Here is a 130,702-nt window from a genome sequence, read left to right as displayed (position 1 = left end):
TAAAAAGCAAAAAGAACAAGTGAGGAATAGGGAAAGAAGAATTCATAACCTGGCCAAGGTCAATTTAGTAGCAGAATATTGGCCTCTCCTTAGGAAATCACATGTAATTAAAGTTTAAAAAGTCAATACTGTCCTCTCTTCCTGCTTTTGAGATGGCTCTCTTTTAAACCTAGCAGAATGACAAAATTGACCAATCTCAAGTTAGAATCCGCTACACCTTGTTTACGTGCTGCTACCCACTGACTTGATGGGAGTTACAAAGACTGTCAAGAAATTTCAGTTCAACATAATTGCCACCAACGATGCTATCAAGTATCCCACACATGGCCTGGTGATATTTAAGCTTTCATTGACCGTGGCTGGCTATGCCAGGATTCTCAGTGGTTTGACACCTAAGACTGTATTTCCCTGTAGTGTGACCTAGCACAATGTCACCACGTGATAACAAGTTTCTGCTTTGCACAGTCACAGTTTCTAAGATTGGTTGTTAGTTGGTTCCAACACAGCAACCCTATTGACAACAGAATTAAACACTGCCCGGTCCTGTCTCTATCTCACATTTGTTCTTTTTTTTTTTAAATCATTTTATTTGGGGCTCTTACAGCTCTTATAACAACCCATACATCAATTGTATGAAGCACATGTGTACATTGTTGCCATCATTTTCTAAACATTTTCTGTTTGAGCCCTTGGTATTAGTTCCTCTTTTTATCCTCCTTCCCTGACCCTACCACCCTCACGAACCCTTAGTAAATTATTATTTTCATATCTTACACCAATCATTCTTTCCCTTCACCCACGTTTCTATTGTTCTTCGCCTTTGTGGGGCTTGGTTGTACATTGATCATTGCAGTTGGTTCCCCTTTGCTCCCTCTTCATTCATTTCTGCAACTGCAAGTCTGATCTCCTGACCTTGGATTCATTTGCCACCATCCTACCTGAGGTTCATTAGCCCCTGCAGCTACAAGAATCAGGAGAAGGTTCCATTCTAGCACCTGACCCACAGACCTGGAATCTGCATGGATTTAGACTTGGACTTGGTTCTATAATTGGGTGACCCATTTTCATCTATCTGCCTATCTCTATATCATCTATATCTATATGCATTGCTTTCTAGAGAAGCAAATCAGTTGTTGTTGTTGTTAGGTGCCATCAAGTTGATTCTGACTCATAGTGATGTTAGGCACAACACAACAAAACACTACAGTCTTGTGTTATCTTCACAATGGTTCCTATGCTTCAGCCCATTGTCGCAGCCACTGTGTCTACCCATCTCCTTAAGGGCCTTCCTCTTTTTCCCTGCCCCTCTACTTTACCAGAGATGACGTCCTTCTCCAGGGATTGGTTTCTCCTGACAAAATGTCCAAAGTATGCAAGGCTAAGTCTTGCCATCCTTGCCTCTAAGAAGCACTCTGGCCATACTTCTAACACTGATCAGTTTGTCCTTTTAGCAGCCCATGATATTTCGAGTAGTCTTCTCTAGCATCACAATTCAAATACATCTACTCTTCAGTCTTCCTCAGTGTCCAACTCTCACATGCATCTGAGGCGATGGAAAATACTGTGTCTTGGGTCAGGTGTGCCTTAGTCCTCAAAGGCACATCCTTGCTTCTCAAGTCTCCAAAAAGGTCTTAAGCCGCAGATTTACCCAATGCAACTCATTGCATTTTGATCTCTTGACTGCTGCTTCCATGAGCACTGGTTGTGGATCCAAGCAAGACAAAAATTCTTAATAACTTCAATCCTTTTTCCATTTATAATGATGTTACCTATTGGTACAAATGTGAGGATTTGGGTTTTCTTAAATTGAGTTGCAATCCACAGTGCAGGCTGCAGTCCTTGATCTTCATCTGCAAGTGCTCCTCACTTCCAGCAAGTGAAGTTGTGTCATTTGCATATCTCAGGTTATTAATCAGCCTTCCTCCTGTATTCTTCTCTGTGTATTCCAGCTTCTTTGGTGATTTGCTCAGCATACAGACTGAATAAGTATGGTGGTAGGATACAATCCTGATGCACACCTTTCCTGATTTTTAACCATGCGGTATCCCCTGGTTCTGTTTATACAGCTGCCTCTTGAACGATGTACAGGTTCCGCATGAGCACAATGAAGTGTTCTGAGTTTATGTATATACATACACATATACATATAAACATACATATATATCTGAGAGAGAGAGGGGGGAAGAGAAAGAGAGAGATACATATCTCAGCTTCACTCGTTTTGCTTCTCTAGAGAACCCAGTCTAAGACAGCTACTTTATCAATAACAAAACAAAGTATTGCTGGGCCTTGCATGATCTTTGCAAGCATTGGTCTGTTTGAAGTCAGTGTGGTGGTTCTTGTGTCATTCCAAATTGTTGAGGGTTTATCTTGCTTTCCCTTAATCTCTATTTTACCAAGCATATGTACTTTCCCAGTGATTAGTCTTTTCTAATGTGTACAAAGTAAATGAGCTGAAGTGTCCCTGCCCTTGCTTCTAAGGAGCATTTTACTTCTGTTTCTTCTGGCATGCCACTGTAAATTAAGTATTCTTTGCCAGGGTCACCGTTTGAGTACATCATTTCTGTCTTCCCTTTTCATCGTCCAGCTTTTGCAGTGCATATGAAACCATTGAAGAGAGCATGAGTTGGGTCAGGCAGCCCTTAGAAATTAAAATAACATATTTGCTTTTTAAAACTTTAAAAAGATCATTTGCAGCAGGTTTGTCCAAAGCACCAAGGCTTTTGATGATCTGTACATTTGATCTCTTGATTGCTTCTTCTATGGCTATTGATATTTTTGTTGTTGGGAGCTAGCTGGAGGTTTATAGAACAGATCAGGTTTATGTTCAACAATTCATACATCCATTGCAATACCCTCAGTGTATCCTCTTACTTATCCCAGTTTCTCTGTTTCCTATTTCCTACTTTCCGAACCATCTGTAATTTGTCCTTAGGTAAGGTCTGCCTCCCTCTCTTTAATCTTCAATAGTTGACTATCCTAACAGAGTGATTTCTGTTCCTCACCTTGGGATGACAAAGGGCAAAATACTTGCTATCTCTACTCAACCTCATCATTTCTAGGCTTTGGGGTTTTGATCTATACTTTTCTCTCATTCTATCCAAGACCTGTTCATTTTATCTTTCGTAGGAAAGTTTATAATAGCACTCTCTAATTCTTCTGGTCTCGTGGTTGTTGAGACTTATGTTTATGTGGTCCATTAGTCCATTGGACTGATTATTTCTGTTTGTTTTGATTTTAATCACATTTTTTCCCTGCAGATGGGCAGAAGCCTGTTTTGCATCTTAGATGGCTTCTGACAAGCTGTGAAGGCCCCAGTCACTACTCATCAAAACTGGATGTAGAATATTGGTCTTTGTGAACTATGTTATGCCAGTTGACCTTGATGTCCCTTAAGATTATGATATTGAGCTTCAAGGTCTAGCAATTCATTCCCTCAAGGTATTTATGTCTAAGAAGTTTTCCTTTACCTTGCTACCAATACGCTTTACCACATTAATGGATATATTTGTAGCGAAGTAAATGAACATATATAAGTATTCTCTATCAAATCTCTCTATATTTGTGGGTATACTTCTATTCTCCTTCCCACATCAATTCAGCCTGCATGTCTATCCAAGTATTCACTCATAGAACTCCACTACCACAGGACTGTTTACAGAACAGTATTTGCCTGTTGCTTTTAATTCTTGCAAACCTCCCAGTGTCCTTTCTTGCCTTCATTTTTTGCTAACCCTCCTCTAACGGCACTTTGCCTCTCTCCTTCCCCCAAGCTAACACTGTGTACCCCTTAGCTCATGACTCCCTTTCCTCCTTGACCCTCTTATCTCTAGTTACCATCAAAGGAGGTTTTATTTTAGTGTGAAAACCTTTTCATGAGTTTTTATAATAGTGGTCTCCTGTAATATTTGTTCAACCTGCATAATGTCCTCCAAGTTCATCAATGTTATTAGGTGTTTTTCAAACTCATCATTATTTTTAAATGTTGCATAATATTTCATTGTGTACATCACCAAAATTTGTTTATCCATTTTTTTTCTCTAATGGGTCTTTATGTTGTTTCCATCTTTGTCCTATTATGTTTAACATGAATATATATATATCTCCCAGCTTTTATTTCTCTAGGCTATATACCAAGGAGAGGGATTGCTGAGTCATATCCTAGTTCTATTCTGAACTTCTTGAAGAAGTGTCGCACTGCTTCTCAGAGTGCTTACACCATTTTAGTATCACCAGCAGTCTTTAAGAGCACCAGCATTGGTTATCTGTTTGGGGTTTGTTTATTTGCTTTCTATTTTATTTTTTCTCACAAGTAAGATCTTTTATTTGTCACCATTAAAAGTTTAAACAGATTCTTGAAAGGGTGGCTCATAGTCCTCAGCTTATTCTGCTGTAGCACTTGTCTCGTCGTTTTCCAGAATTACCATCTTCACCACGAAGTTTGAGTATGCCCAATTCAAACTTGGGCTTCTGCAGAATTTTCACTTTCTAATGAAGACATCGCAGAAAGGATAAATAGATTGGCAAGTCTTTCTATGTCTTTCCCAGTGCTGTCTGGGATCAATTTATTGACCACTTCTTTCAAGTCCTTTGTCCGCACCTCTCGGGTCATGATGTCCATCATTTTCTTTCAGATTTGGAAGTGGAAGAGGTTTTCCGAATCTAGTTGTTGCATTTTTTTTTAAAGTAAAACCAACACAGAACAGATGAAGGAGACAGCCATCAGTAGTCTTGACAGCAACATGAGCTTCAGGCATCATCTGCCATTTTTTCCTCCGGGAGTATATTTTGTCACAGGTATAAGATCCATGTCATGGAAGTTGGTCAGGCAGGTTTTACCCTGAACGTCCTCAGTAATTAGCTTGAATATTCTAATTACAACTTCATCATTCTGCAGATCAGCAAGGCTCACTTAAAAAACACTGCCCTTGAGCCCATCAGATGTAATTTTGGTTCCTTAATTTCTGGTGACTAGTGTTTTTTCAATATTTCTTATATTGAACATAGCTGGTACTGTCATATCATACTGATCTTTCTTAGAAAATGGCTCAACTACTTTCTTCTTGATTTCTCTTTTACTACCTTATAAGGCCTTATAAGGCTCCTCCTCTTGCTGACTGCTATGGTGGTGCTGACAAAGCCAAAAGGGCTATTGATTTGTTTTTTAATGTTGTTATTAATGCTGAGTTGGGGTGATATCCCACTGTTGGTTTGCAGCTCTTAAATGGCTAATGATTGTGAGCATTTCCTCAGGTGCTTATTGAATGCCTCAATGTCTTCCTTGGTGAAGGTGAAATAAATGTCCTATACCCATTTATTTTTCAATTGGATTACTTGTCTTTTTCTTGTAGAGGCGTTCAAGTTTTCTGAAAATTTTAGAGATTAGTCCATTGTCTAATATGTTATTACCAAAAGTTCCTCTCCTAACTGTGGGTTCTTTTTTGATTATTCTTTTGTACATACATGTCTAATTTTTAGGGGGTTTCGGTTGTCTCTTTTGTCTTTTGTTTGTTTGTTCAGTAAGTTTGATAGTGTATTTATACCATGTATTGGGGCCCTGTGATAGTTAGGCTTTGTGTGTAAATGTGGTTAGGCCAGGATTCTCAGTGGCTTGGCAGTTTAGGTCTCCCCTGTAATATGATGAAACATAATATAATCAACACACTTATGGAATCTTGTATGAACTAAGCAGTTATGCAGGTCATAGCATCATGGTATTTACTACAGGATGTCACCTACTTGATATTTAAGTAGAGAGCTGTGGAGAGATTCACTCTTCTGTTGGTCTGGATCCTGCATCTGTTGCATCAATCTTGAGTTCTTAATGGCCTCCCATATTGCCTGCCAACCCTGGGAGCCATCAGAGCCTGCCAGCCTTAGATTTGTTCAACTCTGCAGTGATCTGCTGGCAGCCACCAACTTGTCATTTGCCTTCTTCATCTTCCTGATTTGGGGTATCTTGGTCCCAGCAGCTGTCAGTTCAGGAAAAGCTGCCAGCTCTGACCCAGGGGCTTGCTCCTACAACAGTGTAAGCCATTTTTCTTGATATAAACCCCGGTATTTAGATACCTACATAGAGGTCATGGGTTTTGCTTCTCTGGGGAACCCAACCTAACACAGGTCTGTAAGTTTGTCTCTATTTTTTTCATGGACAATCTTTATAGTTCTAGGTTTTCTGTGTGTCTTCCATCCAGCTTGAGCTTGGTTTGCATATGAGGAAGTACTAAAACAATACCAGAATTTTTTTTTTTAACAAAACAACCTTATCACGTTCAAAGTGCTCTCCATTTACACTTAATGCATTTGTCAAATCTGCGATTCCATTCTTGGAAACATTCTTCAAACTCATCTGTTTGGGTGGAGGACAGCACCTCCCTTGTTTTTTTCTTTACCTCTTCTACGTCCTCTAAGCGCTGTCCTTTCATGTCACTCTGCATTTGCAGAAACATAAAGAAGTCCCACAGAGGGAGGTCAGGAGAATAGGTGCACGGGGCAGAAGAGGTGTGCTGTTTTCTGCCCCAAACTGGCACATTCAGATGGCTGCGTGAGCAGGTACATTGTCACAGTGGCAAAATGAATCCCTTGTCTGCCACAAATCAGTCTTTTAAAAAAAATAATTTTATTCAGGGCTCGTACAACTCTTATCAAAATCCATACATACATCCATTTCATCAGGCACATTTGTACATTTGTTGCCATCATCATTGTCAAAACATTTGCTTACTGCTTGAGCCCTTGGTATCAGGTCCTCATCTTTTGCCATCCCTCCAAGCTCCCCCCTCCCTCATGAACCCTTAATAACTTACAAATTATTATTGTTTTGTCATATCTTACACTGTCTGACATCTCCATTCACCCACTTTTTTGTTGTCCAGCCCCTAGGGAGGAGGTTATATAGAGATCTTTGTAATTGGTTCCCCCTTTACACCCTATCCTACTTCTACCCGCCTGGTATTGCCACTCTCACCACTGGTCCTAAAGGGATCATCTGTCCTGGATTCCCTGTGTTTACACTTCCTATCTGTACCAGTGTACATCCTCTGGTACAGCCAGATTTGTAAGGTAGAAGTGGGATAATTAGACTGGAGGGAAGCATTTAGGAAGTAGAGGAAAGTTGTATGTTTCATCATTGCTACACTGCATCCTGACTGGCTCATCTCCTCCTGCAACACATCTGTAAGGGGATGTCCAGTTTCCTAGAGATGAGTCTTGAGTCCCCAATCTGTACTCCCCCTCATTCACAATGATTTGATTTTTCATTCTTTGATGCCTGATACCTGGTCCTTTGACACCTCATGACCACAGTCTGGTGTGCTTCTTCCATGTGGGCTTTGTTGCTTCTGAACTAGATGGCCACTTGTTTATCTTCAAGCCTTTAAGACCCCAGACGCTATATCTTTTGATAGCCAGGCTCCATCAGCTTTCTTCACCACATTTGCTTATACACCCATTTGTCTTCAGCGATCGTATTGGGAAGGTGAACACACAATGATATGATTTTTTGTTCTTTCATGCCTGATAACTGATCCCTTTGGCACCTTGTGATTGTACAGGCTGGTGTGCTGCTTCCATGTGGGCTTTGTTGCTTCTGAGCTAGATGGATGCTTTCTGCGGCATTTTTACCCAAGCGGGAAACAAAGTTTCACAGCCTCATTCTGTTCTCTAAAATTGGCCATTGCATAAAATGAGGCTTGAGTAACACTGGTTTTAGGAAAAAATTCACTGTGACCAGAGAGAACCTTCCCAGGTGATGTCACTGGGTGCACTAACTCAGAGCAAGTTGCATTGTTGCCTAGTGGGAAAAATGTATACTACAAAAGCTCCACTCCTCCCAGCACAATTCTGGGTTTGTTTGCTTGTTTTGGGTACCCCTCATATATTATGAGAATAGGTTGCTTCCTTATTCTTCAAATGGTTATCCAGTTTGACCAGCATCATTTGTTGAAGAGATTAGCTCTTTTCCACTTCATGGTTTTCAACCTTTTATCAAAGATCAGCTATCAATTGGTAAATGGATTTACTTCTGAATTCTCAGTTCTGTTTCAGTGGTCCATATATTTATTTTTTACCAGCACCAGACTGTTCTGACTACCATGGTTATATATTAGAGTTTAAGATTGGGAAGTAAGAGATCTACTTTTTCTTTTGTATTAATGCTTTATTTGGAGTCCCTTTCCCGTCTATAAAGTTGGTGATTAGTTTTTCCATCTCTTTTAAGAATGATGTTGAAATCTGGATTGAGATTGCATAACATCTGTAGATCATTTTGGATAGTATTACCATTTTCACAATGTTCAGTCTTCTCAGATATGACATGATATAATTTTGTTATAATTGAGTTAATTCTGTGTCATAGCGACCCTTTAGAACAGGGTAAATTTGCCCTTGTGAATTTCTGGGACTATAATTTTTTATATCATTTTATAAGGGGCTCATACAACTCTTAACACAATCTATACATAAATCAATTGTGTAAAGCACATTTGTACATTCATTGCCCTCATCATTCTCAAAACATTTGCTCTCCACCTAAGCCCCTAGTATCAGCTTCTCATTTTTCCCCTCCCTCCCCAACTCACCCCTCCCTCATGAACACTTGATAATTTAGAAATTATTATTTTGTCATATCTTGTCCTGCCCGACATCTCCCTTTGTCAGGGGAAGCCAGTCCCTAACACATCATTACGGGTCCAGTAATGACCCGCAATGTACAGCGCAATTGTACAGCGGTAATAAGTAAAGATCATAGTAAAGTTACAGAGAGCATGAGAGATAGAAGAGAAGTGTTGAAATAATGGAGTCAGACACAATTCATGGTAGCATGCTCACCTCAGCCCCGCTTGATGGTCCATGTGGAGGGAGAGAGAGAGATATTTAATGCTAGCCCAGGCTTTTCTATTATCTGGGGACATGCAAGCCCCCTAATTACAGGTGAAGATATACATCACAGGAAGGGATTGTGCTATAGGTAATACAGTATGGGAGGGGGTGATGTAGGGGTATCCATGTAATAGGAAGAGGAGGGATTGGGGGTATACATGTGGCAAGATGGGCGGATCCTAGATTTAGGATGGCAACTTAACTTTGGATGTCACAGAGCCAGTTTGGCCTGTTCCCTGGCTCAACCGATAGAGATCATTATTGGTAGGGATTCAACACTTGGTCTCTTGGTCGCAGGCCTCAGGGAGAAATAGTTTATTGTCCCCAGCAGCAGGGAGGGCCTGTACCCACTGTGCGACCAGGACACGAGCAGGATACTGTTTTCCATTTATGTAGAAATACATCTCTGAGTTCATTACAGTAATGTTTCACAATTTTCTCTGTATATGACTGCATTTCTCTAAATGCCTTGTTAAGTATTTCATCTTTGGATAGCTATGGTAAATTGTATTTTCTAAATTTCCTTTTTGGAGCTCCCTTTGTTAGTATAACAACTATAACAACTTATTGTATGTTTATCTTGTACACTGACATGTTGCTGATATTTTCAAATCTCATAACAGACTCATAACAATGTTATAAGACAGAGTCAAACTACCCCTGTGAGTTTCCAATACTGTAGTCTTTATGGGAGTAGAAAGCCCCATCCTTATCTGAAGGAGCTGATGGTGGTTTTGATCTGCTGACCTTGTGGATTACAGCCCAATTTTTAACCACTATGCCACCAGAGCACTTGATATTTTTAATTAGTTCCAACAACTTTAAATTTTTTTCCCAACAATTTTCTAGCTAAGTCTTTGGGAGTTTCTCTATATAGGGTCATATCACCAACAAATAGAATGTTACTCTTCTTTGCCATGTTGGGTCCTTTAATTTCCCTTTGTTGCCTGACTCTAGCTCTAGCTATGACTTCCAGCACAATATTAAATAGGTGTGGTGCACCAGCCTGTGTGATCACGAGGTGTTGAAGGGATCAGTATAAGGCATCATCAGAACAAAAAAATCTTACCATAGTGAATGAGTGGGGAAGTGCAGAGTGGAGACCCAAAGCCCATTTGTCGGCCACTGGAGATCCCGTTCCAGACGGATATAAGGGAGGAGATGTGTCAGTCAGGGTGCAATGTAGCACCAATGAAGAATACAGCTTTCCTCCAGTTCCTAAATGCTTCCTTCCCCCCAACTACCATGATCCGAATTCTACCTTGCAAGCCTGGATAGAGCAGAGGATGTACACTGGTGCAGATAGGAGCTAGAGGCAGAGGGAATCCAGGGTGGATGATACCTTCAGGACCAGGGGTGTGAGGAGCGATGCTGGGAGAGTAGAGGGTGAGTGGGTTGGAAAGAGGGAACCGATTATAGGGATCCACATGTGACCTCCTCCCTGGGGGACCAACAACAGAAAAGGGGGTGAAGGGAGATGTCAGACAGGGCAAGACATGACAAAATAATAATTTATAAATTATCAAGGGATCATGAGAGAGGGGGGAATGGGAAGGGAGGGGAAAAAACGAGTACCTGATGTAAAGGGCTTAAGTGGAGAGCAAATGCTTTGAAAATGATGAGGGCAATTAATGTACAGATGTGCTTTTTTTTTTTTTAGATGTGTTTTTCACAATTGATGTATGTATGGATTGTGATAAGAGTTGTATCAGCCCCTAATAAAACATTAATAAATAAATAAATAAATAAATAAATAGGTGTGGTGATACAGAGCATCCTTTTCAAATTCTCGTTTGTAAGGGAAATGCTTTCTATTTCTTTCCATTGACTGTAACATTAGCCTTTATTTTATATATTTGGCTCTTTATTATGAAGAATTTTCCTTTTATTTCTATTTAGTCTATTTAGTCTATTTTTTTCAGGAATAAATGTTAGATTTTGTTAATGATTTTTGTGCATCAATTGATATTATCATGTGGTTATTTTCCTTTGTTTTAATTATATGATCGGTTATTTGATTTTTTTTAATAGTAGGTTGAACCATCCTTACATACTTGGTAAAAATCTCATTTGGTCAATATATATATATATGTGTGTGTGTGTGTGTGTGTGTGTGTGTGTATTGTTGGATACTATTGGCTCAGATTTTGTTTAGAATGTTTTCATCTATGATCATGAGAACTATAGGTCTATAATTTCCTTTTCTAGTAATATAACTGCCTGGTATAAGATTGTATACTTGTAAAAAAAAAGATTGTATACTTATATCATAAAATGAATTTGGGAGTTTTCCAGTCTTTTTTTGAAAGAGTTTTAGTAAATTGGTGTCAGCTCTTCTCTGGACATTTGGTAGAATTCACTGGTGAAGCCATACTGGCCCATACTTTTTTGTTGTTGTTGTTGATGGTTTTTAAATAATGTGATCAATTTTTTCCTCGGCTGTGGGTCTGTTAAAGTTCTCTACTGCAGTCCCTGTTACTTTAGGTAGGTAGTGTGCCCCCTTATAGTCTCCTCTTTGCTTTAGAGCAGTGGTTCTCAACCTGTGGGTTGCGACCCCTTTGGGAATCAAATGACCCTTTCACAGGGGTTGCCAGATTCTTAACAGTAGCACAATTAAAGTTATGAAGTAGCAATGAAAATAATTTTATGGTTGGGGGGGGTCAACACAACATGAAGACCTGTATTTAGGGGTTGCGGCACTAGGAAGGTTGAGAACCACTGCTTTAGTGTTAACTGTTGACTGTTCGGCCTTGCATGGATGCATTTTTAAAAAGAAGCCTGTCAAGGAGATGGATTGATACACTCGTTGCAACAATAGGGTCAAATATAATGACTGATGAATTCCCAGGACCGGGCAGTGTTTCATTCTGTTGTACAGAGTTGCCATGAGTCATAACTATTCTGTGGCATGTAATAACAAGAACAATCCTGCCTCAATATATAGAGGTCAAATTTACAACACATTTAAAAATGGAAAATATTGGCTTCTGGTAAAAGATGGCACCTGAGACAGATGCACTACGCAATCCTCTACAACAAAGACATAGAGGAAATAGATAGAGAGGGAAAATGAGGCGACCCGAATCTCTGAGGAATGAAAAATAAGTGCGCTGAACACAGAGAGAAAAGATGAAGGTGGAACTTGCACAGTGATAAGAAGAGGAGTCACATACTCTCAGCTCACCAAGCATGAGCTGGGCAGCCCTTCCCACGTGTGGACTAGTTCCCAACATAGCCTTTGCCTAATGTTGTCTCCTGAGCCATTAGCTGTATGAGAGCAACGGTCACCAGTTAACAATAAAGAGGAGACAACAAGGTGGGGAAGGGCAGTTAGAGAAATGGAAGCCGGACAAAAGAGCTGCGAAATAATGAAACTGCTCACACATTATACAGGCCGTAACCAATGGGACAGTTTGTATAAAAATTATAAATGGGAACTTAATTTTTGTGTACAGTTTTACCTGAGGAGAGTAGCTCTGTTTTGATCACTGACCTGAACCTGGAATGATCTCGCCAAACGTAGTGTTTTGATATGCTTTGCTAGTTCCAACAACTTCTGAAAGATGAGATGCAGTGTGGCCCCAAAGAACCACACTGAACTCTGAAAGAACAACATGATTTTCCGAATATTTATAGACAGAAATCTGGGAAGTGTCTGGATTGATAGTAAGGGTGATAATTGAGGTATGGGATCATGGAGGAAGGAATATAAAGTAGAATTCAAAGGAATGTATTGGCATGGGCCCCTTAAGAAGAGTCCCTGGTGGCACAGTGCATTAAGTATTGGGCTGCTAACCGCAAGCTTGATGGTTTAAACCCACTTCTCAGGGGAAATAGGAGGCTGTGAGCTCTTGTAAAGATTTACAATTTTGGGGGGAGGGGGAGCGGGGAGGGAGGGGAAAAAAAGAGGACCTGATGCAAAGGGCTTAAGTGGAGAGCAAATGTTTTGAAAATGATTAGGGCAAAGAATGTACGGATGTGCTTTATACAATTGATGTGTGTATATTATGGATTGTGATAAGAGTTGTATGAGCCCCTAATAAAATGTTTAAAAAAAAGAAAAGAAAATGATGTTGGTTCCATATGTGCAAATGTGCTTAACACACTGGATAAATGTATGGATTGTGACAAGAGATGTAAAAGCCCAAATAAAAATATTATATTTATGAAAAAAAAGATTTACAATTTTGGAAACTTGTGTTAGACTGGGTTCACTGGAGAAACAAATACGACATTCATATAGGTATAAGAAACAGCTTTATATAAAAACAACAATTATATATCAGAAAGCATCCAGCCCAGTCCAACTCAAGTCCATATGTCTGATACTTATCCAAAAGTCCCTCTTCAGACTCATGCTGCCACAAGCAATGGTGCAGAACGCAGGAAGGTCACAGGCTGGTGGGTGCAGTCATGTGGTCCCAAGGTCAGTGGAAGCATGGCAGGGCTCCAGCAGCTCTCAGGGTCAGTGGCAGAGAAAGGGGGGGAGTCCAGGTTCCTCCTTATGAGAAGGCCATACCCCCCAAGAACACAGCATCAGGCTGTAACCTGATTGACAGGTTTGACTCCACCCTTACCCAGGAGTGTCTAGTTGACATTAAATCATGTAACCATCACAAAACCCTATAAAGAAGTTCTACTCTGCTCTAAAGGGTCTCTGTAACTCAAAATCAACTTGTTGGCAGTGGGTCAGAAATAGATTTGTGCAGGGAGCCTTCAAGCCCTTGAAGAGCTCTGTGGTCACGCATACACTAGTCAGTTATAACAGTGAGAGCTAGTCCAACTGAATTAATAAACACAAATGTAATGGAGATCATTTGATTGTGGGATGGTAGGGGCCAAGTAGCAGCACTTCATCCCCAAAGAAAAGGTCTCCCATAATGGACAAAGAGTCAAAGAAATTACCAGAATAGACTTAGGGACATGATGTTCCTTTTTTTTTTTTTTTAATGTTCCTTGTTAAAAGAAAATTCTGACAAAGTTAAAATTAAGTCTAGAGCTCATTTGCCCTCAGAAAGATCACTGAATCAGGGAGCACAGTGCCAGTAAAATAAAAGCACTCTTCTGAACAAAGAAAAGTTGGGAGTCTATGTAGAATATAGAGAAAAAGACACACACACACACACACACACACACAAAAAGCAGCATTTCCCCCCCACACACATACTTTGAACATTAGCTTTACCATAACATCAGGTCATACAGAGAACATGCGAAAATCCAAATTCATCTAAGATAGACGTCTAAGCAAGGAGGTAGATTAAAATATGTGCAAAGTGTTTGCATATATTAATGAGGCAAAGGAGAGAGGAATTTCAAATGGGGGTGGGGGGTTTGAAGTTATTCATGGTCCTTTTGTACACACACACACACACACACACACACACACGTGCATGCTGATTCCAGAAAATCTGGAAGGACAAGGTACAGATTTTAACACTCCAGAAACGCAAACAATAGGTCTTCTGCTAAATTCATAGTTGCTCTTTATGAGCACAAAATTCTAGGTCAAGTTAATAAAAATGACTTGAATCTGAGCTAGCACTGAACTGACACTGATTCTGAGAGCTTCAGAGCATCGCTGTAGCCCACCAATCCAAGCAAGGGTTTATGGAGCTTAGGTGGCTCATTGGAGTTTCAACTCAAGCCCTTCTCACTGTGCTTAATAGGTACCCAAACCGATCCTGTGGTGATCCCCCCATTTTATGAATGCATAATTGAAACAGATCCAGCAACTGGAAGAGTGGCCACATTGGTCCCTAATCTGTGGAGAGATGGCTATTAGGGTAGAAATGGCTAAAGATGAGCTTGATCTGCCTGTACTTAGAAAAATAGTAAGCCCAAGGTAGTGCCACATTCTTAGAGGGATTGTAGAGACTGGTGCCACCATCAAGAACTCGATAGATGGAGGAGTGATAATTTCCCCTAGAGCTATATTCAGCTCACCTACTTTTCCTGTATAGGGAACAGATAGATCTTCGAGAAGGACAGTGATTGTTAAAATTAATTAGGTGCTGAGTCGAATTTCAGTGCTTCTCTCAGATGTGATTTCATTGCTTGAGCAAATTAACACATCCACTAGTATATAGTATGCAAATATTTCTGTGCGTGTTTATGTAATCTGAAATTTCTGTTTTCTTCTTTCATCCCTTTATCATGTAACATAAGAGGTATAGTTGAGGGGAGAAGATGAGCCAGTCAGCATGCATTGTAGCAATGATGAAACATACAATTTTCCTCTACTTCCTAAATGCTTTCCCCCTACCCCCACCCCACTATCATAATCCCCATTCTACCTTGCAAGTCTGGCTAGACCAGAGGATGTAACACTGGTACAGATGGGAACTGGAAACACAGGGAATCCAGTATGGATGATCCCTTCAGGACCAGTAGTAAGAGTGGCGATACCGGGAGGGTAGGGGGAGAATAGGTTGGAGAGGGGGAACCGATTACAAGGATCTACATATAACCTCCTCCCTACAGTATGGACAACAGAAAAGTAGGTGAAGGGAAACATCAAACAGTGTAAGATACGACAAAATAATAATTTATAAATTATCAAGGGTTCATGAGGGAAGGGAGAGCAGAAAGTGGGGAGGGAAATGAGATGCTGATGCCAGGAGCTTAAGTGGAGAGCAAATGTTTTGAGAATGATGAGGGCAATTAATGTACAAATGCGCTTTACACAATTGATGTGTGTATGGATTGTGTTAAGAGTTGTATAAGCCCCAAATCAAATGATTAAATAAATAAATAGGTATTAACCTTAGAATATTTAAGTAGTTTTAACTTTATATCACACTATTTAAGTTGCAAGATATCAAGAGAAAGAATAAGCATCACCCAAGAACTTTATAACCTTTACTGGGGAAAGGGTTAATGCATTTTGATTGGATGCAAATGAATCGTATCTGGTTAGCTGGAAGGATAACTTTGCTATTGTCTATTTGGAGAGTAAGTATGGTTTAAGGAGATGTGAATAGGCGCCAAGGAGAAAGGGTTTACTTGATATGACAACTTGACTGGGCTGTAGTACCCAGTTGTTCAGTCAAATACTAGTCTAGAGGTTACTGTGAAGGTTATTTTTTTATGTGATTCCCATTTACAATCAACTATTAAATAGAAGGGATTACCTTTAATATGAGAATGGATCTGATCTAATCCATTGAGGGATTTTAAAGCAAAACAGAAGTTCCTGAAAGGAGAAGAATTTTCCTTTAAGATTATAGCATAGATGTGTTGCTATAATTTCCAGCCCACGCAGCCCACAGATTATATAATTTGCTAAAAAAATGTGTGAGCCAATTCCTTAAAACCTCACTCTGTGTTTCTTTTTCTTCTATTAGTTATGTTTTTTTTTGTATAACACTGACTTATCAAATATTTTAAAAGGTGGAAAAGGGTGGAATTTAAAAATCAAGAAGGAAAGCAAAAAGAGAAATGATTCACTGTTATTGGATGTCTCATCTGAATTTCTGGAAGCTGGAAAAGTATGAAGTAATATTTACAAGTCGGTAAGGAAAACGGAAATGGCAGGCTGGTGCCACACTAGTTCCACGTTGGGCTGCTAACTCCAAGGTCAGCAGTTTGAAACCACTAGCTGCTCTGCAGGAGAAAGACGGGGCTTTCTACTCCCAAAAGAGTTATAGTCTTAAAAATGAATAGGGTCAATTCCACCCTGTCCTACAAGAGTTTCTTGTAGGGTTGAAGGAAAGAAAGACCAGCTCAGTAAAAATCTCATTTAACTTTAAGGGTGAAAAAGATGGTGAAGATGTACAGATTCACAAATGTCGATCATTTATAGCACCGGAGGGATTGCTTGATAGTAAACTCTATGAAACAACAAATTAATACTAAGAGAGACTTTGTATCTAGAAAGTAAGATGAAGAGAATATGAATTTGTGGTGGGTAATGAACCAAGAAGCAGTCATTTGAAATAAATAAAGGAGTCCTGCAGGTGTAAAATCCAGAAAGGTGTGCTGTGAACATAAAAAAGGTGCCCGCCTCCCCAAAACCCACCTGCCCTCAACAGCCCTACTGTCCACAGCAACACTGCCCTGTCACCTAAGGAACATTTGCCACCTGAAAAACCTAGAAATAAATAACTGGATTCTTCATCAACCTTTTTGAAGTGTGTGTGTGTGTGTGTGTGTGTGTGACCTTTTGCTAGTTCCTTTTCCTTGCCTCAGTTTCCTCATTCATAAAATAGGGAAACAATGTACACATGTGAATTGGCCATCTCAATGTTACCAATGAAATGGATGGTTCTTTGAAGTGAAATGTCACCAGGGTAATGGAAAGGGGATCTTAAGGCTGACATATTCACTTACCAACAGACACTAACTTAAAGAGTGAATGTCTTCCCTTCTTTTAGGGAAGATAACCTCTGGTAATTTTGTAACACCAGGGAGTACCCCCAAAATCCAGAATTTGTTTTCAAAGATACGTATTTAATTTTTTTTTTAACAAAACAACCTTATCACCTTCAAAGTACACTCCATTACACTTAATACATTTATCAAATTTGGGATTTCATTCTTGGAAACATTTTTAAAACTCATCTGTTTGGATGGCTGACAGCACCTCCCGTGTTTTTTTTCTTCACCACACTTTTTTCCTTCATCTCTTCTACATCGACAAATCGCTGTCCTTTCATGTCCCACTTCATTCTAGGAGACAAAAAAAAGTTACATGGAGTGAGGTCAGGTGAGTAAGGTGTGTGGGGCAAAAGAGGCATGCTGTTTTTGCCAAAAACTGTTGCACTGAGATGGCTGCAGGAGCAGGTACATTGCCATGGTGGCAAAAACAGTTCCCCATCTGCCACATATCAGGCCTTTTAAAAAAATTAAATACTTTTGTTGGGGGTCCTTACATCTCTTATCACAATCCATACATTCATTGACTGTGTCAAGCACATTTGCACATATGCTGCCATCATTTTCTCTCTCTTTTTTAATTGTTTCATTAGGGGCTCATACAACTCATCAAAATCCATACATCCATCCATTGTGTAAAGCGCATTTGTACATTCATTGCCCTCATTATTCTCATCAAAACATTTGCTCTCCACCTAAGCCCCTGGCATCAGGTCCTCATTTTTACTCTCCATCCCCACTTCCCCCTGCCTCATGAACCCTTGATAATTTATAAATTATTACTTTGTCATATCTTGCCATGTCCAATGTCTCCCTTCACCCACTTTTCTGTTGTCTGTCCTGTAGGGAGGAGGTTATATGTAGATTCTTGTAATTGGTTCCCCCTTTCCAGTCCACCCTCCCGGTACCGCCACTCTCACCACTGGTCCTGAAGGCATCATCCCCCCTGGATTCCTTGTGTTTCCAGTTTCTATCTTTACCAGTGTACATCCTCTGGTCTAGCCAGATTTTAAAGTAGAATTGGGATCATGGTATTGGGTGGAGAGGAAGCCTTTAGGAACTAGAGGAAAGTTGTATGTTTCATCATTGCTACACTGCACCCTGACTGACTCTTCTACTCCCAGAGACCCTTCTGTTAGGGGATGTCCAGTAGCCTACAAATGGGCTTTGGGTCTCCACTCTGCATTCCCCCCTCATTCACAATGATAGGATTTTTTTGTTCTGATGATGCCTGATACCTGAACCCTTCGACACCTCGTGATTGCACAGGCTGGTGTGCTTCTTCCATGTGGGCTTTGTTGCTTCTGAGCTAGATAGCCACTTGTTTGCCTTCAAGCCTTTAAGACCCCAGACTCTATACCTTTTGATAGCTGGGCACCAGCAGATTTCTTCACCACATTTGCTTATGCACCCATTTGTCTTCAGTGATTGTGTTGGGAAGGTGAGCATCATGGAAGGCCAGTTTAATGGAACGAAATATTCTTGCATTGAGGGAGTACTTGAGTGGGTACCTCCTTGTTTTTCAACATAAGGCATCACAATCCAAGAAACTGATGGACACCTGCCGGGTTGGTGGTAGTGGGCTCCTCTATTTCTGTTCACTTCGCCCTCCTTTAATCTCTCATAAGATAAAAAGTGTTTTAGGTCACATAATCCAGGGACATTCCCATTGCATTGGAACAGAACTGTGATCTTTTAACAATGAAGTCATTTATCACCACATGGGGAATCATAACATAACATTGATATTACATTATTTTATAACTGCCAACCACCACTTGTCTGTCAGCTTGTCATACGGTATTTGCTTGTGTGTGCCATGATACTGGAAGCAATATCAACAGTATTTCAAATGCCAGCAGAGTCGCCCAAGGTGAATAGGTTTTGGCAGCGCTTTCTGACTGAGAATAGACAAAGCAGGAATCGACTATCCACTTTTGTGGAACTTGCCCCAGAAAACCTTATGGACAGAATCGAAACTGTTACACTCTGAAAACCTCATGAAAAGAAGCAGATCATTTTCAAAGATAGTACTCAGGTTGGAAAACACCCAAAATACAACTGAGGAGGAGCTGCCTTCTCAAAGTAGTCTACCATAATGACATGGATGGATTAATGTCTGTGTGAGTAAAGCCTTTTTTCACTGATATGGCACAACTCAACATGAGAAGAAATATCTGCAAACACCAATTAATCATTGGAACTTGGAATTTACCAAGTATGAATCTAGGACAATTGGGAGTTGTAGAAAACAGAAATGGAACACATAAGTCTGAACACTCTAGGCATTAATGATCTGAAATGGACTGGTGTGGTCACTGTAAAGCATATCAATTACTATGGGGACTTGGACAATCAAGAGAAATGCTTTTGCGCTCCTCGCCAAGAAGAACATGTCAAGATCTATTTTGGAGTCCAATGCTATGTGTGACAGGAGCAAGTGTATCTACCTCCAAGGACACCCCATCAAAACAACTATTATTCAAACGGATGCATCAACCACCAAAGCTGGTAATGAAGACGTTGAGGAATTCTTCCAAAGTCTTCAGTCAGAAATTTATCAAACATGCAATCAAGATAATTAGTGGCGACTTGGATTACAAAAGGTGGAAATAAAGAACAATAGTGGGAAAATGTGGCCTTGGGGATAGAAATGAAGCTGGAGATCCTATGATCACTACCACCACCATATCACCCCCCCCCCCCGCCCCACCACCCCGGAAATCCTTATTCTACTTGCTGTGCCTATAGGTTCATCAATCTTAGGTTTCATATACCCAAAACCCTAAAAAGATAACACAACTTAAAGAGGGTGCCCCCCCCCCAATGACATAATACATCTGAGGTAAAGATGTGAGGTAAGAACCGATTTTAAAAAATACAGAAAATATTGAATACCAGATCAGGTCCAGCATGCATCAGAGAAGGGATCAACTGACAAGGTTTTAATTGTTCAAGTCAGGTTTATTCCTTTGATTTTCTATAGTCATCTCTCCAATGCACTCTGTTTAGTAACACTTTCTTCCCATCCCTCCATTATGAACAGAGGGAGATCACCGGAGGCTTATTTCCTGTGTAGATCCCACAAATATCTCTTGTGCTCCCACTGTCATGCAGAGCCTTCTGCAAACCAGATTCTCACAATGTTGCCTCTAATACTAATCCCTCCTTTGACCAGATTTTATGATTTACAGTCCTTCAGTGACCCAAGGCACTATTTTATCAGATAGCCAGGCCCCAATCTAATTTCTTCATCATGTTTGGCTATAGCACCACAATACTCTGTGTTCCTTTCCTGAGGGCTATGATGTAGGAAGTAATTGTTATTAAGTTGGAGCTAGGATTTAGTGTGCGCCCCAAACCCATTCCTGGATCTATGTTTTTGTTTGTTCGTTTTTAAATCTGCCTTTGGCTCCCTTTCAAAGCCTCTTTATTAATTTGTGGTAGAGAGTCTTATTGATCATTAACACCTGGTACTAATTTCTTAAAGCCCTGTTGAGAGAGCAATATTGGGCCAATGTAAGTTAACTCCATATCACAGTACCTGATGATTCATTTGTATAGAATCAATCCTTTTGTGATTGGACGTTATTTACACAATGGGGGTTAACTGTCAGGAAAAATTTATAATAAAAATCACTGAGAAAGGGGGCTTGAAGGTAAACTAGTGACCGTCTAGCTCAGAAGCAACAAAGCCCACAGGGGAGAAGCACACCAGCCTGTGCGATCATGAGGTGTCGAAGGGATCAGGTATCATCAGAACAAAAAATCGTATCATAGTGAATGAGGGGGGGAATGCGGAGTAGAGACCCAAAGCCCATTTGTAGGCTACTGGACATCCCCTTACAGAGGGTCTCGGGGAGGAGAGGAGCCAGTCAGGGTGCGATTTAACAACAATGAAACATACAACTTTCCTCTAGTTCCTAAAGGCTCCTCCTCCCCCACTATCATGATCCCAATTCTACCTTACAAATCTGGCTAGACCAGAGGATGTACATTGGTACAGATAGAAACTGGAAACACAGGGAATCCAGGGGGGATGATCCCTTCAGGACCAGTGGTGTGAGTGGCAATACTGGGAGAGTTGAAGGAGGGTGAGTTGGAAAGGGAGAACCGATTACAAGGATCTACATGTGACCTCCTCCCTGGGGGACGGACAACAGAAAAATGTGTGAAGGGAGATGTCGGACAGGGCAAGATATGATACGACAAAATAATAATTTATAAATTATCAATGGTTCATGAGGGAGGGGCAGCGGGAGGGAAGGGAAAAATGAGCTGATGCCAGGGGCTTAGATGGAGAGCAATTGTTTTGAGAATGATGAGGGCAATGAATGTACAAATATGCTTTGCACAATTGATATATGTATGGATTGTGATAAAAGTTGTATGAGCCCCTAATAAAATGATTTAAGAAAAAGGAAAAAAATCACTGAGAAAGTCAGTCACAGGCTTGCTGGAATACTACATACTACATATCTTAATATAGCATATAGGTCTTTGATGTAGCAAGACCATGTTTGTTCACCTAGTAACAGTTCAGCAATCTCAGACACCATGTATTTTCCAACTTAGGTCCTCAGGTTACAAGTGTGTTGGAGGTAGAGTTCAGTTCACTCAGTGGACTTTCTATCCACATCAGATCTCACTGATGCAGCCTCTGGAGCATGCCATGCACCTTAAAGTTCCAGGCTTCAATGCCCCAGCATTCCACGCAACCGGCCAGAGGCCCCAGGATGTCCCCAGAAGCTCTGGTCTATGGGACTCGTTCAGTACATACCACCAGGGACACCCCTCCCTAGGATCCTTTAAAGCATTTTCAATCATTCTTTCCCCCCAATTGGAGGTCAGTTCTCCCTTTTTTTCTACCAACAGATGTGCATCTGTGCTCCCCCATATATGTTTGCTTCCTCTCCCCTCTCCTGACTTGTTCTTCCCGTCACTGTCCCTCCCTCTGATAGGGTTGTCTACCTGTCTGGGGACCTCATCATAGCTTTACATGACAGTCACTCAGTAGACAACATCCCCTATCCCCCCCTTGACTGTTTGATCCCAGGTGACATGAGGTGCCCTCTGGCAAAGTGACCTTCAAAACACTTACCTAGAGCTTACAGTGTATGGTTCATTGGCACCAGTCAGCTCTTTTCGAGGCTGTCTGGCCACCCTAGCTAGCAGACTGGATGTCCCTCAAGCCTGAGCTTGAGCCTGTTTTGCTGCTTGTTCCTAAAGCAGTGGACAATAGTCACCAGCAACCAGTGTGTCTCCACCCTTACTGTTTCTAGTATTAATTACCTAAGCTCTGTGTTTTGAAACCAGCTTCACAGGCAAGTATTTTACTAAACAAGTTTAAAGGCCACCCCTATTAGGAAACCAGAATAGTGAAATTACATTTTAAAGTTGGGAAATTCCTTATAGCCTTTGGCATATGTGTTATTGCTAAACTAGACCAGGTTCTTGAGCTTGTCTCAAATTTTGCCTTTACCTCCTCTTTTTTGCTTTGCCAACAGATTTGTTGATCTGATTTTTGCCTTACTTGTCTGAATGTCTTCTTGTTGTCATGACCTGTTGGCACTGGAAAGCCTACAGAGCAGCTGCTATTATGGCAGCTTTGCTAAGATTAAAACAAAAATAATTTTCTCAGGTTTTGGTACATAACTTTTCCATATGAAGAACGTTTCCTACTGTTACTAACTTCAACTCCTACTAAAAAGAAGTAACATAAATGTTATACCAATATCATAAATATACTATTTTCTGTATCTTTGGGATAATTGTATTATTATTTTTTTCATTAATATTTATTATAAAGGACTACATGGACAGATTTTTCTGATGTAAAACCCTTAGTATATCTGAAATAAAGCCTACCTGATCATGATGTATTATGAATCACACAGTTGAAATCAGTTAGCTATTATTTTAAGACTTTTATCTCAAATTTATAGAGGTCTAAATAAAGGCATGTATATATGTAAACATATTTATAAATATGGGGAAATAGATCTATGTACATAGTATATTTGTAGGTTTAGTTTTAAGGTAGCAGGTGGACATTGGGCCTCCACTCAAGTACTTCCTCAATGCAAGAATACTTTGTTCTATTAAACTGGCATTCCATCATGCTCATCTTCCCGACATGATCACTGAAGATAAAGCAGGTGCATAAGCAAATGTGAAGAAAGCTGATGGTGTCAGGCTATCAAAACATATAGTGTCTGGGGTCTTAAAGACTTGAAGGTAAACAAGTGGCCATCTAGCTGAGAAGCAACAAAGCCCACATGGAAGAAGCACACCAGCCTGTGTGGTCATGAGGTATCAAAGGGATGAGGTATGAGGCATCAAAGAACAAAAAAAAAATCATACCATTGTGAATGAGTGGGAGTAGTTTGGGGACCCAAAAGCCCATGTGTAGGCAACTGGACATCTTACAGAAGGGTTGCAGGAAGGAGATGAGCCAGTCAGGGTACAAGGTAGCAGCGATTACACAACTTTCCTCTAGTTCTTAAATAATTCCCTCCTCCCACCCCACTCTCATGATCCCAATTCTACCTTACAAAACTCGCTAGACCAGAGGATGTACACTGGTACAGATAGGAACTGGAAACACAGGGAATCCAGGACAGATGATCCCTTCAGGACCAGTGGTGAGAGTGGCAATACTGGGAGGGTGGAGGGTGGGTGGGGTAGAAGAGGGGAACCAATTACAAGGTTACCAATTACATGTGACCTCCTCCCTGGGGGATGGACAAAAGAAAAGTGGGTGAAGGGAGATGTCGGACAGTTTAAGATACGACAAAATATGGAGAAGAGATGGGTTAATTACGGTGCGAGGTAGTACCGATGAAGAACACAGCTTTCCCCCAGATCCTGGATGCTTCCTCCCCCCAACTACCATGATCCGAATTCTACCTTGCAGGGCTGGATAGGGCAGAGGTTGTACACTGGTACATATGAGGGCTGGAGGCACAGGGAATCCAGAGTGGATGATACGTTCAGGACCAAGGGTGTGAGGGGCGATGCTGGGAGAGTGGAGGGTGAGTGGGTTGGAAAGGGGGAACTGATTACAAGGGTCCACATGTGACCTCCTCCCTGGGAGAGGGACGGCAGAGAAGGGGGGGGAAGGGAGACTCCGGATAGGGCAAGATATGACAAAATAACAATGTATAAATCACCAAGGGCACATGAGGGAGGGGGGAGCGGGGAGGGAGGGGAAAAAAAAGAGGACCTGATGCAAAGGGCTTAAGTGGAAAGCAAATGCTTTGAGAATGATTGGGGCACGGAATGTATGGATGTGCTTTATACAATTGATGTATGTATATGTATGGATTGTGATAAGAGTTGTATGAGTCCCTAATAAAATGCAAAAAAAGAGGAGAAAAAAAATGATTAGGGCAAAAAATGTACAGATGTGCTTTATACAATTGATGTATGTATATGTATGGACTGTGATAAGAGTTGTATGAGCCCCTAATAAATTGTTTAAAAAATACGACAAAATAACAATAACTTATAAATTAGCAAGTGTTCATGAGGGAAGTGGGGAGCGGGGAGGGAGGGGAAAAATGAGGAACTGATACCAAGGGCTCAAGTAGAAAGCAAATGTTTTGAGAATCATGAGGAGAATGAATGTACAAAATGTGCTTTACACAATTGATAGATGTATGGGTTGTGATGAGTTGTATGAGCTCCCAATAAGATGATTAAAAAAATGACCTTTGCCTCTGTGATCTAAGCAAGAAGGATCTATAAATTTCTTGGAAAGTTCTTAGCTGACTTTGCAATCATGATTCACTAATCTCACAAGATAGGTGAGCAACTTAGCTCCTTTCCTATTATCTAGAATAATTCAGGTATCTATTCTTGGATTATTTTGATAATAATTTCAGTTTGTATAACCCTTATTGATCAATTTACTTCTTTAAAATCATTTTATTGGGGGCTCGTACAACTCTTATCACAATCCATCCATCCATCCATCCATCCATCCATCCATCCATCCATCCATCCATCCATCCATCCATCCATCCATCCATCCATCGTGTCAAGCACATTTGTACATCTGTTGCCATCATCATTCTCAAACCATTTGCTTTCTACTAGAGCCCTTGGTATCAGCTCCTCATTTTCCCCCCGCTCTCTACTCCCGTCTCCCTCATAAACCCTTGATAATTTGTTATTGTTATTTTGTCATGTCTTACACTGTCCGACATCTCCCTTTACACACTTCTCAGTTGTTCATCCCCCAGGGAGGAGGTATAGATCCTTGTGATCGTTTTTCCCTTTTCACCCCACCCTCCCTCCACTAAGTCTCTATTTTATAAAGCTTTGTGACACTTTCTTCTACCTGAAACTTCATTTGATTCAGTCTGATATCCAATTTGTTGGACCCAAAGAGCAAAGCCTTCCTGGTCTTCATGGAGATTTCAGTGAACCTAAGAAAAAGCTGTGCTCATTTTCCCTCCTAAGACTTTGAAATCATCCCCTGAGGCTTCCTGAAGGATGTCTAAAAAATTCTGTTTGGAATTATGAGATATTTCCTAACACCTTCAAAGAGAGCCCAATTCAAAAAATCAGGAAGTAACAAGTGTTGGAGGGGCTGTGGTGAGACAGGAACTCTAGGTCCACTGTTGGTGGACCTGCAGGTATGTACAGCCATTATGGAAATCGATTGGGTCCTATCTAAAACAGATGGAAATCGCGCTACCTTAAGACCCAGCCCCCCCCCCCAAGTTCAGCTATATAAATAAAGGGTACAGAGTGGCAGGGGTACAGTTGTTGCTGGTTTTTACTAAGGTATTAGGCTGTGATGACCTGGAAATTAAAAACTCGTTCTTTACCAATAGCAATTTAAGACGCTGTGTCCTTGAGAATCACGCACAGAACATTGCAAGACCGAATTTAGCAAACACTTGCTAAAGTGCACACGGCTCCAAGCTCCCTTGGAGTTCACCAGCCAATCCGAAGTCAGAGAAGACGCACCTGAGTCTGCGGACGACGACGGGGCGGGCCCTAACGTGAGGCGTGGCGTTTTCGGGGCCCTCCACTCTGGGGGCGGAGCCGGAGCGGGCTCCGCCCCACTTCATTTCCGGCGCTCTGGCCCACACACGCGGTTCTCGGTGGCATCTCGGGTTCCCTCTGGCTGCACTCTGGAGGACCGCACTCGTTTCCTTTTTGGCGGCGGGAGGCCCCGCAGCCGCGGCTGAGCTGGAAGAAAGATGGCGGCGGCGGTGCGGCAGGATTTGGCCCAGCTCATGAATTCGAGCGGCTCTCATAAAGATCTGGCGGGCAAGTGAGTGCTTCCTGGGGGCACGGGAGCCGAGAGGTGGGGCGGGCGACTCAGGATCTGCCCTGCTGGGCTGACGGCGGCTCTCGGGCGGGAGGCTGGGAGCGGGCCTGAAGGCGAAGGGGGCGGGCCTGAGGTCGCTCGGGAGGCAAATGCTGGGTGCCGCGCAGAGCTGCCGGAACCTTGTGCCGGAGCCCTCGTGGCCGCGGCCCTGAGAGGACCTAACTTGTTCAGCCCTTGGATGCATCCGTACATCGAGGTCCCAGAAACCCCGTTTGCTGAAGCACTGCTTCTAAGGCCTCTCAGCGTCACCTCTTCGCCGGCCGGCCCCGCACTCCGAATTCTGGCTTCTCTTTGAGGACTTCCCCCGACCTCCTTTTATCTTTTTACTGAAGGGAAATTAGTATTGTGGGACTCTGCGGAGGAGTTTCCAGGATGGAGAAGACTTCTCTGGGTTGACTGGGATTGAGGAGGTATGGCCGCTGTCATGTCCAGAACCACCCGGAACATCTGTGGATTCTTGGGTTTGGGGTACTCTCCCCGCCACCAGTTCTGAAGAAGAGCGGGTATATTTTTGTCACACAGGCGGGGTGGCCTCATAACGTGGGACATATTGTCCAATGTAGTGTGATCTTGCAGGAATCGGGGTGCTTAGGAATTTGGTTGGCATTCCTGCGGAAGACTGGTCCACTCTAAGTTAAAATTGAAAACTGGTGACTTGTGTGTGCCCCTCACTCACTGCCCTGCAGTCAGCTGGGCATATGGTCATATGATGTAGAGAACATTTTTTTCTTGTAGATTTTACAACACTGTTCTTCTCTGTTACACCCACATTCTGTACAAAGTACGACTCTCACGTGGACTCTAGTGTTTACATCTAACAGCTGGGAACACTTAGATCTATATTCATGGTATGCTGCTGCCCTTTAAATCGGTTGTACTTCTGTTCTCTGGTGGTAAACATCTACTTTTCAAAAAATACAAAAACCAAAACACCTCACTACTATCTATTCTGACTCATAGTGACTCTACAGGCCCGAACAGAACTGTCCCTGTGGCTTTCCGAATCTGTAACTTTTTAAAAAAATCTGTAACTCTTTGAGGGAGTCGAAAGCCTCCTCTTAAACGCCTGTGAAGCATGTCGTAGTTTCAAACCCCTGACCTTGTGGTCCACCGGGTAGCTCACTATGCCACCAGGGTTCCTACATCTATGTTTGTCTTGGGAAATTTAGGTGGGTATCTTGGATTTAACTACTTTGTGCCCTAGTTTCCCTATCAGGTTGATGGAGATAATTATAGGACTTTCTCATAGGGTGGGAGAAAGATGAAGTTTTCGACTACTGTAAAGATTTCAAGTCTGGGAAACCCACAGGGCAGTTTTGCACTGTCGTATAAGGTCATTATGAGTCAGAATTGACTTGCTTGCTGAGTTTGGTTGTCAGAGAATAAAAATGAGTGTGGGTGTGTACAGGTACCACTTGTAACAGTATTTGAGAGAAAGTTCTCCTCTGGACTCACTTAGACAGATGAAGTCAGCTGGCAGCTCAGGTGGGGTGAGAATGCCTAAAATGGCCTCATATATCTGGGTAGGCTGGGTGCATGTCTGTTGGTCTGGCTCCTTGTTCTTTCATTCAGTGGTTTACACAAGACTTTCTTACGTGGCCAAGGGAGCATACCAAGAGGGTGAGTAGAATCTGAAAGATCTTTTAACAATATCCTTGGGACTAATATAACAGCAGTTCTCCAATAGTGGTCACAATAAGTCACAAGATCAGCCTAGATTGAAGAGGGGGGAAATGGAGTCTTCCTCTTATGGGAAGGGCATTGAGGGAGTGTTCGCTAGCAACTCCTATAGAGTTGCTTTCTGAGAAGGCTGGGTACATTTTCTTCAGGTACATCATCTTCTGTTTACTTTCCAGTAGGAATGAAATGCCTTTCTATCTGGGTGGGAATATATCAGGATATTTATCATCATAATAGAACAGTTTTGCAAGCTACATGCTGTATGAGAAAAACACCTGGAAATTAAGCAGTTGTTTTAGGGGTTCTGCAAATAATTAGAGAGCAAAGGAGGTCATATTTGTGAATGATGTATTTTCTATATTGATTTTGTAAAAACATTGATACTCTGTGCATCCCAAAATTAATAGGATCTCTATAAAAGAATAGTTATTCAATAAATATTGAATGAAGCAATGAATTAACTAGAAAGAGGGAACACATATTTGAGCCTAGTTATGTTAACTATCAGGCTAAATTCTAATACAGCAGACTATATTCTATTTAGAAATACATTTATATAATTGGGAATTAATACAACTTGCTAAAGTTATGCAAAAGTCGATTTATACAAATTGCGTAAACTTTTTATAAAGACAAGTGTATCATATTTAGTTCAAGGAAAACTTATTTTTAATAATATTTTATTGGGGGCTTGTATAGCTCTTATCACAATCCATATATACATCCAATGTGTCAAGCACATTTATACATTTTTTGCCATCATTCTTCTCAAAACTTTTTTTCTACTTGAGCCCTTGGTATCATCTCCTTATTTTTTTACTCTCCCTCCCCCACCCTCTATCCCTCATGAACCCTTGATAATTCATAAATTATGTCTCCTTTCACCCACTTTTCTGTAGATCATTGTGATCAGTTCCCATTTTCTCCTCCCACCTTCTTCCCCTCCTGATATCACTACTCTCATTATTGGTCCAGAGTTTATCTGACCTGGATTCCCTGTGTATCCAGCTCTTCTCTGTACCCATGTACATGCTCTGGTTTAGCCAGATTTGTAAGGTTGAATTGGGGAAGGGGGCGGAGGGGGGGGAGGAGGAGGAAGTATTAAAGAACTAGAGGAAAGTTGTATGTTTCATCGGTGCTATGGTGCACCCTGACTGGCTTGTCTCTTTCTTATGACCCTTCTGTAAGGGATATCCTGTTGTTTACAGATGGGCTTTGGGTCTCTATTCTGCACTCACCCTCATTCACATTGATATGATTTTTTTTTCTGGATCTTTGATGCCTGATATCTGATCCCATCGACACTTCATGATCGCACAGGCTGGTGTACTTCTTCCATGTAGACTTCGTTGCTTCTCAGCTAGATGGCTGCTTGTTGATCTTCAAGTCTTTAAGACCCCAGATACTATATCTTTTGATAGCTGGACACCATCAGCTTTCTTCACCACATTTAGCTTATGCACCCATTTGTCTTCAGTGATTGTGTAGGGAAGGTGAGTATCATGGAATGACAAGTTAATAGAACAAAATGTTCTTGCATTGAGAAAGTATTTGAGTAGAGGCCCAGTGTCTGTCTGCTACCTTAATACTTAGCATATAAATATATGTACATAGATCTATTTCCCTATCATTATATAAAAATGTATTTACATACATACATGCCTGTATTTAGACCTCTGTAAATGCCAATTTGCCTCCTAGTTCTTAACTCTATTTCTCAAGGAAAAGTTATAACAGATTTATAAAACATGCTGTTTCTCCCCTCCCCCCATGTGTAGGTTTATCATCTTTTCTGAAGGCTTAATTCATGACTTAATGGGTTTTAGCACTTTTGACTTCACATACACACCACCATTTTTTCTCTCTAACTTTGTGCTTTAAAACTTTGAAAACATACAACACAGTGGAGGGAATTTTAAAGTAAATACTTGAATATTAACACCTAGACTTTTTCTTTTACTTTTTATTGTGGTTTGGATGAAAGTTTCAGAACAATTCTCCGTTCAACATGGCTTACACACGTTTTGTTTCGTGCCACTGGTTACAGTTGTCTCAGTGAACAGCGCTCTTCTCATTTCCTCCTTGGGTTCTCTTTTCCAGTCAGACTTATTTCTTGCCTCTTCCTGTGTTCTGTGCTATTTTTTGGTGTCCTATGGTTAATTGTACTATATTATTATTCACTTTGTAGGCCTACTTATTGTCCAGCTGAAAGTTGACCTCTGGGGATAAGTTCAGTTTCAGGCTTAAAAAAGGGTTTAGGAAGGCCATAGTCTCAGGGACCAGTCTCTAGTCTTTTATATTTCAAATGTTGTTGCATTCTCTTTTTCTCCATTCGGTTTCTGGCTTTCTTCTACAATCTTGGTCTGTAGTGGTAGCGTGGGTCCATCAAGCTCCTCTGCTCTCAGGTTGGTAGAGGTGGTTTGTGTGGCCCATTAGGCTTTCAGACTAATTATTTCCTCAAATCTTTGATTTTCTTCATTCTCGTTTGCTCCGACAGAAATCATGATTTCAGTTTCCTGACGCACACAACAATACCCGCGTCCAGGGCTCCCTATCTTCCCTGGCCGCTAGCCATCTTATCTTTGTATTTTTTATTGCTAACTGCATTAGTGATCTGTCATGGAAGCTGTAGATGGTGTGTCAGACTGTGTCCAACTAAAGGTATTGTTTCCTAGGAGGTGGAGGTGAGACATACCTCTACTCTCCAACCATTGTACCACTTTTGACACCAGTTGTCCATCCCACTGCTGTCCCACCTCCTACTTCTCTTCTGGGTTTAATAAATTTTAATAGCCATGCTGAATTCAGAGACCATATTCATAATTATGGGATTTATTAAGAAAGTAACCAGTTACAGTTCAGGATTGGGAATCAATTTGGTGGTATCAGGAACCACTCAGAATACAGTTCTTTGCCTGGGATAGCTTTCTCAGTATATTAATACTTCCATCAGAACAATGGATTCTTGTTCATATGCTTGCTACCTCTTGAAATGGTGGACTGTCAGCTGGTTCTTTTTGGTACAACGACTGTATTCTTTCCATCTTCTCTTGATGCTTCCTGTGTTATTCAATATTTTGCCTATAGCGACTATAGAATTGCAATTGAGGCTTGAGTTTTTCTTGAGTTCTTTCAGTTTCAGATGCACCGAGTGTGTTCTTGCCTTTGGGTTTTCTAATTCCAGGTCCTTACACATTCCATCATGATACTCGGTTTTGTCTTCTCGAGTTGCCTTTTGAAATTTTCTATCAGCTCCTTGACTTCATCTTTTCTTCTGTTTCTATAGATCCTTTATGATTTAGAGTGAGTTTCAGAATCTCTTCTGACATCCACTTTTGATCTTTTCTTTCTTTCCAGACCTTTTAAATGGCTTTTTGCTTTCTTCATGAATGTTGCTCTTGCTGCGCTCCCACAGCTCATCAGGTCTTCTGTCATTAGTGTCCCATGTGTCAAATCTGTTCTCAAAATTCAGGTGGGATATACTCAAGGTTGTATTTTGGCTCCTGTGGACTTGTTTTAATTTTCTTCAGCTTTATCCTGAAATTACATATGAGCAATTGATGGTCTGTTCCACAATCAGTCCCTAGTCTGGTTTTAGCTGCTGATATTGAGCTCTATCGTGTCTTCTCACAGATTAATCACTGTGAATTTTGTGTATTCTCTCTGGGGAAGTCCATGTGTATAGTCACCATTTGTGTTGTTGAAGAAACATGTTTGCTATGAAGAAGTGGTTGGTTTTATACAATTCTATCATGCGATCTCCAGCTTCATTTTTATCACTAAGTTCATATTTTCCAACTACTATTCTTTCCTCTTTGTTTCCAGCTTTTGCATTCCTATCACCAATAACCATCAATGAATCTTGCTGGCCAGTTTGATCAATTTCTGACTAAAGTCACTGGTAGAATTTTTCAGTTTCTTCATCACAAGCTTTTGTGGTTGGTGCATAAAGTTGAATGATAGTTTTGTTGATTGGATTTTCTGGAAGGTGGATAAGCGTGATCCGATCACAAGCCGCATTGCATTTCATGTAGCAGGATCCTTTTTGACAACGAATGCCATGCCATTCCTTTTGATTGTGTTATTACCAGCATAGTAAATCATGTGATTTTCTGATTCAAAATGGCCAATACCAGGCCATTTCAACTCACTAATGAGTTCCATTTCATTTTTGACCACTTCCAATTTTCCTAAAAGCATACTAAGTATATTCTAAGTTCTAGTCATTAGAAGATTTTTACAGCTGTTTCCCTTTATCTTGAGTCATGCTCCATCAGCAAATGAAGATCCTGAAGGCTCCATTCCCACAGGCTTTACCAGACTCATGTCACCATGGTCAACTTCCTTCAAGAAATCTCTTCTTCATTCGCATTTCGTGTGCCCTCAGGTTGACGGGCCAATCTGTTAGCAGTATCTCAGCAATGTTCTATTTCCTTTGTCTAGGTTTTCAGTATTTGAAAATACTTTGAAGCCGTGCATAAAGTTTTCAGCAGCTTCTTCCTCCTAAGTGGGGAGCTGAGTGCTTCTTTGTTTCCTGTTCTTAGTCTGGAAGCTCTGCTGAAACCTGTTCACCTTGGTGACCCTGCTGGCATTTTGAAATACCAGTGACGTAACTTCTATCATCACAGCAACACACAAAACACAACAGGACAACAAACTGACAGGCAAGTGGTAGAATACCCACTGAAATGTTTCGGAAAGCTGAAGAAGGACTGGAAGCAATTGCTCGTGTATGCCAGGAATTAGGAAGACAAGAACCTGGTCAACAGACTGAAAGAGATCCATATTTGTGCCCGTTCCAAAGAAAGGTGACTCAACAGAATGTTCAAACTATGGAACATTATCATTAATGCACGGAAATAAAATTTTGCTTAGGATCATTCAACAATGGCTGCAGCAGTATACTGACAGGGAACTGCCAGAAGTTTAGGCTGGGTTTAGGAGAGAATGTGGAATAGGGATATCATTGTTGATGTCAGATGGAGCTTGGTTCATAGCAGAGAATACCAGAAAGATGTTTACTTGTGTTTCATTGACTGCAAACGTGCTTAATAAACTGTGGCTGATCTTGAGAAGAATGAGAATTTTGGAACACTTCATTGTGCTCATGAGGAATGTATACATGAATCAAGAGCCAGTTGTGCAAACAGAACAAGGCAATACTGCATGGTTTAAAATCAGGGCTTTATCCTCTCACAATACTTGTTCAGTCTGTATGCTGAGCCAGTCATCAGAGAAGCTGGATTATATGAAGAAGAGCATGGCATCAGGATTGGAGAAAGGGTGATTAACAACCCGAGATGTGCACATAACACAACCTTGCTTGCTGACAGTGAGGAGGAATGGAAGCATTTGCTGCTGCAGATCAGGGATTGTAGCCTTCAGTATGGATCACAACTCAATGTAACAAAGACCCAAATCCTCACCACTGGACCAATCGGCAACAATGGTAAATGGAGAAAAGGTACAAGTTGTCAAGGATTTTGTCTTATTGGAGCCACAATTAGTGCTTTTGGAACAACAGTCGAGATCAAAAGACAAATTGCATTTGGCCATTCTGCTGCACAAGAGCAAGGATGTTGCTTTGAGGACTGAGGTGCACCTGACCCACAGCATCAAATAAATGTGAAAGTTGAACATTGAATAAATAAGTCCAAAGAAGAATAGATACATTTGAATTTTGGTCCTGGAGAAGAATATTGGCAGTCCCATGGACAAACTGATCTGGTTGGAAGAAGTAAGGCCGGAGTGCTCCTTCAAGGCAAGGATGGCAAGACTTCATCTTACATACTTTGGACATATTGTCAGGAGAGACCAGTTCCTGGACATTATGTTTAGTAAAGTGAAGGGGAGGTGAAAAAGAAGAAGGATTGGCATAGTGGCTGTATCGGGTTCAGGTATGGGAACAATTGTGAGGATGGTGCAGGAGGTAGCTATGGGTTGGAGCTGCCTCTATGGCACCTAACAACACAACACAACAATAGCTTTTAGCAAATAATTTCTGATCCTACTTATTTTGAAATGTGTAAACAGATTTTCTGCGGAGCATAGGCTGATCATCAAGTGAACCCTGTAAAACCCATCTCTGTAATCAGTTTATTTTTCCTACCACTTCACTCTGCCAGTTTGCTAAAGACAAGTTAAAAAAACAAAACAAAACAAAAAACTGACTGCCGTCGAGCCAATTCTGGTTCACAGCTACCAACTCTATAGGACAGAGTAGAACTGCCCCCTGTTGGTTTCTAAGACCTAAGTCTTAGAAAAACTGCTAATTTTTCAGTTAGCAACTGTGATAGGTAGGTCTATTGTGCCAACCTGGCCAATAGGAACATGTAGGATTAATAACGTCACAGTTTGATTGGAGGGCAAAGAGATAAATGACTCGGCAAGCCCTGCCTATATTGCTCTTGCTGTCCTCTGCCTCAACTTGTGAGCTACAACACCTGTGGGACTGCTAACTTGTGGATCATGTTGCTAGAACTTGAGGTTCCTTTGAGACCTGCTTCGCCATGTTGCTGGTGTATATATCGCTTGAGCTTGGGACTGTCTGATCCTGTTGCCTTGCTGACTGTTGGCGACCCACCCTGCTGTTGGCTGCCTGTGACTGGACATCCTACTAAAGACTCAGCTATCTGTTTCCTTGACCTTGGCCCCAGCGGCCCTCCTGAGTTGAAGGACTTCCAGTACATTACTATTCCAAAGAAGTGAGTTAAACTGAGCCCTCTGTATTGCTGTGTGGACTAATTCGCTGTTACATTTCTTGGTACTGTGTGTGTGTGTATATATATATATTCATAAGTGTCCTGGTTTTGTTTCTCTAGAGACCTCTGTCTAACACAGCAGCCCAGTGTATAAACCACTATGTTACCAAGGTTCCTGGAAGGACAATTAGTCAAGATTAATTTTCAGCCTTTTCTGCAAACTTTTCACCTGAAGAGGGATTAAAATCAAACTAAAGCAAACCCACTGCTATAAAGTCGAATCTGACTCCCAGCAAGTACGGTTTCTGAGACTAAATCTCTTTTTTTACCCCCAAAGCCAAAGAAAACCCAAATGTTATTTACTTAATATACTCACCAAAAGGGTGCTAATGGATACTTAATTTAACAAACAAAAACCAAAAATGACAGATTAAGATGCAGCGTTCTACACAGAAACCAAGGGGAGGAAGGGCAGGCATCTACAGAAGAGAAGACAGCACAGGACAGGTTGGGTCAGGGCTCTTGGCTGGAGACCTGCTCTGAGTACATTTCCAGCAGGTGTTTTAAAGGTGTGGGGTTTTCCAGAGTTCGACAGCATGTGTGTTCTATGGGCTGACTGTGTTGTTGGGCTCTCCCAGCAGGCTCTGGATGGAGAGGAGAATAGCCCTGACATCATTCTCCGGGCCACTTGTCCTGAGGATGTCCAGGCCGATGTTACCCCAAGTGTCCACGATGGGGTGATAGCAGCGGGTGAGGAACTTGACTGTGGACGCATTGTAAGGGTTGCCACTGGGGAACTCCAGGGAGAGCTTATACCCTGGGTCTTCGTAGACGGTGCCAGCTGCTCCATGGATGGGCCCCACCTACTTGAAAAGGTTGTCAGATGGTGGGAAGGCAGAGATTCTTTGTCGCCAGGCATCACGAGGATCTTTAGCTCCTGTCGTTGCCTCTTGCTCACGGAACCCCTGGGCGGCATCCCTGCTGGGCTCGCTTTCTTTTTTGGGTAGCTGTGATGCTGCCTGCAGCTGGATTGTGGTTCTGGGAGGCCCATTTGCTGGGTGGCAGCTACAGTGCATGAGTTCACCCACCTGTGTTTGAATGGTAACTCTGAGACCGACTCTTTACTGGAGCAGAGGGCCTCATCTTCCTCTTGCAGAGTAGCTAGAGGGTCTGTATTATAAACTTTAGAATTAGCAGCAGTGTGTTCGTCTGGGTTGACTAGAGAAACAAACTCATAGCCATTCATATAGATAAGAGAGCTTTATATTAAAGAGTAATTGTATATTAAGAAAACATCCAGCCCAATGCAGATCATGTGCATAAGTCTGATAGCCCATATGCCCGATACCAGTCTATAAATTCCTCTTCAGAGGAACACACGCACAACACATGCAATGGCATATCACAGGCCAGTGGGTTGAAAATCTTGTAGATCCAGTGGCAGTGGAAGTATCTCAGTGCTGGCGTGGGTCCCCAGGTGGCTCCCCCAGCTCCAGGGCTCGGGCTCCATCAGCTTGACTCCGTGTGGCTTGTCAATGGGAATGTGTAACAGAGAGTATATGTGGCCTCCGTGAGCTATTTATTTCCTTTTATGCCTCCCAGAGGAGGTCATCAAACCGTGACCTGATTGACTCAATCCCTTTACAAGTTGGCAGGAGATTATGTAACTGCCAGAAGCAGAACAAAAGCCAAAATCCTTTATGTAGCAATCTTCATAAAGGACATGTTAGCCACTTTGGAAGGAGGCATGGGTTTTCTTTGTAAAAAAAAGTTTCAATAAATTGCAGCCAGTGAGGAGTGAGAGTGGTTGCGGTGCTAGTATTTAGAAACAAGTGTATTTCCAATGGAAAGAAGGTGGTTGTTAGGTGCCATCAAGTCAGTCAGTTCAGACTCACAACACCGTATGTACAACAGCAGGAAACACTGGGGGTGCCTGGAAATTGGCCTCTGGATATAGCTTTGTTTTTTTCTTCACTCTGCCATAAACTTCTGGAAGTAACTGCATATTGTTGTTAGGTGCCGTTTAGTTGGTTCTAACGCAAAAGGGTCCAGTGTACAACAGGATGAAACACTGCCAGATCCTGTGCCATTTTCACAGCCATTTGTTTAAGCCCAGTGTTGCATAAGCAAATGAAGGTCTTGAAAGCTTTACTCCATCCCTGAGATTAAAATTGCCTCTCTGTTTGGGAGGCAGCTCTTCCCTGGTTGAATTCTGAGTGCTTTTCAACCCAAGGGGCTCATCTTCTGGCACTCTGGCATCTTTTGATAGACAATGCTCCACTGCTAGTCATCCAAATTTCTGGGGCCTATATTTAGAGAAGTGGATATCCAGGATTTGCTTCCTAGACTGTCATAGTCTGGATGTTCTGCTGAAACTTGTACACCATGAGTGACACTGCTGGTATTTGAAACACAAGTGGCAGAGCTTCCATGTCACATGTCACCACAAGCTACCAGACAACTGGTGGCTCTCTACATAGTGAAGCTATGTAGTCTCTATTCTCCAACCACTTTCCTTTGCCACTGGAATGTACATACCTAAGGAGAACCGCTGCGTGAAAAAAAGATACATAATATTTGGTGTATATTGCTATATTGCATGCTTGTCTCATCCCAATTTAATATCATTATTTAAAAATAGAAGCATTGCCTTTCTGAAGGCAATACATAAATCTTATTCTTAAATGATCCTTTTTAAAACCTAGTTATTCCTTTTCTGTTCTGTGCTAGAACACATGTAGAGTTCCCTGAGATAAAAGAACTTCATTAAAACAATAAACATTAAAGTATTAAAATTGAAAAAAGTTTTCTCTAGTTACTAATAGGGAGGCACATACATTGTGCTATTTGCAAACCGGTAAGGGATTTAGCTAGCTTTCAGAAGTACACATTACAAAGTAGATATTTGCTTTGATGAAGCATAAGGACATGAAATACTAAAATGGTAGATTATTTGAATAAGGAGCCAACCGAGAACTGACGGATTTGAATTATGGCGCTGGCAAAGACTATTGAAAGTAGCATGGACTCCCCAAAGAACAGAAAGGTCCTTAGAGGCAATGGTAGTGAGACTGCCTCACATATTTTGAACATGTTGTCAGGAGAGACCATTCCGTGGAGGAGGGTATAATCCTTGGTAAAGTGGAGGGGCAGCAAAAAAAGAGGAAGGCTTTCAAGGAGCTGGATTGACACAGTGACTACTGCAAGAATGTGTTGAAACATGAGAACAATTGAGAGGATGGCACAGGAGCAGGCGTATCTTGTTCTGTTGTACATAGGGTCATTATGAATTGGAACTGACTTGATGGCTTTTAACAACAAGAATTAGTATCAAATCTATGGGGTGGATAAGCTTGGGTCATGATGGAAAGGTGTGGATATAGGAAATTAAGTCTTTGTGGTAGTTTAAAAAAGTACGCTATCAGTGTTTTCTTGACAGAGCTTCATGTAGTTCTTAAGTCAATGAATTGGACTCATCAGAACCGAGAAGTTTTTGACGATCTTCAAATGTTGCCTTTCATTCAATTTATCCTCTAGAACTCCAGTGTTAGACCATCTCATTGTATTCTTGTTGCTATCTCTTTCCAGTTCAGTGCTTTATTCTGTGTACATTATTTTGAATCTGTCTTCTAGATTACAAATTATTTTTGGTGGAAATATACAGAACGGTGATACTCAATTTTTTTCATGTATAGTTCATTGACATTGGTTATATACGTCACATTGTTTCATCATTCTTATACCTGCCAGTATTATTTCAATATCCTTAACTTAAAATTCTCTGCTCCTTAAGTTGTCATCTGTATTTTAGAGGAGCCCTAATAGTGCAGTGGTTAAGACATTTGTCTGTTAACGCAAAGCATAAGTTCAAATCCACAGAAGAATGTGGTAGTCTGTTTCCATACAGAATTATGGCCTTGGAAATCCTATGGGCCATTCTACTCTGTCCAGCAGGGTTGCTCTGACTCGTAATTGACTTGACAACAGTAGGTTTCAATTTACCCACTTAAGCTTCTACAGGTATTTATTTAAAAGTGCACAATGCTCAAGGTGAACGTAATTAAATGAGCCAAATTTTTTAGTTTAAAGATGGCTTCATGTGCTAATTTAAGTTCAAGGCTTAAAATTTATTTCAAGTTAATAGATCCAGCATTTCCTCCAGTCTGTGTATCTAGTAAGTCTGGTATCCATAAAAATTTGAAGTCCTATCCCACATATTTTCCCTTTTTTTGATCAAGATCCAATTTGAATCCTTAATCAAAATGTTCAGTAATGGTAGCCTGGCAATATCCCTTTCTTCTGGTCTCATGAAAAAGGAGTTAGTAGTTTATTAGACCTGTAGTCCTTTTCCTTCAGAAATTCCAGGGTCTCCTACGCCCCTTGTTGCTCTGGGTTAATAAGAGCAACTGCCATATGTTGGGTGGCTGCTCACAGACTGTGAATCCCCTTTCCCCTGGCTAAATAGTTCAATCTGCTGTATCTAATCTGCTGTTTAAAAAACACTGATTTTTAAGAATGTAGTAATTTTTTTTTTCTCAATCAGAATGAAGATTTAGTTCATGTCTGAATCATTCAGCAGTTGAACAGTTAAATTCATCACATGAACTATATGTACCAGTATGCTGAAAGATGACACTTGAAGCCAGTTTAAACTTACCTAGGAAATGTGCAGATTACACCAATACCTAGAATCAAAACCAAGTATTAGACTAGACTGTTCCTACTATCTACACGTTTGTCTTGCGGTTCTTCCTCACAGATCCAACCAATAGCAGTTCTGCGAGTAAAGCAAACCACACAGTTACTCTGTGAGGCGTTTCCAACGATCTGGGTCTACAGACGAGGCCCCATCGGGATAGACCTCAACAGAATGTAGTAATTTTATCATTTTTTGGTTGGTGTTACAAATGGCTTTTTAGTTTCTTGCCAAGACCTTAAAGTTTGTCTTTAGCTGCACATGAACATATGAACATGATGAGCATAATGGTTGCAATCTGTTTCTGATAACGCCAATATCTGGAATCCCAGTGTGTTTTTATTGTCTGTCACTTTTGTTGATTTTAGCACTTAGTATCACATGCTTTGTAATCTTAGTATCACATGCTTTGTAATAATATTTGTTAAGAAAATTATTTGATTGCTGAAGACAAAGCAGGTGCATAAGCAAATGTGGTGAAGAAAGCTGATGGTGCCTGGCTATCAAAAGATATAGTGTCTGGGGTCTTAAGGCTTGAAGATAAATAAGCAGCCATCTAGCTGAGAAGCAACAAAGGCCACATGGAAGAATCACACCAGCCTGGGATCAGTGCCAAAGGGATCAGTTATCAGGCAGCAAAAACCAAAAAATCATATTGTGAATGAGGGGGAGTGCACAGTGGGAACCCAAAGCCCATCTATAGGTAACTGGACATCCCCTTATGGAAGGGTCATGGGGAGGAGATGAGCCAGTCAGGATGCAGTGTAGCAATGATGAAACATACAACTTGCCTTAAGTTCCTATCATGATCTCAGTTCTACCTTACAAATATGGCTAGACCAGAGGATGTACACTGGTACAGATAGGAACTGGAAACAGGGAATCCAGGACAGGTGATCCTTTTAGGACCAGTGGTGAGATTGACGATACCGGGAGAGTGGAGTAGAGGGGGGAACCAATTATAAGGATCTACATATAACCTCCTCCCTCGGGGATGGACAACAGAAAAGTGGGTGAAGGGAGACGTGGGACTGAGTAAGATATGACAAAATAATCATGTATAAATTACCAAGGGTTCATGAGGGAAGAGGGAGCAGGTGGGGGGGGGTGAGCTAATGCCAGGGGCTTACGTGGATAGCAAATGTTTTGAGAATGATGAGGGTAAGAAATGTACAAATGTGCTTTATACAATTGATTTATGTATGGATTGTGATGAGTTGTATGAGCCCCCAATAAAATGATTAAAAAATAAAATTTCTAGCTGTATTATACAGCAAGACGAGTTTGTAAAAAAAAGAAAAAATTATTTGACGATGTGTATTTAGGAACTGCTGGTTGTCCCAAGCATTATCTTTCAGAAATTAAAAAAAAAAATCATCATTTTATTGGGTGTTCGTACAACTCTTATCACAATCCATCCATTGTGTCAAGCACATTTGCACATTTGCTGCCATTATCATTCTCAAAACATTTGCTTTCTGCTTGAGCCTTTGGTATCAGCTCCTCATTTTTAACCTACCTCCCCGCTTCCCCCTCCCTCATGAACCGTTGATAATTTATACATTATTATTATTTTGTCATATCTTACTTAGAGAAGATTTTTATTTCTTTTGATCAGGCACTCGAGGGTATTGGCAGTCATATTGTAACCCTACTTCCAGAGTGCCAGTGTTTTCTCTGGCAAGCCAAACTCAGCTTCTCATCCTTCCAGCTCTATGATCTGTCAGAGATAGATTTGTCAATTTCCAGCAACTAGGCGAATATCCGTGGGCAGAGTACTTGCTACTCCCTTTCCTCCATCCGAATGCCTCTCCCTCGGCTTTCTTTCAGTCACCAAATGCCCTCACCCAGAGCCGTAGTTTAAAATGTGGTTGTGCTTTTATTGTGTGCTGTTTTTCTTGTTAGGATATAACGGTACTCAGTTGCACACACACAGACACACACTTTATTTTGTTTAATTTTCATTTGCTTCAGCTCTCTATGTTGTCTTTAGAGATTCAGTCATCTAGTTCACCATTACTGTAAGTCGACTAATACCACCATTTTGATCCTGAAAAGTGACTATGATACATTTTCTAGACTCCTTTCAAGTGCCGAGAAGTCAGGGATCAACATACTAAACTTTGGATCATATACAGCTGATTGTCATTGTCCAAGTAGTTGTATTCTGTAGTCACTGTGGCTACTGCACCACTGTCCCCAGGGGAAATACCAGCGTTAGGTTCCTATAAGCCTTTGATCATAACATTTTTATCTACTGATCAATATGTAGCCCTGTTTTATGTGTGCTCTTTTTCAAAACACCTTTTAGAATTCATATTGAAAATTTACTAAGGTTGAACTCATGGCACTATCCCTCATGTTTGAACAAAGCTTAGGAACATTAGATAGTGCTTTATTGTTGTACTTCAAAGCCATTTAAAATGCCAAAATCGTCGACAAAAATGGGACACTTACGTAGATTGAGAAAAGCACACTTATTGGTAGTGTGAGAGCGCAAACCAGGATCTACTACATTCCCTTCCTGGATCTTCTTTTCTTCGTGGGAGTGAAGGTCCCCCTTTTCACCTCTTTTCACATTTCAAGCCCAGCAAGGTGGCACAACTGACCAGTCTCCTCCTCAGAATTCTTCCACCTTATTTGCTTTATTATCAAGCTGTCTTATTTTCTGGTGGTCCTCAAGCCCCTTTTGCATAGTCCCAACCCCAATTGTTATGTGGGAACATGCGTAGCAAAAAGGGCCGCATTAACTAATTCCCTGCAGTGCATATACCCTAGAAAGAAAACCACAAGCTAGAAGAGGCTGTTAGATTTAGTAACTTAAAGTTAGAAATTTAATATTTCTTGTGATGGACTGTAAATGTAGGAAAGTAATCTGGTGTAAAGAAAATCATAAACTGGAGCAAAGTGAAAAATACCAGAGTAAATAAAACTCATTACCATCAAGTTGATTCTGACACATGGCAACCCTATAGGACAGGGAAAAATTGCGCCTGTGGGCTTTCTTAGACAGTATGTAACTTTTTTTTTTGATTGTAGGAATCTATTTTATTCTCAATACTGCTAGCCTAGCATTTATCTCTTAATAGATGGTTATGCACATACGTATGTACACTCATTTATACATATGCACAAGTACAGATTCATGTATACAGATACTGGACACTGGTGTTTGTAAGAGAGAAAGTTTCTAGAGAATTTCACTGCTACTTTTTAAAAAATCTTTTTATTAGGGGCTCATACAATTCTTATCACAATCCATACATGCATCAATTGTGTAAAAGCACATTTGTACATTCATTGCCCTCATCATTCTCAAAACATTTGCTCTCCACTTAGTATGTAACTCTTTAAGAAAGTAGAAAGCCTGTCTTTCTCCCATGGAGTGACTGGTGGTTTTGAACTGCAGACAGCACAGTGCATAACCGCTATACCACCAGGACACGTCCCAGGGTAACTATAAATTAATAAGTATACATGAAAGTCAACATTGGATGATTAATTGGTCCTTTGAATATGTTTTTTTTGGTATTATTTCAGATATCGTCAGATCCTGGAAAAAGCTATTCAGTTATCTGGTACAGAACAACTTGAAGCTTTAAAAGCCTTTGTGGAAGCAAGTAAGTGGAACGTAAAGTCCATGCTTATTTTGTGTTACTTAGCTTTTAAAATATTACATTATCATTATTAAGTAATCATGGAAATTTATTTTTGAAACATCAGTTTTAAATTAGTTTCTCTTGATAGATTTTTGAGGTCTCTAACATTCTCTCTTAAAGTTTTGTATAGTTGTTGATACAGTATCTGATGGCAGGCAGTGTAACAAAGGTAGAGAGAATAGATTTGAATCCTGGTTTGCTGTTTTATCAGCTCTATGATCTTAATTTTTCTGCGCCTCCTTTTCTACATATGTAAAATGGTCCCCTTCATAGAATTAAGTGTGTTAATATCCGTAAGGAAGTACTTAGACTAGTATCTGACATGTAATAAGTATGAGAATAGCCAGAATCCATCTCATGTACAGTGGATATGCTATCTGTAGGGACCAGTCTCCAATAAAGAACATCATGCTTGGGAAAGTAGGGGGTCAGCAAAAAAGAGGACTAGTGTCAACGAGGTGGACAGACACAATGGGCTTAAACATGAATAATTACGAGGCTACACAGGACAGCACTGTTTTTGTTCCATTGTTCATAAGGTCACTGTGATCTAAAACTGTCTTGATGGCACCTAACAGCATGCAAGTGTTACTTACTGTTAATCTTAGGAACTTTTTTTTTTAATTGTCAACTGGAAACTGGTAAAGGAACCTTGGTGGGACAACAATGGTTAAATACTTGATTGCTAACGCAAATGTTAGCAGTTTGAACCCATCATTGTTCCATAGGATAAAAGCCTTGTCAATCTATTCCTGTAAAAATTGCAGTCTAGGAAACCCTAGGGAGCAGTTCTACTCTGTCATATGAACTCAAAAACTTAACAGCCATCAAGTTTATCCCACCTTGTAGCGACCCTATAGGACAGAGTAGAACTCCCCCTGTGGGTTTCCAAGACTGTCACTTGGCCCGAGAGACGGCTAGTGGTTTTAAATTGCTGATCTTGAATGGTTGGCAGACCAACATATAGCCCACTCCACCAATAAGGTATTCCTACTCTGTCATACAGGTTCACTAAGTTAGAATCAACTCCTTGGCATTCCACAGCAACAATACATTTCCATTTTGTAAGAGGCAGTCCCTCACCCCCATACTTTAAGCATATCCAGTTACATTGACCATCATTCATTTACCTAAGCAGTGGGTCACAAGATTAAAATTAAATAACATTTACAGAGTGCTATGTGTCAGGTACTGCTTTAAATAAACATTACATTTTTAAGCCTTACCAACTATGAGCTAAAGATCCCTGGTGGTGTAGTGGTTACAAGTTGGACTGCTAACTGCATGGTCCGCAGTTCAAAACAATCAGCCACTCCATGGGAGAAAAACAAGGCTTTCTAGTCCTAAACAGTTTCAATCTCACAAACTCTAGGATAGTTCTACCCTGTCCTAGAAGGTTACCATAAGTCAATGTCAATTTAGTGGCAGATTTTCTTTTTGTAACTACGAGTTGGATATTTACATTTCACTTATAAAGAAACAAGGTCAGAGGAGTTAAGTTCCTAGTCTTACAGACCGTGTGGTCATCTATTCAAAGTGGCGAAGGAGTGTGCCTGTAGAAATAGCATCTTTAATTGCTATGCAATAATACCAGTAATACTGTGTACATACTATCATCATAAAATAATGTTACTTCAAAAGAATACAGACTTGAATTCTTACTTGCTGTTTCATTAGGCAGGTGTAAGAGGTAGTAACTGTTATTACTTGCTTTCTTTTTGTTCAACTTACTTTTTTGTGTACTTTAACTTTTTTTGAAGTTACAAGTAAACAAATAATGTTTCTGTACTTAAAGAAAATTAAAAGGTGAGAGGAGAAGAGTAATATTCTTACTTTTTAAGTACAACCATTTTTCCAACCATTTATTTCTTAGAAAAGTTATGTTAATTCTACTCTCTTAGCGTAGTTATTATATAGTTAAATATCACCCTAAGGAAAAATTGATTCTGTAATATAAAGTCAAGGGTCTCTGAAACAGTTATTTATTGAAACAAAGTTACATTAATAAAAGATACCATTAATTTTAGCTAAAGCTTGACTACTTAATGACAATATAGAAAATGACTTATCTTTTCTTGTCTCTTGTTTGACCAAGTGGTAAATGAGAACGTCAGCCTCGTGATCTCTCGACAGTTGCTGACTGACTTCTGTACACATCTCCCTAACCTGCCTGACAGCACAGCCAAAGAAGTCTATCATTTCACCTTGGAAAAGATCCAACCTAGAGTAATTTCATTTGAAGAGCAGGTAAAAAGAAAGGAAGAGCCCTAGTATTAACCTAGAAAATGTAATGAATAAAACCTTGAGCAGTGTGATTTGACCTTAAGATGGCAATTATTTTTAGAGTGTTACTAATTCTTTATATATATATATATATTTTTAATTAAAATATCATTTTATTGGGGGCTCTTATAAAAATCCATACATCAATCGTGTCACACATATTTGTACATATGTTGCCATCATTATTTTCTAAACATTTACTTTCTATTAAGCCCTTGGATCAGCTCCTCTTCCCTTTCACCCCCACCCTCGTGACCCCTTGATAAGTTATAAATTATTATTTACCTATCTTATACCAACCACTATCTCCCTTCCCCCACATTTTCTGTTGTTCATATCCCGGAGGGGGGAGGGATATTGTGTGTGTGGTTATGTGTCAAATCACTGTGATTGGTTTCCTCTTCCCTCCTCCCTCCTCTTCCCATCTTCCGCCTACTCTCCTGGTATCGCTACTCCCATTCCTGTTCCTGGATTTCGTGTGTCATGAGCTCATTATGTGTACCTATGCACATGCTCTACTCTGGCCTGCAATGAAAGGCAGGACTGGGGTCATGATAGTGGGGTGTGAGGAAGCCTCAAGGAACCAGAGGAATGTTGTGTTTCTTTGGTGCTATACTGTGCCCTAGTTGACTCATCCCTTCCTTGTGACCCTTATTTGAGGGGATGTTCCATTGTCTTACAGATTCGTTTGGGGTCTTTGTTCTGACCTCCTTCCTTCTCAACAATATGGGTTTTTTTGGTTGTTGTTTATTTGTTTGGGGTCTTCTGATGCCTGTTAGCTGATCCCGTTGACTCTTCATGATCACACAGGCTGGTGTGCTTCTTCCATGTGGGCTTGTTGCTTCTCTGCTAGAGGGTCACTTGTTTAACTTCAGTCCTTTAAGATCCCAGACGCTATATCCTGATAACCAGGCACCATCAGCTTTCTTCACCATGTTTGCTTATGCACCCATTTTGTCTTCAGCTATTGTGCCTGGAGGGTGAGCATCACAGAATGCCAGGTTGTCAGAACAAAGTGTTCTTGCCTTGAGGGGTGGTATGAGCAGAGGCCCAAAGTCTGTCCATTACCTCAATATATTGCCTTATAAATAAACAAACAAACAAACCCCAAAGCCTGTCCATTACCTCAGTATATTGCCTTATAAACAAACACACACACACATTGGCCAATACTTCTATTTTATGAATTAATCTGTTTGCATATGTACATACCAATGCTTATACCTGTATCCGTATCTTTGCTTCCTAGATCTTCCTCTGTTTCCTTTTACCTTCCTTCTGCCCCACCATCACACTTGCCCTTCTTCTGCCTCTTATTAATTCTTATCAACTAGATTGCTGTTGCTCCAACACCCCCAGGATCTCTCTGTCCTCCTCATTGTTGATTTTAATTCCCTAATTATTCCCCTGTCTATGGCATTGTTTGCTCACCACTCCCTTTCCCCGCCTGCTTCTCCCCCCAAGTCCCTCTGGAACTGTCAGTCCTGTTGGTTTCTCCTCGAGCTTGCTTCCCATTCCTACCTTATTTAAGTAGGCAAACCAACAAAAACAGAGATCAAACAAAAAGAAAACAGTGAATAAAAAGAGAAAAGAAACAACAGCAAAAAAGATAACCAGCAAACAAACAAATGAAAAAGCATACGTAATTCCAGTCTTCCAGTGACCTTATTACTATCCCCACTTTCCCCTTCTTTGTATTGGAATAACATGTACTTCCTTGGGTTTGGTCTGACGCCCACCCGACTGCCTGTACCTCAACCTGTATAGAATGGGATCAGTGGCTTTTCTTCTACACCTACTGTGCTGAAATTATACTTACCTCAGGAGACTTATGTTGTACTTGCCCTTTTGGGATAGGCTAACTTTGTTTAGCATATTTTCCTTCAACTCTTCCCATGAAATGATGTGCTTCGTGTGATCATCAGTGCTTTTTAGTGATGTGTCGTACTCCATTGTGTGTGTCAGTTTTCTTAGCCATTCATCGATATCTATAGATGGACATTTAGGTTGTTTCCAATTCTTTGTGATTGTGAATTGTGCTGCAGTAAACATTGGAGTGCAGACTACTACTGGTCATGGTTTATTTCTTACCTCTTCTGGGTATGTGCCCAGTAGAGGGAGCGGCTGGGTCATAAGGTAGCTCAATTTCCATTTGCTTTAAATGTCTCCAGATCACTTTCCATGGAGGCTGTATGTATCCACACGACCACCGGCAGTAGAGGAGAGATCTTGTCTTGCCTCATCCCCTCCAACATTTGTTGATCTCTGATTTTCTGCTTTGAGCTATCCTCAAGAGTGTTAGATGATATCTCTTGGTTGTTTTAATTTACATTTCTCTGATGGCTAACAACCAGGAACATTTTCTCATATGTTTACTGGCTATTCGGGTCTCCTCCCTAGTGAAACTTCTTTTTGGGTCTTTTGCCCCCTTCCTCAGGGAATTAACTGTTTTCCTCTCTTTGCAGGCTAGGAGGGTATTGTAGATTTTAATGATAAGCCCTTTGTTGTGTCATTGCTAAAAATCTTCTCCCAGTGTGTGGATTCTCTTTTTACTCTCTTGGTGAAGTCTTTCGAAGCACACAGGTGTTTTATCGTTAGTATATCCCACTTGTCGATTTCAGGTTCACCTGTGTATATACCCTTCCCTCAGTTAACCTATGTATTCCCTGAGCTGAGGTTCTTAGGTTTGTCCCAATTCCTTCGTTGATGGTCCTGATAGTTTGGGGTTTTATTTTTAGGCCTGTGATCCACCTTAAGTGTGTAGTTGTGCATGGGGTGAGGAAAGCACCTTGGTTCATTTTATTTTTGACAAAATTGTGTACTAAATATTTTGCATTATAAAATAAAATATTAGGATGTTGTGACTCCAGTCTACACATACTCATATATTACAGAATAAACTTATAAACCAAATATTACTTTTTTGTTTTATTTTTATTTTGAGGGTTATGTTTGATTGTGAGGCTTTCATTTGTTCATCTTCACAGCTGTCTGCATTCCATTGTGTGATCACAGCAGTTTATCTTTTCTTTTGTTGAGAGACAATTGGGTTGTTTCTAGTATTTTCTATTTTAATTAAGGTTGTTACAACTATTATTTTGGGGAATTATACATGGTTTCTTTATGTATTACACACCTGGGCATGGACTTGGTGCCAGATAGTACTCCTGAAGCAATTTTGAAAAACTAGAGAATTGTTAGTTAGGCTTAAAGAATAGGAGAACTCAGATATTGGATATGAAATAATACAAAAGTAAATTTTAATATTTAAGCTGAAATATTACCATGATTTTCAGTACTCAGCTGTTCCTACAGTTAACTCTTTCAATATTCTATGAATGTAAAGTCATTTTAAAATTTTGGGTGGCTTAGATGAGTTTTTACTATTGGCAGGTTAATATATTGAATGGAAGCATTATCACAATAGTTATATTTATTTTAATTAGCCACTAATGCCAGTTGAAATAACTGAATGTTTATATATACTGTTGCAGGTTGCTTCAATAAGACAGCATCTTGCATCCATATATGAGAAAGAAGAAGACTGGAGAAATGCAGCCCAAGTGTTGGTGGGGATTCCTTTGGAAACAGGACAAAAGTATAGTAAATAGTGGATATTAGATGGATCATTAGAATTGTTTTTCTATATTTTTGTTTACATTCTATTTGGGAAACCAGATAATAAATCATAAATTTAATAAGTAAATGTTATAATATATTAAGCTATGAGGGTTATGGAGAAAAGAAAAACGAGTGAAGGGACAACGTGAAGAGGCAGATTGTATCATTAGAGTGGTTGGGTAGTCCTCAGTGCTCTTATGTCACCTTCTCATAGATGTGAAGGAAGTAGGAAGTAGCCATGCAGCCATCTGAGGGAAGAGTATCAGAGGTAGAGGGGATGGCTTATGCAAAGGCTTAAAGAGATGAGCATGCTTGATATATTTGAAGAAGAGCAAGGAATGGAATGAACAAAGGGGAAAGAGGTAAGCGATGAGATAGAGGAGGAATGGAGATAGACATATGGCAAATCTTTGACACTTAGATAGAATTTGAAGCCTTTAGACTGTATAATCACCAAGGAGATAGAGAAGAAGATTGAGTACCAAGACTTGGAACACGCCCTACAACCAACTTAAGGGGCCAAGGGGACCTAGCAAGAGATTAAGAAAGGTTGCCTATTGAGGTAAGAGGAAATCAAGAGTGTGAAGTCTTAAGGCAAGGGTCCTCAAAGTACAGCCCGCGGGCCACATTTGGCCCGTCAAGGACATTTATCCAGGCCGCCGGGTGTTTTAGCCCCGTTTTGTTTTTCACTGCAAAATAAGATTTGTGCAGTGTGCACAGGAATTTGTTCATAGTTTTTTTTTTTTTTAAACTATAGTCCGACCCTCCAACAGGTCTGAGGGACAGTCAACTGGCCCCTGTTTAAAAAGTTTGAGGCCCCCTGTCTTAAGGTGTCAGATGAAGAAAGTATTATGAAAGATGGGTAATCAACTACCATGTTGATAGGTCAAGTAAGATGAGAGAGCCATAAGAATAAGTCAGGTGGAGGTTACGGATGACCTTGACAGGAGTCAAGTGAAGTGGTGGGAACGAAATTCTGGTTGGAGTGAATTTAAGATAAAAATTGGAAAGAGAATTGACTACAGTGCATGTGACCAACTTTTGCGGGTGAGTTTTCAAAAACAGGTGCAGACGGAGTGGAAACTGACTGGTGAGGTTAGGTTGAGAGGTAATTTTTTTGCCTTCTGTTAGATTCTTACAGAAGTGGTGCACTTTAGTAGATAAGGAAAGAAATGTAATGGAGGGATAGGCTTTAAATAGCACATCTATGGGATGGCTTTTCACCTTTGGAACTATTGACATTTTAGACTGGATAATTCTTAATGGTGGTGCAGGCCTGGGCTGGGCCTTGGCATCATCCTTGGCCTCTGTCTACTAGATGTCCGTAGCCTTCTCTTCTTTTCAGGCAATCAAAAAACCTCTGTTGTGTGTTGTTATGTCAAGTCTCACTTAAAGCAATTCTACACGACAGAACTGAACTGCCCCATAGGGTTTTCAAGGTGGTAATCTTCACAAAGAGCAAATAATCAGAGGAGCTGGGTTATATGAAGAAGGTAGCGGTGTAAGGATTAGAGGAAGACTTCTTAACCTGATATATGTGCATGACACAACCTTGCTTGCTGAGTGAGGAGGACTTGAAGCACTTGCTGATGAAGATTACGATTGCTGCCTTCCCTATGGATTGCAACTCCATGTAAGGAAGACCAAAACCCTCACAACTGAACCATTAGGTAACATCATGATAAATGGAGAAAAGATTGAAATTGTCAAGGATTTCATTTTGCTTGGATCCACACCCAGTGCCTTTGGAAACAACAGTCAAGAGATCAAACAACGAATTTCATTAGGTAAATCTGCTGCACAAGACCTCTATACAGTGTTGAAAACCAAGGATGTTACTTTGAGGACTAAGGTGTGCTTGACTCAAGCTATGGTATGTTCAAGTCGCTTCATGCATGTGAAAATTGGTAAATGAATAAGGAAGACTTAAGAAAAATGTATCTATTTGAATTGTGTTGGCGAAGAAAATTGTAGGTTATCACAGACTGCCAAAAGAACAAACAAATCTGTTGTGGAAGAAGTACAGCCAGAATGCTCCTTGGTGGAAAGATGGTGAGATTTTGTGTCATGTGTTTTAGACATGCTGTCAGGAGAGACAAGTCCCTGGAGAAGACTATTGTGCTAGGTAAAGTGGAGGGACAGTGAAAAAAGACGGCCCTTGATAAGATGACTGCCACAATGGGCTCAAACATAAGAACAATTGTGGGGATGACACAGGATTAGGCAGTGCTTCATTCTGTTGTACATAGGCTTGCTGTGAGCCAGGACCAACTCGATGGCCCTTAGCAATAATCTGTAAAGATGCAGACTGCCACATCTTCTGTGATGCACCTGGAGGGTTGGAACTGCCATCTTTCTGCTTAGCAGCTGAATGCTTAACTACTGCACCAATTGTCTCCTTCAGAATGCCTGTAGACTGTACCACATGTCTCTTAAGGAGCAAAATTGCTCTTAATAGCAACAGCCAAGAACATAAAGTATGTGAATGCAGATAACAATTACTGAGCAGGTCTAGTGGAATCCATGCAAGTACTCTTTATTACTTCATTATTCTTAATGAAGTCAGAAGTATAGTCATCTGCTGAAAGTATGCATGGGATTGGGAATTAAGAGGTTGAGAAAAAGCCATTGTGAGGAATGATCTGGGGGAGTCAGTCAGTGAACACTTACGGATGGTGTGATTCATGGCAGCAATAAGGGGCCTTTGGAGTTTGTGATTAAAATGAGGTGATATAAGCTGGGTGCTTTTTTCCCATTAGAATTTACCTTCATGGATATAGGAAAGGGTAGGTGAGGTTTAACCAGAATTGTGATCATGTAAATAGGGCATCAAGAGAAGGACAATAGAGATGAGTTGAAATAAAAGGTTTAGTTCAAGGTTTATGACTTACTCAACCATTACTGTCTTTTGATAACATTCATAGCTCTTACATAAACATTCTTTCAGAATATATTGTTATGAGCAGAACCAAAGGTGTGAGACTCTTGTTTATATCAACACATTTCACTTCACCTTTCAATTGGCAAGTATAAAGATACCAAATGTGAATTACTTAAGAGTACTTTAAGTTGTTTCACTACTGTTGTACCAGGTGAAATGATTCTATTTGTTTTTAGTAATATTTGGCATGATATTGCAGACACTACTTCAGATGTCTTACCTCGTGTTCGTTATGTGTTTATGAAATCACTAAGCAGTGATGTTCTCTGAAACAGCAGCCAGTTTGTGAAAAGCCCTCTTAGGTCGCTGTCGAATTAGACTTTCCCAGGTCTCTTGATCATTCTTTTTGTGATTTGAAGAGTGGACTTTCTTAATCTTAATTACCTTGGTTTCGTTTTGTCTGGAACATTTTCTCCCTAGCGCAGAGTACTAACCTTGAATTAAATACACAGTTAAACATTGTGCTTTCAGTTGTAACTTTTGTTTTGATTCTTGATTTGAATACTGTAGGATTATCCTAATCTATAAGGAAACTCAAAAGGAGCTCTGGTGCACAGTGGGTTATGTGTTACGCTCCTAACCACAAAGTCACCTGTTTGAACCCACCAGCTGCTCTGCAGATGAAAGATGAGGCTTCTACTTCTGCAGAGAACATCTTTGAGCTTCTGAGGTGCATCTTTAAAGAACCAGAATGTCATCTTTCTCCTGAGAATCAGCTGGTAGATTTGAACTACAGACCTGGTAGTTAGCAGCCCAACTATGCCACCACTATGCCACCAGGGCTCTTTCTCTATCAGGAAAGAAATAGAAGCGGAAAGAATTAAGTACAAGGGAATTGTGTACTTGATTTTTGCTCTTGTCACAGGGTGGCATCATTTTTGTTGAGACATATGTAGACTTAATTTTCATGTCAGAATTAACCTTGAATTATGTGAGTTTTGCGTTATACAAGATCTTTGTTCTTGTAGGTATCCTTTGGTTGTGCATTCCTTGTATTAATTGTGATCACTAGAATAATGAGGAAAGTGAAAAATCATCTACACCTACTCCTCACTTAATGACTTTCATTTCACATTTATGACAATAGTAAGAAATCCACTGTTGAACTATGATGTGCATTCAGGATGCACCTCTGGCAGTAATGAACACCAAGGTGTGAGGCTAGAGAATTGCTGGCTGTGATGGCTAAGGTTATGTGCCAACTTGGCTGGGCCAAGATTCTCAGTGGTTTGGTAGTTAAGTAAGATCTGATCTGACAGTTAATATAATGATGCAGTTATATTCCAATCTGTATAATCGTACCGTTCAGAGAAAATTATTGCTACTATGACATGAATGTGTATGTAGAAATATATTTTAATGGTGTTTTATCTAGTTGCTGTTATTTCATATAGTGACTTCAGAGTGTCTTACTTACTGTTTTATCCAGTTTTATTATTTAGCAAAATTACAGTGGGACTTTAGAAAATTCTTGAAAAAATGAAATAAACTATCAGGGAATTTGCTCATGAATTCTTTGAAGTCCATGTGACAAAATGACTAAGGTGCTAGTCTGCTAATTGAAAGGTTGGTGGTTCAAACCCACCAGCTTCTCTGTGAGAGAAAGATAGCATAATTTTCCTCTGCAAAGATTTATAGATTTGAAAAACCATATGCGATAGTTCTATTCCGACCTCAAATGTTGCCATGAGTTGGAATTGACTCCACGAAAGTGAGTTTGGTTTTGATGTATTATCCCATGGGGCTCCAAACCAGCTATTAACCAAAGGTTGGTGGTTTGAACCTGTCAAGAGGTCCCTTGAAGTAGGCCTGTTCATCTTCTTCCAAAAGGACACAGCCACAGAAAATCTGAAGGTGTGCAGTTCTGTTCTGACATACGGTCTTGCTGTGAGTTGGAAACAACTAAATGGCAACTAGTTAAAAAAATTTTATCCCATAGTCATGATTACAGGTAACTAATAGTCTACCACAGATTATAAATAATTGCCTAGTAGTGTACATCATGGAGTCCTGGTGGCACAGTGAGTGAGCCTCTGGCTACTCATTGTAAGGTTGGTGATTTGAACCCACCTACTCGCTCCATATGATAAAAGAACCAGCGATCTGCTCCCTTAGAGATTACAGCTTGGAATACCTTATGGAGTAGTTGTACTCTGTAATATCAGGTACTTGTGTATTGGAAGTGACTTGACTACACACAACATTATACCATCAGGTAGCTTACCTTAATTGATAAGCTACCCATAATTGGGAATTTCTAATTTTTCCATATTTATCTTGAATGATTATTTGATGTACATTTAGGTTTTTTTTTAGGGTTTCATTTCTAGAGTATTTTAAGTATGTGCATTTTAGAGAATACAAAGCATGGTTGGAGAGCATATTGGCAAATTGTTCTCGAGGAAGATTGTACCAGTTTATAGTCCCCCCAGTAGTATATTTATCTAAAAATGTTTTCTACCACTCAAGACAAGTTATTGATAAAATATTTAATCACTTTGTATTTTTCTATTGTACCCTAGACAATACAATGTAGATTATAAACTGGAGACTTACTTGAAGATTGCTAGACTGTATCTGGAGGATGATGATCCAGTCCAAGCAGAAGCTTACATAAATCGGGCATCACTACTTCAGAATGAATCAACCAATGAACAGTTACAGATACATTACAAGGTAACAGATGAGCTGATTCAGAATTAATTTTGTATAAACAGTACTAAGGTGATAAAGGCTGCGGTGTGTTGGGTATTCTCTCTGTATCCTCTGCCTTTGTTCTGTTCCATCTCATCGAAACCCTCTCCCTCTGTAGGTATGCTATGCACGTGTTCTTGATTATAGAAGAAAATTCATCGAAGCTGCCCAAAGATACAATGAGCTCTCCTACAAGACAATAGTCCATGAAAGTGAAAGACTAGAGGCCTTAAAACATGCTTTGCACTGTACCATCTTAGCATCAGCAGGTAAACATGTAATTTATGCTTTAATAAACAGTCTGTTATCTGGGCTTAATTTCTTCTGGTTGCTTGTAATGGAACGATTTAGAAAGGAACTGTTTTTCAAATGGATGTCTTCTTATTAGTGGTAAATTCAGTTAAAAATTTTAACAATTAAAACCAACAATAAAATGAATTAACTTGAAAAATAAAAGATCTTGTGTGCTAAGATTAAGAATTCAGTTCTCCCAGAATATCACTGAAAAAAGTGAATATCATATTAAGTGAACATTACAGAGGTAACTAAAATTAAAATCTAGGGGTTAATGATATAAGAATTAATGTCTTTTAGAATGTTTTTAAATATTTGAACTTCAGTCTTAGAGCTACATTTATCTTTTTGCTTAATAAGTAAATATATATATTTAAAAACCTATTTTTAGAAAGTTCCTTTTCCTATATTATAGTATGTAAAATTACTTGTAAACGTATAAAGCAGAGAGGGCATTGAGAGAAAATTCTGATAATTCTAAGTCATGACTTTTCTAAATCATGCTAAAATCTCACTCTTGAATCGTCTTTCAGGACCTAAACATTGAGCGACTTATTCCATTCTTTGTGCAGCTGTACTCTTATTTTTTGTTACTGAAAAGGCAGCACTGCTTCTTGTTCTAAATCAGAGCTTCCCAGACGTACTTGTTCTACTGCCCCCTTTTCAGAAAAAAAAAAAAAAAAGCGCTACTCAGCACCCCGTTAGCAATTAAACACTTTTCCTGTAGCCCGTAATCCAGGATGAAGTTACAGGTATCGCTTTTCAGCTCCCTGGGTCATGCCAGTGTAGACAGCCCCTCTCCCCACATGTTGCCCACATTGGAAAACACTGTTCTAAATGATTATTAAAAGTTTTTTGTATTTCCTTCAACATTAAAGTATGTGTGTATCCTCCCCCTTTTAATACACAAAAGGGAGTGTGATACTTCAACTAGTTCTCATGTAACTACAGATCAGAGTGACATTTCATATCAGTACATGTAACTCCTTTTTTATTTCTCTCTGCATTTATTGTAACTTATGTAATCAGTCACAAACAATGCTATAATCATTGTAGGCATGTGTGAATATATGTATAGGTTAAATTCCTCAGTCCTAGGGTGCTGGTAATTAAGGCTAAACATGTAGAAGCCAAAGTGACATCTCTGTTTTCGAAAGCTTTAAAGAGCTCTTTTGCAGCAGATTTGCCCACTATAGTGGGTTGTTTGATTTGTTGACTGCTGCTTGCATGCATGCTGTTTGTAAATCCAACTAAAATGAAATCCTTGACAACTTAAATCTTTTCTCTGTTTATTGTGGTGTTTGGTCCAGTTTTGAGGATTTCTGTTATGTTGAGGTGTATTCCATACTGAAGGTTTTAGATTTTATACTATTGAATATTGTTGGTTGGTTGATTCTCACTGTGTTATGTAGAGCTTCCAAATATTGATACGACTTATACAATATACAAAACTTAACACTTGGATATATTAGCACTGCGCATCATAAAGCCTTTAAGGTATTGAGAAACAGCCAAGCTCATGGTGACACACCAAAGATTTATAAAGTTCTAATTTTTGCTTGAGAACCCAGGTTTTACTAGGGGCAGCAGCTATTGTATTTTTCTTGTAATACTCTAATTTTGTTCATTTTGGAAGAATTTGGTCTGCCAGATTCTCAAATCTGAATAATCATAATTTCACTTTCAGATAATGGTATTCCATGAAAAAGGTTAATTCATTTTGTAATAACTCTAATAATTTAGTGTGGAATAGATGTCCATTTTGTGTACTTCCCATTTCATCCTACCACACATTAAGACGACTTGCTGTTTGGTGTCAAGAATTAACAAAAGTAGTTTTTTCCCCATGATTTTCAGGATATTTGTAAGTAACACAGTATTTATTTATTTACTGTGAATGGGCAGCACATTGTAGTTTTGTGCTACTCTACTGGTTCATGCTATGGGACTTGTAGTTTGGCCCACCATTGCCTTTGCTTCAGCAACTGGGTAAGCATTGGGCTGCTAAACACAAGGTTGGTGGTTCAAACTCACCAACTGCTCCTTGGGAGAAAGATAAGGCTCCCTGGACTGTGAACATTTGCACCTTAGAAAGCCTGTGTAGGGTTGCTGTGGATGGGAATCCACTTGGTGGTGGTAGGTTCGTGATAGTGCAGCTGGCAGCTCATTGGACAGCCACTCACGTCTCCATGTCTTTATAGCAATAGTGAAGACTTCACTGGCCCCTTGAAGAGATCTTGGAGAACCTTTGAGAAATGCTGCTGGGAAATTTCATGCCAGAAGTTATAAAAAGGACCCACCCGATAATGGCATGCTCACATTAACATCATACTAGATTATATACTACGTTGTGGAAGATGATTGTGTCATATTACAGGATATTACAATTTGTAGGAGTTAGGATTTCAGCATATTTTGGCAGAACACAATTCGATCTATAAAATTTATTATAGCTCATGAATAAAGGTAATTACCTATACAATCCCATTATTATCCCTAAAAAAATTGACCATGATAGTCAAAATCCCACAACCCAAACTTACTGCCATCACATCAGTTCTCACCCATAGCAATCCAATTCTCACTCATAGCAATCCAGTACAGGGTTTCGGAGTCTGTAAGTCTTTATGGGAGCAGATGACTTCATCATTCTTCTATGGGGCAGCTGGTGGGTTTGAACCACCGATCTTGTGCTTAACAGACCATTGCTGACCTGACAAATGCCCAGGGATCTTAACAGTCATCTGAATGTAGTGAAAATTAGCAATGATTCCATTGTGGTGCCCATCCGTATATGTTCGCATCACCTCAGTTCTCCCAGTGAACCCATATTGTAGTAAACTATTGTATCTTCATGTATTTACCTGCTATGTGGTATTCTGTTTTGTGAGTATAGTATACTTTATTTACCCTACTGTTTTGGATAGTTTCTTACTGACTGATAAGAGTAGAACTACTCTGAATTCTAGTAACTTTAAATTTGCTTTTAATTTATTCAGTATGCTCCAAGAAAAGATTGTTGTTAATATTTTTGATGCTTACATGGTTTTAAACGTGACCAGGCCATGTCTTTTGGCATGACCCCATTAGTCTGCCCTGTATTTCATCATAAAAAGATGTCTATGGTACATTTTGGTTTTTTTCCTGATCTAGACTGGAAATTAACCATTTTTCAATTATCACTGGTTCTTTTTTTATCCCCTGTCCAAGCCAAGATTTATTTTTAATTTTTAAATAGTTTTATTGTCAGATTAGCTACATATAATTCAATATTTCAGAAATATCAAGAAGAATTGTATAATCATTACCAGTCAATTTTAGAATAATTTCTTATTTCTTTATTTTTTAATCATTTTATTGGGGGCTCGTACAGCTCTTTTCACAATCCATACATATATCCATTTTGTCAAACACATTTGTGCATTTGTTGCCATCATAATTTTCAAGACAAATTTTCATATTTCTTGTACTCACTGTTATTAGCTCTTCTTTTCTGTCTATCTTCCCCCGCCATGCCCCCAAGAAACCATTAATCTGATTCCTGTCCCTACAGATTTACCTATACCGATTTCAAATACAGAAGAACATACAACCCCCCCCACACGCACATGCACACACACTAACAATAATAATGAAATAGAGGGAAAAAAAATCTCAATCGAAAAGAAACTAGAAACTGTTAGTAACTACAACAATTCCTGACTATGGTCAAAGAGAATTCACTGGAAGGTTAATTTATATGCATATCTTACAAATGGATTTTGGCCTTCTACTTTTGTCCATAGCCTTCTGCAAACTGGGTGTTAACAGTTTAAGCTCTGGTGTCATTACCGTTTCTGGATTTTAATTCTATTATTTACAATCCTTGAATGGTACGGGCTGGTGTGCTTCTTTCATGTGAACTTAGTTGATGCCGCCCTTAGATGACTGCTTATTTGAAGACAAGTCTTTAAGACCCAGCCACTACTTTCTGTTAACTGGGCACCATCGAGTTTTTTCACAACACTTTGCTCTAACACCCATATCTTAGTATCACTGGTTCTTTTTAATGGGGAATATTATTTAGAAACTATGATCTGGATATTTGGAAGTTCATTCCTATTGTGTTTCACTACTTTTAGGCTCTTTCGGTGTACATAATTAGAATATATATTATTTCAGTTAGTCTGTTCTTTATATCAATTGTCATGTAATTTGACCCCACTTAGAATTTTTTGAATTAAACTGAATTTATTTCCAATCTGAGAAATAGTTGTTTATCTTTTTAATTAATTAATTTTTTAGTTTATCTTTTGTAACTTTTTATGATCACCAAAGCAATGTGTGTCCATTGTAAATATGTGTATTTATTGTAGAAAATAGAGATAAAACAAAGGGCTTAAGTGGAGAGCTAATGCTTTGAGAATAATTGGGGCAGGGAATGTATGGATATGCTTTATACAATTGATGTATGTATATGTATGGATTGTGATAAGAGTTGTATGAGCCCCTAATAAAATGTAAAAAAAAAGAAAAGAGGAGAAAAAAAAAAGAAAATGATTAGGGCAAAGAATGTACAGATGTGCTTTATACAATTAATGTATGTATATGTATGGACTGTGATAAGAGTTGTATGAGCCCCTAATAAAATGTTTTTTAAAAAAAGGAAAATAGAGATAAGAAGAAAATACAAATCACCTATATAATTCGATCATTACATATGAATATATTTTTTAATACATAGGCAAAAATGAGGTCTTAAAATAATCATTTTCATTTAAGAATTCGATTTTGAGAATATCTGATGCTCATTTGTTTTTCTTAGGACAGCAGCGTTCTCGAATGCTTGCTACTCTTTTTAAAGACGAACGATGCCAGCAACTTGCTGCCTATGGGATCCTAGAGAAGATGTACCTAGACAGAATCATCCGAGGAAATCAGCTTCAGGAATTTGCTGCCATGCTGATGCCGCACCAGAAGGCCACCACAGCTGATGGTAATGATCAGGTGTTACAATTCACTCAGGCACTCACTGTCATTGACTTGATTCTGACTCTCAGCAACCCTGTAGAACAGGGTAGAACTGCCCCTCTGGCTTCCAAGGTAATAACTGGTTATGGGATTAAAAAGCCGTCTCTTTCTCTTGAGGACTGGCTGGTGGTTTCAAACTCTTGAAATTGTGGTTAGCAGTTCAAAGCACAGCCCACTAGACCACCAGGGCTCCTTGTGTTATCATTAGATATATTCTGACTATACTTTTTCCGAGACAAATACGTTTGTTCTCTTGGTAGTCTACGGTGCTTTCAATTTTCTTCACATCTTATGGTGCAGTGAGTTAAGAATTAGGCTGATAACTGCAATGTTTCATTTTATTTCAAAATAGTTTTTGAAATGATCTTTTGATACTCAGTGCGATGTTATCCGTTTGAATTTGGGCTTGTCGCAGAATGGTCTGTAGCAGTCCATTTCAGCTCACTGGGGCCTTAGATCGCCATCTCTGTATGTTCCATTTCATTTTTTGGTGACTTCTAGTTTTTCTAGATTCATACTTTGTACACTCGGTGTTCCAGTTATGACCAGGTATCTGTAACTGTTTCTTCTCACTTTGAGTCATGCCCAGTAGCAAAGGAAGACCCAGAGAGCTTTACTTCATCATGTCAGTGAGACTGACTCTCCTTGGAGCAGGCTGCTCTTGCCCAGTTGTGTTTTGAGTGCCTTCTGACCGGAAGGGCTGGTTAACTGGCATCCTGTCTGATAATGTTCTGCTGCTATTCATGAGGGTTTCCTCAGAAGTGGGCAGCAGTGATTTCCCCACATAGCACACATAGACTTTTTAGATATAAAATTAACCAGAAAAACACATTTCTTTCATTTTGGATCATCTAAGAATATGAATAGCACTTTTACCTAGGTATATTGTGATACTATTTATTTAGATAGGGGTGAGTGGGTAAAGGAATAGAATTCACTTTATGAAAGGAATAGATAGCATGTTGCAGATGGCTAAGGGTGGGAGGGCATGGAAATAAAAAAAGCAATGGGCTGGATAGATGTTACCGTAGGTGAAGTGAACAGTAGTTGTCCGCAAGAGTAAGAAGACAAACCAAGAAGCAGATGAAGGTAAATTGGCAAAGTATTCGGGCGTTTGATTACTATTTTAAACTGTTGAATACAAAATAGATGATCTGAAATATAACACCCCCAACCTAATTTACAGTACAAAAATATTTTTTAATAAATGTCTTTTTTTTTTTTTTTTGAAGTTTGAGCACTAGGCTACAACACATATGTCTTTTATGAATCTTCTGATTTTAAATTTCTATGGAGATGTGTTTGGATATATGAATCTGAGATCAGAAGAGAGATTTGGATGGAGGTCAACATCTGAAAAGCTATCACATACTGATGGGAGGAGGAAAAGAAGAGATACCGATGCACAATTGAGTCCTTTAATATTTCAGTTCAGGAAAGTAGGAGGGCCCTGAGAATGGCCAGTGATATAGAGGTAGAAGCTAAGGGAAAAAACAGTTTTGTTAAATGCACTAGCAGGCTGTTGGTAAATTTTATCCCCAGTACCTATTAGAGTTTCTGACTTGTGTGTGTTCAATTGAAATATCATATAAAAATTGGGTGAGTCCAACAGTCTAATGCTTCAGGGTTAGACTTAATTTAAGTCCCTAACATATTCAGAAGGAGGACTCCACGTTGATTTCTGAGGAAGGTTAATTGATTCTGTCTTGAGAACATTTATCCCAGGCACCTCAGTACCCGATAGAATCAAGTTCAGGAACTTTATTAAACTTACAGATGAGATTACATGATTGATGATTGCCTGGATGTTGTTACTGTTTGCTAATGAAAGTTTGTGCTTTTAGCAGGAAAAGAAAAGGTAATTAACCTGATAATGTGCATGCGGGATAGAGCTACTTGTAGATACTTGAGAAATCACTTTGTCCAAATTGTTGTTTTTATTTTATTATGTTTTATTCATACTGTCAAATCCGTGTGGTTACTTGAAAAATTTTGATAGGTAGATGAGACAGTTACATGTTATTACAGGCCTAAGGGTGGGGGATGATCTTTGTTTATTTATAAAACTAGTTTCAAGCCTCTAACTTCTTTGTTTATATTTATTTAAGGTTCTAGCATCTTGGACAGAGCTGTTATTGAACACAATTTGTTGTCTGCAAGCAAATTATATAATAATATTACCTTTGAAGAACTTGGAGCTCTTTTAGAGATTCCTGCAGCTAAGGTAGTTTCTTGTTCTAAATGAAGTTAAGAGACTAAACTATTGAAGTATTGAGGAAATAAAATATATGATGGGTAACTGTTGGAAACTGCAACAAAAAGTATACAAGAGGGTACCCCACAAAAAACATCAAACAAAGCTCTGTGGTATGCATTTCCCCTGCCAGGCAGGTATCAGGCAACTCACTCTGAGTTCGTGTACATAGTGGCCTAGCCTAGGAAGGTTCTCTGTGCTCAAGGCGAACTTTTTCATAAAAGTAGTTTTGCTTGAACCTCATTTTTTGGGATGGCTGATTTACATGGTACGGCTGTGAAATTTTGTTGCCTGCTCGGGAAAAATGTCTCAGAAACTGTTGTAATGTTGAGCACAGCTTACAAGGACAGCTATGGGAAAGTCTCAAGTGTACGAGTGGTTTTCTCATTTCAAAAAGATGAAATGTCGATTGATAAACCTCGTTCTAGATGTCTGTCAAAATTTGTGCACTTATGCGCCAAAACTGATGACGACCATTTGAAGAGACGGGGAAGTTATCTGGACTATCTTGGAGTGAATTTTAACAGAAGATTGGGAATGAGAAGGGTCATCGTGAAATTTGTGCCTCGGTTTCTGACTGACCAGGAAAAGAGCACCGAGTAGACCAGCTCCTAAGCAACCCAGACATTTTTTCCAAGGTCATTACTGGTGAGAGACATGGTGCTGTTCTTATGACCCTGAAAGCAAACAGCAATCAAGCCCGTGGAAGACGCCATCATCACCTCACCCCCAAAGAAGCTGGTCAAGTGAAATCAAAGATCAAGACAATGCTCTTTTTTTTTGGCAGGGAGGATATGAGGGGCTAGTACATTTGGAGTTTGTTCCACCAGGTGAAACTATTGTTAATCCATTTGAATGTTAAAATGGTATTGTCATGGATTTATCTTAGCTTTTTGGATTTTTAAATTATGTTTTATAGTTTTATGACCCTGAATGGAAATCTTAAGAGTTGTCCCAGATTCAGACCCATATTTTGTGAGGATCTGTTTTTGTGAGTGATCCTTGATAGTATTGGGTGAGTCTAGCAGTCTCATACTTCAGGGTTGGACTTAAAGCCCATATTATAGTCAGAGGGAGGATTCTCAGGAAGACTGAGTTCTGAGTAACTTAAGATTTTGATAACTGTTTTTACTTTTTGTACCCTAGATTGACTCAAAATTTAAAAATCCATATCTTTAGAGAGCATGGTAATATTCCAGGCAGTTGTTAGATCTATGCTTCATTTAACATAATGACTTGATTTAACATAATAACTGATGTATATGGGAATTCCATTTTATTCTTAGAAATTAATGCCTGTTTTGAAATTCAACAAAATAGTAATATTTACAAGATTTTAAAGGTATTTACAAGATACGTTATTTTAAATACACTTTTGACTACAAATGCTTGCTAGTCTTTTCAGGAGTGATTTAGGATCGATTGTGAAGATGGTCAGATTAATAAAATTATCTAGTCACAGCCCAGTTTGCTTATGCATAACATGAAAGATGTCTTTAGGAATAGGTAGAAAATTTATTGTCTCTGATCATTTTGATTCTTTAAAAAATTTGAACATCTACACCTCTTAAATTTTTTTCTTCAATAATAATTACTTTCCTTAAAGAGACTTTTGAATGGTGAACAGTAATAAAATTAAAATACAATAAAATAAGAGAAAAACAAGTTTGCCTGGATACCTATGAGGAAGATTTTGAACTAAGGAGAAAATAAGTGAAAGACCTAGATTTTTGTTCAAGCAAAGTTGCACAAGTAAAATTGTTACAACTTAAACTGATCATCTGTACCCAGAAAGAATTGTGAAGTTACAATGGGCAGATTCACAAGATTGACTTGGCAGAAGCAGCAGTGTGTAAAAACTCAATGATGGTGAGCTTAGCCAAGCCAAGAGCTCACCATTTTCCTTTCTTATGTGAATAACTGTTAGATACAGTAATGAAATACTAATGTTTCTGAGCACTTGCTGTTTTCTTCTTTTTTAAAGGCAGAAAAGATAGCATCTCAAATGATAACAGAAGGACGTATGAATGGATTTATTGATCAGATTGATGGAATAGTTCATTTTGAAAGTAAGAGTTTTGGCTTCTTGTCATAATGAAATAGCAGTAACCTGTTGCATATTATTAAAGAACATTGAGAAGTTTCCTTTGACTCATTACTGGAAAGCTGATTTCCCAATAAAATACTACATAATAGATTTTGAGAGAAGTTATGTGCATTTAAAGGCGTTATTGCAGCATTATCTATGTTAAGGAAAAAAATTGAAAATGGAGGTTGATTTTTTTTTTCCTTCAAACTTTTATTTTATTTATTTATTTTTTCTATTAGTACTTAGATTTTATTTTCTATTTCTCAAACTTTTATTGATGCGGACGGGTAGACAGATCCCGTGACTTTCTCATTGTCTTACACATAGTCTCCCAAACTTACACCCCCTTTCAGAAAAGTTACTCTGTGGGTCCCTTGGCAATTAAAAACATTTGTACTACAACCCCAAATCCAGGGTACAGTGGAGGAACTGTTTTTGCAGCCCCAGCGGGTTCTTCCAGCTGCCCCCAGGGGCTCGCATCGTCCATGTTATGAAACACTGGAACACTTCCTCAGCCCCTTATTTCCCACTTCAGTTAAATGCTATCATTTACTGTACCAGAATTGTTCCACTTAGACATTTTTAATTTGAAATATTCTACTCTGACTACAGCTTTCTTCTAATTAGCATGGATCCCAAGGCTCATTATTTCAGCTACCTTTTTGCAACACTTGTCTGCTGAGTTTCATTAACAGCAAAACTCTGTCCTTGGGACACCTGTTCTTTTTATTTCTAATCATTTTATTGGGGGCTCGTACAACTCTTATCACAATCCATATATCCATCCATGTGTCAAGCACATTTGTACATTTGTTGCCATCATCATCCTCAAAACATTTGCTTTCCTCTTGAGCCCTTGGTATCAGCTCCTCATTTTTTCCCTCTCCCTGCTCTGCCCTCCCTCATGAACCCTTGATAATTTATAAATTATTATTATTTTGTCATATCGTACACTGTCTGACGTCTCCCTTCACCAACTTTTCTAGTGTCCGTCCCCCAGAGAGAAGATTATATGTAGATCCTTGTAATTGGTCCCCCCTTTCTACCCCACTTCCCTCCACCTTCCCAGTATCTATCGCCTTTCGCTACTCTCCCCACTGGTCCTAAAGGAATCATCTGTCCTGGATCCCTGTGTTTCCAGTTCCTATCTGTACCAGTGTACATTTCTGGACTAGCCGGATTTGTAAGGTGGAATTTGGATCATGATAGTGGGGGGAGAGGGCGGCAGGAGCATTTAGGAACTAGAGGAAAGTTGTATGTTCCGTTGTTGCTACTCTGCACCCTGCCTGGCTCGTCGCGACCCTTCTGTAAAGGAAGGGCCATCTGTTTCTGGAGAGCAGTCTTGATAGTGATTTTGTTGCATGAGAGGATTCATTCATTCATTCACTCCAGTAGTGTCTATTCATTTACTTTTCCACCAGTATGAGTAGTATATGGCTGCATATAATTGCCCTTAATTTTTTTTAAGATCAATTTATTGGGGTTTCTTAATTGTCTTATAACAAACCATACATCAATTGTGGCAACCATATTTGTACATATGTTGCCATCATTATTTTCTAAACATTTACTTTCTATTTGAGTCCTTGATATCAGCTCCTCTTTTTCCCCCTCCCTCATGTCCCTTAACCTTGTAACTCCTTGATAAATCATAAATTATTATTATTTTCATATCTCACACCGACCGCTGTCTCCCTTCCCCCCACGTATAATTGCCCTTTCTGTTGTTTTCCAGTTACTTTGAGAAATATTACATTGTTGATATAATATGCATTTCCTTGACACTACTGAAATTTAAAATCTCTTCGTATATTGGCCATTAGTTATTACTCTTATGTGAGTTATATTTTCTTCCCTGTCCACCTCCCCTAACCTCCAATTTACAGTCACTTTGGTACAGTGACAATTTTACTGGTCTGTGCACTGTTTGTAGCGCTCATATCTTACCCATTTTGTTCTTTGTGTTTCTGTAAAGTAGCACATGCGTTTAGTACATTTTTATGATTAAGCAGCTAAGTATGTCAGGTTTTTATTTTTAATTAATATGTCGGTTTTTCATTTTAGCCTTTTGAGGTTTTTGTTTTCATTAGGTCTCCTCAACCTTAAGGTAAAACTGATATTTTTCTAAAATATCTTCTAATAGTTTTATTTATTGCTTCATATTTAGAAATTTTAGTCTCTTTATAGTTCCGGTTTATAGTTCCCACCAAGTTTATTGGCACATCGTTTACATATACAGTTGACAAGTGCGCTCATTCAGTCATATCAGGGGGATTGTACAGTCACCGCCACAGCCATCCTAGAGCAGTCCCTCCTCTCCCCGGTTCTAGGGTAGAATTCTAGACTCTATGGTAGAATTTGTTTTCTAGATGGGTATACAATTATACAATCACCATTAAGAAAAGCATCCTGTCTGACTGAATAAATGTCTTTGACATATATTAAAGCGCCACTTCCAAAAGGAACAATGATAATACAGAGATAATGGCATTTTTAAACAAACTTTTTGAAACCTCTTTTATATGTTTAGGTCTATTTCTGGTCTCTGATTTTGTTCCACGGAGTAATAAGTACCTAGCAATAGATAGATTTATAATACATTTTACTGTGTGGTGAGACAGCTCCCACCTCCTGCTCCACCACTAAATTTTCTATTCTTCACATTGTTTTGACTATTGTCTAATGTTAATTCCCCATATTTACTTTAAATCATTTTCTCCTGTTTAGAAAGCAGAAAAAAATAGAATTATCTAGGCAATTTCTTTAAAATTATGTATTAAGTAGGGAAGGAGTAATATTTTTATGTATTGCGGTTTTCTATCTGCGAGTATAACGGTGTCTGTTCAAATTATTTAATGTTTCTATATAGGGTTTTGAGGCTCCCCATTGGGCCTGTGCCTAGTCTGTACATTTTGATGCTGTTTTGAATGGTATTTTCTTCCCACTTTTAATTTCTAACTATACATTCATGGTAGACAGAGATTGGTGGATCCAAAGATGATTTTTTAAAGGGGAGAGAGGTCTTGATGTTAAAATATATCTGTCATATGGAATAGAGCCAGCCTTGAATGTATCAACCAATTTGCACTCCCCAGTAGGTGGCAGTGCTGTATGAATCGCTAAACATTGGCCTCTTTAATCGGCTTTACTAAGGTTGCCTTGTGTTGTGGTTGGGCCTGAGGTTGGTAGGTTGGTTTTTATGCTTTCATGTGTCTCTCTGTGTGGGTTTTATGTGCCAGTGATTTTGTATGTTTCTTTCTTTTTTGATTTTGTATGTTTCTTAACTATAGCTTCATTATCTGACTTTTATTAACCAAGAGTTTGGGAGTAAAATTAAAAATTAATATGACTACATTTATCTTTCAGCTTATATTTGCTTTGTATATGAAGGCATAATTCCGACTGTGTGCATTATTCCCTTGTTTAGCGCGAGAAGCCTTGCCAACATGGGACAAACAGATCCAATCACTCTGTTTCCAAGTGAACAACCTCCTGGAGAAAATCAGTCAGACAGCACCCGAATGGACGGCACAAGCCATGGAAGCCCAGATGGCTCAGTGAACCCTGACAAAGCTCTGTGCACACTACATCTTTTCCCACATCGTCCAGATTGATTTCACTTGTCTCCAAAGCATTTGCATCATGACCTTACACGTTTCAATCCCGTTTATGCTGGATTCTACTTAAAGACATTATTAGAGCAGGAAATACAAGCATTTAAAAATATGTAGTTCCCATATATTTAGGGCCTCTGTGTTTCGAGCTGACTCAGATGTGTTGAAAGCTTTTTTCTTTAAATGGAGAAATAACTGGCTAAAAAGTTTGGCATTTGTGATAACTTTGTAGTCAAGTAAAACTTGAGTGCTTTGTGCCTCTCCAAATGTGGTTACTCTAATAAATGGAGAAAGGAGCCAAATGGAAGTAGTCCTTGTTTATTTATTTAACAGCTTGACAGTTTTACTGACATATAATTCATACCACTCAATGACTTATACATACGAAGAAAAGTTATGTCATTGATCTTAGAACATTTTTCTTTTTAAAAAATCATTTTATTGGGGTCTTATACAACTCTTATCACAATCCATACATCTGTTGTGTGTCAAGCACATTTGTACATTTGTTGCCCTCATCCTCAGAACGTTTGCTTTCTACTTGAGCCCTTGGTATCAGCTCATTTTCCTCCCTGCTTCTCCCTCCCTCACGAACCCATGATAATTTATAAATTATTATTATTTTGTCATATCCGACGTCTCCCTTCACCCACTTTTCTGTTGTATGTCCCCCAGGGAGCAGGTTACATGTAGATCATTGTAATCGGGTCCCCCTTTTCTACCCCACCTTTCTTCCTCCCTCCTAGTATTGCCACTCTCATCACTGGTCCTGAAGGGATCATCCGTCCTGGATTTCCTGTTTCCAGTTCCTATATGTCCATCCCCCAGAGAGGAGGTTATATGTAGATCCTCATAATTGTTTCCCCCTTTCTACCCCACCTTTCCTCCACCCTCCCGGTATCGCCACTCTCACCACTGGTCCAGAAGGGATCATCCAACCTGGATTCCCTGTGTTTCCAGTTCTTATCTTTACCTGGTCTAGCCAGATTTGTAAGGTAGAATTGGATCATGATAGTGGCAGGGGGAGGAAGCATTTAAGAACTAGAGGAAAGTTGTATGTTTTATTGTTGGTACACTGCACCCTGACTTCCTCCTCTCCTCCCCGAGAGCCTTCTGCAAGAGTTTGTCCAGTTGCCTACAGATGGGCTTTGGGTCCCCACTCCGCACTCCCCCTCAGTCACTGTGATAAAATTTTTTGTTCTTTGATGTCTGATACCTGATCCCTTCGACACCTCGTGATCGCACAGGCTGGTGTGCTTCTTCCATGTGGGCTTTGTTGCTTCTCAGCGAGATGGCTGCTTGTTTACCGTAGTACTTTGTTTTAAATTAGTCAAAGTGTTCCACTTTTTCCCTTTTCATTCAGTAGCTTTGGATTTAGAGAGTATTCTGGAGATAGAGCGTAAGCCACAATGTCTGCTGTCTAAGCACTCGGTCACAGAGCCAGTAGACCGTGTAATTCTTACTTGCAGATGCAGGAAAACAGAAGAAGAGCTCTTCATTAGCAGTAAGAAGTTGGGCAAGACTACTCCCCTCCCTAGATTTGTAGAGAAAATGGAGCGGAGGCGCGGAGCGTAATTTCTGGCTGTAGTTCCAACATGTTGAGAGCCTGAAAATCATCCCTCCTGACCTCATAACAAGACAAGCTGGGGAAAAGGTATTAGATTCATTAGAGAATTGAGGCCCTACATGTAACCATCAGTTGCCTGAACTATAGAAACAGATGAATATAGAGAATCATACATGACCTACAGCGGCTTACCTGGCATAGAGACTGCAGGACCCTAAATTATAATTTAGCAGTTACTCGAGATTGCGTCTGGAGTAGCTGTTGATGGAAGCTCTTAATGTACTCAGTTGCAATTAGAGGTTCGAGTCCATTCAGGGTTGTCTTGGAAGGCAGGCTGGTGTTCCCGCTTTGAAAAGTCTGAGGAGCATGGAGTTGCCTTGAGTCAGGAGTCCTGGATAACAACTTGTTCGTTTTTAAGTCTTAGACCCAGTGTTGCAGTGCTTGGCTGCTAACCGAAAGGTTTGCCATTTAAACTTACCCAGCAGTTGCTCCTTTAGAGATCACATTGAATCTCGCTCACAAATAGACATGCTGGCCTAACCTTAGAGGAAAATTGCCCCATGTTAAATAGTCAATGAGAGGGAAATGGAACCATTTTGAAGTTTGCCTTTAGGATATAACCATTTTGAAATATGTCCAGAGCATTTGGTAGAACAAGGGAGTCAGCTCTGTCAGTGGAGTTTCTGAGGGAAGCTATAAGGAAAAAAACAGCCAGTTAAAATCTTGTTGCTTTCAATTCATGATGAGCCCTGTGTCTCAGGCTAGAATTGGGCTCCATAGGATTTTCAGTGACTGGTCTGTCGGAAGATCTATAGCCCTTTCTTCTGTGGCTCCTTGTGAAGTTGAGCTGCCCGCCTTTCGTTTAGTAGGCGGAGTCGTTTGCGCCATCCTGGATTCCATTTTGAACTAAATGAAAAGCACAATAGAATTTGTAAAAGTTTGTCAGTTATAGCAATAACAGTGCTGAGAAGTAAACTTTTTAATATATTTAGTCTTTTAAAAAAATCATTTTATTGGGGGCTCATACAACTTATCACATTCCATACATACACCAATTGTGTAAAGCATATGTATACATTTGTTACCCTCATCATTCTCAAAACATTGGCTCTCCACCTAAGCCCCTGGCATCAGCTCCTCATTTCCCCCCTCCTTCCCCGCTCCGCCTCCCTCATGAACCCTTGATAATTTATAAAAAATTATTATTTTGTCATATCTTGCCCTGTCCAACGTCTTCTTTCACCCACATTTCTGTTGTCCATCCCCCAGGGAGGAGGTTATATGTAAATCCCTTTAATTGGTTCTCCCTTTCTACCCCACCCTCCCTCCACCCTGCCAGTATCACCACTCACACCACTGGTCCTGAAGGGATCATCCGCCCTGGATTCCCTGTGTTTTCAGTGCCTATCTGTACCAGTGCACATCCTTTGGTCTAGCCAGATTTGTAAGGTAGAGTTGGGATCTTGATAGTGGGGGTGGGTGGGAAACATTTAGGAACTAGAAGAAAGTTGTACATTTCATCTCTGCTACACTGCACCCTGACTGGCTCATCTCCCTGCGACTCTCCCATAAGAGTTGCTTACAGATGGGCTTTGGGTCCCCACTCCGCACTCCCCCTCATTCACAAAGATGATTTTTTTGTTCTTTGATGCCTGATACCTGATCCCTTCGACACCTTGTGATTGCACAGGCTGGTGTGCTTCTTCCATGTGGGCTTTGTTGCTTCTGAGCTAGATGGCCTCTTGTTTACCTTCAAGCCTTTTAAGACCCCAGACACTATATCTTTTGATAGCCAGGTTCCATCAGCTTTCTTCATCACATTTGCTTATGCACCCATTTGTCTTTAGCGATTGTGTTGGGAAGGTAAGCATCCTGGAATGTCAGTGTAATAGAACAAAGTATTCTTGCATTGAGGGAGAACTTGAGTGGAGGCCTAATGCCCACCTGTTACCTTAATACTAAGCCTATAAATATATCCACATAGATCTATTTATCATAAATAAATATATTTACATATGTACATGCCTTTATCAGCGTATTCATTCATGCCTTTATTTAGACCTCTATAAATGCCTTTTGCCTCCTAGCTCTGTCCTCTATTTCCTTTAGAAATAAACTTATATAACATTGAATCTATATTTTAGAAAGGAAAATCTCTAATAAGTTTTTATTATATGAAACAAGATGAGCAATATAAACCTAAAGCAGGTGGAAAATCAGAACCAGAGATCATTCAAATCGTTACTGGGAAATCAATAGAGAAAATTCATGTAACTCAAGGCTAGTCTTTTATCAATACAATTAATAAAGCTCTGGTACGGCTAGCCCTGTGGCACAGTGGCTAACTGTTGGGTTGCTAAACACAAGGTCTCAGCAATTTGAAACCACCAGCTGCTCCGAGGAAGAAAGATGAGGTTTTCTACTCCCATTAAGAGTTCTATCCTGCCCTATTGGGTTGCCATGAATCATAATTGGCTGGGTTTTTAGACTAGCCAAGGAAAAAAGGAAATACAAATGATGAAGATCAGAAATGCAAAAGGTTATTACTAGTGATCCTCTTAGAGAAGTAGTGAAGGAAGACTGATTCTGTGCTCACATATTAGATAGATGGTATGGACCAATGTATTAAATGATATTCTATCAAAATATTCAGAGAACTAAACCCTGGTGGTATGGTTACACATTGGGCTTCAGTCCACATGGTCAGGAGTTAAGCTGTCCCTTGGGAGAAAGACTGGGTTTTCTATTCCTGTAAATGGTTACAATCTTGGAAACCCTCAGGGGGTGACTGAGTTAGCACTGACTCGGGAGCAAGCAAGAGGCAAACCTTTTCAATGGAGAGAGAAAATTTCTCTTGGGAACAGGAAACACAAGGATGGCTTCTATTCCGCAGTGTTGTACTGAGAATCCTAGCCAGAGCAGTAAGTCAAGGAAGGGAAATAAAAAATAAAGGAAAATAGAAGATAATCACTACAATTGTTAGGTCCTCGTGAGTCAGTTCCTACTCATAATGACCCTAAGTACAACAGATCAAAACTCTGTCCTGTCTTGTCCATCCTCACATTTGTTACGTGTGAGCTCATCGTTGCAGCCACTGTGTAGCTCCATCTCATTGAGGGCCTTTCTCTTTCATTGACCTACTTTATAAAACATGTCACTTTGCAGGAACTGATCTATCTTGATAAGATGTCCAAAGTATAAGACGATGTCTTACTGTCCTGTAGCATTGCTCTGAGTCTGCATTGACTGATAGCAAGTCAGCTTGGTTGGTTTTGGTATAGGATGGATTGGAGAAACGCCAAGGGGAGCTTGATGACCAGAGGCAGCGGGACTAGTTCCGGGGCTATGAACATCATCCTCTAAAGAGATAGGGTTTTGGATACTACATCCATGAAGAGGAGGGGACATTAACTCATTCAATAAAAGTAGGTTCCTACTAGGTGTCAGATGTTGTAGGCCCCGAGAATCATCCGCAAACAAAACAGCTAGTGGAATGTAGGGGACAGTAGTTGGTGTTGGATGTGTGAGAAAGAGAAGGGTCTTATGAAACAGTTCAGAAATAATTGCTGTTTGGAGGCATTGAGTAGTGCTGTGCTTTAGCCTGTGGAGTAGCGAAGCCTAAGAGTCACCCCGATGGACTTATTTGATAGGCAAAGGCATATTCTAGAGCTCAGGAGCCAGGAAGAACAAAAAGCACAGATATGAGGCTTCTCCTTGACGGTTGAAGTCATGAGAATAGAGAAATTTATCTCAGGAGAAAAGTAAATTGTGAGAGGAAAGGATCAAGGACCCAAACTCATTGTTGTTCAGTCATTTCTGACTCAGAGAGACCCTATGGGGCAGAATGGCCCCAGAGCATTTCCAAAATTAATTTTCAAAAATCATTTTATTAGGGGCTCATACAACTCTAGTCACAATCTATACATACATCAATTGTGTCAAGCACATTTGTACATTCATTGCCCTCATCATTCTCAAAACATTTGCTCTCCACTTAAGCCCTTTGCATCAGCTCCTTTCCCCCTCCCTCCCTGCTCCCCCCTCCCTCATGAACCCTTGATAATTTATAAATTATTATTTTGTCATATCTTGCCCTGTCCTACGTCTCCCTTCACCCAATTTTCTGTTGTCGGTCCCCCAGGGAGCAGGTTATATGTAGATCCTTGTAGTTTGTTCCTCTTATCTGTCCCACCTTTGTCCCACCCTCCTGGTATTGCCACTCTCATCACTGGTCCTGAAGGGATCATCGCCCTGGATTCCCTGTGCCAAAACCAAATTTTTATAGAAGCAGATTGTTACATTTTTCTCTCTTGAGCTCTACAAAACCACCTTCATGTGTATAGGGCAAGGAAATGAAGGGGCAGGCTGCTTCTAGTTTGCCAGTACTTACTAAGTTCCAGGTGGTTTGACATTTTATGTCACTGAAACTTTACAGCCAGCCTTTGTTATGGATTAGCTTGTTTCTACCAATATATGTTGAATCCTAGCCTAATATCAAGGCATTTGACTGTGTGACTCATAACAAACTGGGTAATCTTTAGAAGAATGGGAATTCCAGAACACTTCATTGTTTCTGTAGAACGTGTACATGGATCAAGAGACAGTTGTGCAAATAGAATAAGGGCCTACTGCTTGGTTTAAAATCAGAAAAGGTATGCTGACCAGGTAGTATCGTCACCATACTTATTCGGTCTATAGGCTGAGAAAATAATCGAGAAGCTGGACTGTATGATGAACACTGCATCAGGATTGGAGGAAGGCTCATTAACAACCTAAAATATTTAGATGACACAAATTTGCTTGTTAAAAGCCAGGAGGACCGAGGCACTTGCTAATGAAGATGAAGGACTGCAGCTTTCAGTATGGATTAAAACTCAATATTAAGAAGACCCAATCTTAAAGGCTTGAAGATAAACAAGCGGCCATCTAGCTCAGAAGCAACAAAGTCCACATGGAAGAACACACCAGCCTGTGTGATCGAGTGGTCCCAAAGGGATCAGTTACCAGGCATCAAAGAACAAAAAATCATATCATTGACTGCACACCTCCATGATAGGATCGCTGAAGACAAATGGGTGCATAAGCAAATGTGGTGAAGAAAGCTGATGGTGCCCGGCTATCAAAAGAGATAGTGTCTGGGGTCTTAAAGGCTTGAAGGTGAACAAGCGGCCATCTAGCTCAGAAGCAAAAAAGCCCACATGGAAGAAGCACACCGGCCAGTGCGATCACGAGGTGCCAAGGGACCAGGTATAAGGCATCATGCAAAAAAAAAACAAACAACGATATAAGTGTGTGTATGTATGTGTATATATGTGTATATGTATATATATATACCATATTAAATGAAGGGGGAAGTGCAGAGTGGAGACCCAAGGCCCAAGTGTCGGCCAATGGAGATCCCCTCATAGAGGCGTTTAGGAGAGGAGATGGGTTAATTAGGGTGCGAGGTAGTACCGATGAAGAACACAGCTTTCCCCCAGATCCTGGATGCTTCCTCCCCCCAACTACCATGATCCGAATTCTACCTTGCAGGCCTGGATAGGACAGAGGCTGTTCACTGGTACATATGAGGGCTGGAGGTACAGGGAATCCAGGGTGGATGATACCTTCAGGACCAAGGGTGTGAGGGACGATGCTGGGAGAGTGGAGGGTGAGTGGGTTGGAAAGGGGGAACTGATTATAAGGATCCACATGTGACCTCTTCCCTGGGAGAGGGACAGCAGAGAAGGGGGGAAGGGAGACTCTGGATAGGGCAAGATATGACAAAATAACGAGGTATAAATTACCAAGGGCACATGAGGGAGGGGGGAAAGGGGAGGGAGGGGAAAAAAAAAGAGGACCTGATGCCAGGGGCTTAAGTGGAGAGCAAATGCCTTGAGAATGATTGGGGCAGGGAATGTATGGACGTGCTTTATACAATTGATGTATGTATAAGTATGGATGGTGATAAGAGTTGTATGAGTCCCTAATAAAATGTGAAAAAAGAAAAGAGGAGAAAAAAATGATTAGGGCAAAGACTGTACAGATGTGCTTTATACAATTGATGTATGTATATGTATGAACTGTGATAAGAATTGTATGAGCCCCTAATAAATTGTTAAAATTTAAAAAAAAAAGAAGACCCAAATCCTCACAACTGGCCCAATAGATAACATCATGATAAATGGAGATAAGGTTGAAGTTGTCAAGGATGTTTTCTTGCTTGGATTAATGCTCATGGAAGCAGCAGCCAAGAAATTAAAAGATGTGTTGAATTAGGTTAATCTGCTCCACAAGACTTCTTTAGAGTATTGAAAGTCTAGGATGTTACTTTGAGAACTAAGGCAACCTGACCCAAGACATAATACATTCAATTGCCTCATACATGTGAAAGTTGGACATTGAATAAGGAAGACCGAAGAAGAACCAATGCATGCAGTACCATGGACTGCTAAAAGGACAAATTGATCTGTGTTGGAAGAAGAAAGGCCAGAGTGCTTCTTAGAGGCAAGGATGGCAAGACTTAGTCATAATGTGCTTTGGGCATGCCAGGAGAGACCAGTCCATTTGAGAAGGGACTTGGTAAAGTCATGCTTGGCAAAGTAGAAAACCAAAAAACACCAACCCTGCCATCGATCGAGTTGATGCTGACTCATAGTGATCCTTTAGGACATGGTAGAATTGTGAGTTTCTGAGACTGTCACTCTTAATGGGTGCAGGAATCTCCGTCTTTCTCCAGAGGAGCAGCTGGTAGTTTCAGACTGCTTACCCAGTGGATCGCAGCCCGGTGCACAACAACGACACTACCAGGGCTTCGTCCTGGTAGAAGCGCAGCAAAAAAAGAGGAAGACGGTCAAGGAGATGGAGTGACACAGTGGCTGCAACAATGGGCTCAAGGATAGGAACAATTATGAGGATGGCCCGGAAGTGGGCAGTGTTTCTGTTGTGTGAGAAGTTGATATGGGTGAAAATCCATTCGATGGCACCTGACAACTACTAGACTTGTAAATATGACCTTGTTTGAAAAACAGATGTTTCTACTGTTAGTAGTCAAACGGTCACATTTGAGTCGGCTGGAGTCTAATCCTATTGTCTTATAAAAGGAGCCAGTGACGCACAGGGGAAAGATAGAATCCTTCCATAAGCAATGCCCAGGGCCAACAGAAATCGTCTGAACGAAGGACCTTCTAGAACTGGCAGAGAAAAGACATAGCTCTGCCAATAACTTGAATTCAACTTCTGGCCTCTCAAACTGTAAGAAAATACACTTCTTTCTAGCAATCCACCTCGTGGTACTTTGCTAGAGCAGCTGTAGGAAATGACAGCACGTTATGGGGTAAACAGAAGCCGGTGCTGCATAGTGGGGCCTGTTTGCCACCAACAGATGGAATGCACTTGGGTCAGTCGCTAAAATTGGAATCAGTTGATGGTGGTGAGGGTTTTTTGTGGGTGGAGGGGAGTGGTGGTGTATGGCCGGAAATTTGAGGGAAATAGGGAGGTAATGATGATGACTATCAGAGCAAAGAAAATGTTCTAAAGCTGATGGCGGTGATGATTACATAACTCTTCTTGATGTGACTGAACTACTGAATTGCATATGTGACTTTCATGCCAATAAAACTGTTAAAAATGTATTCCTACTGTGATTCCAGTTCATGTACGCACTGTTTTTTTCCCAAGCAGATCAAGAAGAGTTGTACAACCATCACCACAATCAGCGTTTTCCTTTGTCTGATATGTGAATTGTATGCCAATGAAACTGTTAATAAAAAAGATAAAAAAAGATAGTGTAGGAGTGGTTCATCAATGGAAAATGCTAGATCAAAAAGGATAAGAAATGGTGAAAAATTGGATTGATGCTTCACACATGTATCCTTTAACATGTAACCAAAAGTGAGCCATATTTAATTTTGTTATTGAATTTTTATTACTTGGTGATTCCTCATATTCAAAAGGGAAAGAAAATCAGCAACACATCAAACAAATCATGCTGTTTTGAAGCAGGAAATAGAGTATTGTTTACATAAAATCTTGTATTCTCAGAATCAACAACAATTATAGATAATATGAAAGGAGGGCCGTGTATTGCCTAAATGTCCTATAATTGTCCTGGAGTCATCATCTTACCACCTTTTTTCTTGAGGTTCTTAGGTGAGAGGGAGAGAGTTGCACATGAAGCAAGCTCTCTGGTTGTGACATCCAATGATGAGATCATGAGATTGGCCCTTGAAATTAACTGATGACATAAAGTCATTTTAATGAGAGTAAAGTCACATAAAAGATTTTGTGAGTAAAACCCTTGGTTTAGATTTCAAATGTAATCTCCAAAATTTACAAGTCAGAAAACAGAAAAACCAAGGGACAACATTCTTTTAAAATAAAATCACTGATGTTTTGCTCATCAATTCTGATTAAACTTATTTATCATATTTCAGATACAAAACGTGGAGAAGTTGTCAAGCTGAAGGCATATCTGCTGATTTTCATTGTTCCAATAAGAGATTTTTATCTGTAAGATACACAAAGAATAGTTAAGAAAACATGCTTTATTAATGTATACTTTCATTTTTAATAAATGTAATTTAAAAATCATTCTAGATTTAAAGAAAAGTTGCAAAGTTAGCACCTATACAAAAGACCAATGGCCATTAAGTCAATTGCAAGAGTTCTTTTTGTTGGACCTATACACTTATTCAATAAAGTGGGATATTGCAAAGAATAGAAAAAATGCTTTCTTCCCTTACTCAAGATGTGTTTTATATTACAAGCTATATTCTATAGGGAACTGCATATACCATGCCAATTTCTATTTTAATATATTCCCAATATCTAATCCTAGGAAACTAGGAACAATTGGTTGACTATGACTGACTGAATTTCAGATTTTGAAAATCTGAATGTTTCCAAATATTCTGAAGTCTATAGCCAGCTCTTCCTAAGTTCACCTTTTGCATTTGTTTAAATCTCCTCGCTGTGATAGATATTTTATACTACAATCAACCCAAGTATTACACAATATGTAATTTTCATTGGCTTTACTATTTTGTAATTTGCCGATTTCCTGTGTGATTTCATTTGTCAGAAGGCTTGATTTCTACCCCTTTTGTATCTTTATCACAGTATTTACCCTCCTGTTTTACAAATAGTCAAGGAGCGGTGGTAGTGGATTACATACGTGGTGAGCTGCTAACCGCAAGCTCAGCAGTTGGATAGCACTAGCTACTCCACACGAGAAAGGCCAGGCTTTCTACTCTCACAAAGGGTTACAGTCTCAAAAACCCACAGGGACAGTTCTACCCTGTGCTATATATAAGGTCACTATTTATAAGAATCAACTCGATGGCAGTGAGTTTTTTTTTTTTAAAGGGTTTTGTCAAATAGACCAAAAGAAGTCTAGAAAATTCACTATTATTTACTAAAATAAGATCCCAAGGTACAACGCTGTCTTCTTCCTAAGAAAAAAAGTGAAATAAAACTTTTTATTAAGATAACACTCTCAGTGACTTCAGGAATTATCACGGAATTGCTATCCAGAACAACGAGTAACTTACAAAGTCTTTAATTGTGTTTCAAAAGGCCAACAGATTCTGGGAGGGACGACTTACAATTAGCTCTTTAGAAGGCATTCATGGCTCTCCTTCTATTGATGTCTCTCTTGATTTGACAGAGGGAACAGTGAGGGCAGCAAGAAGTCACCATGTAGTCGTTACAGATGGATCCCTGTTTAAAAATAGAAAAGAGGTAGAAATGTTAAATTCATGTGGAGTTTACGAATTGCAGGTTTTCACACATCTTGAGGAGGAGCAGAGACATTTGTGGTGGAGAGAAATTACGTAATATGGCTCTTCTATCCCTGTCTCTGTAATTCCCTCCAAACAATTGGGTGGGACTATGCAAATAAGGCATACACAACATTAATAGAGAGGGTTGGTCAGTTTTAGCTGCCACTCCCCTGGTTGTAAGACTGAGTTGTGATTATGGATAAGATTGTACAAGTCTTTTTGGTATGATGAAGTATTAGATTGTATAATATGTGGATTGTGTGCCAACAAAACTGCAACAACAACTTTTTTAAAAGCTGTCAAGGAAGGAAGAGAAAGAAATCCCAGGACCACTGGAAGTGGTGCACATTTAAGATCTCTGTCTAAAGTGGCAGAAGCCAAGTCCAGAGGCACTAGGGGCCAAAGGGAGACCAGGTGACAGAACACCAGGGTAGCACAGACTGTAAGACATGGCGGTAGAGCATCAAGTTGGCTTCCTGTTTCATGGAGATGAAAACCAAGGAGACACTAGGCTGAGAGGCTGAGGACTCGAGAGGGACTTGGCTACTGGCCGAGAAGACGTGTTGCTGTGGATCACTGACTGTATCTTTACTGTTTTTGTTTGTTAGCCTTACTGTTTACTAATCCTGTTAACTCCCCTGATATGTCCCCTTAATTTTGAATACTGTCTGTGAGTTCTGTGTGGCCACTGCAGGAATTATGGAACCCAGCATAGAAGCAGAGTGCCTTGAGAGGAATGGTTAGTGTCAGAGTAGGTAAAGAAAGATGGAGAGTGGAGACAGGCTGCCGTGGAGCCATTGGAACGGCAGAGGAAGTCAGCTAGGGCCCTCTCACGACCTTTTTCTTGGCAGCATCTCTCCTTGGGATTCAGTTTGCATAGATACATTTAGGAATGTTTTCACTGATTTTACTATCATCTTTTTTGTGTGTGACATTAAATGCTTGCTTCTTGCTTTATATTTGAAAAATAAATACAGATATCCAACCAATTCTCAAGTAAGTATAAGAGTAAAGATATTTTAAAAAAAAGAGTAAAGATATTCAGGAACTAAACTCTTTTTCACCCCATTTAGACACTCTCTGTGCCACCAAAATGAAGGTCTGAGCCAAGAAAAAGGAGATACGGGTTATAAGAGAATCTAAAATGGAAGAAATGCATACAATGGTGGTGAAGAGAAATCCTGGGACCAGAGCTGAGCACCAGGAGTAGTTCACAGGGTGCAGGTCAATTTGGATTGTAACCCAATAAAACTATAAAAACAATAGCAACAACAAACAAACAAAGATCAGGAAGTTCAGGGGGAAAATTCACTAAGAACATGAAAGAGATAGACTATCTGATGCAATGAATGCGCTGAGAAGACGTTTAGAAAACTGACAAAGAATTTAACATTGATTTACAAATATGGTACATGGAAAATTCTAATTAAAAAAACAATAATTAGTAATGTCAGGAAAAAGAAAATTTAGCAAAACATGATAAGTGAAATAAGTCTGACTCAACAGGACAAATACTGTATGATCTAGAATAGGCAAATACATAGAGGCAAAAGTTTATTAGTGATTACCAGGGTCTAGAGGTGTGGGGAGAAGGGGAATTCTTGCTGGAGGGGTGCGCCGTGAATGTCTCTTTTGGGTGATGAGAAACTTTAAATGAATATATAACTTACTGAAAAGTTGAAAAGGACAATGAGTTTTCAAAAAGGTTTCTAATAATCATCAAAATAATGAAATACCATTTTTATTTCTCTAACTGGCAAGATGATACTATACAATAATGATACACTTGTATATTGTTAGTGGATAAAAACAATGAATACCAAATAAAAAGTGATTAGGCTATTTCATGAGTGGAGTGATTTAGTTTTACCTTTTATTTTGCCTCTCCCTGTTTTATTTTTTGTGGCGGGTGTAATGGAGCTTTATGAGATAAGCAAGTAACTATCCTGTTTATTGATTATTCATTTTCAGTTTTGTAGGGCACTTTGGCAGTATCTATCAAAAATTTCAATGTGTAAACCTTGAAATCTACTAATTTACTATCTAGAATATTCTACAGAAATAGCAGTGCATAAGCAAATGTGGTGAAGAAAGCTGATAGTGCCCGGCTATCAAAAGATACAGCGTTTGGGGTCTTAAAAGGCTTGAAGGTAAACAAGTGGCCATCTAGCTCAGAAGCAACAAAGCCCACATGGAAGAAGCACACCAGCCTGTGTGATCACGATGTGTTGAAAGGATCAGGTATCAGACATCAAAGAACAAAAAAATCATATCATTGTGAATGAGGAGGATTGCGAAGTGGAGACCAAAAGCCCATCTGTAGACAATCAGACATCGGCTTACAGAGGGTCTTGGGGAGGAGATGAGCCAGTCAGGGTGCAGGGTAGCAACAATGAAACATACAACTTTCCTCTAGATCCTAAATGCTTTCTCCCCCCCACCCCCCACTATCATGATCCCAATTCTACCTTACAAATTTGGCTAGACCAGAGGATGTACACTAGTACAGATAGAAACTGGAAACAGGGAATCCAGGGAGGATGACCCTTTCAGGACCAGAGGTGAGAATGGTGATACAGGGAGGGTAGAGGGAAGGTGGGGTAGAAAGGGGGAACCGATTATGAGGATCTACACAGAACCTCCTCCCTGGGGGATGGACAACAGAAAAGTGGGTGAAAGGAGACATCTGACAGTGTAAGACATGACAAAATTATAATAATTTATAAATTATCAAGGGTTCATGAATGAGAAATGGAGAGGAGGGGAAGGAGGAGGGGGAAATGAGGAGCTGATGCCAGGTGCTTAAGTGGAGAGCAAATATTTTGCGAATGGTGAGGGCGATGAATGTACAAATGTACTTTACACAATTGATGTATATGTATGGATTGTGATGAGTAGTATGAGCCCCTAATAAAATTATTTTAAAAAAGAAAGAAATACTAGTGCACATGTATAACCATTTATGTAAAATTATTTAAGTTGCAACATTATTTAGTGTTTCATAAGAAGAAAAATTATTAAGTTAATTAGCTATAAGATGGAATTATTCAGACATTAAAAACAAACAAACCAACAAAAAACAGTATTCCTGACAGGGAAAGGGGTCTACCAAATTAAAAGAGAGAGAGAGAGAGTTACATTGTAATATTAACCCTTTTTAAGAAACAAAACAAAAACAACTTCTAAACCAAAAACTGATTTATCTAGATCTATAGCTATTTCTTTTTTTGTTTTAATCATTTTGTTAGGGGGTCATACAACTCTTATCACAATCCATACGTATATCAATTGTGCAAAACACATTTGTACATTCATTGCCCTCATCATTCTCAAAACATTTGCTCTCCACTTAAGCCCCTGGCATCAGCTCCTCATTTTGCCCCCTTCCACCCCACTCCCCACTCCCTCATGAACCCTTGATCATTTATAGATTATTATTTTGTCATATCTTGCACTATCTGATGTCTCTCTTCACCCACTTTTCTGTTGTCCATCCTCCAGGGAGGAGGTTATATGTAGATCCTTGTAATTGGTTCCCCCTTTCTATCCCACCTTCGCTCCGCCCTCCTGGTATCGCCACTCTCACCACTGGTCCTGAAGGGATATCTGTCCTGTATTCCCTGTGTTTCCCATTCCTATCTGTACCAGTGTACGTCCTCTGGTCTAGCAAGATTTGTAATGTTGAATTGGGATCATGATAGTGGATGGGGGAGGGGGAGGAAGCATTGAGGAACTAGAGAAAAGTTGTATGTTTCATCGTTGCTACACTCTACCCTGACTGCCTCGTTTCCTCCCTGAGACCCTTCTGTAAGGGGATGTTCAATTGCCTACAGATGGGCTTTGGGTTTCCACTCCACACTTCCCCTCATTCACAATTATATGATTTTTTGTTCTTTGATGTCTGATATCTCATACTTCGACCCCTCATGATCACACAGGCTGATGTGATTCTTCCATGTGGACTTTGTTGCTTCTGAGCTAGATGGCCGCTTGTTTACCTTCAAGCCTTTAAGACCTCATGCGCTATATCTTTTGATAGCTGGGCATCATCAGCTTTCTTCACCATATTTGCTTATGCACCCACTTTGTCTTCAGCAATCATGTCGGGAAGGTGAGCATCATGGAATGCCAGTTTAATAGAACAGTGTTCTTGCATTGAGGGAGTACTTGAGTGGAGGCCCAATATCCATCTGCTTCCTTAATACTGAGTACTTAATACTAAATGTATACATATATGCATATATATCTATTTATACATCCACATTTATAAATATATGTACATATGTATATGCCTGTATTTAGACCTCTCTAAATACCCTTTACCTCCTAGCTCTTTCCTCTATTTCCTTTGACTTTTGTCTTGTCCCACTATCATGTTCAGCCTTCATTTGGGTTTCAGTAATTCCTCTCGGTTACATTACCCTTGGTCACGCCCTACGAGGCCTCCTACAACCTCCTCACCACTTATTTTGATCATTTGTTTTTTCCTTGTCCCTGGGTTTGTTTACAGCACCAACTTTTTTCCTCCACCTCCTCCTCTCCCATGACTCCCCAGAACTGTCGGTCCCGTTGTTTTCTCCTCCAGATTGTTCATCTAGCCTATTTTATTTAGACAGACCTGTAGAGATAATAACATGCACAAAAACAAGACAGAGCAAAAGCGAGCAACAACATAAAACAAAACAACAACAATAAGCCATTGACACAAAACAAAACAAAACAAAACACAAGAAAGAAAGCTTGTAGTTAGTTTAAGGACTGTTTGTTGGCCTTTAGGAGTGTTTTCCAGTCGAGTCTGTTGGGGTGCTAAGCCCTGGCACCAAAGTCTATTTTTGGTATTCCCTGAGGACTTCGTTGTTCTGTTCCCCTTGCTGTTCTGTTTCACCCATTCGTGTTTTGTCTCCGTCTGGTGGGATAAGATCGGGCAGAATTCTCAAACTGTTTCTCCAGTGTTGTCTCCTGTAGGGCTATGAGTCAGTGAGGGATGTCGTGTCTCATAGTGGAGCCGGCCATATAGTCTTTTCTGTGAATTGGCTGCCTGAGCATGAATCTCTTCATCAAGGCTTGGTGGGCTAGGATATGCTCCACTCTCTCTTCTTCCCCTTTCATTTGCTCTCGTGTGCTCTCATCAGACATGTCCCTCTCCCAGAGCTGCAGATCAGTGCTGTCCTCTGAAATAAATTCTGGGGGAAAGGGCAGATGTCCATATAGTGGGGAGTGGGGCAGGCACCTCAGACTTCTCCATTGGTTCCCTACTCCATGCTGGCATATTGTCTTCACATCTTGGAGCACTGGATTGAAGTCTGGTCCCTCTTTCCCTGTGGTGATATAAACAATACCCTCCCCTTGGGTTGGTTAGTGCCCTGTGCCCTGCTACCCCCCTTTTTTTTCCCTTTCCCCATCTCCTTTTTAGTTGGCTACCATATGTATCCCTGGATTTGGTCTGGTCCCTGCCTTACTACCTGGTCCTCACCCCAGTACCTTATCTCTTTTTATGGCTTGCACTTTGAGGTCAATTTTATCCCAGATTAGGATTGTGACTCCTGCTTTTTTTGAATTGCTGTTTGCTTGATATGCCTTTCTCCAGCCTTTGATTCTCAGCCTATTTTTGTCTGTACCATTGAGCTGTGTCTTTTGTAGGCAGCAGATTGATGGATTTTGTGCCAGTCTGGCCGACAAACACAAGTGGGATTGATTGAAGGGTGGAGAGATAAATGACTCGGTGAGCCTCGCTTTTCTTGTCTCTCGCTCTTTAATCATCAGACCAGTGTGCAGCTGCCTTGCTTGTTCTGTGCCTCAATTGAAAGGGCACACTACCCGTGGGACGCCTAGCCTGTGGACTGTGTCACTGTAAGTTGAGGTCCCTTTAAGGCCACACGATTGAAATTTACATCTCCTGAGCCGTGAGGACTGACAGTTGGTGACCTGCCTTGCTGTTTGCTGCTTGTGCTGTGACAGTCTATATCTCTATCTCTACAGAGGACTACCTAGCGGCTCTCAAGACTTGAAGGAATGCTAGTGTCTCATCACTCTCTCATGGGAGTAAGCTGCACTGAGCCATTTGTACGGCTTTATAATTTACCTGTTAATTTCTTGTATTATCTATCCATCTGTACATAATTTAACAGTTCATTTCTTGTGTTATATATTGAACTATATATATATATTATTGTGTTATATATTGAACTATATATATATATATAATCAGTAATCTGGTTTTATCTCTCTAGAGAACCCTGTTTAATACAGATTGTATTTTCTAAGCCAGTCTGGTAGCCTAGGTCTTTTAATGCCTGAGTTCAGGCCATTGTTATTCAGGGTTATTATATCCATCTGGGGGCTCTGTGTTGGGTATTTTCCTACCTTCCTTCCTTATTAGTGTGTTGTGCATATGTGTGTGTGCGTCATTCTTTACTTCTTTTCATCCTTTAGCCAAGGTTATCTCGGGGTCTGTTTTCTCTTTGTTGCCCTCTGGGTGAGGTGATTCTATGCGGCGGTCTTTTATTTATGCTTGGTGAGTGTTGTTCTTCTGCCCATACTGGGTCGGCAAGGATCTTTTATAGGGTTGGGTTTCTTCTAATGAATTCTTTGAGTTTTTCCTTGTATGGGAAGACTCTTCTCCATCTATCTTGATCAATAATTTGGCTGGTTAGACTATTCTTGGGTTTACATTGTTTTCCATGTTTTTCGAATATGTTACTCCACTCTCTCTTCTTCATAGTTTCTGCTGATAAGTCTAGGCATATTCTTATGTGGGAACCTTTATATGTGATTTCTTGTTTTTCCCTAGCTGCTCTCATGATTTTCTCCTTTTCCCGTGCCTTTGTGACTTCTTCTAGGGATTCAGTCTAGCTGGTGTTCTTTCAGCCTCCTGAATGGTTGCCTGGTTTTTATTCATTAAGCTGGGGAAGTTTTCCTCCAAGAATTTTCTCACTACTGTTGCAGATGACTTCTTTGTTGTGTCTTCCTCCGGTAAGCCAATAATTCTAATGTTGTTCCTCTTCATAGCATCAGGTATAACTCTTAGGTTTTCTTCAGCTTCTCTGATGATCTTATTAGATTTTTGTTCACATTTGTTAAAATCTGCTTGGCTGTCCTCCAAGTCACTGGTGCAGTTCTCTGCTTCCTCCAGTCGATTCTTGAGGTCTGTGTCTCTGCTACTGGTTTTTGTTATCTCCTCCCTGAGCTCTTGTATTTCCCTTTGGTGCATGAGTTTAGCTCCTCTTTCATTTCATCCTTTTTCGGTATTGTTTCCCTCATATCCTGTCTGACTCCAAGCAGCATTCTGAAAATTTCTTTCTGTGGCAGCTCAATATCTGTTTCTTCTGTGCATGTTGTTATGTTCAGGACATCTTCTGCCATTGCCTTTTGCTTCTCCTATTTTATTTTTTTGTTGAGGCCATTGGGGCTGATGACTGTTTGAATTGCATTGTTTTAGAGGAGCCAGGTGCTATTTTTCAGGGAGTTGAAGAGCACTGGCTCTCTCTGGGAGACTTATAGGAATACTTCTTCGAACTGCCTACAGTTGTAATTAGCTTACTACTTTATCCTCCTGTGGCTTTCCGCTCAGGGGAGTATCCCAGAAGGCTGGCGGGTTGCCTGCTTTGGTGTAGAACACTGCAAATGGTGGGAGGAATTGCCTTGGCCAGGTAGATCACTGCGGAGGTTGGGCAGCGGTTACAGCAGCAGCTTGGAAAGTTGGCAAGTGTTGGCCGAGCTGCCTTAGGCTGTGTGAGGCACTAAGGTAGGCGGGAGGAAGTTCCCTTAGTCATATGGGAGGCAGGAATTCTTCAGTAAGAAGTTGGGCATTTGGGAAGAGTATCCCCTGGTGGAGGTCAGTCAGGCTTTCCCCAGCCTCGGGCTACACTGCACAGGATGGAGCTTACCTAACTGGGTGGGGTTCAGGCGTAGATGCCCTATGCTAAGGGGAGTGGTCTGCAGGTCAGCAAGTGGAGTGTGAGAGAACAGGAAAGAGACAAAGAGGAGAAAAAAATCCAAAAAAACCTAAGCACGCTGAGACTTGGGGTGGGGGAAATAAAGAGAAGAGACGTAAACAAAAGTAACAATATAGCTGAGCCCCAATCCCTGCCTGTGGGGCTGCAAGGGTTAAATCCCTGCCTGGAGGCGGCAGCAAGCTGTGGATGTTTTGAGATTAAGCCCCTTCGTTTGGCTCCAAATGGTCCTGTCTCTGGCTGAGACAGTGGCGGGGCTAAGGTCCAACTCTAGCTGGCCTTGACTGTGGTAAACCAAAAGTCCCCAGCCCCTCAAAACCTTGTGGATCTGTGCCTACTTATATTTATGATGCTCTTCCTGTGATCCATCAGTGTTAAATTTCCCTCTTAGTAACTCGCCCGGAGATTTCTGTGGAGTCCCTCTGGTATGTGTTTGATCTAAAGCTATTTCTATGGATAATCTACATTTATATTCCAATTAGTCATAGAAAGAAAAGAAAAATACATATATCAAGTGTTTATCATTTGAAAGTATAAACAGGTTAAACTTTTATTTATTTACTTTATATATTTCTGGATGTTTAAATTTGTCATCAATATTATGTATGAAAGTGTTTCAAAAGTTTTGGAAAAAGTGAACGAAAAGAGAATGTGAACTTTCCAGGAATGCTTTGGAAGCACCTTTGTATAGCAAGTATTAATCATTCACAATTTAAAAAAATTTAAGTGAAAAATTAAAATAAATTCAGTAGAATAAATAAATTGTTCCTAAAAACATTCAGCACATAAATTTGTTTCCCTACGATGTAAGGTGACACTTGCAATGGAAATGGAATACATGGAAAGCTAAAGTGAAAACCGACTAGTGTACTCCCCATGTACACCTTTGAACAAGACACGTTACCTCAAACCTTAATGTCTTCGTCGGTAACATATGATGGACCACTCATATCACAAGGATGGTGTGAAGATTAAGACAGATATTGTATAATCCATGCAAAGCATGATCGATATGGAACCATCCTCTTCATTGTTTGAGACACATTGCAAATATGAGAGAGGTTACAGCTAGCATTTCCAAGAGAAACCTAGAAAGAGGTAACCTAAGCAGAGGATCTGTTGCCAGAACAATTGAATACCAGGAAATACCAGTCAAATGACCTCATCAAGTGAAGGCCGCCATCAAGTGACCTTCATGCTTATCACATACGAGTATTTTGAGTGTGGTTGGGTATGTGAATGTTAAAATATTGGAAGCAACTCACAGGAATGCCATAGCGGGTCCGGTAGAGGGTCCTCATTGCAACACTTGTTCCACACAGGCAGCATTCATTCATGTCAGCTGCAACTTGACATGAAAGGCACATGAAGCAGAATGTGCCACAAAGACCTGGAAGCATGAAACCAGAGAAGCAAGTTATTCCACTCTGCCTTTGTCACAGCTGGAAGTTAGTTTACTTCGCAAATGTCAGTTCAAATCATGGGATCTTCACCATGGAATCTGCTGCTTTGTCTGTCTTTACTGGTTTAATTCAGCTTTACATCAACTAGCCCACTCTCCCCCACAAACCATGTCAGGGATGACCCAATTTTGGAAAGTATGTCATTCTTTTGGTAATAGAAAGTCTTCTCTTTCTCCAGTGGAGCATGTGGTAAGGTCATTCTTTTTATAGCACTGCCTTCATCATCAAGGATCCTTGGTGGTACAGTGAGTTACAAGTTGGGCTGCTAACTGAAAGGTCAGCAGTTAATATCTATTAGCCACTCCATAGGAGAAAGATGAGGATGTCTGCTCCCAGACAGATGTACAACCTTGTGAACCCATAGGGGCAATTCTAACTCTCTCCTATAAGGTTTCTATGAGTCAGAATTGACATGAAGGTGGTGAGTTTTGTGTGTTTGTTTTGGCCTTAATTTATCTATTTAATGGTTCACTGAAACCTGCCCATCTTCTATCTAGACACTATCCTAGGATTCACAGTATCCTTGCCTCCAATCTAACATGCGATCCTTGGACTTAAACCTCTACAACTCTTTGAGTCATTTCTTGATATAAATCTCTCTCTAGGTATACATATACAAATGACACTGATCTTGCTTCTCTGGAGAACCAAGCCTTAGACATAGGAGGGCATTTCCCATGCACTTACAAACTCCACAGTCGCTGAAGCAGTCACACAAGTCAGTCTGCCAGTTGGAGCCTCGGGATGAAGGACTCAGCCCAGGTTGGGTCACAATGACCACAGGTGCTGGAGCTTGCATTTTCTATGCAGGATTTTAAAAGGCAGTGGTCTAAAAAGCAAAACGAAGTTGGTATCAATAGCCTTGAGGTTCCTCTTGAAGTGCCTGTTTGAGGCACTATGCTTCACTGGACCAGTGACGCTATCTAGTTCGTTATTCAATGATCTTTAAAGAGTGTAATTTCTATTTCTACCCCAAGAGGACAGAGAATCCCTGCAAAGAAGGAGTTCATTGGGTATCAAGATAAACAGGTGTGTTCTCATGTTGTAAGGGAGGTAGAACATGGGTGTTGGTATTCTATTTTTAGACAAGTATCCAATATTCACACAAGATAAACACCTGACCACCCTGTGATAGTGGTTGGAACTAAGGAATTATAGAAAATAGGCCTCTTCAAAATTGTACCATGGAGCTCTGGTGGTGTAGTGGGCTATGAATTGAACTGCAAACCATGAGATCAGTAGTTCAAGTCCACCAACTGCCCCTAGGGAAAAAGATGAGACTGTCTACTGTGGTAATGATTTAAAGTCTTGGAAACTCACAGGGTCAGTTCTACCCTGTCTATTGGTCTCTGTGAGACAGAATTGATTCAATGGCATAGTTGTTGTTTTTTTTAATTTCACTAGTCCTCTGGTGGTGCAAATGGTTAAGCATTCAATAGCTTACTAAAAGACTGGCAATTCAAACCCATGCAGAGTACCTTGGAAGACAGCCTTGGACACAGATTCTGAAAGTTCATTAGCTTTGAACCCCAAAACAAGGTCTTGTTTTGGACTTGTTTGGGTTAGCACTCTCCCATCCCAACCTCCCTGCCTTTAGGCTGGTCTGCGCCTTCAGGTTGTGGCAAACCTGGACCATCTATTCCAGAGAAGTTTACAATAAGGTAACTTTTGTTAAAGTAGTCATAATTTCTCACCAGCATGAGAGGTGGCATGGGATCATGGAACACAGATTAGATTTGCAGAGAGAAAATCTTGCTCAAACTCTGGTTTCCTAAACCATGTGATTTTCGGCTAGTCAATGATTAGCCTAGTCTTTAAGATTTTCATTTGCTAATAATCTCAAATGGCAATGGTTTCTGATTTACTAACTCATATGCTTGTTGTGAAGGTATTAAATGAGATAGTCTGTGAACAGCATCCAATCCAATTATAAGGATGTCTAGAATGTATTAAAAATGTAGCAAGAAAATGGCTTTTGATAATTTTCATACATATTCATTAACAGCAACTCAGCTAATGGTCATTGTCAGACATTACACTACACTGTACTGTCCATTTTACGTGTAAGACACTATCTTAAGCAATTGATCCAAGTTAAGATAATCATGGTGAATGTCCTCAGTGCCACTGAATCGCACCTGTGAAAAATGTTTAATTGTCGATATTTGGATATATATGTTTCTACCACAATTTTAAAAAAAGTTATCACTAATAAAGATAACAACATACCCCTCTTTATTACCATGCACCAAAAGGTGTAACATCACTTCTGTGTTATGCTTGTGAAAACGACATATGGTACCTTAATCTAACGATGAGAATCCATCAGACAAATGTCAAGTAAGGGATAGTCTGAAAATTGACCGACCAATTCTCTTCAAAAGTGAGAAGATGATGAAATACCACGAAAGATTGCTTGAGACATTCCAGATTGGAGGAGGCTAAGGAGACAGGAGAATCAAGTACAAGGTAAGAGCCTGAATTGAATCCAGGACCAGAATCTGGACAGCCCATGCTTTCCAGCCAGAAACTGCCAAGGCCTCACCACAGAGAAAAGAGCCTTGACACGCAGTGGGTAAGGGCTTGGCTGCTAATCGTAAGGTTGGCAGCTTGAATCCACCAGTTACTCTGAAGAAGAAAGATGTGCCAAGGCTGCTTTTTTGTTTGTGAATTTCTTTTCCTTTCCTTTCATTTCATTGTTGCTGATTTGTTTACTGAGTATGTCTTCTTTTTTTATTTGGATGAGTGGGTCTGCTAATTACCTTTGTGATCACTTTGAGGTTTACCTTTACCTTCCTAAATTTAACCAACAGAAACCTTTTGGGTTTCTGAGGCTGTACATCTTTTCCGGAGCAGAGAGCATTACTGTGTTAGGCTGGGTTGTCTGGAGAAACAAACCAGTGACACTCATCAATGTATAAGAAAGACCTTTATATCAAATGCAACTGGACATGAAGAAGGTGCCCCATGTCAGCCAAACTCCAATTCATAGGTCCAATGCAAGCTGGCCCTCTTTCGATGGTAGCTGCAGGGTGACGAAGCAGAGAGGTGGATCGGGGAGCTGAGAGATCACAGGTTGGTGAGTGCAGTCATGTGGATCCAAGGTCGGTGGAAACACAGCAGGGCAACAACACGGCCCCACATGGGGCCACCCTTGGAGGCAGATACAGAATCCGAGTGAAGTCCCGGCATGGAGGACGGCACAGTGGCAAAGAGAGAAATCGTCTTTGTTGATCTTCTACAAAAGGCCACATTTGATTGACAGGCCTTGACTCCTCCCCTGGCCAGGAGTGTGGAGTTGACATATCTCACTATCACAATCATAAGGAATCCTTGTGTTGTCGTGGTTATATGTTGGGCTGCTAACTGCAAGGTCACTAGTTTGAAACCACCGGCCTCTCTGGGAAAAGGCAGGGCTTTAATACGTCTGTAAACAGCTGTAGTCTTGAAAACTCCTGGGGGCAGTTCTACCCTGTTCTATAGGGTCACTATGAGTAAGAATTGGCTCAATAGCAGTAAGTTTGGTTATCAAACTTGTCTTTTTCTTGCAGAATGAACGGCTGGTGAGACTGAGCCACCAACCTTGAAGTTCGCGCCTCATTGTGTAACCCACTACACCATCAGGGCCCCTAATGTCATGTAATAAAGCCTATTTCTGAAGTTTCAGTGTTGATCTTTTGAATTTCCAGTTGCTGTTTCTGTATGGTTTCTGATTAGTTTTGGTCTTACATTGGTTTCCTGAATGATTTTATTACTTTATCTTTGTTTCCCTTGTTTTTTTCTACTTTGTTTTTCTTTCTTTGCTACCTGGGTTATTCTTGATCTCTCGGAGACCTCCACATTAGTCTTTTGGATCCATGACCATCTCTTTCCTCCAGAAAGCTCTCTGATTCTTTATTTTGGTCACTTGCTGGCACCATCTTGTCATGCCTTTTAAAGATATGATTTCCTAGCCCTGGTAGCACTGTCTGGGAAGCATTGGACTGCAAACTGCCACGTCAACAGTTCGAGCACATTAACTGCTCCTCAGAGGAAAGACGAGGCTGCCTATTCTTAAAATGATTTTAAAAGCTGTGGAAGCCCTCTATGGTTGCTATGAGTCAATAATGACTTGATAGCAGTGGGTTGTTATTTTTTATATGCCTTTGCCTGCAATGCATTAAGACATTATTTGTTCACTGTGTTCTGAGTTTTTGTTTTGCTTTGTTTTGATATATCCAAGCAGGTGGAGCATCCATATCATTCCGGCCTTTCAGGCCTTTTAGCACCTGTCTCTGGGTGAGAGGGGCAGCAACTGGGCCTGGGAGAACAGGTCTCTGCTTGCTAGTCTGCAGGGCAGCTGAGGTGGTAGCTGGCATTCTCAGTGAGATGATGTGTGTCTGGTCGATCATCTGAGTGTGGGTGCAGGGAACATCTTCACAGGTCGCTCCATTGAGTATTGCGTGTGTGCACTGGCAGTTGCTGGATGGTATGCCCGCATTCTTGATTAGTGAGTGAGAGATATGGAAACTCTAAGACATCCCCGAGCAGGTAGGGCTGCCCAGTGGTGATCAAAGTAGGTGTGTAGGTTTCTGGTTACTGGTGGGGTGATAGGGCGGAACAATGGAGCACTCTAGAAAGATCCAGGGGGCAGTAAAAGCATACACTTATCCTGGATTATGGGCTAGAGTACAGAAATTTTTAATTTCCAGGGTAATTTCTTTTCTCTTTTTTCTGAAAAGGAAGCAGTAATTTCTTTTCTTTCTCTTTTTTCTGAAAAGGAAGCAGTAGACCAAATAGATTTGGGGACCTATGGATTGTTATGGAAGGTGAGGCAGGGGATGCAGTCAGTCCATGGGAGCCTACTAGGAGGACGTGCCCCTGAACCCCAGCAGATGGCTGGAGAGAGTAGGTCAGGTTCCTGGCCTGGGGGCTGGGTACAAAAGTAGGAGCCTCTGGTTTGCAGGGTTTGGGTGTCAGTAGCTGGGTGGAGTCAGCATGGAGCCCTTGGCTAAGTGGCTGTGTGAAGTCAGATGTATACCCTGGCTTAGGGGGCAGGGCAGAGATGGGTACCCTTGGGCTATGATCACTTGGAGGGGGAAGGGTAAAAGGAGTGGGTGCCAGTGATTTTCATTCTTGGCTTTAGGGTGGGGTGGAGGCAGGGTGTTTTTAGCTTCTCTGACAGCTCTGGGCTCAGAAAGGTGACTGGCAAAGGTAGCTGGGCCCAGGAGGTCTATTCATCTGGACACCCACATTCCACCCTCAGTGAAGTTGCTTATTTTACCCCTCGGGTGTTCAGCAGGGACTTGCCCTTACTGGCCTCTGAATTCTCCAGGGCTGCCAAGCGTAGAGTGCATTTCAATGCTCCTGCAGACTGGGAATTCGGAACCCTGGTGGCGCTGTGGGTTCGGTTTTGGGCAGCTCACTTCAGGGTTCCGTTTTAAGCGTGCCCCGCTGTCAAGATTGACAGTCTCCAGGTGGCGTAGTGCGTTAAGCTTTGGGCTGTGTGGGCCGGGAAACCTGGAGCAGCTGGAGGCGTCCACGTCGGTAAAAGAGTGACAGTCTCCGACACCCGCACCCCCGCACCCTGTTCCCCTCCCTCCCCCCCGCCCCGCAGGTCTACTCTGCCCTTCAGGATCGAATCGACTAGATCCGATGCGTTTGGTTTGTCAGTTTTGAAACTGTAGATAGGGCCGCGGTGAGTGGGAACGACTCCTTGGCAGTGAGTTTCATCAGGCACCGCCAGCTCCCAGTCGGTGCGCTCAGCCGGGTGTGCGGCGCATAGGACGCCTTGGGGGGCGCTGGGGGGTGGGGTGGGAGGCTCGGCTGGAGCCAGAGAAGCGTGAGTGACTCCCGGAGCCCCAGGCAGCCAGGGGAGCGCAGGGAGCCTCTTGCTAGCTCCCCATACCGGCGCCCCGCTTCTGCAAGACCTCGACTATCGTCCAGGCTCCTTAACCAACGAGCCCATTGTCATCCAGACGATTTCGAAGCGTAGGAACCCAGGGTTTGTTTCCAGGGTCGTGAATCCTTAAGGAAACGGATGGCTGCATCGCTCTCCCGTGGAACGGCCTGTGGGAGCAGCTCGGTTAACCGCAGCCCAGCGGTGTAGCCACCGTGCTCCTCCAGCCTCAGCGAGGACGCACCCAGCCGATACCCACACGTTTAAGAACGTTGTCACAGCCGGGATGGTGCCGGCTGGGCAGCGATTGAATGGTCACATGGGAGAGTTTTCCCTGAAGGCTTTCAAAGGCTTAGCTGCGGGTCAGAGGCACAATCGCTGCTCAGTAATCCCACCGCCACCTGAGTCTCTTCTCCCCCCCTGGCCGAGATGATGCCAACACTGCCTCGTGCCAAGTTCACAGAAACCACTGGAAAGTACCCAGAAGCAGCGCTTTCCTACATCTCAAACTCCCGTGCTGAAATGATAGAAACCAGATTTGGGGGTGATGCAGTCAGTCCCATTTTAGGGTCAAGGAAGTGATGAGGTATTATCAAAAATTCAAACCCAAACTCACTGTCAAGTTCGTGCTGACTCACAGCGACCCTATGAGAGGGGCGAACTTGCCCTGGGAGTTTCCAAGACTGTAACTGTTTACGGAAGTGGAAAGTCTTTCTCTCTGAGCAACTGGTGGTTTCGAATTGCTGACCTCGTGGATCTCAGCCCAATGCGTAGTCACTAAGGTGTTATAGGAAATGCTAAAAATATGTACACAAATTTTTAAGCAACTTCTGTTTTAAATGACAAATGTAAACAAATTTAATTTTTTAAACAAATATGACCATCGGAAACCAGGAAACACTCTGAAAGGATATGCAAAATAGCAGTTGGATGGTTGCTTGTGAATCTATTGGTGATGATCTCTGGGTCGGGGTTATTTCTTCCCAGTAGACTGGTTTTTTTTACTTTAATCTTTGTGTCCTGGTGTGGAAAAAAATGTTTATTTTTCACCATTAGCTTTAAAAAATGATCAAAACCAAGAAATATCCATCTCGGAAAGAAAAGCAAGTCCAATGGTTTTAAGTATATCTATGGAGATGCTAATTTTTCCTGTAATTGTTGGTAGTTAATTTTTTTAACCCCTGATATATCATCCAGATGATATATCTTTGTCTTGGTCACACTTAAGACTTAATAACTGTTTTATTTAAATTACATTTGATATTTAGGGTCCCTGCTGGAAGCGGCAGACCTGAGCATTCTGAGTGTCTCTGGAGGCCAATCAAAATGCCCTGTCTATTCTGTAAGCACTGGCTGCTGTTTTCAGGTCCCATCTAGTTGGTCCTGACCGCTAGCCACCCTCTGTACAATGCAACAAAACGCTGCCTGGTCCTGTGCCATCCTCAGAGTAATTCCTATGTTGGGGCCCCTCAACGGAGTCATGGTGTCAATCCATCATGTTGAGGGCCTTCCTATTTCTCGTTGTCCCTCCCCTTTACGAAGCATGCTGACGTTTTCCATGGACTCGTCTCTGCTGATAACATGCCCACAGTAAATGAGACAACATCTTGCCATTCTCACTTCCAGGGAGCATTCTGGCTGTACTTCTTCCAAGACGGATTTGTTTGGTGTTCTGGCAGTCTGTGTTGCTTTTCATATTCTTTGCCAGCACCACAATTCCCAAGCACCGGTGCTTCTTTGATCTTCCTTGTTCAGTAGCCAGTTTTCCCATGCATATGAAGTGTTTGAAAATACCTTGGCTTTGTCCAAGTGAACCTTAGTCCTCAAAGTAACAGTAACTAATAGCTTCATTCAAAATAACCATGTGCTGACTGTTAACTGGCTTTTGTGGAAGTTCACCTCCTCAGTGTATAGTGGTGAAAAGAATCTTTAGCATTGCTTTTTCACTACCTCTTGAAAAGGGGAAATTGTGGGACCCTGTGAACTTCAGCACAGAGAACTGAAGCAGAGCGTGTGACTCCAGGAGGCCACTCATGCTATTAGAAGTCCCTCCGAAGCAAATGCTGTTTCTAGAAGTGAAAAGCTGCTCAGCTCAGCCCAGCCGAATGATATCCTAAAAAACTTCCACGGAACTACAAGAACCCTTTACAGGTTTTCTGAGGCTGCAAATCTTTTTTTTTCGGGTTAATATTTTATTTAGACCATGCTTTAACAAAAGCCTGTCTGAAATAAACATGCAATAAGAATGAGTGGAGATGGAAACCACAGCACATGAAGTGGGAGCTGCTGTTGATTTTGTTAAATGCTGACAGGGAATTGTTTAAATTCACAAGACCAACCATTCATGTTTCAAGTCTCCTGAATGAGATTATAGTGGACTGGCGAAATCACTGAGCACTGCCCTGACATGTTAGTAATTTCAAAGAAAATTCAAGTAATTTTGTGTATGAACTGTACTTCAAGAGCAAAACAAAAAGCTCTGTTTCTATCACAACCTTAATGTAGTTATTTTAAACCTTACGGGAATATTATCACCAATTTGAAATGTCAGGAAACAAAATTTGGGACCATTGTACAGAAATACAAAATAAGATTTGATAAGAAATATTTGAGACATTCCTTCCCGTAAGTGGTAAAGCCTCTGATTCTGTAAACGTTCCAGTGTTACTAGCCTTTTAAACAAGGAGGAGCACAGCCACGCTAGTGATATTTGAATTGATAGGATAGGTTATTCTCTACTTTGACTGAGTATCAGCTTTTTAAGCTCTCACAAGAATAGAATACCTAGTCATTAGTCCACACTATGCATTAGTGACATTACTGGGATCTTAAAAGAAGCCATTTTAAAAAAAGTATACCTTCCTTACTGTCTATCTGGGGAGATGTGAAAATAGCCAAATTTAATTTGGTGTCAGATCAGGCTACAGTCTACAGCTACATTCAATTCCTGAAAATCTCAAAGATAAACTGGGAAGGCAATTGCTGACAGGCATACTGCTACAGAGGTTCTTTAGTAACGACAATAACAAAAACGAATTACGAAGGCTGTAAATCTTTATGGGGAGCAATAGCTTCATCTTTCCCTTGGGGAGTGGTTGGTGGGTTTGAATTGCCCACTTTGTGGTTAGACAGAGTGAATGTCCAGGGCTTCCATTTGAGTTCTTTAGCTTATTCTGAAAAGTCTTGTGATTCTAGAAAATGCCTCCTTGGTAGTTAAAAAAAAATCGAGAGGAGAAAACAAACACATTCTTATGCAGCTTGATGGTTTACATATCAATTTCAAAATTCTAGACACCTTTGAACTTGTGGTCATGCAACAGATTTCCACTCATGGTGACCCCCTAAATTGCAGAGTAGGGTTGACAAAATGGCCACAAAATACAAAAACAGGAACCAAGCAAAAGGTCTCAAACACAATTCTCTTTGCTTCAGTCAATAAGTCTTTACCAACAGCCCCCTCCCAAATTCATCGCAATTGAGTAAATCCTGACTCATTGTGAACCTACAGGACAGGATGGAACGGCCCTTTGGGTTTCCAAGACTGTAACTCTCTAAGAGTAGAAAGCCTCATCTTTCACCAGTGGAGCAGCTGGTAGTTTCTAACTGTTGCCCTAATGGTCAGCAGCCCAAAGCATAACCACTCTACCACCAGGGCTCCTATGGTCATTCATCAGAGGTCAACAGCAGGTGGAGATGGGGGTACAGATGACTAGTGGGGCAGGAGGAGATCTTCCCTAAACTCCCTTTCATTCAGAGTGACATTCTGACATTTTTGGAGAGCTTATGGACAAGTCTGATCCTCAGGGTTCATCCTCCATAAAAACGACGTGGAGAACTTTCTCAAGCTATAGATTCCTGGCCACTCAGATATGGGATTTACGTGGGACAGACTGGTATCCAGGAATCTGCAATGAGCAACTGTATAAGTACTGACTCCATGCCATGGGGTTTTGCCTTATAAAGTACAAGAATGCCAATACTCCTTCTGCAGAGCCAGACATAGTAAATATGTGCATGAGGGAAATGATGTCCCTCTCTCCTGAAGTCTGCAGCCCTCGTCAACACCTGCAGACTGTCCAAGGACCACAGGCTGGATTGCAGCTCTGCTTGCTTGATAACTGCCCATGTACGCCTTGAAGAGCACAGTTTGAAGCCCAATGTCCTGGGATTTTAAATTTTTTCATCCATTCTTAGTAACTAGAGTTCAAACCCAACAGATGCTCCAGGGAGAAATATGATGATGTCTGGCCCCATAAAGATTCGCAGTCGTGAACAAGCGGCTATCTAGCTCAGAAGCAATAAAGTCCACATGGAAGAAGCACACCAGCCTGTGCGATCACAAGGTGCCAAAGGGACCAGGTATAAGGCATCATGCAAATATATATATATATACCATAGTGAATGAAGGGGGAAGTGCAGAGTGGAGACCCAAGGCCCACTTGTTGGCCACTGGAGATCCCCTCATAGAGGGGTTGAGGAGAGGAGATGGGTCAGTCAGGGTGCGATGTAGTACCAATGAAGAACACAGCTTTCCCCCAGATCCTGGATGCTTCCTCCCCCCAACTACCATGATCTGAATTTTACCTTGCAGGGCTGGATAAGGCAGAGGCTGTACACTGGTGCATATGGGGGCTGGAGGCACAGGGAATCCAGGGTGGATGATACCTTCAGGACCAGGGGTGTGAGTGGCGATACTGGGAGAGTAGAGGGTGAGTGGTTTGGAAAGGGGAAACTGATTACTAGGATCCACATGTGACCTCCTCCCTGGGAGACGGATGGCAGAGAAGGAGGGGAAGGGAGACTCCGGATAGGGCAAGATATGACAAAATAACAATCTATAAATTATCAAGGGCTCATGAGGGAGAGGGGAGCGGGGAAGGAGGGGGAAAAAAAGAGGACATGATGCAAAGGGCTTAAGTGGAGAGCAGGTGCTTTGAAAATGATTAGGGAAAAGAATGTACAGATGTGCTTTATACAATTGATGTATGTATATGTATGGATTGTGATAAGAGTTGTATGAGCCCCTAATAAAATGTAAAAAAAAAAAAAAAAAGATTCGCAGTCTTAGAAAGGGACCGGCAACTGAAAAAAACTTCACTGCTGTACTCAAAGTGACCCTACAGAACTGCCCCTGTGGGTTTCCAATGCTGGACCTCTTTACGGTAACAGAAAGCCTCATCTTTTCCCCTGGAATTGCTGACCTTGTGGTTCATAGCCAAAAGATAGCCGATGGCACCACTGGCCTCCTAGGGAGCAGAAAGGGTGATGGGAATAGTCACCCAAGATAAGAGGGAAAAGACAGTCGAGAGTAAAACTGAATTAAGGATCCTCGTGGACAAACGTCTTAAAGGATGAGACTTAGAATCATCTTCTTTAGAAAGCTCGTCCCAAGGATGCTCTCCATGCCCGAAAACCATGATGTATTCACTTCACATTTTATGTCTTCATTTCATTTTTATTCTTAGTTGCAGCCCGCTTTATACCCGGCATTCCTGCTGGTAAGGCGCCCTGGTGGCGCCGCGGTTGGACTGCTATCTGTAGTCAACAGTTTGAAACCACCTGCTGCTACTCCCCAGGAGAAAGTCTCAGAAACTCACAGGGGCAGTCCTGCCCTGTCCTGTAGGGCCACTATAGTCAGTCCTGTAGCGCTGACTCAGTGGCAGTGAGTTTGGTTTGCGCTCTCCTGCTGCTAGGGGCTATTGTGTGAATGGACTGCTCACGGCAAAGTCTGTAATCAAACCCAATGAAAGTTACCAAACGCGGTGAGGAGGGCCAGCCTTGGAAACCTTTTGAGTTAGAATTGACCCGATAACAGTGGGGTTGGTTTTTCACTTTGCCTGCATGTGAACACCTCCGTCTTGAGAAGTACAGCCCTTACTGATTTTTTTGACATCATTTTCCAGGTATTAAGTTGTAATGGGATGTGAAACAGACCTTTCTCTTTTTTCTATTGCTTATTGCTGTCAAATTCCATTTTGATTTGCTTTGGTTGAGGCGTGCCCATTTTAGAATCTCTCAGCCCATAAACGAACAAATGTGGGATGAAGGTAACATCGTGCTGTATACAATATTACATAAAGCGCCCCAAAGCAATGCTGAAGCACTCGAGTCTGTTTTTCTGACTTTCATACTGCAAATTCCAGTATTCTACCAATTCCCTAACTAAATGTGTGAAATCTGTCTTTCTGTTTCTAAATTATCTTGGACACAGAGAATAAGGCAAAATATTCTCAAAGCACAAAGAAACTAGGATGGACATATTTAAATATGCATATGCATAAAACTAAAGAGCAAAATTCCTCAGCAAGTTAGTAGTTACCACATATAGTTCCTGCTAAAAGCACTATTTGATGCAGAGTAAGACTGAAATCACACAGGTTTTGAACAACATAGCATCTACCAGTCATAGCTGGTAGCACATCATTGGTATAGGACAATTGTTGAGTTTCACTACATTCATACATTTACTTTAAAACCAAGTAGATACAAAAAAGTTCTATGCCATCTTAGGAGAAAAAAAATCAAGAGAATCAAATACTTTTAAAGAAGAAAATTTGTTTTTGCTTTAAGATAAGCCTTTAGAGAAGTAAATAATGTCAGAATACTTACAGTTTCGAAGTAACCTCCGAGCAGGGAATGCCTTGTCAAAGCCTGTGAGAGAGAGGAGAGGCACTAGATTTTCCATAGCAGTTGAGAGGTTAGGTTCAGAGGATTTCATTGGCCAACGTAATCAAAGGAGAAGTTGGTTTTAGGGTGTGTTAGTTTCTGTTATCTTGAGTAAGAAAGGATTTCCTGTCAAAAAGGTGTGTTTTGTTTCTACGTTGAATTGGGTACACCATATATTATTTTAGGGGAAATGTTTTATTATATAGTTTGACTGGTTTCATAAGCCTGGCAGAATTGATCATTTTTGAAATGTAATTCCCCTTCTTACATAATAAACAAATACTCGCTGGTATATATTTATTGGTAATCTTAAGATGGTTTTTGGAGCAAGAAGGGTGTCTAGAATTTCATGTCTGATTAGATGCATTTCTCTGTCTCCCTTTCCTTGGATTCGTCCTCTTGCCCAGCCCCCCTGCCAGCCCCTAACTTGATCGAATACTTACTTTGTGTTAAATACTGTTAAAAACACTTTACATAAAATTAATTACTCTACTGAGTTATTACATTAACACTTTCCCCCCTTGAAACACTTATTTTGATGATGGAAAAGCAATACTGAATATAGGCAGAGTTTGCACAACTTGACCAACATTAATGATGACACTAAGAAGTATAACAGTTAGGGACATTTATTTTATTTTTTAAATCATCTCATTGGGAGCTCTTACAGCTATTGTTATATCTCTCTGGAGATAGAGTTGTACCTCGGTCCTTGGCTCTGTGTGAGAAAGAATTCACGCCGAAGCCTGGTTTGTGATCCAAGTGAGTTTTATGAGAGTTAGAAGAAGTTTCAGGTTTACACAGCACCCATAGGACTCTTCCCGACCATGCAGCCTGGCGGAAACTGCTCAGCGTCACATAGACCAAGTTCTCCTTCCCTGTGACTCTATGTTAGATCTCCCCCTCTAGACTCTAGGCTCTTGCCTTTTCGAGGATTCCACGGGGAGGCGTGGTGGACGACCGCTGATCAACCCCATTGGCTGAATTGAAATTACCTGGCCTAGGTGGGCCAATCCAATTTAGCGCCCTCCCATGCCTACCGGTGGGAAACCTGAACCTCTGAGCATGTGTAGTGTGCCACTCCTTTGTTTCTGTAGCTTGGCCCTCTGAGCATCCCCCAGCTCTAGCTAGCCTACCTAACATTCCCCCCTGAAGAGATATGGAGCCAAATCTTTGGGGTACTGGACGACCACATCTCTAGCTACTTCCTGCTGCCAAAGGGGGCAAAGTGGGGTTTGGGGGTCCATACCCTTCCTACTCTCTTAGAAGGGGTTGTCCATTGAGGACCCAGGATGGATAAGGTTAAGGTGGGTCCAGGAGACGGTGGTCCTGGAGTTGGCACACTTGATTCAGAGGCCTTGGTAACCTGAGAACTAGAAAAACAGACAATGGGTGAACAGTTTAAGTGAGACAAGGGTAAGATCGTAAGGTGGCAGTGCCCTTGAAGTTAGGTTAGTGTCACAGGACATCAATAGAAATCTTGGGACTAACAGCACAGGAACGGGGTAAAGGTATTCACTGGCCTAAAGGCTGTGAGGGGTTTGAGGTTGACTCATTTGTGTAGCCCTCGTCTGTCCTGGGGTGGCGATGAAATATCATCTTAAGACCGTCCAGTGGCTCACAGGAGTATTTGTCTGCTGCCATGGTTCCTGTGGGGGAATCTGAGGCTCCTCCACTGTGAGGAACAACTGGAAAGCTATAGAAGGACGAGGATGAGGCCCGGTGACTGTGCTGGACATTCAGGGATCACTAGGAAGCTATGAGAAAATAGAAATTATTCCAAAGATATCTGAGAGGTTCAGTAAAGTGTTTAACTACAGGTTTTCCTGACACTCCCATGATGGAGCAGGTGCGGGGTGCCAGCGGTCCAGGGAAGGAAATAAGGACAGAGAAGGTGGCCCCACTATCCAAAAGGAAGTTCACTGACCTTCCTGCCACGTCGATGCTCACCCTAGGTTTCAGACCAGTAACAGTTATCTCTTGCTGCTGGGCTGGTTGGACTGGGCGCCTTCAATCCTGCTCCTCCGTTATCAGCTGCACGATGGTCTGTGGGCACCTCCCCTCCAGGTTTTGGGCCATAGGACAGAGGCCAGCCCAGTGGCCAGTCTGCTTGCAATGGACACATGGCATCCGAGGAGGTTTGAGGATTGTTCCGGTTAGGAGAGTTCCTAGCCCATTGACCTGGTCGCCGGGAAATATAGCACTTGATACCTGGTTCACAGGTCTGGGAAACCTGGGAGGCATTTGATGGGCATCTGTTACTGAGTGCAGCCAATACCTGGGCATGCCTAATGTCCTTCCTTTCCTCCTTCCCCCGCGCTCGAGCCTCCCCTTCCTGCTCCCTATTGTAAAAGGCTGAATTAGCACAAGCAACCATCTCCTCTAGGGTAGCTCCTTCAGGTTTTTGCACTAGTTTTTGGAGTTTCTTTCGAATGTCCTGTGCGGCCTGTGTGAAAAACTTGTCCCTGGATTCTATATCTCCAGCCGTATGATTCTTTAGGGCTTCCTTTAGCCTCTCTAAGAAGCTTACAGGAGACTCAGTAGGTCCCTGGTGAATCGCTGTCACCTTGGCATAATTAATGGCCTTTTGCCTACCTGCCTTTAGTCCACTTGTGATGCACACCAGGAAATGTTCCCGTGCCCACTTGTCCTGAGGCTATGATTCCAAGCAGGGTCTGTTAAAGGTACAGCAGTTTCCCCTACAGGGTACTTTTCATTCATCACATGGAACTCCTCTGCAAACTTCCTAGCACCTTTGAGCACTCGCTCTTTCTCAAAGTCTGTCATGGTCTGTCCCAGTATGACCATGACATCTTTCCAGGTTAAGACATAGGCTAGGGTGAGGTGCTGGAAGTGTTCTAGGTACTGTTCGGGTTTGTTAGAGTAACTGCCCAAGTCATTTTTAATTTGCTTGAGTTCAATTAGAGTGAAAGGCTTGTAAATTGCCTGGGGACCAAATTCCCCTGCTGTCTCTACTACAGGTAGAATATTCAGGGCTGTTTCAAGGTTGGGGTGATAGTTGCCCTTAAGTCCAGGGTCCCTTAGGGGGTCCTTCCTGGGCGCACTGGGAATGAAGATCTTTGTTCTTCCTCAAAAGGAAGAATGCGCTAACATACGGCATCTCCAACCACTCTTCATTGTTCCACAGAAATGTTCTCTGCTGTTGCAGGATTGAAAGCGAAAGTGTACCATTGGCTGGCCATGATCGATTCCCCTTTCTCTAAAACATACTGCGGCCAAATAGAATTGCAAAGCGTTATCAGATTCTGTTTGTCCAGCTTTTCCAGATCAAATCTTTCCCAATTGGATAGGAGACATTCAAGGGGGGGGCAATTCCTGGGTATCGATTTGGTAAGTCCGATCTAGAAAACACACAACAAGGAGGCTATTGAGAGCTTCATGCCTCAAGGTCAATAACCGCAGATTCAGCGTGCACGACTGGGGTGCCATGAATATGAGGCCTTAGGCAGGTGCCCCCAGCCAAGGGAGGGGTCGAAGACCAGTTGCTGCAGCCGACATTTTGGTCCGACCATTTTCTAGACCACAAGCTAGGAGGTCCACTGCATAGTGTGGCCCCATGGCCTTCAAAGATGCCTGCCGGCAGGAGCAGACTCTCAAATCTCTGAAGGGAAGGGACGTCTATCCGGCAGCTCACGGAACCTTTAAAGGATTGGAATTTCTGTCTGGAACATTCTGGCGGCAGAGCTGTATTAAGAGCTGTCCTAGAAAGTGCCGGAGGCAGCATCCCTGGAAGGTGAAAGTTAACAGCTACTCGGGCTCAGCTCCCATATGCCTTTGGCCTAGGCCCGGGCAACGGAAAGCCAGCTGGTAGCAAGGAACAAACCCACTCTAGTAGAACACTAAAGCAACTTGTTTGAAACACCAGGGGAAAGCTAAAGGGAATGGAGGGGGAAAGGGAAACATTTGGCTCTCGGGACTAGAGCAGGAGCTAGTTACCCAGGCACCGCCCCTCCATGTGATTGGAGCGGTGGTGCCATCTTGGCAGGGCCACGTGCTCCGTTGCCCCGTAGCCAAAATGGCGGACACCAGGTGGCACCATGCTGCCAGGACGCAGTGACTCACGTGATCTGGAAAGTGGTGGCCGCAGCTGGTGGCCTAGAGGAAAGCCCGCATGGGGCCAGCCACCTGAGCCAGCCCTGCAGGAACCAACAGAGTTTACGCAGGCACACCCAGCCATCCAGCTGGCCAGAGCATAAAACAGGCCATTGAGATGCAAAGAGGTTTTGGGAATGGCAATTCTCCCAGCCTGCAGCCCACAGCGTCCCAGCCCCTTCCCAGGAGTCCAGCGTGGGAAAGGCATGCAAGCTCCCGGGAAGGCAGGCACAGAGAGGCCGACGTCAAATCCCGAACACCAGCAAGAGTAGGCAATAAGACAGACACAGAAGGATGGGGCGGCAGCAATACATTACGAGTGTGCCCGTAAGTCACTTTGGGGAGCCATCCACCTCCCAGATGTTGCCGGAGCAGTTCAGCCTGGCTTCCTTTCCAGCTATGCGCCGTCTTCCGAGGGTGCTGAGGTGAAAAGAGACCAGAAGGTGCCCGAAACCAGTGAGACCAGGATGGGAGGGCCCGCTTGCCTTACCTTATATATCTGAGGCATTTAGGCACCACTTAATGTTAGATTTCTCTGGAGACAGAGTTGTACCTCGGTCCTTGGCTCTGTGTGAGAAAGAATTGATGCCAAAGCCTGGTTCATGATCCAAGTGAGTTTTATGAGAGTTAGAAGAAGTTTGAGGTTTACACGGCACCCATAGGATTCCTCCCGACCATGCAGCCTGGTGGAAACTGCTCAGCGTCACATAAACCAAGTTCTCCTTCCCTGTGACTCTATGTTAGATCTCCCCCTCTCGACTCTAGGCTCTTGCCTTTTCAAGGATTCCACGGGGAGGCGTGGTGGACGACCCCTGATCGACCCATTGGCTGAATTGAATTACCTGGCCCAGATGGGCCAATCCAGGTGGCCTAGGTGGGCCGATCCAGGTTTAGCGCCCATCCATGCCTACGGCGGGAAACCTGAACCTCTGAGCATGTGCAGTGTACCACTCCTTGTTTCCGTGCTTGGCTCTCTGGGCATGCGTTAACGGGCATTCCCCATCTCTACACTAGAACTACCTAACACTATCATAACATTGCACAGTTCAATCACATAAAGCATTATTATACAATTGCTACCACAATCAGTTTCAAACATTTTCTTTCTTCTTGAACTCCTTGATATTAGCTCCCCTTTATCCCCTCCCTCCACCTTATCCCCTAGAAACCCTTGTTTATTTATTGCTCTATCTTACACTATCCAACATATGCAGCCACACACAATTCTGTTGTTTGCTTCCTTCTAGTGGGGCTATACGATCATCAATGGTGTCAGCTCCACCCCCCTTCTCTTCCTGGACTTTCGGGGAACCATTACTCCTGTTACTGTTTCTGAAGGGTTAGCTATCTTGGCTTTCCTGTATCGAACAATCTTAATCATGCAAATGAACATACCCTGGTTAATGAGGTGAAAAAAAGAACCATAACAGTAAAAGGAGGAAATATTGAAGAACTAGATGATAATTATGTGTCTCATCAGCTCCTGGATTTATCGCCCCTTCCATGTTGCCCTTCTGAGAGGGACTGTCCAATTATCTTATAGGTAGGTTTTGGGTCTCCACTATATCCACAACACTTCACATTGATTTGAATTAGGGGCATTTTTGGTAAATGACGTAGTATATACAATTCTGAAACAACAATTGTAAAAAACAACAAAAACCCAATAGAAACAATTAAAAATACATGAGTGGTTATGTTAGGTAGCTAGCATAGGGACTGGGGTGTCCATTATGCGAGCTCAGAGGTTCAAGCTTCCAGCCAGGAAGGGGTTGCACACCTAGGTGGGCGTTACACCTGGATTGGCCCATCTGGGCCCATCTGGGCCAGGTTAACTAGGACTGTCCACCAAGTCTCCCAACAGGGACCCTGAAAGGCAGAGTTTGCTCTGGCACTCTCTCTCCCAGCGGCTCCTACACACAGTGCAGAGTGGCCCGGGCCAGTATTTGTACCACTTCTATCATCCAGAAACTCACTGGATCACAAACCAGACTTCAGCATGAATTCTTTCTCGCACGAAGCCAAGGACCGAGGTATCTCTCCCATGAGAGATATCTATCAGTTACCTTGTTAGGTTTCTGGAGTGGTTTACCTTGGTTCTTGCTTCGCAACGCTGAAGCACTTTTGTAAATCCAAGTACCTTTTATGAGGGAAAGGGTAGTTTCAGGAATTACAGTTTCTCAAGTGCACGCTATCTCTGGAAAGCGTGCGAGGCTGCAAACTTTCCGTGCAAGCGTTCGTGACGGAAGAAAACATGTGGAAGGAATATGGAACCAGCGCTCCGAATGCAGAGCCAGAAATCCCAAGAGAGCCACAAGAGCAAGTGGGGCCCAAATGGGCATACAGGCATGTGCGTGCCTGCATGGGGCAGGAATCTCACCCTCGGCTTGCAGAGTGTACCTGAACAAGAGCAGAGTGAAAGAGGCTGGCGGCAGGCCATCAGAGTGTGTGTCCAGCTGGGCTGTGCACCTGGCTCTTATTCTCTCCCACCCCTCTGGTTGAGGGAGGCGTGGTTGAGGGCATTGGCCAGCCTATTCTACTGGCTGAGTCTGGGCCCACCTGTGTGATGTCACGTGGCTGGGCCTACCTACTCTGTGAGGCCAGGTGGACCTCCCATCTGGGGTCAGGAGGCTTGTGTCTGAGCACACTCACTTTGGATCTTTCCCATAAGTGTCAAATTAGTGTGCTCAATCTTTTTCCAATCCCTGTATTGTCTCCCCAATGCCTCTTTGTCCCTAATCTAGTGACCTACTAACCTAGGTAGATATGTGTGCATATATGTGCATAGGAAGGTGTACGTGTGTGCGTGTATGTGTAGGTGCTTCTGGAGGTTTATGCTTTCTACTAATCTGGAGTGAAAGAGAAAGAAGGTAATCAAAGACACAGAGCAACAACTAGTCTACAGAACGACTTGCCTCTGGGAACCATGGCTTCACTCGTTGTGAGATCAGAGCTAGATGGTGTCAGGCTACCATTAGCAACCTGTCTCACCATGGACATCATAGATGGTCCTGAGTAGACTGGGAGAAAAATGTAGAAAGTAACTGAAATTTCTAAAACAGCCTAGACCTACCAGACTGGTAGAGCCTAAAGCAGTGGTTCTCAACCTTCCTAGTGCTGTGACCCTTTCATACAGTTCCTCATGTTGTGACCCCCAACCATGAAATTATTTTCGTTGCTAGTTCATCATTGTAATTTTCCTACTGTTATGAATCGGGTGACACCTGTGAAAAGGTTGTTTGACCCCCCCAAAGGGGTCGCGACCCACAGGGTGAGAACCGCTGGACTACAGGAGTCACTGAGACGGTCCCAGGATTCCCTTCAAACTTTGAACTGAAACCGCTTCTAGAGGTCATTTTTCAGCTAAATACAAATTGGTTCATAAAAGAAAGACTATGCATATAAGTACTATGAGCTTAAAAAATGTTATCTAAATGAAACCACAAGATCACTACTTGCCCGAAAGAAAAATGAGAAGCTCCAGGAAGGGGACTGAGGAAGTATATTAGATCTTAAATTCCTAGCACTCAGGCTTGCAAAGGGCTATGGATGGTGACAGAACCAAATGCAAGTGCAAAGTTCGTAATGAATTCTTTCTGACCATTGAACAAGGAAGTAGATAATCTGACCCCCAGGCAGAATGCCTTGGGGAATGGGGTGCCACCACCCTTGTCCGGCCAGTCCAGGAAGGAGTAGTCTCTCTTGTAGGGTTTGCCTAGGTGTGTCCTTGATGGAGCTTCCCTTACGAGGGACAGACAGTACAGAGGGCCACCTAGTCATTACTCATGCCCTGTGGACCAGTCTTGTAAAGCCCATCCATCTAACCATGTGTGTGTCCCAGTCATGGCCCCTTTCCTGCTTCTGTCGTCCCACCTGTCCTTGTGATGTGTTGCTCTGCCACCAGTCATGCTTTTGTGACAGTTTTCTTTGCCCTCCCATGCCTAATTTCTCCAGCCTCCCAATTGTGACTCCTCCGAGGCTAGTTTTACTGTGTGCTGATGGCCTCCCTCATCCGGATGATGTGTCTACATCTTTGTCTCTTTCAAGACTTAAGATATCTGCTCATTCAATTATATTTGAGGTGGGTGTCTCTCTTTAACATTGTAAAACTTTTCATTTCACGAGTCTTACTTACTGTTAATACATTTTATTTAAGGATTTTTAAAATCTTCTATATGCTGCCCACCAAAGTCACTTTAGTTCCTCCAGTCTTGTAAAAGTTAATTTTCAAGATAGCCCTTTTTAACCTGTGCTCATCCAATGCTATTCACAACAGGAAATATTGTCTAGTAGCCATTATTCCCAGAACTGTCATCATTCTTTTTTCTAGGAGAATTCACCATGAGGTTTTCATTCCAAAATAGGTAATTCACCTTGGTCAGTAAGGTGACACCGATAAAACGGCTATCAGTCTGATGTGGTTACCTAGCTCAGGACAACGACCTTCCAAGGAAGGGCTCTAAGGCTCCATGCCCAGGGGTCAGAGACTTAGCAACAGGTCGCCAAAGACCTCTGCTTTGAGAGGGTGCTTCCCGGGCAGGGAGTGACATTTACTCTGTCCAGCCAAGAGAAAGAGACAGGGAAACGAGGCGTGGATCAGGGGCTTGAGAACTTTCCTAGGGGCTCCTGTTTATTGGCATTTGGCCCCTGAAGTCCTACCCATGGACAAAGCAGAAGCCTGGGCCTACTCCCTCCTCAATGCAGTCTGCTAATCATCAACCCACGCCTCTGCCCCCTCTGCCAGTAGTCCAAAGGCGGTGAAATGTCCCAGGGATCCACTGGCCTGCTTTTTCATCATCCTGTTTGCTGAGTCCCAGAGTTGAAGGGTTGGGAGGAATTGCAGTTTTGCATGTGTGTTCCACAAGGGAAAAAGAGCAGGGGCAGGAAGTGGGTAACCCTGCATCTTGCTAAATCTTTATAGCTGTGTCTAGATTAGCAGGTCACGTCTTGACTCTTAGCTCCCTCGTGATTCCTGGGGGCAGGTGGCCAGTGACTGACACTGCATACACAGCTTGAAGTTACTGACTCGCTGACGCTTGGCGATCCAGCTGACCCCTGACGCATCATTGCCATGGTGCCACCAAAGGAAGAGCCGGTGCAGTCACACACCATATCTTGGCTGCCTGTCATCGGTAGGTATGTACCACAATCACCACAGCCGTCCTGGTCAAACTGATCTATAGTCTTTAGGAGCAAACACAGCCCGCAGGTGCCACAGGTTTCCAGGGCAACAGCCTCCGATAAACAGAACAGCAGTGACGGTTTCTGCCAAAGCCTCCTCACCCACCGGTCGTAATTCTTTTAGTTTGGTCGCTTTAACTGCCAGTTAATCGTGGACCAATGTCACACACTCTGGCCTGGAATCGCTTCAATTTGTTCACTTAAGTGCCATCTTTGGCTCTGTGTGGGCTCTGCTTTTCTCTTCATTTAAGACATCCTCAACAGCGAGTTGAAAGCCCGCACAAGCAGTCCCTAGGAAAGGCGCAGCTCTGCAGACTAGGCCTACCCACGTCTAAGGGTCAAAATCAAGTTAGGTCCTTCAGACGACCTGTCTTGCAGTGCATCCTATTCTATCTTGCCGTTGGCTCTCACAGATCCAGCAAATCATTCTGCGAATAAAGCAAACCATATGTTGACTCTGAAGTGTCTCCAACGACGTGGGTCTGCAGAAAGATCCCCATCGGGATTGACCTCAATGGGGTCTCCTTAGCACCCTGAAACAGAAAGATGATGAACGTCAATAACCGGGATTGAATATGGAAAATATGACCAATGGCATGAAACAATATGTGTAGAAATTCTTAAATGGGAACCTAGTTTGTTAATGCACCTTCACCAAAAAAAAAAAAAAAAACGCAATAAAATATTTAAAGAAAAATGCTTTAAAAAATTACAGTTACTATTTTTATTAATGCTCAAGTTGGTTTTCAATGGATTCCTTGTTTGTGTGCAGGACCGTGCTTGTTTTATCTAGTTTTTGCTGTAGACCTGTAACCGACCATTTCTCCAGCGAGCCCTTGGCTCCCTTTAATGGGCAACATGACCCGGAGACTGGGCAAGGAGGAGTTCTTCCTTACTGGTCCATTTCAGGTGTGAGAACAAAGAATTAAACATACACTTTAAGAGAAAATACAGTTATTTCAAATTGATACTTGGCTCGAGTGTTTTTGTTTCGTTTTGTTTCTGGCTATACCTTTTTTGAGGTGGTTAAACTCGGTTGAAATAGTCCATCTTTTCCCTTATTTAATTTGGATTTTGAGTTTCTTAGATGGGAAAATTTCCTCCATTTTTATGTTTTCCCAGGAATTAATTTTGTCCCTCTATCCCCCTTCCAGTTTATATTACCACTGCCATAGAGTTGATTCCAACTCAGAGCAAGCTTACCTAGGGTCTACAAGGCTGTCAGTCTTTGTGATAGCTTCTTTTCTTCCCCATGGTTCAGCTGTTGGGTTTGAACCCCCAACCGTGTGGTTAGCCATCCAATGCTTACCCAATAATACTACCAGGTCTCCTTGGTAAAGCAGAGGGTCAAAGCTCAAAAGAGGAAGTCCCTGCAAAGAGATGGACTGGCACAATGGCTACAATAGGCTCACATTAACAGTGGCTCAGGGGGCATGATCAGGATCCCTGGAAGTCTGCTGACTGCAAGGTAAGTAGTTCAAAATCACCAGCTACTCCTCGGGAGAAAGATGAGATTTTCTACTGCCTTAAATAGTTACAGTCCTACAAAGGGCTCATTACCAAAATATACAACACCCTCATGGCCTGCAAAAAGAGGAAAACAGTTAACCCCCGAAGGAAGTGGGCAAAAGAACTGAAAATAATTTTCACTAGGGAGGAGACCCATATGGCCAATAAGCATATGAGAAAGTGTTCCTGTTCATTAGCCATAAGAGAAATGCAAATTAAACAACCATGAGATACCACCTAACACCTCTGAGGCTAGTCTAAATCTAAAAATCAGAGAGCAACAAGTGTTGGAAGGGCTGTGGTGAAATAAGAACCTTCCTCCACTGCTGGTGGTCGTGTAGATATGTACAGCCACTGTGCAAAACAATCTGGAGAAACAAATAAAATGGAAAGTGATCTACCATATGAACCAGTCACCCCTCTACTGGGCATATACCCAGTGGAGGTAACAAACAAAACACAACCAGTCATCTGCGCTCCAATGTTCGTTGTGGCGCAATTCACAATCTCAAAGACTTGGAAACAGCCTGAGTTTCCATTGATAGATGAGTGGATTAGTAAACTCTGGCCCATACACACAATGTACTATGCAGTACTGAAAAGCATGGGTAATCATACGAAACACGTTGTCAGAAGGAATCATGTTAAGTGAGGTAAGCCAATCTCAAAAGGACAGGTATCACATGAGTCCCCTAAGGTAAGTACAATCAGAATGGCAGGAATAGAAGAATAGACACTCATCTCACAAAAAACGGGGGGAAGCATAGGGAGCCGGGGGTGGGGGTGGGGGAGGTCAGACCAAACCCAGGGAGGTACATGTCATGTGAGTCCAACATAAAGAAGGGGAAAGAAGGAAGGAGGAGGGAGAATGAGGGTGGAGAGATACGGAGATGAAGATATGGGGGGAACAGGACACTTACCTACCTAGGGGGAGAGTATTGGCTGTGTGTCCACAGAATTGGAATGTACCTACAGACCCCACCATGATGCGCAAAATCAGGAGGGAAATGTAACACATGGAGGAATCCATGAAAAGACTGGACTATAGGGCTGGCCCCAACCAGAACCAGCCTGACGCCCACCTGGAAGTGAGTGCCACAGAGAACGACACTTGACCTTCTGGTGAGGGAAAGGAACTGACCTACCATACCCAGACTGAAGTGGAAGCAAATGAAGGGCGAGGAAGGGAGTGGAGCACACCTTGGCCCACCAAGCCCTGAGGACAACAACCCCACTCAGAGCAGCCAATGCACAGAGAGGACCATATGGCTGCTCCCACTCTGAGACACAACATTGCCCATAGCCCTATGGTGGATAACACTGGAGACACTGTGTGGGAATTGTGCCTGAGCTGACCCCACCACACCGAGGCAAAACATTAAGGGCGTGCAACAGAACAGCAAGGGAAACAAAACAAGGAAGTCTGGAGGGAATATCAAAAATAGATTTGGGAGCCAGGGTGTGGCACCCCATCAGACCTGACTGGGAAACACTCCTAAAGGTCAACAAACAGATCTTGAACTACTTACAGGCTTTTCGGTTTGGTTTTTGTTTTTGATTTTGTGTGTCATTGTTTTGTTGTTGTTGTTGTTGCTGCTGTCCTTGTTCTGTTTTTCTTTGTCACTTTGGTGCTGGCTTGTTTTTATGCACATATTATTATCTCTGCAGGCCTATCTAGGTAAGATAAGCTGGATAAACAATGTGAAGAAGAAAACAATGGGACCTATGGTTGCAGGGGGACATGCGAAAGGGGCAGGTAGGGGAAAGGAAGTGGTGTTAATCAACCCAGGAACAAGGGAACAACAAGTGATTCAAAACCAGTGTCAAGAAGGGTGTCGGAGGCCTGGTAGTGATTTTCAAGAAAGAAATTACTTGAAACCCAAATGAAGGCTGAACATGATAGTAGTACAAGAGGAAAGTAAAAGGAAATAGAGGAAAGAACTAGGAGGCAAAGGACATTTATAGAGGCCTAAATATAGGCATTTACATATGTAAATATATTTATATATGATGATGGAGAAATAGATCTATGTGCATATATTTATAGGTTTAGTATTAAGGTAGCAGATGGACATTGGGCCTCTACTCAAGTACTCCCTCAATGCAAGAATACTTTCTTTTATTAAATTGGCATTCTATGATGCTCACCTTCCCGACACAACTGCTGAAGACAAATGTGTGCATAAGCAAATGTGAAGAAAGCTGATGGTGCCTGGCTATTAAAAGATACAGCATCTGGGGTCTTAAAGGCTTGAAGGTAAACAAGTGGCCATCTATCTGAGAAGCAACAAAGCCCACACGGAAGAAGCACACCAGCCTGTGTGATCCGATGTGTAAAAAGGATCAGGTATCAGACATCAAAGAACAAAAATTCATAGGATTGTTAATGAGGGGGAGTGCAGATTGGGGAACCAAGGCTAATCTGTAGGCAACTGGACATCCCTTTGCAGAGGGGCCGCAGGGAGGAGATGGGCTAGTCAGGGTGCAGGGTAGTATGTATGAAACACACAACTTTCCTCTAGTTCTTAAATGCTTCCTCCCTCCACTATCATGATCCCAATTCTACCTTACAAATCCGGATAGACCAGAGGATGTATACTGGTACAGATAGGAATGGGAAATACAGGGAATCCAGGACAGATATCCCTTCAGGACCAGTGGTGAGAGTGCAATACCAGGAGGGTGGAGGGAAAGTGGGGTAGAAAGGGGGAACTGATTACAAGGGGCTACATATAACCTCCTCCCTGGGGGACAGATAACAGAAAAGTGGGTGAAGGGAGACGTTGGACAGTGTAAAATATGACAAAATAATAATTTATAAATTATCAAGGGTTCATGAGGGAGGGGGAAGAGGGAGGGAGGGGAAAATGAGGAGCTGATACTGTTAGATCTCTCTGGAGATACAGTTGTACCTCGGTCCTTGGCTCCGCACGAGAAAGAATTCACGCTGAAGCCTGGTTCGTGATCCAAGTGAGTTTTATGAAAGTTAGAAGAAGTTTCAGGTTTACGCGGCACCCATAGGACTCCTTCCAAGCATGCAGCCTGGCGGAGGCTGCTCAGCATCACGCAGACAAAAGTTCTCTCTCTGCCCTACTCTAGCATCCTGCCTTTTCAAGGATTCCACGGGGAAGCGTGGTGGACGACTCCATTGGCTGAATTGAATTCACCTGGCCCAGGTGGGCCAATCCAGGTTTAGCGCCCACCCATGTCTACCGGCGGGAAACCTGAGCCTCTGAGCATGTGCAGTGCGCCACTCCTTGTTCCCGTGTTTGGCTCTCTGGGCATGCGTTAATGGACATTCCCTAACCCTGCGCTAGTCTGCCTAACAATACCAAGGGCTCAAGGAGAAAGCAAATGTTTTGAGAATGGTGAGGGCAAGAAATGTACAAATGTGCTTGACACAATGGATGGATGGATTGTGATAAGCGTTATATGAGCCCCCAATTAAATGATTAAAAAAAAAAGAGTTTGCAGTCCTGGAAACCTACAAGGGCAGTTCTCCTATGTCCTATGGGGTCACCGTGAGCTGGAATTGGCTGGAGGCCAGTGAATTGGGGCTTTGGGTTCATTTCATGGTGGCCACACTGTCAGGGGAGTTTCAGACTGTTAACTGACAGATGTGTGTTGTTCCACCTTACCAGCGGTCTTCTGAGGGGAAAATATGAGGCTCTCTCTTCTTGAAAAGGTTTCTAAAGAACAAGACAAACCAACCAAACGGCCCTCTGCAGCAGAAGGCATGTAGGTGGAATCAGGGAGCTGGCGCCCATGCCCACCTAGCTGGGCTGGGGCAACCAGAGCTAGGCCTTCAATGAAATCACACGGCCAGAGACAGACAGGAGCCCATGATCACCTGGGTCCTGCGAATGTACGATGACGATGACGGGGTCCGGGCCCTGTCCCTGACCTCGGCAGAGCTGGCCCTCCCAGGGAACCTGACCAGTGACGGCCTCTTCATCTATTGCTGGCAGACTCTATTTCCAGGGCAGCTGCCAGCCACTGGCCACGTGGCTGTTCACGGACTAGCGCCAGCGCCTGCCAGCTTTCAGACTTCTGGGCCAGGGAGATGGTCCCCCAGCCCTGGGCCATGCTGGAGGCCAAGTGTGAGCCTGGGATGCTCAGCCGGGTCTATCAGGACCCACTCTGCACTGGGTACCCAGAGGACATGGCCCTCACCCAGGACGTGCAGAGGCTCCTGCTCCGGCCTCCACTGCGGGCCCTGGTGGCAGCTAAAGGCCAGACAGTGCTGGAGAAGGCGATGGAGGTGCTCCAGACCTGTACTGCCGTCCCTGTGCCATCAGGAGTCAGCCCTAAGGCTGCCAGGGCCTGCTGGTCCCAGTCCCACATGCCAGGAGCTGGTGAGCTGACTGCTAGGCGAGGGCAGGTGGAGAAGCAGCCCATCTGCGTGCTCCCAGAGAGGTACTTCAGGGAGGCCAGGCTCTGCCGAGGCCTGTCTGCCCAAGGCCCACTCCAGGAGCAGTTCCTGCCTTGGACTTGTGGGCAGACGCCACCCAAGAACTCCAATGAAAGCCTCCCCCTCCCCCATGTACCCAGCATAGGCCAGCCAGCTCTTGCCCTGCTGATGGCATGCATGTCAAGGGAGATGGATAAACAGTCTGGCGAGCTTCTGCAGGGACTGCAGTGTACAGCCCACAGGCAGAAGAGCTGTGGCTTCAGGGATGGGGGACACCTCCTGACAACCCTAAAGTATGTCCTCACCTCCACCACTGAGGGGGTCGCTTGAGGGCAGCACACTTTGAGAGGTGAGATATGGGGCAACTCCCTGGCAGTGCAGCACCGTCCTCGTTTCTTGTAGTCTGGGCTCCGGAGACACTGCAGGCCAAGCGGAGCGACTTCTGGAGTATTTGTTTAAAAAAAGTCCAGAGCACCGTAAGCATTTTGCCCCAACTATCTCCTGTGCCAACATAATGTCCCCCATGGTGAGCTGAATCCTGGTGCCCTCTCCTTGGCACCAGAGCCTCTGTAGAAGTGGCAGGACTGCCACCCTTGGATGGGGGGAATCCCAGTGACCACCCTGCCTTGTTCATCTTTTTGCATAATAAAAGCTTGTGCCTAAGTTAAAAACAAAACAAGCTCGATGCCATTGAGTCACTGCTGATTCATAGCCACCCCCTGTGGGGTTCACTCTGTAAGGGAGTAGAAAGCGCAGTCTTTCTTCCCGCGGAGCTGCTGGTGGTTTGGACTGCCGATCATACAGATCGCAGCCCAGTGCTGTGGCCATGACACCAGCAGGCCTCCTCCTGAAAAGGTTTATAGCTTCAGAAGCCCTATATAGGGTCCCTATGAGTTGAAATCAATCTAGTAGCAGTGAGTTGGTAGAATTTCATGATTAGGAATGCTATTCATGATGATAGCATTACTTCTACGGAAAAATAAAACAATACCTTGAACATATTTTAAAACATTAAATTATCTTTAAAATGTGAAGGGATCTCGTCCTGTATTCCAGAACTAGGGTGAGAGCTGTGAACAGGACATAACCCCAGCTTTCATGGCCATCATGACCTTTCAGAGAAAACAATACCAAAGTTCAAACCCACTGCCACGGACCTGATTCCGACCCTGGGACCCTACACGACAGGGTGAAACTGTTCCTGGGGGTTCTTCTGATGGCTGTAACATTTCCCAGGATCAGGCAGCTTTATTTGCTTCTTAGGGAGTGCTGGTGACTGTGAACTGCTGATCTTGTGGCTCGAAGCCCCGTGCATACGGCACTATGCTGCCAGGGAGGCTTCTTTTGGAGACTGAAGACATTAACATTTGAACAAGGAGTCCCACGTGTGAGGATGCCGTCAAAGAAGCACAAGGTGGGGATTGAACTTGGAACAGGAACTTAGAGATGGATAGTAGGAGTCTGGTTCTAGTTGTCAATAATCTTTTGGAGTTTGGGTGGGAAGTAGTAGCTTTCTGTATTTGTGTTAAATTTCCTCAGTAATCTTGTTTTTTTCCCCTCCCCGGATTGATTGATGTAATAATCAGTGAGGTTTTGTTGTTGTCAGGTGTCAGAGACTTGGTTCTGACCCATAGCGACCCTGTGCACAACAGAACAAAGCACGGCACGGTCCTGCACCGTACACACAATGGTTCCTGTGCCTGAGCACATCCATGCAGCCAAGTGTCCGTTCATCTCGTCCAGAGACGTCCTTTTTTACTTCGCTGCCCCTCCACTTTACCAAACCTGATGTCCTTCCCCAGAAACTGGTCTTTCCTGACAGCTTGTCCAAAGTATGTAAGACTAAGTCTTTCCATCCTTGCCTCTAAGAAGCACTGTGGCATACTTTTTCTAAGACAGATTTATTTGTCCTTTGGCAGGCCATGGTACTTTCAATTAGTGATAACTTATTTATATTAGAATCAATGTCTGAAGACTTGAAAAGTTGTGGGCCTACACCCAAACCTTGAACATTTATCATCTGAGTCCAGAACAAACACTCTCCCAACAATTAAAAACCAAGTGAATACAAACTCATAGGTGATACAAAAAGTATTGTCTATCTTATCTTAGGGTGCGGAGGAAAATGATCTTAAAAGTGTCATCTCCGAGGGGATGGGATTGGGGGCGATTAATTCATTTGTCTTCTTTAGGAGTTCTTCTATTTTTCAAATTTCATATATGCATCAGAAATAAAAAATGAACCTATAAAACTGGCTGAGCCCCCAATAAAACGATTTGAAAAAACCTGGCTGGCTGCCAAGAGCAGCAGGTGTACAGTTTCGGTGTAAAGAATAAGGTAAATAAGGGTTGATTAAAAGTTAAGCTTTGCATGGTGACATAGTGAGTCATTTAGAAGGTTCTTAGGGACTGGGGCATGGGAGTGGTGTGGGAGTAACAGTAATTTAGGAACTGTCATTTCTTTATCACACCATGTAAATTAGGCCACCACCTGTCAGCAGGACTGGCAGTTTGCTTCAGGAAGGTCACAGCTCTGACAGCTCTTGAGAAACCTGAGGTGACTCTGCCTCCACACATGGGCTCACCGTGAATTGACAGGGACTCGATGACAACTCGATGCATGTAGTTAGCAATTTCATGTAAGTGAGATCATCCGGGACTATTCCTTTGGTGGTTGACTTATTTTGCTTAGCCAAACGTTTTCAGGGCTCATCCATGACGCGACATGCAGTGAGACTTCATTTCTCTTTATGGCTGAGTGATATGCCATTATGTGTATATACTGTATTTTGTTTATCCATCATCTATTGGTGGATGTTTAGGTTGTTTCCATATTTTAGCTATTGTGAACAATGCCACAATAAACATTGGTGTGTGAGTTCTGCTATAGTTATGTAGGGTGTTCTGTATGCCTGCCTGTTCAATCTAGTTGGTTTACCGACAGTGGTTCTCGACATGTGGGTCGTGACCCCTTTGGAGGTTGAATGACCCTTTCACAGGGGTTGCCTGATTCATAACAGTAGCAAAATTGCAGTTAAAAAGTAGCAACAAAAATAATGTATTGTTTGGGGGGGGGGGTTACCACAACATGAGGGACTGTATGAAAGGGTCGCGGCATTAGGAAGGCTGAGAACCACTGATTTACAGTGTCAAGTACTCTATACTCTTATTTTGTTTTGTCTTTTAGAATTTTAATTTGGTTACCAATGAAAATATTTGAGGAGGTAAGAATGGAGAGACCATTTAACAGAAAGTGGTCTTGCTTAGACAACAACAGGAAAATCTAAACCAGAGATATTAAAGGAGATTACAATATTACAATCCTCTGGGACCACGTCCTTTAAAAAAATTTTTTTTAACCAAGTCCTTTTAAGCTAAATGGAAACACCTGTGAATTCCATAGTGGATGATAAAGATCCAATGCTCACACATCCATCTCGCTTTTGACATTTACTATGAATTTAACTTTTTTCCTGATTTTATTTTAAATTTTTTCTTCTTAATTTATTTTTGATAAATCACTTTATTGGGAGCTCTTATAGTTCTTATAACAATCCATGAGGTCAGCCTCTCGAAACCACCAGCCACTCTCTAGGAGAAGGATGAGGCTTCCTGCTCTGGTGAGCAGTCAATCTCTGAAACACACAGGAGCAATTCTACCTGCCCAACAGGGTTTCCAGGAGTCAAAATGTACTTGACGGCTGTGAGTTCGGTTTGGTTTTATGAGTCAGCAATGAGGGTTTTTTTTGTTTTGTTGCTAACTAGCAACAAATTTCCTGAGCTTTGCTTATCTGGAAATGTCTTAATTTCTCTTATCTTTTAGCAGATTTTGGGAGTTTGGGCGGTTTTTCATTAGATATTCCTTTTGCTGCTTTCTCAGTACACTTTATAATTTGGATATGTTACCAGACAGGACTAGTTCCTGGGGAAAGACATCATGCTTGGTAAAGTAGAGGGCAAATAAAAACAGGAAGACCGTCAAAGAGATTAATTGCACAGTGGCTGCAACGATCGGCTCAAACATCACAGGAACTGTGAGGATCATACAGGATCAAGCAATGACTTATTCTGTTGCACATAGGGTTCTCTGTGAGTAGGAGCTGACTTGATGGCATCTCACAACGATGACGATGAGAACGAGGATGACAGCAGCAACATTATAAGGTCCTCTCAACATTGTTTCCATTTGTGTTTCTCTGATTATGAATGCGTTTGAACTTTTTTTTCATGTTTGAGGGACATTTAAATTGTGAGTGAATGCTGTTTTAATCTATTTCCTTCACTTTTCTCTTGGCTTTTTGATTGTTCATCCTTCAGTTTTATGTTAAAACAATTTTAATGACATGTAATTCACATACCATATATTTCAGAGCTTGAAACCTATTTTAAAAAGTTGTGAAACATACTCCCTCAATGCAAGAATACCTTCTTCTATTAAACTGGCATTCCAGGATGCTCACCTTCCCAGCACAACCGCTGAAGACAAAGTGGGTGCATAAGCAAATGTGGTGAAGAAAACTGATGGTGCCTGGCTATCAAAAGATATAGCATCTGAGGTCTTAAAGGCTTGAAGGTAAACAAGTGGCCATTTAGCTCAAAGCAACAAAGCTCACAAGGAAGAAGCACACCAGCCTGTGTGATCACAAGGTGTCGAAAGGATCAGGTACCAGGTATCAAAGAACAAAAAATCATATCACTGTGAATGAGGGGGAGTGTAGATTGGGGACCCAAGACCCATCTGTAGGCAACTGGACATCCCCTTACAGAAGGGTCATGGGGAGATGAGCCAGTCAGGGTGCAGTGTAGCAACAATGAAACACATAACTTTCCTCTAGTTCTTACATGCTTCCTTCCCCCTCCACTATCATGATCCTACTTTTACCCTACAAATTTGGCTAAACCAGAGGATGTACACTGATACAGACAGGAACTGGAAACACAGGGAATCCAGGACAGATGATCCCTTCAGGACCAGTGGTGAAAATGGTGCTGCTAAGAGGGTGGAGGGAGGGTGGGGTAGAAAGGGGGAACAGATTACAAGGATCTACATATAACCTCCTCCATAGGGGGTGGACAACAGAAAAGTGGGTGAAGGAAGATGTTGGACAGTGTAAGATATGACAAAATAATAATAATTTATAAATTATCAAGGGTTCATGAAGGAGGGGTCAGTGGGGAGGGAAGGGAAAAAATGAGGAGCTGATACCAAGGGCTGAAGTAGAAAGCAAATGTTTTGAGAATGATGAGGGTAACGAATGTACAAATGTGCTTTATACAATTGATGTATGTATGGATTGTGATAGGAGTTGTACAAGCCCCAATACAATGATTTTTTAAAAAAAGTTGTGCAATCATTACTGAGATCAATTTTAGAATATTTTCTTCATTCCTGTATCTATTATTATTAGCTTCCTTTTACCCCCCTAACTCCCCTGCCAGAACCCTAAGGAACTGTCGATCTAGTCTCTGTCTCTAGAGATAAAGTCATCCTGGATTTCATATAGAGAAAATCCCAAGGATGGCAACAAAATAAAAAAACGGGAAAACCCAAATCCAAGAGAAAGCTGAAATAATAGAAACAAACAAATTAAAAATGGGTCAAAAGGGAAAGCAGGAGAAAATACGTTACATTTTAATTTACATATGTCTGTAGTAATCACTTTCCAATGCATTCTGTCTGAGGGTAAGACTGTTCATATCCATGGCCAGTGGGCCCTCAGTTCTAAGAGTCCTTTACATACTAAGACTACTAGCCCTTTGAGTGTGACATATGTTAGAAATATTTTCTTCTGTATTTCTATTTTATAACCTTGTTAAGCTTTTTTTGGTCATGAAATTAACAATATTATGTTGTCACGTTTATCAGTCTCTTATTGTCTTTGGATTTTGAGTCAATTTAAAAACCAACCTTTCTGTTTGCATCAATATTCTTTTAGAAGTATCAATACAAAGCTGGTTTCTGTCAGGTGGAAGTTGAAGATGTCCCAAAGGTGAAGCTGTCAAATTATATAATATCATAACTGTCAAATCACTGAAATCAAGTTCCAGTTAAGTTGATACATATATAACTTTATCCATCATAGGTTCCATGCACCATATTTTACCCAGTAGGATGCCATCCAATCACCTGTTGGGCAAAAAAAAATCCTATTTACATCACAAAAACTCAGAATCATAGCGGCGCTATAGGACAGGATAGAACTGTCCCTGTAGATTTCCACGACTATAACCCCTTAAAAATTAAAAAAACTTTTACTTATAAATAATGTATGTATATGTATGGATTGTGGTAAGAGTTGTTGGAGTCCCTAATAAAATGTAAAAGAAGAAAAATAAAATAAAATAAAATAAAAGCCAAAAAAAAAATATATATATAAATAAAATAATATAATAATACAAAAAAAATAAAATAAAAAATAAATAAATAATTTTATTGGGTGCTCTTATAGCTCTCTTTTTTTAAACAATTTATTGGGGCTCATACAATTCTTATCACAGTTCATACATATACATACATCAATTGTATAAAGCACATCTGTACAGTCTTTGCCCTAATCATTTTTTCTCCTCTTTTATTTTTTTACATTTTATTAGGGGCTCATACAACTCTTATCACAATCCATACATATACATACATCAATTGTATAAAGCACATCCGCACATTCCCTGCCCCAATCATTCTCAAAGCATTTGCTCTCCACTTAAGCCCTTTGCATCAGGTCCTCTGCTCTTACAGCTCTTATAACAACTCATATACCAGTTGTATCAAGCACACTTGTACATCTGCTGCCATCATCATTTTCAGAACATTTTCTTTCAACTTGAGCCCTTGGTATCAACTCCTCTTTTTCCCTCCCTCCCCCACCCTCTCACCTTCCATGTTACAGTAATCTAGCCTGTAACAACCACAGGGTCCGTAGGCACAACTGTATGGAGATAATATATAAAGATTATAGTACAGTCATACAAGACAGGAGGGATAGGAGAGAAGACAGAATAAAGGAGTCAGAAACATTTCATGGTAGTATGCTCACGTCTGAGACAGCCATGATCTCAGCAGCCAGGTCCTCGCAGAGAGAGTATATTTCTAACCAAGGCTTATATATACTTAGGGGGTGTGCAAGCCCCCCTGATTGCAGGTAACCACATATTAAGAGGGAGGGACTGTACCATAGGCTACAAGCAATGGGAGGGGGACAGTCCAGGGGTGCACACACACTAGGAAGGGGAGGGGTTAGGGGTACACATGTGACAAAATGGGCAGATTCTAGATTCAAGATGGCAGTCTAACCTTGATCCTCCTTGAGCTGGCTTGACTCTGTCTCTGGGTTCTCCTTCAGGGAAACAATCACTGTCCTAATCAGTAGGGTGTGAGCCCCATCTATGGTGGGACAGACAGTGTCAGATTGCTCTAGATGGCTGATTTCCTCGGGGAGAATACCTCTAACCAGCTGACTACACTGTGAGCTAGCAAACAGGTGATAACCTGGGGAAAAACCTTTCTGTATCCCACACCTCAGGAACTCTTGATAAATTATATATTATTATTTTCATATCTTACACCATCCACTGACTCCCTTCACTCCGTTTCTGTTATTCATCCCCCTCGAGGAGGGTTATACATCCATCATTGTGATCGGTTATCCCTTTCTCCCCCTTTTCCCTCTACCTTCCCCCTACCCTCATGGTTTCACTACTCGCATTATTGTTCCCAAGGGGTTTATCTGTCCAGAGCTCTTATCTGTCCCAGTGTAAGTACTCCAGTCTAGCCGGATTTGGAAGGTAGAACTGGTGCCATGATATTGGGGAGGAAGATGCATTAAAGAAGTAGAGGAATGTTTCGTCAGTCTTATACTGCACCCTGGCTGGCTCATCCCTTCCTTTTACCCTTTTGTGAGGGCATGTCCAATTGTATATGGATGGGCTTTAAGTCTCCACTCCAATCCCCCTCATTCGCATTGATATAATTATTTGTTTTGGATCTTCTCATGCCTGTTACCTGTTCCTGTAGACACCTTGTGATCACATAGGCTGGCGTGCTTCTTCTATGTTTGCTTTGTTGCTTCCCTGCTAGATGGCTGCTTGTTTAACTTCAAGCCTTTAAGACCTGAGATGCTAAAGCTTTTAATAGCCAGACACCATCAGCTTTCTTCACCACATTTGCTTATGCACCCATGTTTTCTTCAGCGATTGAGTTGGGAAGGTGAGCATCACAGAATGCTAGGTTATTAGAGGATGGTAACTCTTTACAGGAGTAGAAAGCTTCATCTTTCTCCCTCAGCACAGCTGGTGGTATTGAACTTCTGCTCTTGTGGTTAGCAGCCCAGTGTGAAACCACTATGCCTCACTGAATTATTATGTGGGAATCACAAGCCTATAGCTAAAAGGGTACTATTAAGTAATTCACTGCATCACATTCCTACACAGAGATAAAAGAAGAATCTGACCATGTTTTCTCTTGGTATTTTATATTTTTGCTTCTAGATCCCTGATTCGTTTGATAATTTCCATTTGAAGAATTTTTTGTTCATAGTGTGAAATATGGATTGGATTTTGTCTTTATTTTCAAATTACTACTTACTTGTTCTAGCATTATTTATTAAAATGTCTTTGTCCTATGGATGTGAGATGCCACCTTTATCACATAAGTTTTCATATGTATCAAGTATCAAAATTTAGTGAGAACAGACACAGGCAAAAGAAAGAAAATTAAGTCCAAAAGTAATTTTCCCATCATTTTCTTCTCTTTATTTCCAGTGTTTGATCTTTTAGAGTCTATAATTGACTATGATTGAGTCTACCAGTGAATTGTAATGTAAAGAGGGGGAATTATGGTATATATGTGCTAACTGTGTTAGAAATTATTTTCTTTCATGCTTCTTAAAAATGTTACAGCTGGGTAAGCAAACAGCCATCTAGCTGAGAATCAATGAAGTCCAAATGGAAGAAGAACACCAGCCTGTGTGATCACGAGGTGTCAATGGGATCAGGTATCAGGCATCAAAGAACAAAACATCATAACATTGTGAATGAGGGAGAGTGCGGAGTGGAGACCCAGAGTCCCTGGACATCCCATTATGGAAGGGTCACGGGGAAGAGACCATCCAGTCAGGGTGCAGTGTAGCAACAATGAAACATATAACTTTCCTCGAGTTCTTAAATGCTTCCTCCCACCTCCACTCTCATGATCCCAATTCTGCCTTACAAATCTGGCTAGACCAGAGGATGTACACTGGTACAGATAGGAACTGGAAACACAGGGAATCAGAGAGGATGAACCCCTTCAGGAACAGTGGTGAGAGTGGCAATACTGGGAGGGAAGAGGGAAGATGAGGTAGAAAGGGGGAACTGATTATAAAGATCTACATATAACCTCCTCCCTGGGGGATGGACAACAGAAAAGTGGGTGAAGGGAGACGTTGGCCAGTGTAAGATATGACAAAATAATAATAATTTATAAATTTTCAAGGGTTCATGAGGGAGGGGGAGTGGGGAGGGAGGGGGGAAAAGGAGCTGATGCCAGGGGCTTATGCAGAGAGCAAATGTTTTGAGAATGATGAGGGTAATGAATGTACAAATGTGCTTTATACAATTGATGTATGTATGGATTGTGATAAAAGTTCTATAAGCCCCCAACAAAATGATTTAAAAAAAGTTACAGCAGGAACTAAACTCTATTTTATAGTGTGTTTTGATAACCAGCATCTGGAATAACTAGAGCTATCATTTCCTTGAACAAAGGGTCAGTTTCTTGGGAAATATAATCAGTTTCTATGGGCTTAAACACTTAAATGCCATATGCATATTTTCATAGAAAAATGAAATATTTCCAGATGTTAATGAGTGAAAATGTTTATATTTCCTGCCAGGCTCTTATGTTATGAATAAATTAATGCTAGCTTCCTTTGCTTCTATTCTGGCCCCTCTGCAATAAACATTGTTAGACATCATGGAATTCCTCTCGACCAAGTAATGCTCTGTGCTAAAAGGATTGTCGTGCCATAGATACTTTTAGATTATCATCACTTGTTTATAAGTTAAAGCATTTGAACTAAATACAAATCATTAAATTAGAGACTTTGGGGATAGAAGATTTAAGAGTCTATGTCCTTTGTACTTTGAAGGACATTTTGACAAAAAGTATTTCCCAAATAAAACTGTCTCTCAAGGGAAAGGAAGAGGATGTGAATAAATGCCACATAACTTCCAATTCACTTAGCAAAGGAGAAGATAATACAGTTAAGCCCCCAAACCCCAAATCAGGGATTTTTCAATCGCCTTACAAGAAATGTTAAAAGTATCTCTTTGAACAGAGAACCCACAATATCATACAGAAACTTAAAAGAAGATACATGACAGCATTATCCTGAAATCAACACAGAAAAATAATTCTCAAAAATAAAATAAATGTACAAGACTGAGAATAGGGAGCCAGAAGCATCAATCTGTAAACAACTACAAAACAAAACTAAGAAACAGGGGATATGATTATAGAGGTTCCAAATGTGGAGGAAGTCAAGGTGATATTAAAATAGAATGACCTGTTTGAAACTCAGGAAGATGGAAGAAAGCTATAGGGTAACCACCAAGAATGTTAATAAATCTCTAATGAAAAGGAGAAAGAACACGCTGTAAAGAGAAAATCCATAATCAACAACAATGAAGAAACTGCATAGACATTCTCATTCAAACAGATGCCAATATTTTCAACACAATCCTAGCCAAGAGAATTGAGCAAAGCATCACCATCAAAAGAAAACATCACAACCAAGTGGGAGTCATAAATATGCAAGGATGTTTTTATATTAGAAAAAGAATCAATGTAATTTATCACATAAAATAAAGGAAAAGGACCATATCATTATATCAATCGATACACAAATGGCATTTTATAAAATTAAACCTCTCTTCTTGATCAAACACTCAGTGAAATAGGAGTAGAAAGGAAATTCCTCAAAATAATGAAGGCCGTATATGTGAAAGCAATGACCAGCATCTCACTTAATGGAGAGAAACTGAAAACATTTCCCCTTGAGTGGAAACCAGACAGGATTTCCCTTTATCCCCACTCTTACTTAATGTAGTCCTGGAAATCTTGGCGCTATAGGACATCCATAAGACATTAAAAGTATCCACATCGGTGCAGAAGAAACAAGCTTCTATTTTCAGATGATACAATCCTATTTATAGAAAACTCCAAAGATTCAATTAAAAATTGCAGGAACTAATTGAAAAATATGACAGTGTAGCAGGCTATAAGAACAACATACAGAAATTAGTTGGATTCTTGTATATTAAAAAGATATTAAAATAACAATACCATTTATATTTACTACACAAAAAATAAAATATTTAGGAATAAATCTTACCAGAGCAACAAAGACTTATACAAAGAAAACTACAGAACACTCCTACAAGATTCCAAAGGAGACTTACACAATCGGAATAAGTTTCCATGCTTCGGAAGGGGGAGGTGAAACATAGTGAAAATGTTAAGATAACAAAAAACATTCCATAAATTTAATGCAATTCCAATCAGAATTCCACCACAGTTCTTCAGTGAAATGGACAAACTAATCACCAACTTTATTTACATGGAAAGGAAAGAAACCCAGGGCAGCCATCTAAGTGAGATGTCAACTAAGTCCACATGTAAGAAGCGTGCTGTGGTAGCTACATAATTCCGTGTCAACTTGAAGTGGAGGGGTGGAGTCTAGCCTGTCAGTCAGGTCACAGCTTGATGGTGCCTCCTTCTGGGCGGGACCTCTTCAGAAGGAGGGTCCTGGGAACCTCCCCTTCTCTCTACCTCCACCTTCATGCCAGGTAGCCACAGTAAGACCTGCATGAGCCTCGTGATGCATCCACCGCCATTGGCTCCATGGGGCTTTGCACCTACAGGTGGGTGATGTTCCTGCATTCTGCATGTGGCTTAGTGAGTTTGAAGAGGGACTTATGGACTATTGTTGGAAGTATGGACTGGGCTGGGATATTTTACTGATGCATAATTACTTCTTGATATAAAGCTCTCTCTTTCACATATATACCTGTTACTGGATTTGTTTCTCTAGTCAACCTGGCTACACACACACACACACACACACACACACACACACACACACACACACACCATCAGTGAGCAAAGGATTATAAGGCATTTAATCCAAAATTGAAGGAGGGTATAATATCAGAGCCTAATTTATGAGATTCTGGTTTGCAGAAGGCTATGGATGACAGTGGAAGCCCAAATTACATTTGTGACATTGTGGTAGTTATATAATCGTTTGTCAATTTGAGAGGATTAGGAGGGAAGGGGTAGAGTCCAGCCTGTCAATCAGGTCATAGCCATTGAGGCTTCTGTGTGAGCATGGCCTTCTCCTGAGGATTCTGGGAACTCCTGTGATTTCCTCTTTGGAGGCGGGAGACAATCTTTCTCTCTCGGTTCAATCACTTTGAGATGAGAGAAGCTGACGCAGCCAGACCTCCGGAGCCACAGAAATCTCATGCAGCAGATTTACCTAAAGTTGTGATCTCTTAGCTGCTGCTTCCACGAGTATTGATTATGAAACCAAATGAGGAAATCGTTGACAACTTCAAATCTTTCTCCATTTATCATGATATTCCCCGACTGGCCCTCTTGTGAGGATTTTGGTTTTCTTTACATTGAGTTGTAATCCGATTAAAGGCTGCAAGACTTGATCTTTATCAGCAAATGCTTGAAGTCTTCCTCACTTTCAGCAAGCAGTATGTCACCTGCAAACTGCAGGCTGTTAATAAGCCTTCCTCCAACCTTGATCTCTCACTCTTCTTTAAATAACCCAGCTTCTGTGCTTATTTGTTCAGAATACAGATTGAACAAATATAGTAAAAGGACGCAATCTTGTCAAATACCTTTCTTGATTTTAAACCATGTACTTATTCCCTTGTTCTACTTGCACGACTGCCTCATATTCCAAGCACAGACTGTGGATGAGTACAAGGTAGTTTTCTGGAATTCCCATTCTTCTCAAGGCTACCATAATTTGTTATGATCCACACAGTCGATTGCCTTAGCATAGTCAATGAAACACAAATAAAGATCTTTCTGGTATTCTTTGCTTTGAGGCAAGATCCATCTGACATCAGCAGTGATATCGCTGGTTCTATGTCCTCTTCTGGATCTAGCCCGAACTTCTGGCAGCTCCCTGTCAACTTACTGCTGCAACCGTTTTTGGATGGTCTTAAAATTTTTTTTTCTTTGTATGTGCTATTAATGATATTGTTCTTCAATTTGAACATTCTTTTGGGCTACCTTTCTTTGGAATGTATACAAATATGGATCTCTTCCAGTCAGCTGGCCAATGAGCTATCTTACAAATTCCCTGGCATAGACCAGTGAGTGCTTCCTGTACTTCAGTAGCTTATTAAAACATTTCAATACATATTTTATCAATTTGAAGAGCCTAAATAGATACAGAAATTTTGGGTTAATGTTTTCAGTGCAGCTGGAACTTTTTATCTTTAGTATCAATAGTTCTTGCTCATATGCTACCCCTTGAAATGGTTGGATGTTGACTCGTTCTTTTGGGTAAAGTGTGTTAGTCTGGGTTGACAAGTTAAACTTCACCCCTTCACTCTAATAGTCTCAAGTTGACACCAAATTATGTAACTACCACTTACAGTGACTGTGCATTCTTTCCTTCTTGTATTGATCGTTCAAGATTTTTCCAATAGAATCTTTCAATATTGCAACTCAAGGCTTGAGTTTTTCTTGAGTTCTTTCCATTTCAGATGTGCTGAGTGTATTTTCCCTTTTTGGCTTTCTAACTCTTGGTCTTTGCATATTTCATTACAATGTTTTACTTTGTCTTCTCGAGCTTCCCTTTGAAAATTTGCCTTAGCCACTCTATGATTCAGAGCAGTGTTCAGAGTCAAGAGTATAGCCAAACTTTATTTTTCTTTATTTAGTTCACACGCAGATAGCATTTACTAGCCGCAGGGCACTTTTATGGTTTTTCTGTAATTATTAACTAATCTAATTCTGATTGTGAGGAAAGTACTAGTAATACTCTTACTTTATGAGTGGT

The 130,702-nt window shown here is 41.4% G+C and overlaps 2 protein-coding genes and 3 non-coding genes across 7 annotated transcripts; 1 reads left to right on the top strand and 4 right to left on the bottom strand.

Moving 5' to 3' along the window:
- Positions 1 to 26,358: 26,358 nt before the first annotated feature.
- COPS4 (COP9 signalosome subunit 4) lies at positions 26,359 to 68,446 on the top strand. 3 transcript variants are annotated; one of them, XM_075544098.1, is made up of 10 exons: positions 26,361 to 26,545; positions 43,220 to 43,299; positions 45,434 to 45,585; positions 49,116 to 49,219; positions 54,706 to 54,859; positions 54,996 to 55,146; positions 59,976 to 60,146; positions 62,290 to 62,405; positions 64,420 to 64,504; positions 67,952 to 68,443. In XM_075544098.1, the coding sequence occupies exons 1-10, from the start codon at positions 26,472 to 26,474 to the stop codon at positions 68,083 to 68,085; spliced, it is 1,221 nt and encodes a 406-aa protein (XP_075400213.1). In that variant the 5' UTR covers positions 26,361 to 26,471; the 3' UTR covers positions 68,086 to 68,443. The 3 variants fall into 3 exon arrangements, with proteins under 3 accessions (XP_075400216.1, XP_075400213.1, XP_075400214.1); XM_075544099.1 differs by lacking the exon at positions 26,361 to 26,545 and adding an exon at positions 26,867 to 27,012 and having other exon boundaries at positions 67,952 to 68,442; XM_075544101.1 differs by lacking the exon at positions 64,420 to 64,504 and having other exon boundaries at positions 26,359 to 26,545; positions 67,952 to 68,446.
- On the bottom strand, positions 39,518 to 39,589 carry LOC142444243 (small nucleolar RNA SNORD5). The gene has a single exon (XR_012783889.1). It is a non-coding gene; the product is annotated as a small nucleolar RNA SNORD5 (small nucleolar RNA).
- Positions 39,717 to 39,850, bottom strand: LOC142444190 (small nucleolar RNA SNORA18). Its single transcript, XR_012783846.1, has one exon. It is a non-coding gene; the product is annotated as a small nucleolar RNA SNORA18 (small nucleolar RNA).
- A 10,853-nt stretch (positions 68,447 to 79,299) lies between the features above and the next one.
- Positions 79,300 to 89,680, bottom strand: PLAC8 (placenta associated 8). The gene is made up of 3 exons (XM_075544904.1): positions 89,569 to 89,680; positions 88,684 to 88,808; positions 79,300 to 79,404 (listed from the first exon to the last, which is right to left on the bottom strand). The coding sequence occupies exons 1-3, from the start codon at positions 89,678 to 89,680 to the stop codon at positions 79,300 to 79,302; spliced, it is 342 nt and encodes a 113-aa protein (XP_075401019.1).
- Positions 89,681 to 111,106: 21,426 nt separating this feature from the next.
- On the bottom strand, positions 111,107 to 111,235 carry LOC142444193 (small nucleolar RNA SNORA18). The gene has a single exon (XR_012783847.1). It is a non-coding gene; the product is annotated as a small nucleolar RNA SNORA18 (small nucleolar RNA).
- Positions 111,236 to 130,702: the final 19,467 nt, after the last annotated feature.

The sequence above is a fragment of the Tenrec ecaudatus genome, chromosome 3 (genome assembly GCF_050624435.1).
Source record: "Tenrec ecaudatus isolate mTenEca1 chromosome 3, mTenEca1.hap1, whole genome shotgun sequence".
Taxonomy (NCBI): domain Eukaryota; kingdom Metazoa; phylum Chordata; class Mammalia; order Afrosoricida; family Tenrecidae; genus Tenrec; species Tenrec ecaudatus.
Note: the sequence above shows the minus strand (reverse complement) of the source record. Positions and strands in the feature narration are given on the sequence as shown.

Bases quoted from the DNA above. Each gene is read 5' to 3' on its own strand.
- COPS4 (XM_075544098.1), top strand. From the start codon at position 26,472: ATGGCGGCGGCGGTGCGGCAGGATTTGGCCCAGCTCATGAATTCGAGC. The intron at 45,586-49,115 runs GTAAAAAGAAAG...ATACTGTTGCAG, and splicing joins TAATTTCATTTGAAGAGCAG to GTTGCTTCAATAAGACAGCA. The intron at 62,406-64,419 runs GTAGTTTCTTGT...TCTTTTTTAAAG, and splicing joins TAGAGATTCCTGCAGCTAAG to GCAGAAAAGATAGCATCTCA.
- PLAC8 (XM_075544904.1), bottom strand. From the start codon at position 89,680: ATGCAAGCTCCAGCACCTGTGGTCATTGTGACCCAACCTGGGCTGAGT. The intron at 88,809-89,568 runs GTAAGTGCATGG...TCATGCTTCCAG, and splicing joins CTTCAGCGACTGTGGAGTTT to GTCTTTGTGGCACATTCTGC. The intron at 79,405-88,683 runs GTGAGTTGCTTC...ATTTTTAAACAG, and splicing joins GGACCCGCTATGGCATTCCT to GGATCCATCTGTAACGACTA.